The sequence below is a fragment of the Saccoglossus kowalevskii genome, chromosome 9 (genome assembly GCF_978046115.1).
Source record: "Saccoglossus kowalevskii chromosome 9, keSacKowa6.1, whole genome shotgun sequence".
NCBI classification, from domain to species: domain Eukaryota; kingdom Metazoa; phylum Hemichordata; class Enteropneusta; family Harrimaniidae; genus Saccoglossus; species Saccoglossus kowalevskii.
Genome location: NC_140649.1, coordinates 34,073,129 through 34,207,942, shown reverse-complemented (window position 1 = coordinate 34,207,942; position 134,814 = coordinate 34,073,129). Strand labels below are relative to the sequence as shown.

The window sequence follows — 134,814 nt, the reverse complement described above, 5'->3', positions numbered from 1 at the left end:
CGATTATTTCAACCAATCGTGTCATGTAACTCCCCCCCCCCCCTGGAAAGTATACTCGTATCCTCGGGGGCGGAGCTACGTCACAAGACGTTCCACGTTGCTAAGACGCGCACCACTGTACATGCATTTCTACAATCTCCTTCCCAGAGGCCTTTGCACTTTACGCAATAGTGCCTCTGCCACAGGCAGCCTTCAATTTTGTGGTCAATCACCTCACGTAGTAAATATATATCCAGAACTCCCAGTTCGGAGTCCAATTGTGGATGAAATCGGCTACTTTGACCTAAAAACAAACAAATTCTCTTGCGTGAATGAAATTAAAAATGGTAGCCCTGCGTACAGTGCTGTGTGTACGGGGACGCGTTCGGTTGATAGATGTCCCCACCACAGCCCTGCGTACCTCCATAGACAAAGTCCGGGAGGGAGCGCACCGTAATTGGTGCGCAAGTTAAAAATAAGTAGTTTCCCAGCCGAAATCGGTTGAAATGACGATAGTTATCCGTAACAACCATTACAAAGTTATCTGAAACGTCTTTAAAATGCGACTAGTAAAGACGGACAAAATGTAAACGCGTAGGTACCGGAGAAATTATCCACCAAGCGCCGCCATTTTTAATTTCATTCACGCAAGAGAATGTGTTTGTTTTTAGGTCAAAGTAGCCGATTTCATCCACAATTGGACTCCGAACTGGGAGTTCTGGATATATCTGGTGATCGATCATCATTTTTGGTACCTGGGCATGTTATTTCATTAAAAATGTTGTATTTTTCAAAGTCCCGTACTTTGTCTATGGAGGTACGCAGGGCTGTGGTGGGGACATCTATCAACTGAACGCGTCCCCGTACACACAGCACTGTACGCAGGGCTAGAGGTAGTGTGTGTAATGTTTGTTTATCTACTTATACACAGATAGTTAGCTTGGTCTTTTGTAGTTATAATCAATCAGTTATGAATTTATCTTAGTATTTTGTCTAATAGTAAATGTAGATTGTTTTCTGTTAGGCAGTTTTTACACAGGATGTAGAAGCTCTTTGGACTGTATACTCTCATTGTTTACTTTATGTCAGTGTGTTGTGTACAAGGTTATGTAAATTTGGCATGTTTTGATTAATTAAGGTAGAGATGCAGTTTACCTGACAGGTATTTTAATTAGTTAATTAGGAAACCAAGATGACCTCCCTTGTCCACAAAACTATATATTTTCGGAAAGCTTATTGTATGAATTTTAAAGTTTTGTTAGTACTAAGTATTTTATTTTTATGGACACTGTAGTTTGAAATATGCACAAAAATGTGCTTTTTTGGTCAAAAGTGATTTAAAAAAAATTAGCTTCTAAACCATGCTTCTGTTTCCTGTCAAAATTGGTTTATGGGTACATCTGTTTACTATGAAGAAAGCGTCGTCTTGAAAACTGTCTACCAGTTGTCAATTTTGTAGGGCAGCAGCTCAAATTTCACTACTTCAAGTTTATGCATAAATTAACACCCAGGCAGGTTGTCTGTACGATTGCTGTAAGACTATTCAACTAAAAACAATGCCCCGATGGCGTTTTGAAGATAAACACATTGTCAATCATTTGTGAAAATTTCAAAACAAAAGGTCAAAGCGTCTAGGAGCTATTTTTTTTTTAAGTTCTGGAATGTGCACGCACTAAAAAGAAGCTGAGATAATTGCTAATTTGCATAACAATTCACTCAGTAAGAAGTTTGCCAATGCTCATAATTAAAATGGCTGTTACAGTTTCAAATTTAAATGTATTATCGTTTTGTAAAAAGTTAAATACAGTGCATAATATGGAGATCCCGTCATTTCTTTTTTTCACCATGTTTTTTTTTTATTATTTATGTACAGCCTTGCTAAATCTTGCTAAGCATTCAAAAGAGATAATTTTGCGTCTGTTATCTATATTTTAAAATCGTTTTTTGAGTATGTTCCACTATTCACAACTCTACAAAATTTCAACAGTCTATAGCCAAGACTTTTTGAATAATAAAAAGCAAAAAAAAAAAAATTTCACTCCCAAGTGCCCACGAACCTGCATTTCTACCTTAAAACACTACTACTAGATGTGTAACATTTTGGCCTCAGGAAGTGACTTAGTAATATTTTCTAATGTGTAATTACAACGAGATAAAATGTTTCCTTGAAAAGTATATAGGTAGCAATTGAAACATTATTTTTAATAAATCTAGTGTCAGTATTAAATCATCAGTTAATTTTAAGGACATTTGGAGCAGAGCTTTAAAATCGATTTACCCATCTGACATGTTTAATTACATTGCTAAATCTAGTGAAGGTAGTGAACAGTTACACCTAAATTATTCTGATAACAGTAAAGTTACTTTTAAGGTCTATAAGAATGGTACAGTTTTAATTCAGGGGAATAATTATTACAACTGGATGTTAAACGAAGGGACTAATTTCTTTGAAAAGCTCAGTCAGTTATTGGACCTTAAAGTGAAAGTTACACAATCTACAGTGTCACAATCAATAACAGACAGACCTCAGCGTACTAGAAAACCAACCTCACGTTATAAAGCACAAGACTTTGCTTTAGAGATGACGGACATGGACAAAAAGACAAACAAGATAAAAGAAGACAGCACTAAGAAATACTCAACTAGTACACAAAGAAGTAGCAAGTCTGATACCGATATAAAGTCACCCATAACACCTAGAAAGTCACTTAATGAGGTTATCACTCAAACACCTAAATCTGACTTGATCCAGAGGAAACTATCAGAGTTAAGAATGTCACTTCAACTAAGATACCAGTAGGAAACAATCCTGATTCACCAGTGTCACTTCCTCGACAACAACCACATCTTACTCCGTCTTCAACTAATGATGTTATCATCCTTCTGCAGAAAGTACAAGACTCACAGGCATCAATGATGACTGACCTGGACTCTAAAATTACTGAAGCTTGTAATCAGATCCTTAAAAATCACCATTATCAACAGACAATGCTAAGAAATGCAACAACAATCCAGATTTCACAACATTACAGAGAGAACTGTCGAAACAACAAGAAGAGATCACCATCCTTAAAGATAAACTAAGGTTAAAAGAACAGAAGGAAACACAGGTGAAAATGAACAATCTCATTATTGAGAATAATTCAAATACTATACAATCAACATTCATAAGGGAAGAGTTGACACGGAAAAATAAAGAAATTAACAGTCTGAAAAGTGAGCTCACTAGATTGTATTCTATCAGTAATGAAGAAAGCTTTGAAAAATTGCATACACATATAGATGAAGTCATCACTAAAGAAATTAGAAGTATCAAAGAAGCGATACCTACGAAAACTACAGATGAGATACAGTTACCAGAAACACAGCATGACGAGAAAGAAAGCAAAGGCTGGATTACAAGTATGTCGCATACGACTTATTTACCACTTCCGTGTCACTGAGAATGTTATAGGACCGTACTGTGTCTGGGCGGAATATTCTAGATTTTTTTTAGAAAATGGTTGAATAGGTAATAGAACACTGTAGGAGGCAATAGAAGGTAATGGAACATTCTGGAAATTGGTAGTAAGTTCCAGAATCATTATGTATGCTGATGTAATGGTCTATTTATAGACAGTGGGGTATATATAGGGGAGTTGTTCAGCACTGAGTATCTAGTTATTGGAGGTTTGGAGTTTTACCGCGTTATTGTACTTGATGTTTGCAGAGTATAATAATACCAGTACCAGTTGAAACCTCATCTGTTGGCTCCGTGTTCGTATTTTATCATCGCCGCCAGGGAAGTCTTTCTGTTACTGTTGCCATTTTGGTATTTGAACCATCACACCTGTACTATACCAATTACTGTAATATTACGTTGCGTGTGACACAGTAATTTCACCAGTAAAAAAGAAGAAACCTTTAACATCAATGTCAGAGACACCTTACCATCAGGTAAGACAATATTACCCTAGGAATCACTACGAGCAAACTCAGCGCAGTTATCTGCGTAACATCCCTGGCAGAGGTGAACATATCATCATGAGTGATTCACAAACATTTAACATCAGTAACAACAGACTTGCAAAAAATCAAATGGTTCTAACTTATCGAGGAGCAACTATTAACACAATAAAGCAAGCTATCGTTGAAAATGAATTCCCATCATCTTTAAAGAGTATAACCATTAATGTTGGCGGAAATGATGTAGATAATGGGAGAACAGATAAAGAAATTGCAGATAACTACAGAGATATGGTGTTCATCTTACAACAGAAGCTACCAAACATCAAATTATATCTATGTGACATCACAATACGGAAAATCTGGGATGACAGTAAACAAGAATTTCACAGAGCAGTTAACAAGACCATCCAAGCTCTCTGTAATAACACCAGCAACATTACAGTTGACATGTCAAACATCAATGAGTGTCATCTCAGTCAAGATGTTATACATGTTAGTAAAACAGAAAGCACAACCCTCCTCATCAATAATATCAAATCAACAATCATGAAGCACTTCCACCTAGAAGCCCGTACATTAAGGACACCATACCAGCCATCGTATACCACTAGTTCTACCAACAGCACTAACACCAGCTATTCAGATGCAGTCAAGACACCTGCAAATATACAGCCAACAATTCTCAACTGCAGATTGCAATCCACATAAATTCCAGAAAAGATATGACAGTGGTCATGTCACAACATCTAAAGAAGATATTATTTCCAGAGTCAAACAAATTGAAACAAAACTACAATTACTGCAGCCAAACTTGAATTATGAAAGTTACAACTAATAAAAGTATTCCATATCAGCTATTGAGAATAGGTTACTTGAATGCACAAGGACTTCGTTACAACTATGTACATCATTCTACTCAGGACAATAAAACTAAACAGCTACTTAATATACAAACAACTACCAAGGACTACCACATGTATGGCTTCACTGAAACCTGGCTAGATGCTGAATCTGCTAATTTAATACCAACACCTGAGGGCTACTTTGTTTTCCACAAGTTTAGGAAAAAGCAAATCAGAGCATGGCGTAATTCAGCATCTACATTAAACAATCTATTAAGCCTGGTATTACTGTACAACAATCTAGTGACTTCACATTGTGGGGCAGATTAAATAAGGAATATTTCAATCTTAGTAAGGACATCTACTTATGTACAGTCTACATTCCACCTTCTAACTCATCATACTATGAGAATAACAATGTTGATCCATACAGTTTACTACAAACAACAAGGTCATATAATGCTACAAGGTGATTTTAATGCTCGGACTGCTGATCTACAAGACATTTCTGAAGATGATGATGACAATCATGTACCAACACCAGATTATTATTTGTGTGATACTGTATCCACTAAAAGACATAATATGGACACAATGAAAAATACTTTTGCTGATGAGTTGGTAAATATGTGCAAACAGAGTCAGTTTTGAATGGGAGGGCTATCGGAGATAAAATTGGACGATTTACATGTCATGAATGGAATGGTTCGAGTACAGTGGATTATTCAATTACTGACATCTATCTACAAAAATATATCATGCATTTCAAAATACATTAGCCCAATATAGCATCTGACCATTGCCAGTTAACAACAGTCATCAAATTACCATCCTTCAAACATAATAACACTAATCAAAATATCCGATTAAAGAAGGCTCCAGGAAAATATAAATGGTCAACAGAAACCAAAAGTCTCTACCAACTGTACTTAAAAACAGAAAAAAGTGAAAAGACTATCAATAACTTCATACAAATAAACCTTTCTGATGTCACCACCAGTTACATTGCAGACTAATTTCATTAAACACTGGAACATCTTGCGCTTGACTGTCTGATGGTCAAGAAAACTTGCAGAAGCCCACGCAAAGTAAAGAAAAAAATCATATATTCATACTGATAGACAGTGTAATATCCTAAAGAAAGAGTTACAAGCAGTAGCTAACATCATTCAGCGAAATCCACAAGGCACAGCAATGAGACATACCTACCATTCAAAGAAAAAAGCTTTTAAAAAATATGTCAAGAACTTGCAAAAACAACAGAGGAAAATCTTTCATGAGAATATTGAATTTCAGGACGAATACCCAGGACTTGAACGTGATTAAAAACTACACGAAAATGAATGTTAACCAACTACCAGACATTGCATATGAGGAATGGATAAAACATTTCCAATTCATTAGTAATAATTCCAACATACCAATAAATCGACAACATGATATGAACAACCAATTACTCAGACAGGAGGAAAACAACAATCACAACATATCTCTAAACAAGGAGATATCAACACAAGAAATTAGTAAGGCTCTCAAAAAATTGAAAACTGGGAAATCTTCAGGAATGGATGGGATTCCAGCTGAAATGCTGAAGTTCAGCACTCCACTGTTAATTACTGCACTTCAAAAATTATACAATCATATCCTACACACGGGATCATATCCAGATATGTGGAATAAAAATAACATTACTCCAATTCACAAGAAAGATGACCCACTGAATCCAGGAAACTATAGGGGGATTTCAACCAGTAGTGTCACTGGTAAGATCTTCGCAATGATACTTAATGGAAGAATCAACAAACATCTTGAAGACAACAACATTATACACAAGAATCAAGCAGGTTTCAGAAAAAAACACAGGACCATATATCATATTCTAACTTTACATACTATGGTGAAAAAATACCAGTCTAAAAATAAATACTTCACATACTTGGGTGTGACATTAAACAGCAATGGCTCCCTAAACAAAACTATGGAGAGACTCCCAGATAAGGCTAGAAAAGCAGAACGACTGATGGCTAATATTTATGATAACAATTTCAACAACTTTAAACTTAAGACCAAACTTTTTGAAATGTTACAACTACCTATTTTACTATATGCATCTGAGTTATGGGGTATATCCGTTAAGACAGAAAAGTGGGACACCACTGTTACTGAAAAATTTCACCTAGAATATTGCAGGCGCATTTTGAATATTAATAACAGAAGTAGTACAATAGGCTGTAGGCTTGAAACTGACAGGCTACCTTTAATTTCAAAGATTCAAATTGAAGCTGTCATGTACTACCAAAACATTAAAAACAATGGTCCAATTAATTTTAACTTCCATGCAGTTAAAGAACTTGAAAACAACTGCTATAAAGAATCATGGTTGGAAGACGTTAACAAAATTAAAGACCTGTATAATATTGATCTTCTGACTGTTTCTAGTAATGTACTCTACCAGAAAACTAAAAACCATTATACTAACATGTGGATTAATAATATCAAGAGACCAGATGCCAAACTCTGATCTTACAGTCTACTTAAAAGTATTTAGTCCAGCTAAATACCTACAACTGTTAAATAATAGACAAGATATTAAATTACTGTTTCAATTGAGACTTAGTTGTCACAAACTGCAAATAGAAGTAGGCAGACATAAGAGACCTAAAATCCCACTAGAGAACAGGATTTGTGATCAGTGTAGGAGTGACAGTTGAAGACGAAGTTCATTTTATTACAGACTGTAGCTATTACACTGATGAAAGGGATATTATGTATGCTGAATTTACCAAGGAAATCCCCACTTTACAGTCTGAAAACAATATCAACAAGTTTATTATCCTTAATAATACTAACCATCCTAAATTATACATGTAACACAGTATCTGAAAGTGTGTTTTGAAAAACACAAACTACATTAATTTTTTACTACCTAATCTTATGTTATTTTAACGTTTTGTTTTTTGTACTTACCTTTTTACTTAACCTTTTATTACTTTCAGCCAAAAATGAATTTGTAATTTCATTACGGTGTAATAAAACGGTATTATTATTATTTGGCGCAATTATTCTCCGCTACAATGATATAAGCGGTCATATCTCTAACACTGTTTCTTCTGTTGTTTATTAACATTCGTCAACATGGTGGCTTAAGGTAGCGAGACTATTATTTGTGTTGAAAATTACGATTTTCACATTTATTTATTAATTGATGAAATGCACCATAAACTTTCATATGATAAAGTCAATATAACATAGAATGTCATATAAGTTGGTTAAAATGTAGATTTTCTGAAGGGAAGCAAGGCAGCCTCAGTAGTGTTTTCCAAAATCAATAACACAGGTTTAATCTGTGTGCCTATAAGTTTCAAAGATAAACTCAAAGCAATGTTAGGATGTGTTATCAGTAGCTATCTGACACAATGAGTGTTTCCAAACATTTGAGTGGTTTGTCTCCACCCCTGTTTGTTTCACAGATTAGTCATTTGCATATGAATGTGTCAGACACAAGGTCACACAGCCACTGAAAAAAATCATTGATTTTGGTGTTTTCATATGCCGAATTTATCCAATTATAGCTATCCCATTCCTTTATTTTTTTGGTTTCCAATAGCCTTACACATTTGGATGTCCCTACACATGGTAAAACAGACCTTGATGGGAAAACAAATTGATTGTGCCGATAAACAAGCTTGAAAATCTTTGCAGTTACTTCATGGACGTTTTCTAGGAGTTTATGTTTTTCAAAATACAAGGTCTTTAACAAAAAATAACGTATACTTATTGTCGTCGGATTAACACCAAATTTTAACAGCTTTAAGGTGACAATGAGAGGAACTTGAATGTGTCCAGACAAACTATTTCATCGATTATTTACCAACGAGTTGTGGTTTGAGTTGGGGGCAATGCGACTAAAACAGTAATTGAAATTCAGGACACTATTTTTTAAAACGCGTTGCTTGAATAAAACTAACCAGACACATTCAATTTACCAGACTATTGAACAACTAGGAAAAGTGAAAAAAAATACTTCTTATCGCCAGCATAAATGCGTAATTTTTTTTTTTACAGAAAAAGTAATTTTTCACCTTTGATTGAGTAACGCGTCATAGAATGCAGATACGGGCATGCAAAATACACTTGTGAAAAGCTTGAAGTCTGGCGATTCTAAAAATATATACTTTCCCGGGTCTATTTGTAGTCATTTAGTCACAATTAGAAGATGAAAACAAGTATGCAAATAATAGTCCCGCTACCTTAATACGACAACTTTTTATAGCCACACAGACGTCAAATAATATTCATACCACTAAGGGTCACCTATTTTATATTTACATAGTAGCAAACTTAAACGAGTGCCGTTTTCTTCTTCTCAGATTACCCAGGGTTCCAAAACTAAAAATATTCTTGAATTTTCAAACCCCAAGGAAGCCACTTCGTTTTTCCTAAAAGTAAGACATGTGATTTGCCCTGTTACGAGCAAATGTTCTTACCATCACAAATTTCGGTCTCATTCGGCAAATCCTTCAGTACTATTTGTATTCTCCAAAACCGCTACCACATTTGTATCTTAGTTGCCGATGCCCCAGTTGTTACCTATCGTAATACCTATCATAAATAATATAAATCGTAAAATCGTAAACACATATGAGCAATTGAGGGCGACCATGCCACCCATTCTTACCAATATTGTGACGAATACAGCTGATCAATGATATGTAAAACTATGTCATAGAACTACTGTAAAATGACTAATTTTTGCTGAGTTTAGATTTCGCTGATTTACCATTTACATATTCACTAGGTTTTAATTTAGCTCATTTCCAGTCAGAAGAATAATCAAAATTAAAAACCCAGTGAATATTTAACCCCTTTACAGTATTATAGCTCCATGTTTGTATCTATTCAAATTCTCACATATAAGTTTAAATGTGTTTTCCACAAAAGGGGACAAAAAAGTGTCATTCAATATTTCACGACTAAAATAACGATTTTTATTTTTTTAACATTTTTGGCAATATTTTCATTTTATGTGTATTTGTACCATTCTAATTTCTATTACTATAATTATATACATGAGTAATATGCAAAACGAAAATTTGAACTAATTAATAAAGTACGAACTCAGCAATATCGATAAACGGTTTCATCTTTATTAGAATCCCGTTCACAGAAATACAGACTGCACAACTCCTGAAAACACACGAAGCATGTGACTCCAAGTACTGCACATGCGCAGTTCACTACATGAAAGGTCAACCGGATGTTTACCCCAATGCATGCTGGGAGTTTATCGTACATCAAGTTAACAATCTCCTCTATATTTTTTTTTGTTAAAGAAGCAAGTTTACAAACTAAACAGTAGTATAGCAAAAGGTTTAGAACATAAATTCACAGTGACAAATATCGGACAAGATCAAAATCACAGAATTTAGTAAATGTACAAAATCCCCTCTTGAAGTACCTTCAATAACACCAGCGGAGAAGCACCTCTCTTAGTGAGGCAGTCTGCAAGTTGGTTTTTACTTTCAGACCATATGAACTCTTTAATCTGATTGCTTTCAATCAGTTCCCTAATACCACTAACCTCTATACGTAGTCGTTTTTCACTGACTAGTTTAGTGGATTTAACAGCTTCATACAAAGACTTACAATCAGTTACACAAACAAGTGGCAACTTGGTATATCTACTATCACTACCTGTCAGTTCCAAATACAAAGTCGAAATGAACATTGCAGAATCGATGCCATCGGCCATGGCAAGGGTTTCCCCAGCTAAAGTGCTACGCACTACCCGGCGAATCTTCTTTGAATTCCAACAAATCGGTGAGAATTTTCCGGTCCCCCCCCCCCCATGAGAAAAATAAAATATCCTCCTTGACTACCGCCATCAGGAAGATTACCCAGTGAGGCGTCACTGAAGACTACTAAGGACAATTCACCATCACCCAAATGCTGAAACTTAAGGGGTACACTATCCGATTTAAGTTTTCTAATTACCTTGTTAGCGCATAACAAATCTCTAACCTGACCATTTTTTATGCTGGTGGCCAAGTTACATGCATCGAACAGTACATCTGGGCGACTTTGACGTGCTATCCACAGTATCTGTCCTACTTTAGATCTCAGTAAGTCCTTCTCATTTTCAGTCAGTGGTGATTCTGTTTCTAACGCTCTGGCTCTGGCTATCGGAATAGGAATCAGGTTGTTGGCATAATCACTTTGTTCAAGATAAATCTGGCCCTTTTCACTCACCAACCCAATCCCGACATATTTAAATGCATTACTATCTTCCTTTCCAATACAGAAACGTAAACGAATTTGACTAATCACTGATTCCTCAAACTTAGAGTCACCAGCCCACATAAAATCATCTACATGACAAGCTAATACACCAATTAAGTTCCCACTATCATCTACCCAATAAAATACAGCAGGGTCTACTTTGGACATCTGCGCTCCAGTCTCAATCATAACAGCTTTCACTTGATAATACCAGTGGAGAGAAGCATCCCCCAACCCATATACACACTTTTGCAGATGCCATAATTTGTTTGGACAATCTGCCTCCCTAGGTGGACGTATGAAAACATCCCTTTCTATTTCTTTACCCTGTAAGAAAGCAGTTTTAATGTCCATGGATCGAGGTTTCCATCTATTCTGAGCCATGATAGCCAAAATAAGTCTCATTGACTCTTTGCTACATGTGGGTGAATCTTTCTGAATTTGGTCATTATTTATCTCCTCAAACCCCCTAGCTACTAATCTTGCCTTGGGTTTTATACTATCACCCGTAGCTTTTAAGGTGCATACCCATCTCGTAGATATACATTTCTGTCCTTCATCTGGTACCTCTTTGTACACTTTGTTTTGTTTCCAACTGTCTAGCTCTGTCAATTTTGCCTCAGTCATTGAAATGTCCTCTAACAGCATGACACTTTCATCAGGAATGTTTACATCAACCGGAGGAGTTTCTAGAATCTCAAGATTATCAACTCTACTTAAATCTACTGACTGGCTTATGCCACCTAACTCATCAGGCTCGTTATATTCCAAATTATACCAGTTTCTGTTTTTGCCATGTACTTTGCCAGCTCTACTAATAATTTTGGCTGTAAGTGTATCACCAGTTTGTCTATTAGTATACTTAACTGTATTTCCTGGTTTAATTTTTGAAATATCTGCCAAATTTCTAATACCTAACCCAGTCTCTCCGTTATCATTTTCTTGGTCTCCAGACATATCTTGTTGAATCTCTCCTGTCTCTCTGTTTTCAGTCTCTAATTCTATAGATGTATCATGCTGAATTTCCGTAGGTTCTTCACTAACACTTTCTGACTGCTGAGATCTGTCATGGTTACTGATACTTTCTCTTGTAACAGTCTCTGGTTGGCTTGTTTTTCTGAGTCTACATTGATGCACTCTGACCAACATACAACCATGTCGTGCAAAAACTACAGTACCATCCTGTCCTATGACAGTAGCAGGACCCTTCCATTCAGGGCTATCAGGGCGCTTGTAGTATACTTTGTCTCCCAGTTGACAAGTCTCCATCAATGGACGAATTTGCTTTCTTAAAGCTCTTCTTATTCTCTCTGAGCATTCTGACTCGGTAAACGATCGCCTAGCAGCATACATTGAAGCAATGTGACTACCAACTATATTACTCATGGTAGTACCTTCTAAAGCTGGTGGTTTGTCTACCAGAACCGATGGCATGTTAGGATTTTTTCCATAGAGAAGTTGATAAGAACTATATCCATGGATGTTAGTAAGGCTGTTCTTAGCGGATAAGGCCCAGTTCAGAGCTGTCTCCCAGCTACACTTTTTCTCTGCTTTGACTTTTCTTACAATCTCAGTTAGTGTCTGATTGTGTCTTTCAAGGCATCCATTACTCCATGGAGAATATGCTGCAGTGGTTCTCTGTTCAATATTAAAGTTCTCACACATATCCTGAACTTCAGCACTATTAAATTCACCACCATTATCACTATAGAGTTTTTTGGGTGACCCATGGATACTGATCCATTTCTGTATAAACTTATCAACAAATACAGAAGACTGCTTGCTCGTCATTATGGCTCCGGCACTAAACCGAGTGAATTCATCCATGATATGCAAATACCACAAGTTTTTGTCCAACTCGTGAAGATCAACCGCGATGGTATCGTTAAAATCTGTGGCAAGCGGAAAGCCCACCACTGGCTTGGGTACAGGTTTCTTATATTTCTGACATATTGTACAGTTGTCAACGACTTTTGTTAATGTCCGAAAAACTTCTGTGTCATGTGTACCTGCACTTTCTAACAGCTTCTTAAGGCGATCAGCTGAAGCATGTCCAAACTGACTATGTAGTTTAGTTAATATCTTCTCATGATCTACTTTACTTGTGTTCTCATCAATAATAAGAATTTCCTCTTCAGGATTACTTTTCTGTTCACATGTAATATTTCGACTCTGTAAATCTACACAGTAGTGCCCACTAGATGTGAAATGTAGCTTTACTGGGTGCCTGAACATTTCAGCTTCATCATTTGCTAAATCAAGTACTGTACCTGCCCGCTTCAGTGAAGTCTTACTAAGCAGTAGAGGGATATCTGTTTCCACTACCTCTGTGTCAATTCTGCATGACGTTTCACCTATCTTGACTGGCAGTATTGTATTGATTGTAGACCTAATTTGAGCACCATCTCCAAACTTGAACATTTTGTTGCTTGGAGCTGTATTAACCATCAATTTTTGCTTATCATCTAAACCATTCATATAGTTGTCAAACCATCGTCTACCACATACTGTCCGAGTACAAGCAGTATCTATAACTGCACATCCGAAAGATTCAGTCATGAAAATTTCATTAATGGATTTCTCTTCTTTGGTTAATAATGTCAAATTACATACTTCGGGCTCAGAATCATGTGATGACATATTTACAACAGATGGATCGGATCTATGTTGACAGTCCTTGGCCCAGTGAAAAACTGACTGGCATATCACACATTTTGTACGTCTACCAAATTTGTCCAAGGGATTCGTACCTTTAGGAGCATTAGCATTTCCAGGATTTCCATAACGTTGAGGTGGATGAACCATTCGTCTAGTATCAGAATTAAATCTCTGTGTTATGAAAGCCGACTCATTTCTAACGGTTATTCCGGACGCATCTTCGCTCGAATTGCCGCCATTAGTCACGTGACTTTCAGCAAAAATACGCTTCAAAGCTGACTTCATCGTTGCAAATTTCAAGTCCGATGCTGCGGTCAAAGCAAGCTGCCTTTCCTTTTTGGATAAATCGGCACTGTCCAACAATTTAAAAGCCAAAACCGCATCAGGAAGAGTCATACCGTATTTCGTCGACTGATTATATCGACGTTCATATTCTATGATGAAGTCCGCCATCATCTGGTCGGGCAACTTCCGGTACGAGTCAAAATTAGAATACGTCTCATACGCCAAGTCGACAGTTTCTTTTTTGAACAATGAATCCAATGCTTGAATCAGAACATCCATACCTGTATCCGAATTCAGTTCAGTCACATCTATTTCGAGCGCCTTCGCTCTTGCTTGATCCGACAAAGACAGCGTAACGGCCAATGCTTGTTTCTTCTTGTCTAAGTCGGTTACCAAACGCCACACGGCAATTTGGTTTTTCCATGTTTCATACACGGTCTCCACTCCTAGCTTCGGAGGATTTTTGTAGCTCGTACTCTGTGACATCTTGTCAACCGTGCTCTGCTACCATTTAATAAAGTACGAACTCAGCAATATCGGTAAACGGTTTCATCTTTATTAGAATCCCGTTCACAGAAATACAGACTGCACAGCTCCTGAAAACACACGGAGCATGTGACTCCAAGTACTGCACATGCGCAGTTTACTACATGAAAGGTCAACCGGATGTTTACCCCAATGCATGCTGGGAGTTTATCGTACATCAAGTTAACACTAATTCGCATCAGTATTTCCCATGTTATAGATAAAAATCATTTTCTCAATTTCTGAGAACAGATTCTATGACGTCTACTTTACCCATAATCCTTTGCTTGAAAATCAAGATGGCTGACTACATAATACTGATGAAAAGTTGAATATCTAGAGAATGAAAAGTGATATAAATAAACTGTAAATTGCGTTATCCTACATTTGTGGAGCTTTTTCGTGAGGGGTCATTATGTTGTTTGGCTTGACTTTCCCTTTAATGATAATAATATGCCTCCGCTTTATTAGGTGAGCAGGTTTGACAATATTTTCTATGTGAAAAAGAAAACATGTGTAAATCCAGTATTGTACAATATTTGATTGTGGTATTTCTATTGTATACAAATAATATTATTCCTTTACACACGTTTTTCTTTTTTTACGAATATTGTTGTGTACTTTAAAGTTGTTTTATTCTCATAGTTTATACTTAGATTTTATTGTTGATTAATTTGTCCTTGTACGCATGAAAAATGATCACATTTTATACATTTTGTGGATGATTCTTTGATTCCTTGTGTACATTCGGATTATTTTCTAGTTGTAACACTTACTTATCAGGGAATGATCATGTTGAGCGTTTATATAAAAAGCTATATTATCTTATTGGTTTATTCCACAGTGATTGGTTTATTCCTCAGTGATTGGTTTATTCCTCAGTGATTGGTTTATTCCACAGATTACTCCCGTATATGGCGTATATTCTCTACTGATTGTTCAATTGTTTCTAACCACCGTATGATACAGTACGAATTGGACTGTTGTGCTGTTTGGGGGAAAATAGCGCACTTTACTAGTACTTTATTTGACATGGGGGGGGGGGGCAATAGAATACATGTACTACGTTAATACGTTAACATCGTTTTGAATAATTCAATTATTAATTCGCCTTGAAATCTTTTTGCTAGAAGTACGCACACATAATACTTCCACAGCCTGCTTGCGATAGACACTGATATGATATGCTAACAAAATGAATGATGTTGCAATATCATACAACTATTTCCTGATTATGCATTGAATTATGTCACCTTAGGTGATCGGTAGACATTTTTAATAAAATTTTGTAGTAATTTAAAAAGCAACAGACTTGTTTATAAATAAACGCTGCTCGAACTGGTAAAGTAGATATATAGTCGATATTTTTTGGTAATCGTTGTCCTAAGTAACTATTAAAAATAGCTAGACGTTTGGAGCAATGGCTCTTTATAAATAGCATAGAAGTATGCACAAATAATAATGAACATTAATGTCCTCAACTCGTGATTGGATGAGAACTCAAAAACGATAGTGACAAGGTGATGGACAAATTGTGTATTGTGCCTAATTTAGTTTTGAGAGAAAACGGTGCTTTTTGAGCCTTTCTTTTAAGGTGCTTTAGATTTAAATTTTCCATTTGCACTGATTAATAAGCCCAGTTAATGAAATGTTTTGACTGTCATAATTTCACTACCCCCTAGAAAGAAAGTGTCACTGTTAAGACATCTGTTTGATTTGTTAAAAACTAATACTTTTTACCTTGCCCGTACCATCAAAGATGGAAGGGAAAGGTATATTAAGGGAAAAATGTTGTCCGGCGTTGTTGTCGTCGTTAACAATTGTTATTGTGTGCATAATAACTTTACTAATTCTATTCCAAACTTCATCAAACTTGGTCACCTTATTCATCAGTATAAAGTCTTCCCTGAGTTTGAACAACAGATGTCCTGTATAAAAATATCATGAAAAAATTGAGAAAATCTGATAAAATATTTTGACTGTTTCTACTTGACTGATCACTGGTGATACACATCAAAGGTCACTGATCTCAGTGGAAATATGCATTGTTGTATGTGTTCAATGAAGCAAATCATTTATCTTGTAATAATATCCTTAGTAATGTGTCTAACTCCCCACTGTTGGTTTAACCCCAAAACTTGTTTGTATTCAAAATTAATTATGACAATGCATATATATATTGAAACAAACTATGATAAAGGGAATTATATTATATAACAAAGGGCAAGGTCACCTGAGTTCAACTATGTTGTTTATTTAGGGTTTACAAAACTTCTTGTGAAATAGCTCCGAGGATAGTAATACTCAAAAACAGTAGAAAGACGAACAGACCATTATGACCTCACTTAACCAAAAACGTTTGTTTTATTTTGTTTTCTGCAATTTATTAGAATCATTTCGACAGAATTACATTGCTAATGACATTCAGTCCCACCATTGTGCTCAAAAGTGAATCTACTTTTTTGTGTTTGGCAGCGTTTCATGGCTATTTATCAAATTTGCTGAATTTTGGCTTGAGGAAATGTTTTTGTATAAATTATATAAATAAATAAAAGACTAAACTACGAGTAATATTGAGTATTTGAAAAAAAAAACACCAATAAAACGTGGAAAACTGTAAAAATTGGCGTTTGTGTGAATTTACTATTTCAATCACGGGTTCAAGTAAAATGTATCACATTTTAATTATTTTGTTGCAGGTAATAGCATTTTACATGCACACTGACCTGACAAATTTGTGTGAGTTGCGCCCTCTGCGGTGCTCCAAACCCAACACAGTGGGGTCTAGTGCTATGCGGCCAGCACCACTCACGCCTACATGCATACCAATTGCAATAGAAAATACAACAACAACAACAATAATATTCTTCTCTCTGGGTTGTACTTTATTGATTCATAAATATTACCAGAGTTGTAAAATAATTTATATTTACAAAAGTCTTTCAAGTAGAATTATTTACATCGATGATTTGTTTACATGCAGTATTACTTTACAAAAAAAGGAAAGTGTACAAATATACCCCAAACTGTACAGACATGGGTGTAAAACAATAAACATACTAGGGTGTATGGCAATGTCATATGTAATAGACGTATATACCAGAAAGTATAAAGATTCACATACTAGGGTGTATGGCAATGCCATATGTAATGGATGTATATACCAGAAAGTATGAAGATTCACATACTGGGGTGTATGGCAATGCCATATGTAATGGAGATATATACCAGAAAGTATGGAGATTCACATACTGGGGTGTATGGCAATGTCATATGTAATGGATGTATATACCAGAAAGTATGGAGATTCACATACTGGGGTGTATGGCAATGTCATATGTAATGAACGTATATACCAGAAAGTATGAAGATTCACATACTGGGGTGTATGGCAATGTCATATGTAATGAACGTATATACCAGAAAGTATGAAGATTCACATGCTAGGGTCTATGGCAATGTCATATGTAATGGATGTATATACCAGAAAGTATGAAGATTCACATACTGGGTTGTATGGCAATGCCATATGTAATAGACATGTATACCAGAAAGTATAAAGATTCACATACTAGGGTGTATGGCAATGTTGTATGTAATGCACGTATATACCATGTATGGAGTTTTACATGGGGTGTATGCATGATGTATGAAATATTAAGTAGTATCAAGGAATGCAAGTCCAGAGTTTATGAGAATTACCAAGATGTATGTACATATAAAGTACAATGACCCCTTCAGTAAGTCATGATATCAGCCAAGTTGTGGGTAATGGCTCCCAACAAAAATTGATTGTCTTTTCCAGTGGTAGCTTTGAAAGAAATTAGCTAACAATTCATTTCTCCATGTAGTTCTTTAGCTTTAGAATCAGTATAAGACAATCAGTGTTATTTAGCTTTAGAATCAGTAGAAGACAATCAGTGTTATTTAGCTTTAGAATCAGTAGAAGACAATCAGTGTTATTTAGCTTTAGAATCAGTATAAAACAATCAGTGTTATTTAGCTTTAGAATCAGTATAAGACAATCAGTGTTATTTAGCTTTAGAATCAGTATAAGACAATCAGTGTTATTTAGCTTTAGAATCAGTATAAGACAATCAGTGTTATTTAGCTTTAGAATCAGTATAAGACAATCAGTGTTATTTAGCTTTAGAATCAGTATAAGACAATCAGTGTTATTTAGCTTTAGAATCAGTATAAGACAATCAGTGTTATTTAGCTTTAGAATCAGTAGAAGACAATCAGTGTTATTTAGCTTTAGAATCAGTATAAGACAATCAGTGTTATTTAGCTTTAGAATCAGTAGAAGACAATCAGTGTTATTTAGCTTTAGAATCAGTAGAAGACAATCAGTGTTATTTAGCTTTAGAATCAGTATAAGACAATCAGTGTTATTTAGCTTTAGAATCAGTATAAGACAATCAGTGTCTGTGTTTTTTAAACCATGTCAATGTCATTAACACCCATTTTAATTGTCAAATTACAAAAGGTGGCTGTGGCTCAAGGTTTTAAATTAATTGTGAATTTCTTGACTGGTATTGCTTTGATAAAGCCTTGTAAAACTCACTGCAATGTAAACAATCTATCATTATCTATGCAGTACGTCTAAGCGAAAGTTATTCAGTTCACCCATCCATAAGTCACTTTTACTGCTGGAGTTCCAATAGGGACTTAGCAAGGGGTCACTGTAGTACCAAACACCAGTGTTTTTAAATGCCCGGGTATATTAATCCAGAGTGTATGAGAAATTATGAGTATGTGGAAGTCACAGAACATGATGTGTGTAATTTACACAAAATACTGGAGTGTATATAACCATGCTGTATAAATATCTCAAATTAAAAAAAGAAAATCACAATTAATAAAGCAAACAGAAACATAGAATACTAATTTTAAACTCTAAACTAATAAACACTGATTTGTAGAACAATTTGAAACACACCTCAGGTATCAAGCTCTCCACTGATTAGTATGATAATCTCAACACATTCAAAATATTTAAAAAAAAAACGTATATCAATTTGTAAAATTTGTAAATTTGGCCACATCATGGCTCTACTTTTTTTCTTGTACATCAGTTAATTAAAAAAAATAAACCCTCTTTGAGAATCCTGTTAAAAATTTACCAAAACAAGAGTTCCAGATTTTAACCACAATCAGTGGAAACAACTCGCACATATTTAAATATAAAACAGATTAGCAACAATGATTCACTGCTGACTTATGCAAGAAAATTTGTTCAGTAAAAGTTTTAACATCATTGATTATGGTTCTCTTTTCAGACAAAAAAGTGAAGAAATTGTCTCAAAAATTAGAAACTGCAAAATTTCAGCCATGATTGGATTATGATCATCATTGTCCTTTGTACTACGGTATAAATTCAATTAATGACAACAGAATTGTTCAGGATTGGATGATTGTGTTCATGGAATTGAACTTTATGGTCGTCACTGTGTTAGCGTCAAGTTGGTTTTCAGTCATTGAACAGATAATTTTCCGTTCATTGCGAGATTATTTTAATGCTTAGGCCAGACTTTTATTATTCCTTGTTTCGCGAACCCACCGAATGAACAGGAGCTGAAAATGAAATAAAAATAACATTTTATTTCAGCGTAATTTCTCGCGCCTGCCGAATTGTAAGTGCAAAAATTTACTAAAAAAAAATTATTTTTGTCTTCATTTTTTTTCGCCTGCCGCATAACAAATCCAAGTTGCATTTTCGTTGGAGTATCATGATCAAAGTACAGACGTCTCGCGCAGATGAGAAACAAGATTATACATAAAATTTTATTCCATTTCTTCTTTCCGATCAATAATCTCACTTACAATTCTTTGAGAATCACACAAATCTAATGGGGAAAAAAGATTTTTTTTTTTTTTGCCCTCCTCAAAAAATTTGCCTCATAAAAACTCAAGAAACAAGAAATAAAAAAAGTCTGGCCTTAATTATGTGCTATGAACTTTGGCTGATAGTCAATTTTGATGAAGTAGGGGTATCTCAACTCAATATTCCCTTTTGAAAGATTGGTATTTTGACATTGAATTATAAGAAACAAGCTATGTCACTATGAGTCTCATATCGAACAGGACGCGGCACGATGACTGCCGCCCTTTAAGTTAAAGATATCATCACGAAATGACCAAATCTAAGTGAGGTCTGCCCAAGGTACATATACACCAAGTATCAAAGCAATAAGAATTGTAGTTTTCAAAAACAAGTCGAAAAAGTGAAAAATTTACACAGTCGCCAGACACCAACGAATGACGGATGACGCCGGACAATCATTCATATGATAAGCTCCGCTCGACAAAGTCAACAGCGGAGCTAAAAAAAGAAATTCAAGTAAAAAAATCAAATCATTCAATTTTCACGTTTGGTCTGATGGAAAATCATCAATTGTAAAGTTTTTAATTTTGGTTCGAATGAACATAATTTACTTTGAACATTTTTGGTTTTATTTTGTAGAAGTGATAAAAGTTCACCATAAATGCTATAGTTTTTTTTTTTTTTTTATTGTTGGTTCAACATTTTCTAGAATTATTTTGTTTTAAACCCAATAAAATAATTTATTATCACATTTATTGTCTCGTGTAAACATAAAAACAAAACAAAACACAAATTACACAATATTCTGACAACATGGCTACATTCAGCACTTCACTAATAAGGAACCAAACTTTCAAATCAAAAAATAGGAATATTGCGACAAAATAAAAAAAAAAATCTTTTTAAGCTTTGATTTTGATTTTTCATTTTTCTAGTCCAAATTCTTAGTCACGACAACCCCACTATTTTAAAAAGCTGAAAAGTTACATATTAAATATAATGTTTTTTATAAAACAGACAAATATTAAATACACAAGAACTAAATGTACACTAATTTTGGACAAACTCTCAGACCTACATTTTAAAAACCTTGTTAAATTAATATGTGATTTAAAGGTAAACATTGTTGACTACACATAGAAAGCATTCTTGTTTTCACATAAAAAAACATGTACTTTAAGTTAACATCTGTGGAAAACATGTATTTTAAAAAAATTCTGGGGAAAGTATAGCAATAAACAATATAATATCCTAAAACACACATCTATCCTGAGATATTTTCACAACTAAAAATTTAAATGTTAAAAAAAGAGCGAGCATGAAAAAATCAATTCTCCAGTGAAGCATTATGTAAATGAACCTTATGAATATTAATTCAATTATCCCTACAGTCTTTCGGCTGTACCGATAGTAAGTATATCTACCTTTGGAGAAATCTTTCATCTATACTGATAGAATGTTGACCATTTGAGAGATATTTTGGCTGTCCCGATAACATGCTACCATTTGAGAGATCTTTCGGTTGTACCGACATGATGTCTACCATTGGCTTTACCCAATCTGACTGAAATCTTACAGTAAAGGTTCTGGTCATGTATAAAATACAACCACAACAACCAACCAATTATAACTTGTGTTACAGGCCACTTTTAAAAGCAACATGTTTTATATGCATGCTTTAATTGGTTGACAAATCCCTCCAGAGCATTTTTGCATAGTCATGCAGATGTAGAAAATGTACACCTGCAGCCATACAACAATGGCCTTATGTTAAAAGTAAGCCTCGACTGATGTAAGGTGTTAATAAGATTAGGTTTAACCCTAACACTAAATATGGAGAATATCAGGCCTACATGTCCTACAATTTTTAAACTTTAGAATGCATACATTTTGCTGCCAACATTTTCATGTACTTGTTGTTGTTGTTGTTAATTTAAAAGTAAATCTATGTAATCATTCATTTGCTACAGCATCAAGTTGACAAAAGTTAATATTATAGAGTTAAATGATTAGTGGAAAAAAACAAAACCAAAAATCTTTGCTTTACCCTGTTTTAAAAAGAAACATAAAGGTGTGAAAACGCAATTTCTCTAAAAACTTAAAAAAATTGGAAACGCATAGATAAAATTGTTAAGTACAGGAATGTTTGGGAATGGATAAGCTGGGGGAAACAGACATTCTTACACTTCTTATCAAACTTAACAAATAGATAAATATATGATAGTCGCTCAACAATAATTAATTTGCATATTTGTGATTTAGATTGCACATGTGATTGGTTCGTGAATGAACTATGGCCGACAAAAAAAGCTTGTTTTCACATTATTTGAAACCAAATAACAACAAACAATGCTTGACTTCAAAATCTAAATAAATTCTGAAAATATAGCTATCTCAGTCAGCAAAAATACAAGCGGAAGTAGAGTTCAATAAATTTATTCAAACTATATACGAGGATGGATCCCGAGCGGACGATTGTTGTTATAAAATAGAACAAAATTTGGACACTTTATTGCCTCTGTTATTTGTTGTTTGGTCTTTGCTGAGTTTCTTTGTGTTGCGACTGTTGTCATTTATCACAGGCGACTGCAATGGCGGTTCCGAATTTTTCTTCTGTATTCGATGCAAAATGATTCGATATGTACCCGTGATACTGTTCCTGGAGTCCTTATCACGGGTTTGTTCCAAGTGTTCCTCCCCAATTCCTAAATCCTTAAGTGCTGATTTCACTTCGATTTCTTCCGCACTTGATGATTTATCAAAATGCGGCATCAGCTTGTACTGTAGGTGAGCTCTGGGGAACTCTATCCCTTCTAGCCAAGCTGACCGTTTCATATCATTTAGCGATGGCCTGTCCGATGGCAATGGTTTGAGCATTGACTTGATTAGGCTCTGACAGTCTTCAGATACGTAGGACGGTATTGTGTACGTTCCATCCAATATACATTTTTTCAACTTAGCTACAGTTTCGGCACGAAACGGCATTAGACCAGTTACCATGAAATACAACATTATTCCCATAGCCCATACATCAACCCAATGGCCGATGTAGTTCTCGTCTTTAAAAAGTTCAGGTGCAGCGTAAGGAGGAGATCCACAAAACGTATTCAAGGTCTCTCCAGGTTTGCAAACAGTACTGAATCCAAAATCACCAATTTTAACAAGTCCATTTGTGGCATAAAACACATTCTCAGCTTTCAAATCTCGGTGTATGATAAACTTCCCATGCTGCAGGAAAAAAAAAATAAACAAATTAACTCAGATGACTCACTCTATTCTTGTGTGCTAAGAAACTTCAGTTGTTATAAAAATCAAAACTTTTTTTTTCAAATGAGCTGGATTAAATTTATTCAAACAAGCAAGGAAACAGTATATGTAGCTTAATTTTCACTTGCCATATGCTGGTCATATCTCATTACCTATTCAGATTTATGCAAACATTACACACTATGGGATGTCATAGGCATCTATGTGACATTCCACTCACTATATGCCTAGGAACAGTGCTAGTAATATCTCATTACCTATTCAGATTTATGCAAACATCACACACTATGGGATGTCATAGACATATATGTGTCATTCCACTCACTAGATGCCTAGGTATGATGCTAGTAATATCTCATTACCTATTCAGATTCATGCAAACATTACACACTATAGGATGTCATAGACATCTATGTGACATTCCACTCACTAGATGCCTAGGTATGATGCTAGTAATATCTCATTACCTATTCAGATTCATGCAAACATCACACACTATGGGATGTCATAGACATCTATGTGACATTCTACTTACTGTATGTCTAGCTACAATGCTAGTAATATCTCATTATCTATTCAGATTTATGCAAACATCACACACTATGGGATGTCATAGACATCTATGTGACATTCTACTAGCTATATGCCTAGGAACAGTGCTAGTAATATCTCATTACCTATTCAGATTTATGCAAACATACACACTATAGGATGTCATAGGCATCTATGTGACATTCTACTAGCTATATGCCTAGGAACAGTGCTAGTAATATCTCATTACCTATTCAGATTTATGCAAACATCACACACTATGGGATGTCATAGACATATATGTGTCATTCCACTCACTAGATGCCTAGGTATGATGCTAGTAATATCTCATTACCTATTCAGATTCATGCAAACATTACACACTATAGGATGTCATAGACATCTATGTGACATTCCACTCACTAGATGCCTAGGTATGATGCTAGTAATATCTCATTACCTATTCAGATTCATGCAAACATCACACACTATGGGATGTCATAGACATCTATGTGACATTCTACTTACTGTATGTCTAGCTACAATGCTAGTAATATCTCATTATCTATTCAGATTCATGCAAACATTACACACTATAGGATGTCATAGACATCTATGTGACATTCCACTCACTAGATGCATAGGTATGATGCTAGTAATATCTCATTACCTATTCAGATTCATGCAAACATCACACACTATGGGATGTCATAGACATCTATGTGACATTCTACTTACTGTATGTCTAGCTACAATGCTAGTAATATCTCATTATCTATTCAGATTTATGCAAACATCACACACTATGGGATGTCATAGACATCTATGTGACATTCTACTAGCTATATGCCTAGGAACAGTGCTAGTAATATCTCATTACCTATTCAGATTTATGCAAACATACACACTATAGGATGTCATAGGCATCTATGTGACATTCTACTAGCTATATGCCTAGGAACAGTGCTAGTAATATCTCATTACCTATTCAGATTTATGCAAACATCACACACTATAGGATGTCATAGACATCTATGTGACATTCTACTAGCTATATGCCTAGGTACAGTGCTGGTAATATCTTATTACCTATTCAGATTTATGCAAACATCACACACTATGGGATGTCATAGACATCTATGTGACATTCTACTTACTGTATGCCTAGGAACAGTGCTAGTAATATCTCATTACCTATTCAGATTTATGCAAACATTACACACTATGGGATGTCATAAACATCTATGTGACATTCCACTACCTATATGCCTAGGAACAGTGCTAGTAATATCTCATTACCTATTCAGATTTATGCAAACATTACACACTATAGGATGTCATAGGCATCTATGTGACATTCCACTCACTATATGTCTAGCTACAATGCTAGTAATATCTCATTATCTATTCAGATTTATGCAAACATTACAGACTATGGGATGTCATAGACATCTATGTGGCATTCCACTCACTATACGTCTAGGAACAGTGCTAGTAATATCTCATTACCTATTCAGATTTATGCAAACATCACACACTATAGGATGTCATAGACATCTATGTGACATTCTACTAGCTATATGCCTAGGAACAGTGCTAGTAATATCTCATTACCTATTCAGATTCATGCAAACATCACACACTATAGGATGTCATAGACATCTATGTGACATTCCACTCACTATATGCCTAGGTACAATGCTAGTAATATCTCATTACCTATTCAGATTTATGCAAACATTACACACTATGGGATGTCATAGACATCTATGTGACATTCCACTCACTATATGTCTAGCTACAATGCTAGTAATATCTCATTACCTATTCAGATTTATGCAAACATCACACACTATGGGATGTCATAGACATATATGTGTCATTCCACTCACTAGATGCCTAGGTATGATGCTAGTAATATCTTATTACCTATTCAGATTCATGCAAACATCACACACTATAGGATGTCATAGACATCTATGTGACATTCTACTTACTGTATGCCTAGGAACAGTGCTAGTAATATCTCATTACCTATTCAGATTTATGCAAACATTACACACTATGGGATGTCATAGACATCTATGTGACATTCTACTTACTGTATGCCTAGGAACAGTGCTAGTAATATCTCATTACCTATTCAGATTCATGCAAATATCACACACTATAGGATGTCATAGGCATCTATGTGACATTCTACTAGCTATATGCCTAGGAACAGTGCTAGTAATATCTCATTACCTATTCAGATTTATGCAAACATTACACACTATAGGATGTCATAGGCATCTATGTGACATTCCACTCACTATATGTCTAGCTACAATGCTAGTAATATCTTATTATCTATTCAGATTTATGCAAACATCACACACTATAGGATGTCATAGACATCTATGTGACATTCCACTACCTATATGCCTAGGTACAGTGCTGGTAATATCTTATTACCTATTCAGATTTATGCAAACATCACACACTATAGGATGTCATAGACATCTATGTGACATTCCACTCACTATATGTCTAGGAACAGTGCTAGTAATATCTCATTACCTATTCAGATTTATGCAAACATCACACACTATAGGATGTCATAGACATCTATGTGACATTCCACTCACTATATGTCTAGGAACAGTGCTAGTAATATCTCATTACCTATTCAGATTTATGCAAACATCACACACTATGGGATGTCATAGACATATATGTGTCATTCCACTCACTAGATGCCTAGGTATGATGCTAGTAATATCTCATTACCTATTTAGATTCATGCAAACATCACACACTATAGGATGTTATAGACATCTATGTGACATTCTACTTACTGTATGCCTAGGAACAGTGCTAGTAATATCTCATTACCTATTCAGATTTATGCAAACATCACACACTATAGGATGTCATAGACATCTATGTGACATTCCACTCACTATATGTCTAGGAACAGTGCTAGTAATATCTCATTACCTATTCAGATTTATGCAAACATCACACACTATAGGATGTCATAGACATCTATGTGACATTCCACTCACTATATGTCTAGGAACAGTGCTAGTAATATCTCATTACCTATTCAGATTCATGCAAACATCACACACTATAGGATGTCATAGACATCTATGTGACATTCCACTCACTATATGTCTAGGAACAGTGCTAGTAATATCTCATTACCTATTCAGATTTATGCAAACATCACACACTATGGGATGTCATAGACATATATGTGTCATTCCACTCACTAGATGCCTAGGTATGATGCTAGTAATATCTCATTACCTATTTAGATTCATGCAAACATCACACACTATAGGATGTCATAGACATCTATGTGACATTCTACTTACTGTATGCCTAGGAACAGTGCTAGTAATATCTCATTACCTATTCAGATTTATGCAAACATTACACACTATGGGATGTCATAGACATCTATGTGACATTCTACTTACTGTATGCCTAGGAACAGTGCTAGTAATATCTCATTACCTATTCAGATTTATGCAAACATCACACACTATAGGATGTCATAGACATCTATGTGACATTCTACTAGCTATATGCCTAGGTACAGTGCTAGTAATATCTCATTACCTATTCAGATTTATGCAAACATCACACATTACTGAATAACATAAATCATGACAAGACTATTTACATTACAAATTAAGAAATTGTGATTGTGCTGCAACTATTTGTCTGACATGTGGAATGCTGGTATTTATCTGCAATGCAATACAACATATTTTATGAATTTAGTTGGTTAAAAAAATATATAGAGAGAATGCAAGACCGTATTCACTACTGAATCTCTAATCTTGTGTCATTTTTATATTCAATGTTTCATTTATTTATCTATTTTTTTATTCAGGCCAAATGCCCCCTCCCGAAAAACAAACAAAAAATGTCAGTCAATGAATTATTTGGGCAATCATTATTATCAGAAAAAGTTTAAGCATAAATATACAATAATGAGAAATTTGAGAACAGCGCCTCCTAGAGGCCATTTATAACATAACCTTTTTTCTTCATATGTCGTTACCATATCAACCAAACAACAGTACACAAACACCACTATCAGTAATAATCAAAGGCAGTTTGTTTTATGATTTCATGAGGGAATATAGCATTGATTATGTGTTCATGACCTTGGCATTGTTTCAAAAATGAGTTCATACTGAGAGATTCACACACAAAATGGAAAGACAGCGTGTTTGCTAAAACGTGCCAAAGCTTATAATTAGCACCTGGCTGAAAAAAGATAGCAGCATTTGTTTAAGGTTTCACAAACGTGGATGGTTTTGAAGTGGACGTACGGCAGTTTTACGAGAGAAGCTACGTTGTTAGACCTACATATCATAAGTCAAGACCACGCTGTATCAGGCATACATGTACACTCAAAATAAACTCAAAGTAATCATTAATATTTTGAAAATCATACTTTTTGTCGCTAAAGTTGTAGTGCAACATGTATATTTTTGTATTTTTTTTAATAAATTTTGGATCCCCATGGCAACAGACAGATCTTGATCAATGAACAAAATGTGAGAACAATGTTTGATTGTCTGAAGCCATCGATGGTATTCAAATCGTTACTGACAACATAACTGATTAGTCAGCAGTGATTAAATGAAACCGTTGTGAAGCGACTGCTAAATGATAAAAATCAGTTGGTGAAACAGACCATACTCGACTATTATCAATTTGAACTTCCACGGACTTAACAATAGAAATTGTATGTCTGTTGCATTCCTTTTGAACACAGCTTATCGCTACTTGAACCAGCTTCGCATATTGTTGACAGATTCAGTGGTTGTCATGGCGTCAATTATGAAATAAACATAAGACATTATTTGTGATTCCACTTCTTTCAAATCTGTATCCACGTGCTGTGTAATGCGATACCGGTTTACAAGAAGGCTGACCGAATAGAAGTATAAATAATCTTGTTGCTACGGTGATGATCTGTGAATAATTGCGTATGCCAGAGATAGCATCAAAGACGTCTTACAAACCGATTAGTGACCCATATTCAGTTGACCGCCAACATAAAAGTAATTTGCCATTCCAATTCCCTAAAACAAGCCGCCCACTGACTGTATTGGTATTGTGTTACAAATCTGTGACTCAAAAAAATTCTTATTTGCACTTTAAAATTTTATTTGAGATTTAAAAATGTGTCTGTAAATAAATATAATAATATCATTTAAATATTTAAATATTGGACATGGAAAAGAAGTGACATTTAGTTGGAAAAGTAAAAAGTAAAAATGACTGTCGTTGTTCGAGTCATGTATGTACAACTATGGTAAAAAAAAAGAATTGTATGTATTTACAAAACTTTTCATTATCATGGGTAGTTATATCAACCACAACAGCATAATTATTTTAATTTTTTTTGCAAGTAACAAAAAAGTCGGAAAATATGCCACTAAATGAGAAAAGCAACTTTTTTTCATATTTTTTATCTATCTAAAATCTGAGTTAAAATGACCAGTCACTGGTAGTGTAGTGGTTGTTGCAATCAGACACATGATCGGTAGACCCAAGTTCAAATCCTACCTTAGGCTGAACACCAAAAAGGTTCCTTACCCTGGGTTAGTGTGCAACAGACAATTCCACTGGCTGAGATTCATTCACTAATGAATGCGACTTTGAGGGAACCTTCGTTCGCAGGTGCTTGTGTTCGACCGAGCCTGGTTGACGCCAGGATAGCGCATAAATTGCCATTTGATAGAGAGATGGCTGTATAGCCCTGTTATTTAGTCCCAAACATGAATATGACTTCTGTGGCTAAAATGCATATATGACACTTGACAGCACTCACATTTGCAATTTGCACATTAAAAATATAGAAAATTCAAGAGAGAGACAACAGTGGCATTCAGTGTCCAGAATGCCTGGCACAAAAAAACATTTAAAAAAAAAACTGAGCTAAAATTACCATTGTGGAACCAACTGAGTAAACACGTATGTCACGTGGCATAGCGTATATTTAATAATAACATGTATATACATATCGCTGGAAAATAAATAATCAATTCTGTTTCCAGCTACCTACTATTTTTACCCCACGACTTTAATTTAATCAGTAGACATTTTTAAACCTTGATTCTAAGCCACTATGTTGACTACTATGTGAAATGAAAAAAACATTTCTTGCATGACGTATTTCTGTAATGTACTCTGTTTCCAATACTGACAATCATCGGAGAAGATAAAAAGGCATTTTGACAGTAAGGAAATCATTAAATGAAATGTTCAATTTTATATAAATTAAACAAAAAATCAAATACTAGTATCTCAAATGAAAAAAACTGACAAGGGACAACGGGATCTCACAACCTACAACACTGAACAGTGTGTTCGTTGCCTTGAGTGCAAATCTGAAAACTGGTAACGATGCCAGATTGACAAATGATGGGGGCATATTACATGTACACCCTAGATCAAAGTCCTTTGCCTTTAATGCAAATCTGAAAACTGGTAACGATGCCAGATTGACAAATGACAGGCAAGTATTACATGTACATCCCTAGAACAGTTTCCTTTGCCTTGAGTGCAAATTTTTTTTTACCTTTCACATCACTGACGACTTTTGTAAATAGAAAGCCATGGAGAGGCAGGTAACTTTGGTAACCATGTAAAGCTATTCATAAGATATTGGCAATAGATCAAAGAAATCCTAGGAAAGGGGCAAAATATACGTTACCAATTGTGATTTTGTGTCACAGTGTTCTTGCCAATTAAAAATATTAGCACTCAAATTATATATAGCTCACATATATTTTTAGCAAGATCAAGAATGTATTTATTATGTCAGTTAGGATTGCTAGGGGTTACCAAGCCCATACTGTCTACATTTCATTTATTAGATTTCAACAAAAAAGAACCAAATCAGAAAATTGTGTCATTTTGAATTGGATCATGAAACAAATTATTGTGCATATATATGATATGATGTGTTATGCACGTGTCAGGTTTGAATGTGATCGGTCTAAGAATGTCAAAAACAAAAAATCAAAATGTCCACCAGTCAACCATTTTCAATCTGATCTGAACAAGCAGCCTATCGGCTGAGATAGCTCCGCTGTTAGCAATGCACATTTCAATTAAAGAACTGAAGACATGATTAGAAAATGAACAATATGAATAGTATCAAAGCAATCAGACTTACAGTTTTTAACAAGAAGTCGAAAATATCACTTTTTACCAAAAAATTACAAAAATATTCACCAAAATAAATTAATTAGAGAATTGAAGATATCATCACAAAACGAACAAATCTGAGAGAGGTCCACATGTAGTACCTATATATGTAATATCAAAGCAATCGAACTTACAGTTTTCAACAAGAAGTCGAAAATATCACTTTTTACCAAAAATGACAAAAATATTCACCAAAATTAGAGAACTGAAGATATCATCACAAAATGAACAAATCTGAGAAAGGTCTACATGTAGTATCTATATATGTAATATCAAAGCAATTGAACTATTGGTTTTTAACAAGAAGTCGAAAATATCACTTTTTACCAAAAATTACAAAAATATTCACCAAAATTAGAGAATTGAAGATATCATCACAAAATAAACAAATCTGAGAGAGGTCCACATGTAGTACCTATATATGTAATATCAAAGCAATCAGACTTGCGGTTTTTAACAAGAAGTCGAAAATATCACTTTTTACCAAAAATGACAAAAATATTCACCAAAATTAGAGAATTGAAGATATCATCACGAAATGAACAAATCTGAGAGAGGTCCACATGTAGTACCTATATATGTAGTATCAAAGCAATTGGACTTGCGGTTTTTAACAAGAAGTCGAAAATATCACTTTTTACCAAAAATGACAAAAATATTCACCAAAATTAGAGAATTAAAGATATCATCACAAAATGAACAAATCTGAGAGAGGTCCACATGTAGTACCTATATATGTAATATCAAAGCAATCGAACTTACAGTTTTCAACAAGAAGTCGAAAATATCACTTTTTACCAAAAATGACAAAAATATTCACCAAAATTAGAGAATTGAAGATATCAACATAAAATGAACAAACCTAAGAGAGGTCTACCCAAGGTACATATACACCAAGTATCAAAGCATTCAGGCTTGTAGTTTTCAAGAAGAAGTCGAAAAAGTAAAACATTGACACGGACGACGACGACGCCGGACAATCACTCATATGATAAGCTCCGCTCGACAAAGTCGACAGCGGAGCTAAAAAAAAAGCTGTGCATTAAGAAACCAATGAACATACCATGTTTGAACAAATTATGTTCATGCATGACTGAGATCCGGTTTGGGAATGGGAGCTTGATTTTAGCACTAAAACGGTCGTCATGAAACAAATGCATTACCGGTATGTGTAATACAACAAGTATGATGAAGTTTGAGTAAGCTGGCCCAGGCATATCTGAGATATAGGTGTGAACGGGTGAACGGATGGCCACACTGAGATAAAATTATCCTTGCCTTCAGATTATGTCTAAATGGGACTTAAAAACTCTTTGAATTACAACATTAGCACAATAATGTTAGCAGTGTTAGCATTGATTTACTATTGATATAAATTACATAACTGCTGAACAGCATGACAAACGTGTCATAACCAGACTCTATATGCACAAGGATGACAAGGATATGAAATCAACGAGTTCCTGTGATGCGAAAATCTAATTTTATAAAAGTAATAATCAGCAAAATATGTTATCACAGACAAGTCACTTCAGTGTTGTTTTCCTGCCATGTTTAATTACGAACATGATGTCATGTTGTTCGACGTCATGTCGTTCGTCGTCATTTGCAACTATAACGCTATTATGTATATACAATGTAATACGCTAGAAACCTCCAGGAAGTCTTACAGAGTTTTGCCTTTCCATTACAATAGCAGGATACCAAATCAAATTTATCCGGGTAGTATTACTGTGAAAATGAAACTAGCGCGAAAAAGTTCACAATTATAATCCATTATTTGATCCTGAAATTCATGTCTCATCTCAAATAAGTTGAGAACACTCAAGAGTTTTAACAAATGAATAATCAAGATAAAATAAAGAAAAACTTGCATTGCATTCCTCAGATATACTATTTTATAGTTTATATGTAGTAAAAAAAAAGGACATTTATATTTTTTGATTGTTTTGTGATGTGCTGCATACTGACAGACTGTGATGCACAATGAATGTAATGTGATGTACACTGAGTGATGCAATGCGCATAAACTGTGATGCTTTAATATTGACAGCATTGAAGAATAAATTCACAAAATAATTAACATTATTAGAAATAATCATTTCTGTCTCCACTACTGAATATGCCCAAATCACCACAGCGCATGCGCATATTAAACAGATCTTTTCCTCTGAAACTAAAAAAAAAATAGCATCAAAGAATACGATATGCATCAGTTTTGAATCAATTTATTCATTACCACGGTGATCAATAAAGACAACGTACTGATGTATATAATTTACCAATAATGAGATACAACGAGAGACTCCCTTCAGATTAAGTAGATTAAAGTCGTTGTAGAAGCCATTCAATGTTGCCATGGAAACCAAACTTTGCTGCATTCATGATTTGTAATGGCAAGGATGTTCATATTGAATTGTTAACAGCATGGCATTTTTGAAAATATTACTTAATTATAACTGAAAAAAAGAGCTGAACAATGTGAAAAATAAGTTTTTGAAATTAGAAAAATAGTGAAAAAGAAGGATTTAGTAATCCTTTGAACATTGAAGTACACTACTGCCACTTTTTACAAAAAATACCCACATCTTTTCCATATTTCAAACAAAATTGTTATCATTGATGGAAAGTTATGTTCATTTGGTCTAAAATTAACCACAAATTTTTAGAAAAATACATAAAAATTAGCAAAATGATGCACCAATAAATTAGCCTAATGCAAATATGGTATTCAAAGGGCCTTTTGGAGGCCATGATTATTCCCACCAAAATTGTGTTGATCCAACTGAAATAATTTCATACATATACATCTGAATTTTTTTAAAAATAATGTGAATAATTACATAGGCTTATTTTTTGAATAATTGACTTGGGTGTTTAGAAAATTTATAGAGGAATTTCCTTCAAGTTTGACTTGATTATATGAGACAAGTTTTTTTGTGATTTTCAGAATTTTGCAGCTGTGAACAATTCTCTTGAGTTCTTAAGACAAGTGAGTTAGTTGTAGTGACATCCTTGATATCATAATAAATACCCTTAAATTTTGTTAACATATATTCACTTGGTCAATCATGAAGATGAGACCAGTGTATATAAATAGTAGTGTCCATTTTAAAAGCGGTAATTGAGCCTACGTTATATCATCTATGATATCTTCTTGATCAGGTCTTTCAGTGAACAGTAATGATGAGATGATGATAGTACATTACCATGGTTACAGCTTCCTTTATCTCTCAATATAATGACATGCTGATGAGACGCTATCGCCAAAAGCTACTCTTGAACGTTTTTTATCAATAGAAGGTGATCATTTACTATTTGATACGACTAGACGACAGTACCGGGATAATATGAAATCTTGAGAGGAGATATATCTAAGCGATATATACATGTATTTAAATTAGTAAGTAAAATAAGTCTGGAACAAGTAAAATAATTAGTTTCAATATTACTATACATATTTGTCCCAGTGAATTAGCAAGTATGTATTCGTTAGTTATCACCATTGTTCTCTGATGGGTACATGTACAGACTACCAGGTTAACTCAAGCGTAATACGCAAACAGTTAAGTTCATTCCCCATCATTTGTATTTTTGGAATTTTTTTATTAAAGTTAATTCTTATAAAAGTAACACCGTGAATTTCACAGAAGTAAACATTTTTATAAAATATTTGCAAATATCAGCTCTCATTCAAATTCAAACTGTGAATTGACTAATTTTCACTGGGTTTAAATTTCGCTGATTTACCATTTCAGGCATATTCAGTGGGTTTTAAATTCATGGTTTTATCATTCAGATAATGTGTTCTATGCTAAATTTTACATATATTCACTGGGTTTTAATTTAGTGGATTTTCCAGTCAGCGAAATAAGCAAAATTAAAACCCAGTAAATAATTAACCTTTTTACAGTAGTGATTGGCTCAAGAGGTAAACATTGTCTGTGCACATAATGCATGATGCACATGCCTTCAAGTGACATAGCAACTGTGACCGCCCACATTTTCACAATGAAGCACTTGTTGATTGAATAATATTGAACTAACTTATTAATATTAATTTCAACTGATGATTATGATGTCACAATATCATTTCTGGATTTCATCATTTTGATATATAAAAATGTAAGTTTATAAGCATCCCAGTTTTATGCCCTTCACTGTAATGTATATATGCGTATCTTTGGCCATAATTGAAGGAGGACTACTTACCATGTGTTCAACTGCTGCAATGACTTGTGCGTACAACGATTTGGCCTCTGTTTCGTTTAGTTTTCCCTCATTAGATATCTTGGCGAATAGCTCCCCACCAGGAGCATATTCCATAACGATATGCAGTTTAGCGAGCGTCTCTACAACTTCGTACAATCGTATGATGTTAGGGTGATGTAATTTTTCCATACTGCTTATTTCCCGTGATAACAAACGCTGCGTTTTTTGGTCCAGCTTCGTTTTGTCAAGGATTTTAATTGCTACTTTTTCTGAAAGATTAAAAAACACACAAAAATTAAATATTAATGATGAGGCTTTAATTGGTTGAAAAACTATTATTTTCATTGAGGATACGACTTAAAATACAAATCCAACAAAAACAACTCATGCGATTCATACAAAATCAACAAGATAAAGTAATATATTAATGCATGTAGTATTAAACATGTAGTAGTAAAAAAATTTCAAAATATTGTTTGACTATTATTGGTGTACTTTTAACTATGTTTTCAAGGTGGTAATCGGTATGTATTACACATCCGTGCATTGTATCACGTATGCACTGAACGTCTCCTTCAGTTACATGCACGAACGACACGCATTGATTTACCAATACGCGGGACCATAGGCAATTATAACGTGATATGCAAATTAGAAATTGAGACATGTTCTCTCCAACAAATGTACATCCTAGTACCGTAATTAATCTATTATCGCATGATATTTACGTAAATTACAGAGGTGCAAATGTCTACGGTTTGAATAACTAAATTTTTAATGATTCATGATAAACAGACGGTTACAAACAATAAAGGTGAGTTAGTGAAGCAAGGTAAATATATCCAGACGGGTATTCCTACTACATGTACAGCAGTCACTGGATTAATTAAATTAAAGGTATACATTTTATATGTTTATTTCATCAGAAAAAAAAATGAAAATACAAGTAGTTGAGGACTATGAAAATAGTTCTACTGAACTAGTCTAGTTCATAGCCCTGCCATTGTATCTTGGGAATCATTAATTTTGGTTTTAGACTACATAATTACATTTTACTATTCCTAGCTACAAATAAAAATGTTTCCTTTGAAATGCTTGAACTTGATTCAATTTTAACACTTTCCATCGGTAATCTGCTAGCAATTATTGAAAAGCAACTGGTGTATGAGCTCAAAAAACTACATTTTAAAATGTCTTGTTCATGCTAAATACTTTTACTTTTCTTTGAAATTCAAACTGTTTTGTGGCTCCAGAGGGCGCTGCAAGGTGAAGGGTCAATTACCGGTATGTATAAAATCAAAGCAATCAAACTTGTAGTTTTCAACAAAATGTCAAAAATATCACTTTTTACTAAAAATGACAAAAATAATCATCAAAATTAGAGAATAGAAGATATCATCATGAAATGAACAAATTTGAAAGAGATGCACCTGTATGTATAATGTCAATGCAATTGGATTTGCAATTTTTAACAAGACGACGAAAATATCATATTTTTGCCAAAAATGCAAAAAATATTTATCAGAATTAAAGATTTCATCCTGAAATGAACAAAGTCTGCCCAAGTTACATACATGTATATACCAAGCACCAAAGTAATCAGACTTGTAGTTTTCAAGAAGTAGACAAAGTAGACGGCAGACGACAATCACTCATATGATTGGCTCTGCTCGACAGCGGCACAAAAAACAGAAAAATAGTATTAAGGATGTTAAGATAATGCAAGTGATAACATAATGAAAATACATAAATATTTCAAATGACTGTCGCCTTGTTGAAGACATACAACAATTATGGTGCCAAATTACATACTCAAAGAATTTAATCATTCATACCGATGTTTATGATATATTTCTATTAAAAGAATTGATTTATATTTCTAAGGTACTCAAATTAAATATTAATTCATTAATAACACGTAAATGGCAATTTCTTTGTGTTAAGTTTAGCGGATATGATTACTGTGTATTTATGTTACTAAAAAAATGTATTCTTCACACCCCTAGGTAAGTAAAACAATAATCTTCTAATATCCTTCTTTGGAAATAGAAATGTCATTAATATCAAATTTCACAATTTTGTGTTGTATTTAGGTTTCAGGTGCAGAAGTAAACACCCCCCCACAAATGGATGATTCACCCCTACACTTTTCAGTACCGGTACGTGCCTGTATACACGCTATGAAAAGGACACAATATATAATAACAACAACACTCATCATTGTGTAAAAAAACATCTGTACATGACATGCCCTACAGTATTAGTACACCCCCTCACGATTGATGTTATTAACGGTCACATTCTCACCACTTTTTATATTTAATAACAGCTGATAAAATAGTCCCGCTGATTAACCTTATGAACCACTAAATATTAATAACCATCAACATAACTATTTAAAAAGTTGACATGCTCATATTTCATATAGTTAGTTAGAAATTGTGAGAAATACTAATACCATATTTCCTCTATTAGAAGTACACCTCCAATAGAAGCACATGGATAGAATACAATATTTCCTCTATTAGAAGCACACCTCCAATAGAACCACATAAATAGATTACCATATTTCCTCTATTAGAAGCACACCTCCAATAGAAGCTCATGGATAGATTACCATATTTTCTCTATTAGAAGCACACCTCCAATAGAACCACATGGATAGATTACCATATTTCTTGTATAATGTAATTTTTGTATAATAATCATTAAAATATGATTTATTTGTTTCTAATTTATATGAGCACATGGGCTACTTAGAATAAATGTGGTAGCATTTAAGGTTTTTACAATGTACGTTAGCGCCCATGCCCGAGTAAGTGCCCACACCCCACTTTTGCGCAATTTTTATATTTGGGGTCACATTCGGCAAAGCGCCCACTTCTTCAAAATGCAACTAATTTAAAATTTGGTCTTGCGTAACGAATCTTGGTAATCGTTTTTATATGATACAGCGTGGATATCGGCCGCTGTGAATATGTTGTGAATGCGTAGAACACGGTAACCATGCGTAAACTATGCTTCGACAATGACCTGTTAATTCAAGTAAAATGAGGTAAATATTTCATGCCATATTCAGTTTACCTCTCAAAAATGGCTAGTTACTAGTTTTTTGGAAAAACCATCTCATTTATTCGCTGAAATCAATTCTAACAGATCATACTTCGACATCGATAATTCACTTCCGCATTGCGTTACCGGAAAGTCTTCAGGAATTTCCGAAGAATTGCGTCAGTACAACACAGCATTCTGATTGGTTAATAACCAACTTGACCCATTAGGTCAAAGGACGCTGCTGCAGGTCAAATCTGCAAATGCATCGTGGCGGAAAGTGATTTTCATCGAGAGTTTGCGTACGATCCAACACCTTCGTCAGTGGAGATAATATGACAATTTTGACTTCGACTATGTTCCAACAGACTCAAATGTTTTTAAGTTTGTAAATTCTGGTGGTACGAAATTAATATTGTAATAAAATGTGCATATTTTTGGTGATCATTTCTGTTTCTTCATTGTAAAATTCAATGATGACTCAACTAATTTCGTAATTTGATTTTCCCTCAAAGACGTAATCTGTCACTTGATGAATCAAATTTTTCATTTGCACTCTTTTTCGAGGGGGGTGCTCGGGTAAGCGCCCACCCCTAAAAAATCGTGATATTCTGAGTTGAGGCCGCTGGGCGCTGACGCGGTCGAGTACGGTATAAAGGGAATTTACTTGCAAACCTAGAATTAACAAATACGATTATTTCATGGCAAAAAGACAAAATGAAATTGATTCAATTATTATTCTTTTACAAACACTGATTCTCTTTCTCTATTCATAGATTTTTTCTACATTCAGACGAACATTAAGGATGTTCACGTACTTGTATGTACCCATACATTGGGCGCCACACACGAACAGATTTTTACAATGACGGATTCTCATTTATTGATTCGTGCCTGAAAAGCAACTATGCGTGCCAGCATGTGTCAATGCTCCTGATTAACGAATCACTGAGTTTCCCCTAGAATGCGTTTCAACAAAGATGGGCAGACTATTAAAATTTTGTAATTGCTTTCAATTGTAATATACAATATCATATACTTTTATCTTGACATGTTATATGAAGTGAGTTTCGTGTTAAGTACATCATTATTACAAATAATTACGAACAACTGTTTCTTAATATATAAACTTCAACTTGAAGTTCAGTCGTCTAAGAGCACCCAAAAGACCCTGGAGTGATTAAAATTGTGAACGAGATACTGTAAACGCATTTATTTTCACTGGCATTTCACTATTTTAATGTTTTGAGCAATTTAACTTTCACAAAGTGTGCAGGTAAACAATGAGTTCTATTGTTATTGTACAAGTTCATGTGGATTTCATTCATCAAATTTTACTTGAAAATAGCGAAATTAAAAACGAATGAATAATTATTACATCAAAGTATTTGACTATTTTAAAGGGCATCCAAGCTATGGCCTATGTAAATATTGAACATTATAAACATTGTGGAAAATAACAACATTTTACATTTCAAAATAACCCATAGAAATGTTCTGAATATTTTAGTTAAATCAAAATACTAATTAATAGTATTTCAGTAATTTCTGCTGATAATGTTATAATGGTCAGACATGCAGGTCAGATATTTTGAGACAAGCAGGTCAGATGTGGTCAGATATGTAGGTCAGATATGCAGGTCAGATATTTTGAGACAAGCAGGTCAGATATGGTCAGATATGAATGTCTGTTATGGTCAGATAAGCAGGCCAGATATGGTCAGATATGAATGTCTGTTATGGTCAGATAAGCAGGCCAGATATGGTCAGATAGGCAGGCCAGATATGGTCAGTTATGAATGTCTATTATGGTCAGATAAGCAGGCCAGATATGGTTAGATAGGCAGGCCAGATATGGTCAGATAGGCAGGTCAGACAAGCAGGTCAGATACGGTCAGATATGAAGGTCAGATGTGGTCAGACATGCAGGTCAGATATTGTCAGATATGCAGGTCAGATGTGGTCAGATATGCTGGTCAAATATGGTCAGACATGAAGGTCAGATGTGGTCAGACATGCAGGTCAGATGTGGTCAGATATGGTCAGATATGCAGGTCAGATGTGGTCAGATATGCAGGTCAGACATGGCCAGGCATGCAGGTCAGATGTGGTCAGATATGCAGGTCAGATATGGCCAGGCATGCAGGTCAGATGTGGTCAGACATGCAGGTCAGATGTGGTCAGATATGCAGGTCAGATGTGGTCAGATGTGCAGGTCAGATATGCAGGTCAGACATGGCCAGGCATGCAGGTCAGATGTGGTCAGATATGCAGGTCAGATATGCAGATCAAATATGCAGATCAAATATCAGTTATGAATGTCTATTATGGTCAGATAAGCAGGCCAGATATGGTTAGATAGGCAGGCCAGATATGGTCAGATAGGCAGGTCAGACATGCAGGTCAAATATGGCCAGACATGCAGGTCAAATATGGCCAGACATGCAGGTCAAATATGGCCAGACATGCAGGTCAAATATGGTCAGATATGAAGGTCAGATATGCAGGTCAGATGTGGTCACATATGGTCAGATATGAAGATCAGATGTGGTCAGACATGCTGGACAGATGTGGTCAGACATGCAGGTCAGATATGGTCAGATATGAAGATCAGATATGCAGGTCAGATATGGCCAGACATGCAGGTCAGATGTGGTCAGACATGCAGGTCAGATGTGGTCAGACATGCAGGACAGATATGGTCAGACATGCAGGACAGATATGGTCAGACATGAAGGTCAGATGTGGTCAGACATGCAGGACAGATGTGGTCAGACATGCAGGTCAGATATGGTCAGACATGCAGGACAGATAGGGTCAGACATGAAGGTCAGATGTGGTCAGACATGCAGGACAGATGTGGTCAGATATGCAGGTCAGATATGGTCAGATATGAAGGTCAGATGTGGTCAGACATGCAGGTCAGATATGGTCAGATATGAAGGCCAGATGTGGTCAGACATGCAGGACAGATGTGGTCAGACATGCAGGACAGATGTGGTCAGACATGCAGGACAGATGTGGTCAGACATGCAGGTCAGATGTGGTCAGATATGCAGGTCAGACATGGCCAGATATTCAGGTCAGATATGGTCAGATATGCAGGTTAGACACGGTCAGATATGGTCAGACATGATGGTCAGAAAGTGTCATGTTAAGATTATTGACCATAGAAACAACCACCCAATATCTGATCAAGGAATACTGACAGCAAATACTTTGTTATAATTGAAAAGATCCAAGCATAATAATATTTTAATTTAACCATAATCTACTCGAAATCAAGGTGGATGCCAAATGATATTGTCAATACAACTCAACAGTGTATATGCTTCACAAATAAACGAAAAGAATGAAAGTCAATTTTCTCACGCTCCATTTTTTTCCCTTGTGACAATTGTATATACATTTATCTCTTGTGGAATTAACGTAAATTTACTTCAAACAAACAATTTTTACAAATGAAAAATGCAGTTTTAAAAATCACAAAAGTATACAGATTGTACTACATCAGGATAAAGTGAGTACAAAACTGGACTCATTTCCTGGAATTCTGTGCAAAACCATGTTAAATTTTAAAGTTTAGAAAGGCACTAAATTGAAATCAAATCCAGTAACCCTTCAAGGCTTTTAACAGAAAAACAAGAGAGCAGATTTATGCTGACTTGTAAAATTTCAGAAATGCATATATGTAGGTTTACATGTACTAAAATTAGTTCCACTAATACACCTTCCAACTTAGCACATGGCGACAGAATATACAGTTCTAAAGAAACAATAAATTGGTTGGTAGGTGGACTATTAATTGTGGTCAATGACCATGTTTAAGCTACTCATGCTGACGCAGATGAAAAATACACAAGGATCTAAGGATTTAATACACCGTGAAAATAACAAATTAAAAGCCTGAAATGGTTGGAAGAGATGAGAGGCCATAATAAGCTCTTATAAATACTTGTATCAGTTCAACTCTAGGAACTTTCTAAAAACAGAATGAGAATTTATAAATCTGTAAAGTCAGTCAGATTATAATACATTTATTATTTATCATATCACTGTAGTCATAGTTTCCCCATCACGATCTTACCTCTCTTGAGGTGCCACTATTTGGGAAAAAACTTTGCTCCACCAGTCACAAAATTCAATCCAGTTTTCCAGGTTTCTTAATCGCTTGACAGTCAACAACTTCAAACAATACTAGAATTATATCCATAATACATCTAGTACCGGGTTTAGGATTAATCATTTGACATAACTTTTCTAGCCAAAATGTTGGCGCATCATTTAACATGTATTTATGTATTAGTCTTATGTATTATTTCTTTTGTTAATTTCGACCCAAATAAACGTAATCATCCCATTGGCTATAGGTCTTGATCGAAATTTTTGAAACTGAAATACCTGTAAGCTGCTATCTGGTAATGTGATATGTGTCATATGTTCGGGACTGTACTCCACAGATGTTTTTGATGGAGATGTTAGTTCCTCCTCCTCCTCAACCTTGAATTAGTATTTTTTCATCACTTGAATCACGTTGACTCATTACGCCTTGCGATAAACTTAATTTTTTTTGACAAATATAATTACAATTATTCATTTTATGGCGATAATGAATGAGGAAGTGATGATAATAGAGAATTTCTATATTTTTAATATTTTTCTATTAACATATTTAGAATGAGCATGTCATTGCCATGTATAATTTATTCATATTGGATGAGAATGATATTTTAATATTTTCGATACAAACCATCACACTAAAAACATGTACAACCTTCATATAGCAAAAACATTACAAACCAAGCATTGATCATCTGGAGAAAATAGTAGCCCTGAGCAAATTCATTACAAAGTGACAATGAAGCACGTTTTATATACGAGAAAACGTGACTTCCTCATGAACATTGTGATAAAATCATCAAATATATCACTTTTGTGTATTTCTATTTTTTTGTGTTACCTTTAATAAATGTAATACAGGGATGAAACTCATAAATAAAATTTATAATAGTGGCGAATGTGGCTGCTGAGAACGTTCGCCATGATTGACAAAATGATACTCGTTATTAAATTGGAAATGGGCAGAGAATAAATACAATGGTATTCTATTTTTTAGGTTTGATGGTGTGTGCATATGTGCAGGGAGTGTGTTAATTCAACTGTCTATTAAAAAAGACAGCACAGATAGGATTAAAAAAATACTGCACGACATCAATGAAGAAATCAGATACGTCAAGCAAATGAAAGTGGAAATAAAAAACAAAAGTCTAATTGAATAAGACACAAATGTCACTGTCGCATTCTTTAGTGGATATATTCAAATGTTGATTTTCTGTGTTTTTTTGGAACAAAACGAGCAATTAGCCAGTCAAAGGTCAACCAAATGAAAAACAATTGGACATGCATACACAAAATGTACAATGTATGTGGTCTATTATGACTAAAATCGGCCCACACGAGAAATGATGCCAGACAGACAGACAAACCTCAAAACATAAAACGCCTCGGACCAAATCTGAAGGGGATAAAAAATAAATTAATTAATCTATCAATGCAGACATGAAGTATTCATTCAAAAATCTTATGACGTACACTGATGAGTGTTTTTCCATACGTCACGGCAAAATATACTATCAGTGATCTTTGAAACGGAATAACAACAATCTACATGGTGTAACAGCTGTCGTAAAAAGCAGTAACAATTATGGAAAATCAAAACCTTTGGCGGTTCAAACTCAATGATTTACATAGTGAACCCTTAATTGATTTCTGTACTGCACCGATCAAGAAAGAAATACATTTAAGAAATCTATATCCCAGTGAAATCCAAGGAAAAGCCGACCGTATCTACAGATATGTAATACGTGAGAGAAGCCGATAAAATCATTAGCAGATTATGTACTTATACATTGCTTATTAATTATGGAATATCTTAATTAATATCATTTTAAAATTACAACACTAGCTCTGATATCCTGTTCTGACATTTTCACATTTCATTTTAAGGGTGCTGGAGGTCCTCATCCATTACTGTAAAATACTAAATTTGCACTTGGAATAAATTTTCCCTCATCTCACTGAAAGAATAATTCAGTGAAATTAAAATCCAGCGAGTATACCTTTTTTCCTATATTTTACATTCCACTAGTCATAAATCAGTGAAAATAATTTCAATACAAAACACCCAAAAATCTTTTCAGCGAAAATTCATTCTAGTATTTTACAGTAGTACATGCCTTCGATGTAACTGACTTACAATGTAGTGCGTGTCTATTGATTACAATTGATTGTATTACAGTATTCATAATCTGTCGTTAAATTCTCATTACCCAGCGACAATCTCAAGACATTTAATAGTACGGTACATCTATTAGTCAGGAAATATACTGTAAAATACTTTATTTTAGCTGGAATTAATTCGCTGAAAAGACTTTTTGGGTGTTTTGTATGGAATTTATCTTCACTGATTGTTGTCAAGTTGAAATATTAAAAATAGGAAAAAAGGTATATTCGCTGGATTTTATTTTCACTGAATCATTCATTCAGCGAAAATAGCGAAATTAATTCCAATCGAAAATAAAGTATTTTACAGTATTTCTTAGATGTTTACAGGAGTGTGGATAATTTATAAGACAAATACATTTTTTTACACATGAAAATAATATAAATATGGATTAATTCACATGGGTTTCCACTAGCAACTAAGCGGCTCTATGGATTATCTAAAACGTTTACTAGTATCTACCAATTTCATGATTTCACGGCAACCAATCACACCCCACAGAAACGAAGGTCGACCTTTGTAAATTTCAAGACGACAATAATGTTACCGATGTCGAGAAGAACCCACTATAACAGTAATAAAGTATATACGCATTACACTAACAGAATAAACAATACTGTATGAAAAAGGAGCTAGATATCATGAAACTTCATAGAAATGACATCAATAGCGTTAACGTATTACGCCTGGAAGGAAAGCAATGAAAACTTGTATACTACTGTAGCAAATGTTAATACAGCTTTGAATCAATAATCCCAGTATGCCTCCAGCTGTGAGACATGGCTATAAAACATGGACAAGTCGTAAGTTAACAAGAAGCAGTGCCTATATGCAAAGAATCATAAAGCATTGACATCAATGGAGACTGATGACAGCGATGTCCGCACAACGTGAAACCGATTTACAAAGCACTGTGCAGCAACTAAAGTAATATAGGAAATGAACTCAGAAATAAATACTTAATATCAGATAAATATCAAGTTATCTGTGTCATAAATTGAATATATTCTGAAATCTTGATTCAATTGGCAATATTTAGGCCCCCCACTCTCCCATTTAACCATTTGAACTCAAAATTCAATTTTTTTCATATTTTTAATCATTTTGATCATGACCTACAGCTAATGCCAAATATTTCCATATGATACAAAATTAATAGAAAAATTGTAGAAAAACACAAAATGTTGCAATGAAATTTTGGCGGAAAAAATAAAAATTTTCAAAGGTTAATGTAAAATAATTTATTTTAGCTGGAATTAATTTTCGCAGAAGAATCGGGTGTTTAGTATTACAATTATTTTTACTGCATTTTAATGAGTTGAATATGAAACATAGGAAAAAAAGGATTTTCACTGATTCATCCCTCAGCGAAAATAAATACCAAATGAAAATAAGTACTTTACAGTAATAAAAATGAAAACTTTCAGCCACAAAGTATGAACATAATATTCACTGATGGAACTGTTCCCACTTTGACTCGACTCAATTCAAAACAAGTGTAGATACCAGTCTTTTTCAAAATAAAATAACAAATTTTCCCTAAACTCTTGCTTCTCAATGGATTTCAGTTTCAGAAATTGAAGTCTAATTTAACAATAATGCATCTAATTTAACTATTGAAGTAGAGAGCGCTTTAACAAATTCATTTTTTATTGGCTGTTGATACTAAATAAATGGAATATCACAAATGGTTTACATTCTCAAACCTTATATGCTGGTTTCAACAAAGTTTTATCAACATTTACAAATTTAGATCCAAAAATATGTGACAGCAATGTGGAAGAATAAAAGGAATATTATAAATTTTTCTGAATTTATTTCCTGTGATGTCTGATGAAAAACAAAATGCAAAATAATAATGCTTTGGTTAATAGTTGATAACATGGCCGTCAGACAGCCAATTTCAGTGATTTTTACAACGATGCATCAGTAGTATAGAAGGACAGCAATGAAGCCCTTGAGAATGAAAATCAGTGAGGAACTAATAATTTGATGTATGTTTCCATGACAACACAAACTGGGACCCTCCGTGCGAGTAGGAAATGATATCAGTGATTCACTGTCTTGACAACAAGCTATACTTGTTTGTAATAGATTTGCGACCTGTAGAGATTCCTAATCACAATGTGAAATGACAGTCACAGCATTTTCAGAGATTTAACTTATTGCAAAGATCAGTTCATAGCCCAGGCTGAGTCAACAGTACTTGCATGAATAACCTTTACCAGGCTACAGCCATTAACTGATTATCATACAGCGTACATTAAAAAAAAATTATTATAAACTACATGATACAAGGGCTCGGCAATTGTCAGTTTGTGCAACAGGCTGTTTTAAAACATTACGTGAATCATCAAGTGTATAATATACACTGTTATGCAAATATGCAATATGGATTAATTTGCATACCAAAGGACAATTATGCATCTATGTTGTCATACGAGATATTACAAAACTGTTGCAACAAGGGTGCAACTCATTGGCAATAGCAGAGGGTACTATGTAGGGTGTCACTTTCAGGCAATATCAGAGGGCACTATCAAGAGTGTAACTTTCAGGCAATATCAGAGGGACTATCAAGAGTGTCACTTTCAGACATTAGCAGAGGGACTATCAAGAGTAACTTTCAGGCAATAGCAGAGGGACTATTAAAAGTTTCACTTTCAGACAATAGCAGAGAGCACTATCAAGAGTGTAACTTTCAGGCAATAGCAGAGGGACTATTAAAAGTTTCACTTTCAGACAATAGCAGAGGGCACTATCAAGAGTGTCACTTTCAGACAATAGCAGAGGGCACTATCAAGAGTGTAACTTTCAGGCAATAGCAGAGGGACTATTAAAAGTTTCACTTTCAGACAAAAGCAGAGGGCACTATCAAGAGTGTAACTTTCAGGCAATAGCAGAGGGACTATTAAAAGTTTCACTTTCAGACAATAGCAGAGGGCACTATCAAGAGTGTAACTTTCAGGCAATAGCAGAGGGACTATTAAAAGTTTCACTTTCAGACAATAGCAGAGGGCACTATCAAGAGTGTCACTTTCAGACAATAGCAGAGGGCACTATCAAAAGTGTAACTTTCAGGCAATAGCAGAGGGACTATTAAAAGTTTCACTTTCAGACAATAGCAGAGGGCACTATCAAGAGTGTAACTTTCAGGCAATAGCAGAGGGACTATTAAAAGTTTCACTTTCAGACAATAGCAGAGGGCACTATCAAGAGTGTCACTTTCAGACAATAGCAGAGGGCACTAACAAAAGTGTAACTTTCAGGCAATAGCAGAGAGACTATTAAAAGTTTCACTTTCAGAAAATAGCAGAGGGCACTATCAAGAGTGTCACTTTCAGACAATAGCAGAGGGCACTATCAAGAGTGTAACTTTCAGGCAATAGCAGAGGGACTATTAAAAGTTTCACTTTCAGACAATAGCAGAGGGCACTATCAAGAGTGTCACTTTCAGACAATAGCAGAGGGCACTATCAAGAGTGTAACTTTCAGGCAATAGCAGAGGGACTATTAAAAGTTTCACTTTCAGACAATAGCAGAGGGCACTATCAAGAGTGTCACTTTCAGGCAATAGCAGAGGGCACTATCAAGAGTGTCACTTTCAGGCAATAGCAGAGAGACTATTAAAAGTTTCACTTTCAGACAATAGCAGAGGGCACTATCAAGAGTGTCACTTTCAGACAATAGCAGAGGGCACTATCAAGAGTGTCACTTTCAGGCAATAGCAGAGGGCACTATCAAGAGTGTAACTTTCAGGCAATAGCAGAGGGCACTATCAAGAGTGTCACTTTCAGGCAATAGCAGAGGGCACTATCAAGAGTGTCACTTTCAGGCAATAGCAGAGGGACTATTAAAAGTTTCACTTTCAGACAATAGCAGAGGGCACTATCAAGAGTGTCACTTTCAGGCAATAGCAGAGGGCACTATCAAGAGTGTCACTTTCAGGCAATAGCAGAGGGCACTATCAAGAGTGTAACTTTCAGGCAATAGCAAAGGGCACTATCAAGAGTGTAACTTTCAGGCAATAGCAGAGGGCACTATCAAGAGTGTTACAGACAATTGCGTTGATAATACCATCAATATATGATAAGAACAGTTAATCATGGAAAAAATATATCAACTGTGGATTTCACTATTATGCAGTTTTACTCCCCCATCCATAGCAACGAAGTCTCCAGAAAATACTGAATTTATACTCAACAAAGCCATATTGTCACTTCTAATTGCAAATGCTCTCGGCGAGCTTGTGTCTTGTAATTAATTATTTAATATTATTGTAAGACTCCAGACTGTTTTCAAAAAAAGAGAGTTGTGTATGTTACATCCAATTTGCTGTGACATTCTCTTGTTCCCCTGATGAAACCAATTGTGCATGGTTTGTATTTTCCCGACAATAACAGAGTGCAATTGTCAAATGTCAAAAGATGATATAAACGCCACATTTCATACTGCTATACTGAGGTCAAAATAAAATTAGTTTAAACTTTTATTTCTTGTGATGCAAGAAAGCAGTTTTTGCTTGCATTTCCTTCACAGAATAAAACAATTCTTTGGAAGTCATGAGCATTTTCCATCATGAAATAAGTAAATAATGAGATTACTAACATTTCCAAAACTGCTGGTTTCCAAAAAAAAAAAATTGTCTAAAATCCATATACAATATTATAATGTCTTGTTTATTTAAAAATTATGCTGAAAATTAGAAAACAATTAGTGACATTATGGAAAAAATATAAATGTCTATTTTTTTTATTTATCTTCCCATCTAAAAAGCAGAGTTCACTAAAATTGTATAAAATAATGTTTTCTATAACACATAACAGATGTTACAATTTAATAGGTTGACTGACGGTTGGCGTATTTAACAGTTTATTTAATTATTTCTCATTTAGCTTTTGCCATCAATACCTACTCACAATTTATTATTAAATCTCCCAAATTTAGATACTCCAATGTAGATAATACAAATTTAGAAAAAAAATATTTATTTAAATAAAAGATCATTAAACACATTACTACCATCTGTGTCGGTATGGTATACATATTACTTTTTTTTAGGTCAAATGAAAAATAATAAAATAAAATATTGGTATTTTATTTTATGTTTGTAATTAAGGAAAGTTATGAATAGTTGACTCTATCTATCACGATCAAAGTTAACATTGAATGAAAGTGCCAGAATGAAATGCTATCATTAAAAACATCTCATTACCACTTCACATGTCAAAAAATCACAAAATAAATGCTCTGCATCATCAGTTAAAAAAAAAGGTGGAAGAAAAAGATTAGAATCTGGACCATTGCAGGTTTTATTCAAAAGTTTATTTATCTGCGGTTGATCAAATAACAGTCAAGGAGATAATGTCATTTAACAAATAAATAATACTTATGGTTCATAGACTCTTGTAGCTTAATAAAGTAAGTGATCAAATATTTCTAACATGAATGATTAATAGGGTTTATTCATATATTAAAGTTTAATATAAATATAAAAATAAATACAATGTTTATCGCACCTTGTAAAGTATAGTAAATTTTGCATGAGGAATTTTGTAGAATTAATGGTGAATGGTGTGAAATGTACTTTCAAACTGATTTGAAGGACTGAATCCCACAAATACTGATATTGTAGAATTAATGGTGAATGGTGTGAAATGTACTTTCAAACTGATTTGAAGGACTGAATCCCACAAATACTGATATTGTAGAATTAATGGTGAATGGTGTGAAATGTACTTTCAAACTGATTTGAAGGACTGAATCCCACAAATACTGATATTGTAGAATTAATGGTGAATGGTGTGAAATGTACTTTCAAACTGATTTGAAGGACTGAATCCCACAAATACTGATATTGTAGAATTAATGGTGAATGGTGTGAAATGTACTTACAAACTGATTTGAAGGACTGAATCCCACAAATACTGATATTGTAGAATTAATGGTGAATGGTGTGAAATGTACTTTCAAACTGATTTGAAGGACTGAATCCCACAAATACTGATATTGTAGAATTAATGGTGAATGGTGTGAAATGTACTTTCAAACTGATTTGAAGGACTGAATCCCACAAATACTGATATTGTAGAATTAATGGTGAATGGTGTGAAATGTACTTTCAAACTGATTTGAAGGACTGAATCCCACAAATACTGATATTGTAGAATTAATGGTGAATGGTGTGAAATGTACTTTCAAACTGATTTGAAGGACTGAATCCCACAAATACTGATATTGTAGAATTAATGGTGAATGGTGTGAAATGTACTTTCAAACTGATTTGAAGGACTGAATCCCACAAATACTGATATTGTAGAATTAATGGTGAATGGTGTGAAATGTACTTACAAACTGATTTGAAGGACTGAATCCCACAAATACTGATATTGTAGAATTAATGGTGAATGGTGTGAAATGTACTTACAAACTGATTTGAAGGACTGAATCCCACAAATACTGATATTGTAGAATTAATGGTGAATGGTGTGAAATGTACTTTCAAACTGATTTGAAGGACTGAATCCCACAAATACTGATATTGTAGAATTAATGGTGAATGGTGTGAAATGTACTTTCAAACTGATTTGAAGGACTGAATCCCACAAATACTGATATTGTAGAATTAATGGTGAATGGTGTGAAATGTACTTTCAAACTGATTTGAAGGACTGAATCCCACAAATACTGATATTGTAGAATTAATGGTGAATGGTGTGAAATGTACTTTCAAACTGATTTGAAGGACTGAATCCCACAAATACTGATATTGTAGAATTAATGGTGAATGGTGTGAAATGTACTTTCAAACTGATTTGAAGGACTGAATCCCACAAATACTGATATTGTAGCAGTAAATTTGTATCTATAATAACTTATGCAAATTAAATTAATGACGCATATTAATAAGCAGATGGAAGAATACATTGCTAAAAGAAACAACTGTATAGACAATTTCAACAAAAAATGGGGAATATTAAATATCTAATTAATATATCTAATCACCTCATTCATCTAGTCTCTTTTTCGGCCTGGTCTTGCTTTTATTGTTTTGTCTGTAGTTATTTTTTTTGTCTGTATTTTCTCTGTGTATTGTGTATTTGTTTAGCTTTAAAAAAAAAAAAAATAAAAAAAAAATTAAATTATTTAAATTATTCAAATTATGTTGACAAGAACATATTTATTTAATTTTATTTAGTTTCTATTGGATGGTGAAAAAAAAAAGCCTCTTTTTTTCATTATGCTTGTCAGTTCGAAAAACATGCATCACACATTTTTGTTTTCAATTTGGGTGCTAGGGTAGTGAACCGCATATGTCAGAATGATTTGTCGATCCAAATCAACATATGATGCATGTATTTGAAAGCATTATTTATAAAATGTACCGTCAAATCTATATTAGAAGCCGCATCTCTAATAGAGGTCTCACCCATTCTTTTTGAATAATTGAGAATCAAAAATTCATCATTTTTCAAAAGTGTAGATGCTCTAATAGAAGCCGCATCCCCTCTGTTGCATTGTATTATTCTAATAGAAGCCGCGGCTTCTAATACAGATTTTACAGTACTGGTATTTTGTTATTGTGTATCTAATTAACTTAACTATGTATGTTTGTAGAAAAACAAACAAAGCATATTATTGTTCATATACCTGTATATCATCCATAGATAGCAAACTGCGATAAATCAATGAAGGGAATCAGAGATGCTGGATTATATACTGTGGAATACTTTATTTTCGCTGGAATTAATTTTCGCTGAAAAGGCTTTTTGGGCGTTTTGTATGGAATTTATTTTCACTGATTTCTGATGAGTTTAATGTGAAATATAGGAAAAAAAGTATATTCGCTGGATTTTATTTTCACGGAATCATCCCTTCAGCGAAAATAGCGAAAATAAATTCCAAGTGAAAATAAAGTATTCTACAGTAAGTTCAAAAAGGTCAAATATTTAACAAGGACTTGACGGTTGAGTTCTTGGACTCAGCTGTTATCATAAGTGCCTTGAAATATGGTAGCAATAAAGCGTCTAAGATATTTTTGTTTAGCCTTTTAAGGGAATTTTTTTTTCGTAATTCTTAACACCATTGTAAATGTCAGAGGCAGGCATTCTCTGATACCTACTTCAGCAATTGTAAGCGATTCTCAACGTTGTCATGGAGATTGGTAAATGTGATGTTTTTGTTACTCTGATATTTAGCGCAATGTCGGTTACAAGGGCCAAGGTATTAGTATATGGCATTAGAAGTACTTTTAACAGAGTGGAAGTACAGGAAACAGGCAGGTTCTGTTGTAGTAACCTGGATGTTGTACACATACTGGGTACTTCGCTATAGCAACAGAGCTAATAAAAAAGAGAATATTCATAACCATTAAACTTTAGGGTTTCACGTTGATCTAGTAATAAGTGCCGTGAACACAAAAGAAAGCATGGTGGCTTACCGAAATTACACTGACAAAACAAGGACATTAATTGCAAAATATGCAACTGACAACAGTGTCATGAATACATTTCATTGCTTCAGTAAGGGGTTTAATAAGCCTATGAATGAGAGTATACATGACAGTACATTCAACATTCATTTACCGGTGGTATATAAAAAAGTTTATTGACTTTCAAAGAAAATTACCACACATCTCTGGACAGCACCACCCCAGACAACACAGCTCCAGCACCAGACAACACAGCTCCAGCACCAGACAAGACAGCTCCAGCACCAGACAAGACAGCTCCATCCCCAGACAAGACAGCTCCATCACCAGACAACACGGCACCACCCCACACAACACAGCTCCATCCCCAGACAAGACAGCTCCATCCCCAGACAACACAGCTCCATCACCAGACAACACAGCTCCATCCCCAGACAACACAGCTCCATCCCCAGACAACACAGCTCCATCACCAGACAACACAGCTCCATCACCAGACAACACAGCTCCATCACCAGACAACACAGCTCCATCACCAGACAACACAGCTCCATCACCAGACAACACAGCACCATCCCAGACAACACAGCTCCATCACCAGACAACACAACACCACCCCTGACAACACAGCTCCATCCCCAGACAACACAGCTCCATCACTAGACAACACAGCTCCATCACTAGACAACACAGCTCCATCACCAGACAACACAGCTCCATCACCAGACAACACAGCTCCATCCCCAGACAACACAGCTCCATCACCAGACAACACAGCTCCATCACCAGACAACACAGCTCCATCACCAGACAACACAGCTCCATCACCAGACAACATAGCCCCATCCCCAGACAACACAGCTCCATCACCAGACAACACAGCTCCATCACCAGACAACACAGCTCCATCACCAGACAACACAGCTCCAGCACCAGACAACACAGCTCCAGCACCAGACAACACAGCTCCATCACCAGACAACACAGCTCAATCACCAGACAACACAGCTCCATCACCAGACAACACAGCTACATCACCAGACAACACAGCTACATCACCAGACAACACAGCACCACCCCAGACAACACAGCTCCATCACCAGACAACACAACACAGCACCACCCCAGACAACACAGCTCCATCACCAGACAACAACCACAGCACCAGACAACACCACAGCATAATTCACCAGACACAGCACCACCAGACAACACCGCACCACCAGACAACACCACACCTCCAGACAACACCACAGCATAATTCACCAGACACCGCACCACCAGACAGCACCAGACAACACCACAGCATGATTCACCAGACACCTCACCACCAGACAACACCACAGCGATATCCAACTGACACCATAACTGACATCACCACCAAGGTATGGAACACCATATACTGCATGCAAAATTATTCTGATATGATTGATTTAATTTTTTGCTCAAATGTGAAAGCACTTTAAGGAGAACAATTGCATCATTAAGCCTGAAATTTCACAAGCAGAAAGGGGAACACATCAATGACATCTTTTTCACATTAGAATTCTTCAGTGACCTTTAAACATTAAAAAAAAACTTAAAACAATTCTTTAAAACAATTTTATGGCATAAATGAGTTTTACTTTTAGCCTACATGTATCTGTCATTGGAGCCAATTTCACTGTGTCAGATTTGGTAGAGTCAGTGTGAAAACAGATAAATAGCATGTCAACAAAATACATGCATGGATGTACTAAAATACTCTCACCACTGGAGACAACTGGTTGCTATGGTAACAAGGTTTTGGCATATGCCTCTGATTATGATAGCCATGTATAGCATATCCCTCCGAGTTGAATAGTAAACAAACCTGAAATGAGTCAGCCCTTTTGAATCAGAACATGGCACAAATTACATGAGCGTGAGGAAGTAAGAGAGTAAGAATTTTCCTTTCAAAGGAAGTGAAAACACAAGTTTCTAATTTTGCCTTCTTTTCATGTTGTAAAGTTTGATTGTGACCAGTCAATGTATGTATGTGCAGAGACTAGAACAGCACTTGCATTCGGCCATTTTGAATCTGATTTAAAAAAAATCATGTTCATTGCATATAGCAAGATGGGCAATAGCTGTCCATGTGTAACCAAGATCTGGGTAGAAATGGCAGAATGCTTGATATAAAAAGGTTGTCTTGAATTAGATTGTCCCAAGACGTATGATGTATGTGTGAAGTGCGAATGAGATCGGCCGTGTACGTCTGAAATGGAGGTGGACAAGGGTGTATGGACAAACGCACAGAGGTCAATTCATAAAAACCAGTTTTCTAACAAGTCTAAAAATAATTTCAGCCAGTGTGACAAAATGCAGTGAATATATAAAACTAGCTTTGCAACTTACACATAAAGAGACTGCAGTGACAATAATTTTTGGTAATAAAAAATAAACTTGTGCAATAATGATTTGAAAACAAAGTACTCTGTGTTTTCTCCAGAAAAATAGCATATCTGCTAATTTGCATAACATTAACATATCTATTGTATTCATTGTTATGCTAAACATACTCAATTGTTTATCTAAAATTAAAGAGTTGGGAAACCCTACTCTGTAATGTCCTTGGGAGAACTCTGTACTACTTGGAAAATGTAGAGAGTGTGCTATAACAAAAGACAATGTTAGCGTAAATGACAAAGGTGTATCTATTGTCATAAGTCATATTTTAATATCTGCAACTGTTGAGTTATATGCATTTTCAAAGATGTGCTTCTGATAAAGCAAATACGATTCCTGTATTTGCATGGTGCTGTGCAGTATATATAGCTGCACAGTTATTTAGAGAAACTACCCAATCTCTGAAGCTACACGTAAACGCACAGAAAAAACAAACAGTGATTCAGATACTTACTGGACAATGTCCTTATTTCGTTCAATCATATCAGACAAAATTAACTGAAAAGTGTTTTCAGTTAATTTTACTGTTTTACTCCAAAACTATGGCAAATAATGAGAAACCTCCCATGAAATTCATGAACATTTTGGACAAAATTCCATAACCTAATTTTAAGCAAACAAACTTACACCACCTGCGGAGGAGGTAAAAACACCATCCCCCCACCCCAACTTGCTGTGGTGTCTAGGGATGGGACACTATAAAACCTAAAAGGCCAAACCAATCATGACAGTGATTAAAAAATACACTAAATACGCTTGCCTGCTCAATCATATATTATTTTTTTCACACAAATTCTTGTTATTGACTTCTTGCATGGCTTTATAATTGACTCTCATCAATAAATAGCTCTAAGTATTGATAGAACTTCACTGAAAAACAGGGTGTGTACATTTCAAGTCAGAGAAGAATTAAAGCCCTCCATAAATAATAAAATTTTAATAAGCCTTGAGCTGTGACTTTGAGGAATAAATCCACTAGTTCTTTTCATCCATGTTTGTTTACTTTAGAATTGTTCAAAATGACATTACATACTCCTGCACTCAATAGAAATACCATTGATTGAAATAAAAAAAAGTCCTTCATGTATGACAATAGAAATTATTTCTCAAAATCAAAAACATAAACAGATTGTATATACGCTTTGATATTGAGTCTATATTTACCATGGAGATACAGTGGTAAGCGTTTTAAACTCAGCTTTTTAAAGTCATATTTGCTATATACGACAATGCAATTATTTAATTGTATTATTGTTTTTTCCCACTCGTGAAGCTGTTTATTGAAAGTGGGATCGATATCATGCCGTGATCAAACGGTTATTGATCAGAACAGCTTTAAGTCCAATATTTGGAATGTTTGTCAATAAAACTCCCTAAATCATTTACTAACTTCAATATTATGAGATTGTATATATAGGGCGCTGAGTACACATATGGTAGAAGTATTGATACAGGTTTCAACCATATTGTCAATTGTACACTCAAATAAAATTCCACAGAGTCCAGTATTAGATAAATGCTCATAACTGTGGAGTAAAAGAGAAAGCAACAATCACAGTGTGACCTCACATTTAAAGGGGTACCTTGACAGTAATAATAGAAATAATTTAATGACTGACAGAAGTAAAATTGGGTGGTAGTACCGAGAGGTAAAGGGGGGCCCATAGAACTGACTATAAATGAAAATTGTTATTAACAAAAGTACTTCAGGCAAAACAGTTGCCATGAGACTAACTGGAGGCATCGTGGTTACCATGGTTACAAGTACACACTACAATATTCACTATAGAACACTTTATAAATCGTAATTATCATACTACTTAAACTTAAATATGTTCTCATGTGAGCTATGTGCAACAGAAATTATCACCCCCAACTGAACCCCACAGATTGTGCAATGTTTTTTTCACGATGATTTGCAATAACATTAGGCTATGCGAAAGTGATTCTTTGTTTGACATCAAGGCGCTTCTAGGAATTGGAGAATTTTGAGAAAACAAATAGTTTAACATCATCTGTAATTTCTGTTTCATAACTCTTTTATCTGTCTGGGACATGTCTGTTTGTCCTGTTACATGCGTTCACATGTCGTACATCTAGTCTGTGTGAGCTGCCAAGCTAATTCTGTGAAGGAATGTGTCAGAAACTAAAGCTTTGAAAAAAAAACTTTGGTGAAACAAATGTTGACAACAATGATTAGACTGAAACTGCCACATTGTTCTATAGTTCTCTGTGTTGATGCTTTATTTAATTCTATAGTTTTCACACCAGTTCCCTATTTCATCAAAATTCACAAAATATTCCTTTTTATAGTCTGTACTTTCCTTCGGAAATTTTAGGACAAAAAAAGCCTAATTAATAACAGGAAATTGACTCAAATTTTGTCTTTTGGTTCCAAAGTTAGGGTTCATTTCCAGAAATATTGAAAAATATTTTAGCAAGAAAATCTTGTAGTGAAAAGGTAACATGTTATAGAAAAAAACTTAAGAAAAATATTGTTTGATTACAATAGAATTGCCACTATGATGATGTTCAACAACAATACAATACATACTTTGAAATATTTAATGAGCTTGTTTTTAAACCGCTCACCATCCCTGCTTTTTGAATTCAAACTGATGACAAACATAGAAACACTTTTGCATAGCCTTATTGGGCATTTATGTTATCGCATAAAAACACTCTTCAAACATTTGCCGCAATATTACATGTCATATGTTGACACAACCCTAGTTTCTCTCAATGTATGCCCATTACAAACTACTATTAATTCATAGAAATGACTGTAAAATCAACCACTTAATTGCCACGGTATCTTGATATCTGCATTTATAAGGTGAAAAACAAAATATATTATTTGTGAAAAACGAACTTGAGGCTGTGACTTTTCATCACGTATATGGGAGGGCGTTGCCAAGATGACCGACCTTGCCAGACAAGTGAGATTCAATCCTATTGTAGAACAAAATGAAGATGAATTGTCCTTCAAAACTGTAGACTGCTTCTCCAGTCTGTGACAGCCAACTGCCTGAATTAGTGACCCCCACCCCTTGTAGAGGTCAAAAAAACGTACCACACAGAGCGCATTCTAACCATTGTACTACCAATACATGTGTAATTACATGCCACAACGGAAAATGTTTCAGTAATATTGTTGTCATGACAACAAACAATAATGACAATCTTAAGACAGAAGCCAATGAACAATTTCCTTGACTTCTGTAACCTGTTAATTTGTGTTAAAACTGGAGACGTTTAAACTGTGAAGACTATTAAACTTATACTCTAGGTTCTTGAGACTATTATGCGCAATATTTGAGGGTATGAATAGGGGCCAATTGTGCGATATAATGAAATATAATGAATCTGAACAGAGGTGAATGTTTATGAATCTATGCATGTCAAAACTCTATTCAAATGCGTGAGCAAATGAAATTCGAACACACAATTGAATGTAAGCCATTTGGTCGCACTGAAAATTTTACATACTTCGTGCAATTAGATATTTCATATTATATCTCAATAAAGTTTTAGAAATGATGTTAGGATGCAACTTATCGGCACGTTATTCAAGAAAAAATACTAAATTACGATACATTATGATTTAAGAAATAATTTTCCGAAAATGTGCCAATATCTGTTCAGAAGACACAGGTCATACATTTGTATAGCAATATTTCAGTTTGAAAAACGTACTTAAAGCTGTGACTTTTCATCAAGTATATTGGTTGCGTTGCCCAGATGACCGACCTTGCCAGAAAAGTAAGATTCAATCCTATTGTAGTACAAAATGAAGATGTACAAGATTCAGTTTGATTTTACCAAATAACACAAATTTTTTTCTCATTTGTTGATAACTTTAATAATAATAATTGTTTATTGCATCTTTAGAAATATACATTTCTTTCAGTATATAGCAATAAAAATATTAATCATTACAGAAAAATAAAATAAGATATAATAAGTTAGTGAAAAGAATTTTCAAAAGTAAATAAAATATAATACAAAATGTAAGTTCAAATCACATGTTTTTTGTGCGTTGTTGGAATGCCATGAAGATAAACAACATGCAATGAGCATAATTGAACTTTTGTCTGTTATTTCATTATAAATTGAAATTTTTCATTATTAGTTTTGATTTCTTTTGGGAATATTATATGTGAGAACCAATCTTGTCGTGATGTAATTGATTTTAATCTATTCGATGTCAGTTCTGGGGGAAAAAAGGGTATTAAAACAGAGTCATTTCTATAGGTTGCCATCTTTTGAACTTTGGAGAACATAGCATATAACCTTCTGACAAACTACAATTTTTCAAACTTTTCACTACCATCAAAAAAACTACTTGTCAAATAAATTTCAATTTTGAGCAATGAATCTTTTAACATAGGATTTATGTTCATAAACAAACTATAAATTCAAACAAATGTGAGTTGCCAGACTCTGACTTTAAATTTTTTAAATTCCAACATTTTTATATCGTATTTGCTCTTTTAGGAACATGTCCAAAATCTGCAGAAGTGCACATAAATAAAAAATTGCATTTATTATATATTGGAAATATTTAAATATTCCATATTTTGGCCATAAACACACTTTTAGATCAATCAGTTACTTGGTCTATATATGTACCTAAATAGAACAGATACACGTATGTTATTGACTCACTCTGAGTACAGTATAGTATGTTTCTCCTGTTAGAATCCAGATTAATCAAAATGACTCACTGACCAATTGGAATTAGTGTTACATTTGAAATCGACCAACAGAAATGTGCATTACATTCTAAAATCATAATTTTCAGCAAAAATGTTACAAAATTTCAACAGATGAGTGGAATTATATATATACATGCAAGTGACTCAAGTCCAGCTAATAATTGTTTATAAGTACAATAACATGATTTTCTCACGACCTGGGTTTCAGACAAGAGTTCTTGTAATTTCATACAAATAAGCTTGATTGCCGGACAATAGATATAGATTATATAACGACTCTTCGATACATGAAAACACATTTATAATGGGCTGTGGAAAAAGTGTCTATATAGACGTAGTTGGGATTCTTTTGTACGCAACATTTGTGGCAATAGTTGCGACTGCATTACGATTTCGAAGCTTAGAGTAATACCTTTGTCATAGACATGAAATGAAAGGATCAATGATAATCAAAAGCGCTATATTTAAATGCCAAAAATGAAGAAAGAAAGAAACACACACAGTTAGTGTCTTCTACCATTGTAGTTGTATAGATGAAATGGCACAAAGCGGCTTTGTCCCTGAGGAGCACCGTGCAGACAGAACAATGCATTCCTCAAAAGATACTTGTGATCCAGTCCCCACACACTTCACTCAATGCAGTGATTTGAAAACCTGACCGCACAATACACTTGCGACAATATGCGCAAGATGCAATATATTAAAGCCAACTTATTCCCAGCTCATACTTTTAAACATTGTTAACATTGGATATAGTTACTGTCACTCATGAATAATAACACTTGTTCTAAGACGAAAAAAAAAAAGATTTTGGGGAAGGTGTGCTAAGGAAAACACCAGGATAATAACTTGTTTCCAGTCTGGTGCACATCTACTAGGATTTAATCACACAATAACGTAGTGTAATGTAGTGTAATGCAATATTGTAGTGCAAGGTATAGCCGCAGAAACATGTCAAACAAACTACTAAGAATGCTTGTTCGGATCATGAACTTGAGTATAAATACATTTCCCAAACTATACAAACTGTAAACCGTTTTAATTTTGTGACTCAGTGACAATTTTCAACATTTTTAGAAAAATTTTGCTTCACAAATCCTGAAATCAATAAAATCCTGAAAATTTATAACAGTGGAAACCAAACAGTTTACAGTATCCCGTATATAGTGACATTTGTCTCTTTTAGACCGTGACCATGACCGTGACTGCCCACATACTAATTGATTAATTGATAATAGGCGTATCTTGTACGCATTCGGATATGACTTAGTATTCTATTTTAACATACACACATGACTCACTGTCATCAAAGAGGTCTTCCACATTCTCCATATGACATATGTAAATCAGAAGTAGCAGATACATCAATAACATCTGGACGTAAGTATTTTATAAGGAGATCTATGTAATGGAAGTGAGTCTACATGTATGAACAGTGAGTTACTATATACAAAACTGTATTTACAAGCAAGTGCACTATACGACAAAGATTTTTATACCAGACACAAAAGTGGTTTCGCTGGTTCCCGGCGTTACATGTAGGACGGAGGTAACTAATACCGGTAATCACCATATTGATCCACTAGGCCGGGATTCTGGCCCTGGATTCACGTGACTATAAAGTGACATGAATTTAAAACATTATAATTTTCGTTCCTGTAAACACGTCTGTATTATTGCAATAACGCCATGCCCGATAGACTGCCTGCATATTTGAGATGGTTTTCGCATTTCTCGTTATTTGTTATAATAAACAAAACGTTTTTTTTTTTACATTTATGTAAATTTTGAGAGTAAAATGAAAACCTTGCTCTATATAGAGAACGAGAATGAAAACGTAATGAACCAATCAGAATGCTGGATCCATTACTAGTTACCAGTCTCTTGTGGCTAAATGATGCGCCATGACACTTGGGACAGAAACAAGCTAAACAAGCCATGCATGGCACAGTCCCCGTTAAGCCACACCGACTTAATTGTATGGATGACATCCACGCGCGCATTAGTTTTCGCCTTTTCTCAAAAAAAAAAAAAAAATCTCCGACGACGAGTCTCTACAGATCGGTTTTCTGTCCGGAACTTGCCGACTCATATTGTCGCAAAGCGCCGGCTTGTCGTAAAACACTTGTTGGACTATCTAAAAACGTGCCAATTTTGTCGTAAATGATCTTCTGCACATGCGTATTGCGTTGCCGGGAATACGTGAGCGTAACAGTTCAGAGGAAAAACTGAGGGATTGTTGTAGACTGGTACGCAATTGACGTCGGCCAGGGAGACGTGACGTTTACACAGCTATACGAGAGATTGGTTAAAGCTAGCCCCTACGGTGTAGAGAGAAGCAAGCAAGGACATTTCTGTATCATTGCAATGTTTTGTTAGTTATTGTCATAAAGTAGTGATATGTACATTCCGCCTTGACTTGTACTGAAAATGATGTCCATGTTGTACCTTGCATGCAGTGTTTTTGACTGAAGGTACTTCATCATGACTACATGTACTAGAGCTTGTCTGAAATGGTTATACCTGTGACAGTAATACAGTACGAGATGTGTATATCAACATGTGCCTCCTACAAATAAAGACTTCTTGTTGTTTTTTGATACATTGTGTTCTGTGGTCCAATTCGTAATAGCAGCTCCGTAGTCTTGTGGTTTCAGCAGGATTTTTTTTTTTGGCAGGATTTTTTTTTTCGCCCTCTCGCATTAGTTTTGGGGTCTCCAGAGGATGTCATCCATAAAATTAAATCAGTGTGGCCTTAGTTAAATTTAAGATATATAGTTTTGTTTATAGTAATATAGCTGGAATATAACCATGTCAGGAATATGATTTTTTAACATTAAAATGATTGACATTTGTATCTGATCGTCAAACAAGTACTTGTTCACATTGAAAGATATCGCTCTGAAACAGCATTCAAAATCAGCCATTTTGAATACATATATATATATAAATATATAACATGATGTATAACGAATATATAAAATCTGAATATAATCAGTCAAACCATTTAAGAGATATGGCTCTAGAAGCCCAATCAATAAAACAAAATGGCCGCCAGTCAGCCATTTTGAATAGGATCGTCAAACCAATATATCTGTTCATCTATGACATGATGTATAATGAATATTTAAAATTTGAACATAATCAGTGAAAGCAAGTCAGAGATATGACAAGAGCACCACATTCATTAATACAAAATGGCCGCCAGTCGGCCATTTTGAATCTTATCTGAAAAACAAAATTATTTGCATCAAGGTCCTATAATGTCTAACGTATATACCAAGTTTGAACAAAATCAATCTGTAAACAGCCGAGAAATGCTTGATTTTGATGATTTTTAGCACAAAAATGACCGCCATTCGGCCATCTTGAATCAGATCGTGAAACAAATTGACGTGCATATGTATAATATCATGTATGATGTATGTGTGAAGTTTGATTGTGATTGGTCCAGGCATTTCTAGGATACAGATCCGGACGCACGCACAGACGCACACACGGACATCAAAACTGCGTCCAAACGAGGACTAAAAAGAGTAAGCAAAAATATCACCGAATAAACGGCAAGGTAAATACTACGTCAAATTATAGTAAGCATTTACTGCGTGCGTGACTCGAACCGGTGCTTGTGTACGGCACCTAATCGCCTAGCTTCACGCCACTACATGTCTTTCCCTCAGCCACCTCAAAAAAGGATGCTTAATAACCATGCTTATTACGTGCAGAGAACATGAAACCCGTCCATGCGATCCTCGCCACACAGCGTGGCCAGAATGCGACAAAGGCCTTCAGATCTGGCTATGCAGTGGCGTGAAGGTAGGCGATTAGGTGCCGTACGCGAGCGTCGGTTCGAGTCACGCACGCAGTACATGTTTACTATAATTTGACGTAGTATTTACCTTGCCGTTTATTCAGTGTTATTTGCTTACTTTACTACTCTATGTAAACAGCAACTATGAGCTAAAAAAGAGGTTGGGTATCAGATAAAAAAGTTGGGTACCGGACACAAAGATGTGGGGAACCAGACATCATTTGATAACCTATAACAAATCGATTGGGAGGAGGGCCAATCTGGAATGTATATGAATGTACGCATACTTGTCACACCCAGTTGTAATTTTACAAACTCTACAGTGAACAGTTTCATGCTGCAATTAACAATACAGGCTACTTAGATTGCCATGTTAACCTCCAGGGAGATTCATCTGCTCAATCTCCTTTCATAATCCAGGGGTAACAGTGAGTCTATGCAATAAAGGTCTCAGCATGACAATATGATTTATTAGATACAGGTGGTATCTAGAATTATAGCTTTCATTCAGTGGGCACTGTATCCTAATTTACATGTAACAATAATACACTTATTTCATATCACAAATATGTTTTGTACAGTAATATTATATTACTGCCCAAATAACAGCATTTGTGGCGTAGCGAAGAAGTTCGTCTACCTGATGTTGGGAAGGCACAAGACCACAAACATATATATTTGTGATGAAAGTTGTTATTACAGTTGAAAATAATCACATACATGTTTATCAAAGGGTTACAAAATCTAGTTGAACTTTGGCGATGGCCGCCATCTTGAACAAATGTCTGATAACAAAATAACAATCATTGACAATGGTAAATACAACCCCCCTCAAAGTAACCCATTTTAACCATGTTGTATCAAATTTGAATAATAGACACTATGGGAACACCTTGGGAAACAATATTTGTATCAGACAATGGCCGCTTTAAGATGCTACATGTTAAACAAAAATTTCAAATGACAATCACAAATGCTTTTGCAGATGAACCTAAGCGTGGTACATGTAAGTTTGTTAGAATTACATAAACATCGGGATATCATGCCTGACATTGCTTAACTATAATGCTTACTGATAATTACCATGAGTGATTAGTACTTAGGCCGACTTGCAGTCTAGTCGTTTATCACGACAGGAAAGCCGTTTATTAAATACGCCTCAGAACATGATAAATCAACTTATTCAAAACCAATTTGTAGTCTCTGACAGCACAATTGCAGTGTTATTATTTTAAACTTAAAGCATTGTGCATCACTATGGAAACGCAATAAACATACTCATGAGTTAATATTTCTAATCTTTTTGTCGCACTGCATTATATGAATTTAATTAATAACTAATTAATATTTCATTTGCTAGAGAGATGTTTTACCTTTATAATTGTTACCCCAAATGAATACTCAACTGTCTATGTGAACATTGAAAACAAAGGTACCAGTATCAATAGCTAGAATTTTTAAAGAAACTGTATTTGCTCTATTTGTAACACAAGCGCTTATGTACATGACCGTGGTTTGTCTATGGTGAAAATAATTCATATTTGAAGGAATAAATACTACCGGTATTTTAGTTTTCTATGCTTCTAATAGAGCAAACACAGAATAAATTTTTCTAGTTCTAGGCATGCATTAACCTTTTGAGTAATACGGTAATCATTTCACCAAATTTATTTACGTCTAGGCACTTATCAATAAACTTAGCCTTTGGCGAATAGGTTGTGGGAACAGGACAGCAACGTCGACTTTGGCAGATATACTGAAAGCGATTTTAATTTCATGAAAAACAAATTTTCGAGGGTCAGTGAAAATCTCAAAATTGTGTAGCAACAATAATTTTGATAGTCTTTTGCAAAATTGTATCCTCGCTAATAACATTAAATCATCAAATTCCGAGCTGCAAAAAATTAAACACGGCTTACATTGCCTTTCAATCCATTCACATTACGGCTATTACGGTTATAACATAGTCGAAGAAATGTCGGTAATTATATCTGAAAGCAGAAAAGGATACATGTAGATTGATTTACGTCAACCCCACCTCGTTCAGAGATACATGTACGAAATGATTAACTGTAGACGCACAAAGACATACCACTTACCAAAACTTAACAACTAGCCATTTATGCAAAATGAGGAGCAGTTAAACCACAGGAGATGTTCTCGGGTTATTGGTGGGAACATCCATCACCATGACTTACAATGGTTTTTTTTCCAGGAGGCACTGTTCCTATTATCCCATTGAGTTGGATATACATTGTATTTACGTTAAGACACAGTTTTGCTATACAGTTAGTCTGTTTTCATTATTTCACCAGTCACAGTTCTGTCTGAAGTGATCCTGAATGATGGCACTACATACCCACAGCATTTATTCAGCCATTGTTTTGTGTCAGCTCAATGTATTGGTAACCATAGCCAACGCATTTATTTTTTCAAGACTACAAATCATTTACAAGAAGAGGATAGCAGCTCTGCCAAAATCACTTCAGATAACCGAAAACACAGCCAATTAGAAGAAAGTAACAACAATAAGGAGAAAAGAACTAGATGACATCATGATTAAAAAATCAGAATACTTTTGAACGATTTTATTTTATTTTATTTGTTTTATTCAATAGGTTGCTGGAAGTAATTACACCACCCTGTAATCAACACAGCCAAATTAGAGCATAATGATTTATAATCTGTTACAGTCGTTTAATGAAGAGATCGTATATTTCCCGCAACTATATACACCATGTCAATAGTACGCTGACAACACAACAACATTCTTGCCAAATTGTTAAACAAGATTACACATTGAGTCAAGGATGCCACTGTGTCCTTGCCTTTTTTTTGATATAACATTACAAATTAAACATTTTTTTATTAAAATTTAATTCTCAGAAGTAATTCAGAATATATGTAAAGCTATTTTGGCAATGTTCTATACGAATGCACATTTTTATTATTTCAAAAGTGATTTTAATCCAAAGTCAAATACTCAATCAATTGACAGAATTTTATAAATAACAATAACATCGGAAATGTGTGGTTGCAAATGTTATACTTTGTTTTAAAAATAATATTCAACTGTGCAGGAAACACAATTGAATAAAAAATATGATTATAGCAGTTGTGTTGATGTTATTTGGGACTTCATCAAGACCAACCCGGTCAATCTGTTGACCCTAAAACGGCAGAGGATACACATGGTCAGCACGCGTATCTTATGCTATTTCAGGTTATGGTATTTATTACTAATCATAGTACAAAAGTATGGCAAGGAAAAAAAAACTATTTTTTTCATATTGATGTAGCAATGCAAGATGAAACTGATTGCAGCATAAATGTGCCTTGCCGACAACGTTCTGTATTCATTTTATTCATGGCAGAAGTTGGCATTCGGGCCATCACAATAATTCATACAGTATGGAAAAGTGTATGGATTACTTATTGATTGGATACTGTAGTTTTACCAACACAAGACAACATAGCTGTCATAGAAAACTCCAAAATTCATCGCTGATGGTGGGATCTCGACATGTGCCAAGTTTCGGCCCTGATTCTATTTTGAGCGAGATAAAATATTTTTTGTTTTCGATGTGTCACCTCGTTTTGACTATTCACACACACATTTCAGCTTGTGCACACATGTTGCATGTGCTGGAATCTCTAACATGAAATAAATCTAAACATTTGTAACCATCAAATGGATGATCTTAAGAAACAATAAATTAATTCAAAGTGGTAAACAAGTCTTTAACAAATGACACAACCCTAGTGCACTACGATAGTAAATAAACCTTGGTAAACAAAACCGAAACAATCAACAATTTTCGATCAGAACATGATTTATAACAAATGTTACTCTCAAAGGTCTATGGACTAATTAGGCGAGCATGTGAGAAAAACTTGTACAAGGTGTAATATGTGCCACTAATGTTTCATTTTAGTTCAATTTAAGTTTTATTTTCAGAGATTTTCAAACATTTCAGCTGACTCCAAAACAAGCAAGTTACAATATACACCATTTTATTATGCAAATCAGGCAATAAATATGCATAGTTCTGAGATTTATCTTATACTGTAAAATACTTTATTTTAGCTGTAATTAATTTTCACTAAAGACTTTTTGAATGTTTTGTAAGGAATTTATTTATTATGTAGTGATTTTTAACAAGTTGAATGTAAAATATAGGAAAAAAGGTATATTCGCTGGATTTTATTTTCATTGAATCATTCCTTCAGCAAAAATAGCAAAAATTACTTCCAAGTGAAAATAAAGTATTTTACAGTATATTGATACATTGAATGCTTTTTATATTTAGAGCGAAAAATCACAACTGCATTAGTAGATATTTGGTTTTATAAATATACTGCCTTAGGAACGTGATTTGTATGCAAATTATCATTTCATATTTTCAAAGAAGCTGTTGTACTGAAAGCAGATACATGGATGTAACATTTCTGGTGATAAATGTTTCATCCGAGGTAATTCATCACAGAGAAAAGACCACACTCTGATACAGAGTAGCAATGACGTTGTGATTACTAGAACTACCGGTAGATAGACACAGAGCTAAGCCAAGACAGAAAAGCAATGATACAATTTTATTACAAGTCATGGGAATTAAGTATGGAAATTAAGTGAAATGTTTCTATAGAAAAAGTGATTTCCAGTTCTGATGAAATATCACTATCATATGTGCTCTACTAGTAACTGTGCATGTGCAAAACAAAAATAAACAAGGTGTTTCTATGGTCAAAATAAGTAATATTTTAAACATTCAAGAGGTTCAGCTTAGAACATTTTGTCCAAAATGGTAAATTTCTAATTATTCGTCATATTTTAGGTTTAAAATATGTAAATTAACAGAAAACAGCTTTGTCTGTAATGATTGAAGGAAATTAGGACATTTGGGAAAAATACCAGGAAATTGCTGATATCCAGTAAGCTTCTGAATCACTGGATTCAGTATACAAAAAATTTGATTTTTAGTTTATATGTGTTCCTATTGGAGACACTAATTTCAATTTTCAGCTTTAACAATTAGTTATAACATATTTCATTAAGACCAAATCAATTTTCCATAAAACTCATCAAGTACTTTCTTATGAACTTAAGTTTATGTACAGAATGACACATTATTTTGACTTCATGAGTCCAGCTCAAATTAAAAAAAAAAATATACAGCAATTAGAAAATATTTGAGGTGCATGAAAAATTAAATTATTTAACAATTTAATTATTAACAACATTTTTATTTCAAAACAAAACAAAATTCAGTTTGTTGAATGAATTACAATCCAAATTAGAAATTCTAGAAACCATTTCCCCCTCAAAGCACTTAGCTACACAGATATCTAAAATCCGCCACCCACTGATTTCAGAACTATCTTTTTTATACAAAACAACTACGGATGATTATCGCCATAGCAATGCATCAACACTCAACTGTTGATGTCATACAATATGGATTTGGCTAGTGTGTTTTGCTAAAAATATTTATCAATCATTTCATACAACCAGGATCAAACATCTACTGTAAAATGACTAATTTTCACTGGGTTTAAATTTCGCTGATTTACCATTTCAGGCATATTCAGTGGGTTTTAAGTTCACGGTTTTGTCATTTAGATAATCTGTTCTATGCTAAATTTTACATATTCACTGGGTTTTAATTTAACGCATTTTCCAGTCAGCGAAATAAGCAAAATTAAAACCCAGTGAATAATTAACCCTTTTACAGTAATCACAAACGATTCTTTATTTTTGTCACATGAATAGTATGCATATAATTTAATTATGTATTTAACCTTTTCATCACCAGACTTTCTCACCAAAATATTTTTCGAAATTGAACTATACTTTTAGAGCCAACAGACAAAATTTGAGTCAATTTTCAATTTTTATCGCTGGCTTACTCTGACATGTTTTAGGTTTGTGTTAGTTTGTAGCATTTAAATGTCTAGAAATGATACTTATTCTTGCTTGATTTTATTCATTCTTGTTTTATATGTATTGTCGAATTACTGTCTTTCTTAATTGATTTACTTGATTAAGCATTGTAATGTTAGTTAGAAGTTATGTGCATTTCAACATGTTTAACTAGTGTGTTTACCTCAACTTAACATTGAACTCTATGGCAAAGAAACACACTTCCTGTTAATGTATGCCATTTCTAATTGATGATTACGTTATTGGTCAGTTAAAGGGATTATCTTTCAGCCAATCATTGTCTTAGTACAGGATTAGGAAAGTTTATCTTTTGGATTACTGACCATGCCTTAAAAAGCCCCTTTTAGCACCTTAGACTGGACCCAAGCATGGAAGGTACTAAGAAGGAGCCACGACGCTATTGTTTTAGCTTTACCCCATGATCGTTTGTCAATGTTTAATCACAAACATTGTTCTTGTTAGCTTTTAACACCTTCGTACAATGGGTTACGCTAATCTCGAGCATTCGGTAATATTCGAAGCATGTTCGGAAGCGATAGTCGAACCTAGCATGTACAATATTGAAAATGGTGTCTAGTTTGAATGCTGTTGTTTCCAGGGATCTTGGCGAACTTTAATAAAAAATTTGTCAGATATAACATTGATTGAAGAAGAGCTGATGAAATATCGTGAATTTTGTATTTGTAATGGTAATGAGACTTAATCAATGATTGCTTGTGTTGATTGCATTATTCAATGGTACAATTGTCAGTGCGTAGGTTTGTCGCCCGAAACTGTCAAAATTTTTGACCACCGGACATCGGCGAACACCACCAGAAAAAATAGTATCGAAAGAAGAGCATGCCTAGACACTTTCTCTGTGATAATATTTTGTAGGAGTCCTTAGGAATTGTTGTTGTATGCACTCGGAATCTTGTTATAATTACAGTCGCTAATAATTAAAACATGTGAAATTTGTGAAGTAAAACGTTCATCTGTTGAATTTCCGGTCGTGAAATACGTATTTTGTCCTTTCACACCTAAACAAACCCAGTGCGCATGTGTGATAACCGTAGTTTCATAATGCGCATATATTTTATGGTCACATTAAAAATGGGCGAGGTTATATCATATTCCACTAACTCGTTACTTGTGTAAACAATCGCAAACTATCATCAACATCAAAGATGAGCTAGACAATGTCCTTATCAGGATTAATTTGGGTTGAAACAAAAGAAAATAAACCAGTTAAGAGGCTTAAGTGACCACTTGATAGGCGTCGTGGCTCCTTCCGTTACTACCTTCCATGACCCAAGCAAGTATACTATGCTTATTGCTGTTCCTGTAACTTTGTTCTTAGCTAGTTGTAAACTCTGTGTAGTACTGTTCCAGTAATAAAGATATCCTGCTGTGAGTATCTCAAATGGTTAATTTGTATCCAGTGCCTTATGACTTCATGGTTGTGATATATGATCTCACAAATCAGTGTTGACTACAACGATCCCCCCACAATTTTTATTTGGTAAATTTGACTATTTTTGTCCTAATCTTCTGAAGGAAAGTACAGACTATTGTGATAAAACAAGCAACCTATCGGCTGAGATAGCTCCGCTGTTAGCAATGCACATTTCAATTAAAGAACTGAAGATATCATTAGAAAATGAACAATATGCATAGTATCAATGCAATGGGATTTGCTGTTTTTAACAAGAAGTCAAAAATATCAGTTTTTACCAAAAATGTCAAAAATATTCACCAAAATTAGAGAATTGTGGATGTCATTACAAAATGAACAAATCTGAGAGAGGTCCACATGTAGTACCTATATATGTAATAACAAAGCAATTGGAATTGCGGTTTTTAACAAGGAGTCAAAAATATCACTTTTTACCAAAAATGACAAAAATATTCACCAAAATTAGAGAATTAAAGATATCATTACAAAATGGACAAATCTGAGAGAGATCCACATGTAGTACCTATATATGTAATATCAAAGCAATAGGACTTGCGGTTTTTAACAAGAAGTCGAAAATATCACTTTTTACCAAAAATGACAAAAATATTCACCAAAATTAGAGAATTGAAGATATCATCATGAAATGAACAAATCTGAGAGAGGTCTACCCAAGGCACATATACACCAAGTATCAAAGCATTCAGGCTTGTAGTTTTCAAGAAAGTCAAAAATATAAAACATTGACACGGACGACGACGGACAATCCCTCATATGATAAGCTCCGCTCGACAAAGTCGACAGCAGAGCTAAAAAGGAAACTGGTGGTAAAAAGGCTAAAACAAGTACTTTTATTGGTGATGCACCTCTAATAGAGCAAATACAGTAATTTAACATAAAACATCAGCTGCAAAAAGAACAAAAGAAAACAGTTTCTCATTGGCTACCGATCTCTGTTTATTTTAATTGTGAAAGATGACACAAGGTAAAACAACATGGCTGCCAGTCAGCCATCTTGTATGACGTAATCAAAGAGAATGAATTGGTAGCATATTATACGGTGACACCGTGATATTTCGATTTGATTAGTGTTCAATAGGAGACTGATAGGAACTCTTATTTAGTGCTCTCACCAATTTATATCAATTTATTATTGAATACCCAAGTGAGATGTGAAAGCGTTGAAATGTCATCCATACATCAACATCTAGGTAGCCTAGGAGATTGTCTGCCAAACTAAAATAAACATGTTTTGGATTATGTATGCTGAATTATACTGTTTCCTCCTGAAGATAAGGGTCATGAACAATGTCTACAGCTACAAGCCTCAAAAAATATGATTTAGTTTTTCATTTACCTCTTTGCGCACCATCATTTTTCACTTTAAAATTGTACAATGTGTAAAATGTTTCATTCTAGTTCAATTTAAGTTTTAAATATAAATATGCATAGTTCTGAAAATTACTTGGCGAATATTTACTTTTCTATATTTTTTAAAAAACAATTTTGAATCAAATGAACATACTTTTTTTCATTGGTTATCTGCCATGATCAAAGTTTGAGAAAAAATATGAAAAAAATGTTGTGATTTTTAATTTGTGACTGCTGCAAAAGTTTACTTTGGTAAAGGGTAAAACAGCAAATGATAGTAATGTATGAATAAAACAGTATGTTTGAAATTGTATTTAATTGTATTTTACAAAGTTTGTATTTACAACATTTTATTTTAATGTTTAAGTTGATTTGTTGTCTTGTTTTTCTGTTTGTGGGATGTATTTACAGAGCCCTGCAATGGGTATTTCCAAACAAAATCCAATTCTAGTCTTTTAATCCTATAGGTATCCTTAAGCTTGTATCGTTATTTGGAATTCAATGGACATAACAGACATAGCAACAAAAAATCAATTGGACTGAACAAATATGGTACATGTATTGCCATGGAATGAATTGTATGTCTGTAACACTATCCTTTTGTGTCCAGATTTTTGTTTACAAGAATTTTTCTCTCAATGTATCATTAATACTGAACTCAGCGATCAGCATAGGACTTCATGGTTTACAAAAAAGATTTATGGTGAACCTCAACAACTCACTACAAAGTTATATAACAGTCATATCGCCAGGAATTGTAGGAATCTACATCCCAAATCCCAATTACGACAGTCACTTTGAGACAAAAAGAAGACGTAATTGTGAGAAAAAAAAATCATCAAAATTTCCTTAATACTGAAAATACTAACACAATCCATGATGATATCATATTTTTATATCTAAAATACTAACACAATCCATGATGATATCATATTTTTATATCTAAAATACTAACACAATCCATGATGATATCATATTTTTATATCTAAAATATAACATGAATTACTGTAAATGCATTATTTATTCACTACCAATACTTTTTAATTTCAATATTTTCGCTGATAAGTAAAATCCACTAAATTAGATCCACGTGAACATGTAAAATAACAATAAAACTCATTGTTTCCATGACAAATTCGTGAAATTAAAACAGTGAATATGCTCAAAACATCAAAATAGTAAAATTAAATATCAGTGAAAATAAATGGTTTTACAGTAACTATTACATGCTTTTATTATCTCATGTAATATATTTTATAATTTATTACCATTTACTATAACCTTATATAATAATTCTGTACCAAAAGGCAATAAAGTTATTATTATAACTGTTACAGCTACATTGTGGCACATGTATTTCATTTAAATCTGTCATTCAGAACCATAAAAGTCGTACGCATGACCGAGCGTTGTCAAAAAACCAATTATGAATGACCTAAGAGCCGTAATAGTATTTTTGTCTTATCAGAAGCACATCTGCAATAGTAGTACATATAAAACCATAATTGTATTTGTTGTGTATTCTGAATCATTAAAATATTACTTATTTTGACCACTAGTGTAGGAAACAACCAGTATATTGTGAAGGCGGTTAGATGAAAATTATCAAACACACACAACCTGTAAAATAGTAAACAACAACAACGTTTATTACGTAGAGACAACAAAACTTCTAATAAACATAATTATACACAGATTATATAGGTTAAAATGACCTTTGGTAAGTGGTAGGAAAACTTAATCTTGATTGTAAATTGTTTATTAATAACACTGATGATTGGTTTAAATTAAGACTCCTGATTGGTTAATTAGACGGCCTGTCGTATACCAAATCGATATCAAATGAAAAATGCGTTTTAGTTTCCAATAATGACAGACATGCCATTCACATAAGCACATACCCTACTAATAGAGCAAATACAGTATCACCTTGAAGAGAACACTATACATATTTGTACCTAAAATGGATGGAATTATAATTTGCCACATGCATCCATTGATTATACCGGGGTATCCAATAGGACATACCAGGGGATAATACGGGTATGACCTTCGAATATATGACCTCTCTGGCATTATAAACATCTAAACCTTATGTTAAAAATGAAAGGTGACACCAGTGAGCGGTATGCCTCCATTACAGTAACATGCAATCATCATCACGTTATACATAGCTGCATTACAATGCAGAAAAAAGACAAAACCAGATTAGGACAGCAAAAATAAAAATAACACATCACCTGATGTGATTATCATAGTAATAAGAGAAGTGACAGCAAACTTAATACCTCATTTTGTAAATATTTTTTTAGAATAACCTTGATCAAGAAAATTGTTTAATGTTAAGTACAATTTAGAAGCACAGTCGACTATAAATCTAATAACATATACATGTTGCGTAACCAGGGAAAGGTCAAAGAGTGCAGCAGTTGATGTAAGACTTAATTGACTTCAACGGTTTAGAAATAGAATTACCGATATTCGTACCACAGCACAGCATCTTGAATTGAATTTCCGTGATTATATGCCGTAACCTCGTTATGACCTGGTATACGAAATCAAAGTGCCGACAACTCAGAATATGAAACAAATTGACAACTTGATTCTGATAGTGTTTGATTGGGTAGAAAACTCACCCACTAGATGAATCGTGATAACTAACTTGTTACAGCATACAAAAGCACTCAATGGCTCAATTGGTTTTCAGTTTATAGATACCACAATTACCACAGTTAACAAAAGTCTAGTGGATGTTTAGTGGAGGGCTTTAAAAAGTTTTAAAGTCCAACTCAAAAATAGGAACACGCAAACCAATCTTAGCGATCAAGAAAGTATCCATAATATAATAACTAAAACAAATTAGACAAAACAAAATAACACACACATTTTATTTTGAAAACTAGACTTGCATATTATAGTGGTCATCAAAAGGCTCATGACTGGTAATATTAATAGCAAGAGAACCCTCAACAATTAACAACTCTCTTGTTAATTTCCTACTTTTGCAATAACCCAGCTTTCACCATTTATACACTCGCACAATATTTTATTTTATTGAGAAAGCACCAAAAAACAAATTAGAAACTGCATGCAAGTCTATCCGGAAACGATAAATACAGTATTTATAGATACCAAATTGCTGCAATTGTCAACGCAGCACACACGGTAATAGACTGCAGCGACAATAAAGGTATTTTCCAATTAAAGCTAGAATCGTTGCTAGGGCAAGCAAACTACTGGTGATAGCATAGCAACCCTGGCGTATCTTTTGTCCCAATGGAGCTAATTGTCCAATTAACATTTTAAAACACAAGTAAGGTCAGTAGAGCACAGGCTGGCAGGACAAACGAGCGTACCCTCCTGAGGGACTATCGTGACCCAAGCAAAGCTGACCTGCTGAGAGTTTCCTTGCACTAATGATCTAGTATTTCTATGAACAAGTTAAACAGTTTCAACATGAACATTATAGTGCTTTAATCCTTGGAGCGCAATCCTTTTTTCTAACCAAAATGTTGGTGCCACGTTTTGCTTATTTGAAAGTATTTTCCATAATATTTTTGATCATTTTGGACCATAATTTCCTATTAGTTACAGGTGCAGATAAAAATTATAGTAAATAGTGCAGAAAGCTAACTTAGGCATCCCAAGGGTTAACCATGGGTTTCATTTTTTACTCATAGTGAAATTCACTAAATTAAAACCCTGCAAATATGCGCAGTTGACAATAGAATTTATTGTTTCTTTCAAAAACCAGGGAATTTAAAACCTAATAAACTTTCCTGCAAAAAGTCAACTAATATTAAATTCAGTGAATATTTCCACCTATAAAATTACAAATACAGTGTTCACATGTGTACAGCACCTGGGCCAACCTGATTTGGGTTTTGCTATTCAGGATTTGGGATTTCAAATCAAATTACAATCTTTATAGTAATGTAGTTTGATTAGACTTAATTAAAATACAAACCAATATAAAAATGCAATTTAATTACAATTTAATTAAACTGCACAAAGTGACAATACCTTAAATCCAATGACATTCTACTTATAAAAAAGTTAAATGTAACGTGTCTTGGCATCAGCATAAAGGTAAAGGACTAGGTAGACACACAGTACATCAACGCAATCCCTAAACCCAATGCCAAGACATAAATCTCTTAAGAATTGACTTCAATATTAATTTTTCAGTATCTGTTTCTGGTTCTAGGTTTTATAGACAAAGTTTTTGCTTTACTTATGAGAATATCACAAATCTAAGTTCAGTGGTGGCCATTAGTGATGCTAAACCAGTATGGAATAAATGTAACTGTTCACAACAATAATAATAATTTAATAATAATTTATTGACACAACACCAATGTAGTACAATACGGCAGTATGGCCACTAAATACAACTATTAACTACATTTAAAATAGAATTAACATATTTGGCGAAAGGTATCATAATTTGAGTATCCAAAGCACTCAGGCTTTACAAATAAATGAATTTACATTCTTGATTTAGTTTTTTCCAATTTTACATGTACTTCTAGCAAATACATGTACAGTATTCCTGTAGGCATATATAATATCAGATAAATACATCTGACATACGTTGTAAGATACGTCACAGTCATTGAAAGTACATCAATGTATTCAAAATTTAAAAAGAATCAAAGTTGGATAAATAGGAAGACATCTGATAATACTGTTGAAGTCCTTTGTTAAGCGCACACATGTCAAGTACGTCAGTACTGTATACACAGGGGTTTCACCAAGTTATGGAGTAATATAGATTTTAAAAAGCAGGAGACCAAAAAGTTATAACAAAAACCCTGTGCACAGGTCTAAAAATCTGGGTTGGTAAAAAGTGATAGCGAAGATATCAAGTTAATATTACATGATCAAAATACAATGTACACACAAACAGTGTTCAGACATTTTGGGCTCACCAAGATTCATGACCCCTTCAAAGGTCACACATCCTGGTACTTTGTATGACCTGGTTTTTCAAAGGTCACACATCCTGGTACTTTGTATGACCTGGTTTTTCAAAGGTCACACATCCGGGAACTTGTATTCTAACACAGGAAATATTTTTTTGTTTAAATCTGAAGTGTTTTCAAAGTGAAATTACAAAACATTAAAAATATTACTTGTGAGCTCCAGTGTACCATGGTGAAAATATTTCTGTGATGATATTTTGTGACTTAAGCATCACATAATTTTAAGGGACCAGGAACAGAACAGGAACTGTTGAAATTTTTTTATATAATTCAACAGTGTATAGAGTGGAGGAAAGAAATAACCAACATAAACTCTCCCCACTTTATTATATCTGGTTGACGGGCATACCCACACAAGAAAAACTCAATATGACAATATAATAATTGTTATGCAACAGCCGAAAAATCAATTTGAGAAAACCATGAATAAATGATCACAATGCAGTACGTAAATGCTATACACGATTCACTGTGCACTTAATATCTATCGGTAAGGTAAGGGAGGGGCAAGTTTTAATAATGGGGACGTTTTGATTCAATGTAAATGCACTTTTTGTAAAATATAATAATTAAATTTGCGATGCTATAAACAATAAAAGTGTACAATAAAATACGTATTCTTGCAAGCTGTAGAATTTGACAGTAAATTTGCATAGACATACTCGGTATATGTACGAAGAACATCGTAATATACCGGTAGAATGAGGGATTTCATTTTAATGTGAAAATGTGCCTTCCCAGTAATTATGTAAATTCCAGATTTATTTGCTGTAAGAGAACCAGACATTCTTGCATTCCATCATGATGTCTAACGATACAGCTTTCATGGTTTTTCATTCTGATTCCCTTCTTTAGCATTCATTACCATGTATCATCAAATAAACCTAATAACCCTGTACCGGTACATCTTTATCCAAAATATAAAAGGAATAATGAATCTGATTGGTTCAACAGGTCCAATGAGACATTATACACACATTATAAATCCCTAAAACATAAAGTTTTATAAATATCTCTTATGCGCATAAATCACTTCAATATTTATTCTCGAACACACACCCAGTTTCTAATTCATCAGTAAATTTACGAGGTAATACATTTATTTCAGAAATGGCGACGATAAAACGCTAACAGACAATGCTCAAGGTAATATGTATTTCAAAAGAAATTAATTATTATTACTAATTGTAATGAAAATGGCAGTAACAAATTCATCATCTGGGGAATGACAAAATATGTGATATAATAGGTATCATGGTATAATCCGTAGGGACCCAGAGTTACAACGATTCATGGGTGCTTTAACGATCACCGACAGTGATTTAGCAACAATTCAACATACGAGGTCGACTCAGAGTTTGGTCAGTAAAGCATTCTATAAAGAAGAGATCCAATCTCGCATAAAAGAATATATCACACCCTCGCAAGTACATCACACCAAGATAATTATCATCAATAACCATGGTGACAGGATCACTGATCATTCTATCACCCAGTTTGTTTATGACCCAAGGGTAGATAATTTACCATTCACTGTGTGGAACCATCTATGATTACCCTATTTGCTCTTTTAAAAACACATCTCCAATATAAATGAATATAAGCAAAAAAATTGCATTTATTGTTTTATTAAAATATTACTTATTTAGATTAAATGATGTAAATGCAAGGAAAAGCAAGACACTGCAAAGTCTCACAACTGGAATAATTATGGTTTTCCATAAAAATTTTAAACAAAAATTTATAATAAAGTTTCAATAAATAAATACTAGAATAATCTCACCCACATATCTATTGATGTAATACACTACATTTGTATAATTGGTGTATACCATAAAATTGTCCCCGCAATAAATGTCTGCACTGTGATTTTTTTTTACAGAACTTTTTTTTTTGGAAAAATTCAAAATAAAATTTCACCACAAATTATTTAGATAACGATAGATAGATTGAAGCGTCATTGTCATCGCATCCAGCCATATTGTGGGATCAATCCATCATATACACGTTTATACATTTACATGAAATTTGCAGCAGGACTATGTAATCAAATTGAAAGAACAGATGTAAAAGCTAAACTATAAGCAGTTTCTTACAAAAGCACAGACAGAAAATTTTAATTTTCTAGCTACTCTCCCTTCCATATATTACAATCGTAAAACGTTGTAAAGGTCGTATTCAATAAATAGAAGAAACTGTCTTATAGGAGGGAAAACAGTTTTATTAAAACAAGATTGCAGACAGTAATTCCCAGTAACAGAAAGCATTGTATAGCGCAACTGTTTCCATGGAAACATAAACAACAAGCTTTGCTTATAATAATAAGCTATAATCCATGTTTTGTATGCTAGTGGCACTTATTTTATTTTTATACATTGAACAAAGATCTGTGTGATTTGCATGACTATTGTTTAATCCGAAAAACATCAATTATTCACCAGACAATATAGCTCATTTTTATATGATAATTTGACTAAATAAAAAATTTATTCTTGCTTTTATTCATTCAATTTTATGCATGTTATCATGTTTTGATTCTAGCATGCAAGAAAAAAAAGAGAATTATTTTGGTCATATATCTTGTCAGACAAAATTATAGCATCAGTTTCATGTCCCTATCAGCAACAGTACTTTGATTTCAAGCCAAAACTAATCAGGTTTGAGCATTATCCCAGGGCATCATGTACTAAGTTTCATAAAAATCTGTTTAATGGTACTTGAGAAACAAGTGAAAATGCTTAAAATGTGCTAGTCAATATGCAAATTAGGTTATTACTATGCATGGATTTTCACTCAAAACTAATCAGGTCTGTGAATAGTCATGGAGCATCTTTGTACCAAGTTGAATGTAAAGATTAGTACTTAAATATCAGCATAAAAGCTGAAAATTTACTCATTATACAAATTTAGTATTTAGTATGCATGAATCCAATACTTATCAGGTCTGTGCATTGTCTTGTGACATCTATGTACCAAGTTTTATTGTAATGTGATGATAAGTAATAATAATAATATTTATTAAGCCTTTGGAACGGCAACAAGAGCAAACAAAAGAGATAAAAGTAACTCAAGATATCAGTGGGAAAGTCGAAAATCCTTATGCAAATTAGGTATGCATGGATTTTTACCCAAAACTAATCAGGTCTGAACATTGTCCCAGAGCATCTATGTACCAAGTTTCATCAATATCCAATGAGTGGTTCTTTAGATATCAGTGGAACAGTCATGGAACAGCTAAAAATCAGCTAATTATCATGCAAATCAAATCTGCGTTTTAGCCCAGAGCATCTATACACCAAGTTTCATCAAAAACCAACATATGGTTCTTGAGATATCAGAGGAACAGACACACACACATGCAGAAAGGCTAACAGCAAAGACTCCCATTGTGTGCTTTGCACACAGGAGTCAATTTAAAGAAAAATACATAAAATGTGTGAAATTGGGCTGAAGCAAATAGTACCAGTACTCACATGGTGAAATTACTTTGGATCTAAAAAGTAGATTTTAACTCCATGCTATGACAGAGAGCATATTAAATTGAATGAATGTTTTGAATGAATATTTTAAAATCCTACCATGAAAACTAAAAATCTATTCCTACCATAGAGCTCCATGATCTACGTACCTCAAAGATTAGCCATTTCCAGACTATTGACAGAAAGACAGGTCACACTAAACTAAACTAAAATTACATTTATATTAAATTATTTAACAATAGATATTTGCATAACAATAACCAACAATCTTATAAGGAGGACCTGATTATCAGAGTAAGCTGAGGTAAATATGAACAAGAATAATGACAACAATAGAGTGATAAAACTGTTTATCTGGATTTAGCCTACTCAAAAACACACAGGCAGAATGTACAAAACATTAGCTTTGTTCACATGTGCTGGGAAACGAAGAGCAAGATCGCTTTGTAAATATTCCACATCAGTGAGCTAAACCTGCAATTTGTTGTATGTTCTTGTAGTTTACATTTAATTTGATGTTCACACCTTTTCATGCCTTATTCCCCTACTATTGAATAGGTAGGGAACTGTTTTAAACCAGAGACTTTGTTCACACGCGTCTCATCTCAGGGTTAAACATTAAAGTCGGGATCAAGAACAGCTCTCTGACTCTGAGCTACACTATCCGGGGTTAATGTGTTCACAGGTGTTTTCCTACAGTGGGTTAAAATTAAACCCACGTTGTACTACACGTATGAATACCACAACTGACTACATCGGTATTTTCGAAATATGGTCCTTGTTAGCCAATAAGGTTCCGTAATCCTTTTAATTTTCCCCAATGGGAATTCATTAATTTTAATCAGGATATTGATGAGAATAACCTTTAAATTTTACAAAAGTCCCTGTGACTCTAGATTTCAATATCATATAAGTCGCTTCACATTGTTTTGCCACAGTATCCCAGAACCACAAGTAAACTTGAAGTGTACCATATTTGTATAGCATTTCATTTCAATGTGGCATTGGATAAATTTCACTATCTCTATATCACCAATGATAAATAGTTTTATAGCATAATCATTTTATCTACGGATACTAACACAAAAACTGATGGAGACTAAACTGGGATGTAAACAATGACTGTAAAAAAGTATACAAAGAGCCGTTGGATTCATTTTTTTGGGGCCTGGGTGACAATTTCTCATAAAATGTTGGAACCTACCTTTTGTTAATGCATGTATTCCCATCTTCACCTGCGAGAAGTTGCCACTGCCAAGTTCACCACGGATACGGTAAAATCCAATACGCTTCCCAAGCGTTATTTCCTTGATCACCCTCTGATCGTTACTTAGATCATGCGAGAGCCGCTCGTATGCAGTCAATCGCCGAGCACGTTCAACAGTGTTCCCATTCTCGCCTGTTTGCGACTGTTCACTATGCGACAGTGATGTTGTTGTGTTCTCAATGCTTTCTCTGTGGACAACACCTACACCACTTGAACGTCTACTTCCCGGTGATGACATCTTCAAAACACTACGCCGTCAATCACAGTAACAACTGTACATAAGATATTCTGATTAAAGAAACTTAAATAGTGATTGTTGCCACGACGACAGCTTCCCAAAATGCCCATTTTGCTAATCAATAGCCATAATGCCAACTCACAGTAGGAAACTGTTAATGTGTTTAACAATAGTTCGCAGATTATTATCCAATATCACAGCCGTTTAATTACTCAGGAAAATACTGTGGTTATTTTTTAATACATCCACGTCCAGATTATATTAATGAGTTCCCATGAATGATGAGATAGGCATCCAGAGTTTCTACTGAGAAGCAAGAGGAAAAATATGCATTTCAGTTCAGTGATTCAAGTTAAAAACAAGCATGAAAGCTCAATATATATCCCCTATATATATATGTGTGTGTTCTTGTACCAGACAGGTAAACCGATGATGTTATAGATAGATAGATAAGATAGATAGATAACAGCTTTATTACAACTGTGTTGAACATTTTACATTTCTAATTTAGTGTTTAAAATGTAATAAAGTTATTATTAATTATTAAAATAAACATCGATCTAACTTAGGCTGTTAATATTATAAAAAAATAAATCAACTGAAAAGAAAAACCGAATTTCAGTGGGGTGTAGTTACCACGCTACAGTGAATGAACAGCTATTTACATTATTGGGTTCAAGTTTTTAGCAAAATCTTTGGAATCATTAATTACAAGGGCGAGTGACACTTGAAGGTGTATACAAACACTTCTGATAAAAGGATCCGGTAACGCCGACTGTTTTTGGTTCGTTTGATTGTACGAATGAAACTGTTTACTAGCGTGTTCTTCACAGCCACGGGAAACTAAAAGAGAGTATCACCTGGGAGGTGTGATAATAATAGACCGTTACGGCTGTGCAATTCACAAAGCGATGTCGGATGTCTCTAGCGGATTTCATTCGACGGTTTCACTGATCGAAGAAACTATCAATATGAGATCAAATTGCCGTGAAAATGTCTACCAAATTCATTATCAGACATATGCCGTTATGATACCCATGTATTATTGCATATTATAGAAACCCCACGTCAAACCATAACATAACACAACCTAGCCTCAATGCCACAGTAGAGAGAGGAACACTTCGCGGCCTGTCAAGTATCCGGTTCTCATATATATTTTCACACCTTTGCAACCATCAACATTTGAATGCGCTAACCGGCGTGCACGTATGCTAAGTACACAATGAAATGCCTCTTCTATTGATCTCTATGACATCGGTAAAAATTTAAAAGCAAAAATATACAGACTTAGTCACCGGCGACGCCGATCGGACCAGCTGAACATGTTTCTAACGATCGAATCGCGTAAGCCACATGCGAAAGAACTCCGCTTACCTTATTTTACTTCATCTGGCCTTCTACGTGACAGTTGGATGCAAGTTGGAGATATCTCAGTGGTCAGTCAGCCGAGTATGCCAGCGAATACATGCCAAATAATTGAAAAGCTTTGGGCTCTTGTTGCCGATTGTCAGTTACCTTTGCGTATCACCGTGCAGTGGCGTTCCAATATGGCAACCATTATTTGCATATCAGTCTGTTGACGTCACCAGGGAAACGACATATAAGGCAGCGTATTTGCATATTGGGTTGAAAGTGCGCGAAAATCGAGCGTGGTTGTTTGGCACAATCGTAGAAAGTAGAAGTACAGACTGAGCGCAATTGTAAGATAGCATAACATAGGCGTTTGCACTACTATTCCGGAGTCATTAAACCCCGGTCTGAGATTATACGGAAATTTTGTCGGCAAACTTTTTTGTTCGCAATGAAATTATTATTCTATTAGTTTTATCCATGGGCAAGGGGTAGCTGATACAGATTACAGCGAATAAAAAATGCATTTTACGGGAAATAAAATGGAAAGTTCCATTTACAGTAAAAATAGGTTTTAAAATTTACAGATAAAGCAAATTACTAATTACATTTTAATAATATACTTAATATGTTTAAGCACAGTCCCTCTATCAGAGGGACTGTGGTTTAAGAATCAAAATTCGAAATTTCGAAACTAATAGTCTGAGGTTCACTACAACTCTCCCAAGACGTTGAATACACTTTCCATTTCAAATACTAGAAACTAGAAATTATTCTTGCATTCTCTTTGATTCCATTGAATATTTGAACACTTGTGACTCATTTTTTCCCACACGTTTTTTGTTACAAGTATCGTCGCTGAGGTCGCAATTTAATCTAGCTGAAACTCGTACCTTTTTGTTACATTACTATTTTGAAACATTTTCCAAAATTGGAGATACATAATTATAAAAAAATTGAATTATAAAAAAACAGGAATATCGTGCACCACACTTGAATTCTGCGTTCATTCACTGCAGTTCAACTATTTTAGGTTACTGCTGCTAAACGGTAAACTGCAATAGTAATCCGCAATAAGACATGTTTTATCATCTTTTTTAACGAGTGCCCGAATCTGACGCACACCACATGTATAACACGACTAGTAACAAAATGGTTGGTTTACTCTCAGGCTACGAAAGGTCAACACTCAGATTTTTTCCCGGTTAGATCTGAAAGTATGCGCCTGGGCGTTCGGCACAAGAACGACATAATACGAAAACACACGAATCTCTGAGTTTATGTCAATAAACTAGGAGCAAGGTCCGCCGTGGCACGCATCCTACGGGCGTAATCCCAAACTCGTACCTACAACAATAGGGGTGGCTAGTCTGTTTTTGGTTGGTTGTCCGAGTTCCTATACTAGTATTACTAGTCGTCTGAGGTTCACTACAACCCTCCCAAGACGTTGAATATACTTTCCATTTCAAATACTTGAAACTAGAAATTATTCTTGCATCCTTTTTGATTCCATTGAATGTTTGAACACTTGTGACTCATACTTGTCCAACCAGAACATAATAAAAAAATTCGATATGCAGTTATTAGAAATGATTTACATACTTTATTTTCAATATTATTTCGATGTTACTCTTACATGTATGAAAAGGGAAAGTCAACACTAGAGGGCGTCACAATAGCTGCACGACAACAGACTTGCCCAATCACGAGCTGATTTACCAATAATACCATGTCAGAGCAGGAACATGGTTGAACAATACAGTTTCTCTGTGTTATATTAAATGTGGGTCCCATGCAACGTATGCATACGTGTATACAAACAATACTGTGCAGAGTGTGACACTCTAGAAACAATAAAATAAAAGATTTTGAAACTCTACACAACAAAGGTCATCAGCCTTTTTTTAAACAAGCATTTTGGTCTCGTTATTCTGTCAGATTCTAATAAATATGAGATTACACATGTGTACTTTAACATCCACTGTTAAGTATGTGAACATCCTGAAAATGCCACTCTCAATTCATATAAAAATTGTGTTCAACACACACTGTACATGTTGCTTGGGACTTACATGACCAATTGTGAGGACTGTGGTGCTAGAGAATTTCTTTTGGTTTATTTAAAAAAATATAGATTGGAGAGATTGTGAATCAGACAGAACCCATGCCATCACACTGCACCCTTAGGTCCTGCAAAAGCACAATTTGATTGTAGTAAAGATAGTCAAGTAACCGTGAATAATAAAGCCAGTCACGAGTCTAGATATGGGCAGTGTTCAAAGTGTGAATTAATCCAATCTAGTTCACAACAGTTGGGATGGGAAGAGTTTATAGATAGACTGATAAAACCATACACAAATCAAGAAAGAATTTTCTGTGCTGAATTCCTCATAACTTGCATGAAAAGGAGAGTAAAAACGACCTATCTAGGAAGTCACACACGCAAATACAATGGCAATATTGGTAATGGTAAAAATCACGTCTCCAGGCAATGAAGACTGCCCTCTAGTGGTCAGAAGAAATGTACAATTGTTAGAAAGTGAAATAAATACTCGTAGCACATGTGCTTGTAACAATTTGCACAATGATCAGTACAACCACAGACCTTTTAAGGTCTATGGTACAACTAATACCGAATCACAAAGACATTAAACCTGCAGACTGCAAGCAGTGAAAAAGTGCAGTGCACTTGATACCAGTGAATCAGCTGCATTTTTATTTTCATAGAATATTGCATAATTTAAGCAGAACACCACTCACTAATGGAAAACATGATAGATGGAATGACAATATGAACCAAAAAAAGAAATACAGAAATCATAGATGATTTGTGTGAATGTTGCAGTGTTTCAAATGCTGATAAAGGTTATAGCAAAATTTGTCTCTTATCTATCCCCTAAAAAAGAATTATTTGGAAATCAACAAAATATATGATTTTGTCCCCAGCAAAAGAATGCTGAATATTAAGAAATAGTTCCTGACTTTGTTCCACTGGATATTACTTTCCACCAATGTCCGGAAAATCTGCTAACATTTCACTCATTAACAAGCACATTTATATGAAGAATGGGTCAGTCACATTTTGTTGCTATGGCAACTGTCACCATTAGCATATTTAGATTAGCAGCTACTATACTAACAGCCAATCAACATCACAGACGTCCAGTGAACACGAAAACAAGGACGAAATAATATCAGACATTAGTAGCTAAGGAGAGGAATGGAAGTCAAATACTCAGGTTAAAGGTACCAGGCTTCAAGTAAAGGAATTGTTTCAGTATTCACTGAATACGAATACAAGTAATCCGAGGAACAAACCACAAAGGTATATATCAGTGGTGTCTTAAAATGCAGCTCCAGAATGCCCAGGATTTAACCAGTGTTTCACAAGATATGTAATTTAAATGGTATGCCAATCATTTGCTATATAGACGAAAGTTATCAGGTGTGTTAACATCCCATGTGCTAACATTCGGACATTTTTGTCTCCTCTATTTCCGGTCTGAAAACACTAGTTTATGGTTTCAATCAGCTGGATTAGTGGGACAATGCTTGTAATGACAATTCGTGAAGCATGGTGACATCGTTGGTTATACAGTCACATGGTTGAGATTTCTTTTGGCTATATAATTTCAATACATTGTGACATTGTGTCACTGACATGTGAACATACTCAATGTTTCTGTCCCTGATATTTGTTGTGAAAATATTAAAACAATGGCAAATGTTTCATTTTGGAAAGTTCAATGTTAAAATTGGTCAACTTTTTTATTATGCAATTTAAAATACTAAAAGTGTCCATGAAATCAAAATGGTGACGTTTTGGTGATGCAATAACTGTTTGGCAGAACGATTTTGTCTTTCATATTTTTTAATGGTTGAGTTTTTTCAATTATTTTGTTAGTATTGATATTATACTTCAAAGAATAAGGTTGAATGATGTAACAAGAACAATATTCTGCTTTTTATTTTGTGCGTTGTGTAGTGTAAGTTTCTGCCCCAATTACGAGTGAATAGTGTAACTAAGTCATACAAAATGTTTTTGGTGGTAAGAACAGCTCGTTTCAAAATTGGCAAAGTAGTTTAATTGTATTTTAATATTAAATAGATTAATTTTCTAAATCGACAAAATCCCCAAATAACTTCAGTGACTTTTTGTTAAAATCTGTAAGTTAATTATATGCAAGTCCATTTTGGTCACGTCATGGATGGTATAATTTCTGAAATACTTATCAGAAAGTGTCAACAGTTTATTTTGCCGCTACGAGCATTGGTACAATAGATAGCATTTCGTTTCTAGACCGGGGATAGAGGGACTGTGTTTTAGATGAGTATCTTGCCCAACTAGTAAACTCACTTTGAAATCATATTATACAAACATTTATGTTTTTATGCATTCTGGTTATCGAAAATATAAATTTTCTGGAGCACAACCAGATCAAGAAGAAGTGCGATTTGCATACTGAAATCCTTTTATATACCCAGAGCCACAGTTTAAAGTTATTGAAGTATAAGAAATGCAACTACTCATCAAGTGGTTTGGTATCTGGTTCACAATAGATCTACAAATTAAAACTATATCCTTATTATATGTTTTTAGTTATACAAAAACTGGTAATTTTTGGTCTTTACTTAATTTAGAAAAAAAATATTACAGCCATTTTTTGTAAACTGCCTTCTAACAAGTCCCTTGACTGTTGAAAAATAGTGATAGAGTGATGGGCAAAACTGATATATATTTTTTTTAAATATTCAAAATGTATCTGACACAATTTCAACCAATTGGGAAAGTGTTTGAAACCACTCAAGAGTACTGTTACAAAAATGGCCAATCACAGAACATGTTGGATACATGTAAAAGGACAGTATTCCAACCAATCAAAGGGCTTGTTAGGTTGATATGTTATAGCTCATCGTGTTTATCTATAAGTGCCTCAGGATCAATAATTTGGTTACACAGTGCCGGCGTTTTGAATTCCATTTCATATTCACATCGATTTGGCTCAAAAGCAGTGATGACAACATTATCAATACCACACCGGAGATTGACCTAGAAAATATAAAGGCAAAAATCAAATAAATTTAATAGCTAAAAATACAAATAGTCCATTCAGCATTGAATACTACAATGGTGATATAAACACTGAATTGGGGAACCACAGGGACAAAAACCAGTCAGTGAATAAACTAAACCCATTAGGTTGATTAGTTAGGAAAAGTCTGGCTGCATTGCAGTGTGTTTTCACATACAAACATTTGCTGACAAAGGCTAAAGCAAGTCTGAGAATATACAAAATTCTACACTTTTTCTTTTTCAAATACATTTCACACGACAATTTTAGGCATATCAAATTAAAGCGAGTGGGCTCATCACCTGCGCACGCGCGGGAATTGAGTCTCAAGCAAGGATAACAACACACGCTAAAAATGCAATGGCTCATGGGTTGATGCTTGTTTGTAAACAATGACACACTATGGCCATCTGACGCATGCGCAGGTGACGACTCTCTCGCTTTAATATACACTCTGTCTGACTATTATTTTGACCTAACATGTCTAATGTATAAACACCCGGGATAGCAACATGTGTCAGAAGTAGCCATATATACTACTGAGCATGTTACTGCACATATATGCAATGCATTATGGGAGAGAACTTTACATCCTGGAAACTATGTCAACCTTTAAAAAGTATTAACAATATTACCGGTAGGATTCATCCCCTGTCATCAAGCTAAATTTTTGAGATATGAATAAACAATCCTACCATAGAAACCAGAGTAAAAATCAAAGAAAGCTTAGAAAGAACTCCCATGTGCTGAGAGTATTGGAGACACATTAAATATAATTTGAAATTACTTAGCTGAAAACTAATTATGCAAATCAGAAAATTAATATGAACAGATTTGAGTGTAAAACTAATGAGGTCTGCGCAATGTAACAAAAACTCTATGTACCAAGTTTAATTGAAATGTGATTAGAACCAAAAAAATATGAATTATTATGCTAATTAGGGAATTAATATGAACAGATTTTTACCCCAAACTAATTAGGTTTGTACATTGTCCAAGAGCATCTTTGTACTAAGTTTCATTAAAATGGAATAATTAGTACTTTAGATATCAGTGTGAAAGCTTAAAATTGGTTAATTATGCAAATTGGGTGATTAATATGTACAGATTTTAACCCACAATTATCCAGGTCTGTCTATTATCCTACAGCATCCATGTATAAACATTCATTGATATGTGATGATTAGTACCTGAGATATCAGTGTGAAAGTTGGAAATTGGTTAATTATGCAAATTAGGTGATTAATATGCACAAATATTTACTGAAGACTAATTGGGTCTCTGCATAATTCTAGATTCATTGAAATGTGATGATTAGTACTTTAGATATCAGTAGAAAAGCTGAAAATTAATTATGCAAATTAGGTAATTAATATGCACAATTATTTACCCTGAAACTAATCAGGTCTCTGCATAGTCCTAAAGGATCTATGTACCAAGTTTCATTGAAATGCGATGATTAGTACTTGAGATACCCTGGAAAAGCTGAAAATTAACTAATTATGCAAATTAGGTGATTAATATGTACAAATATTTATCCGAAACAATCAATCTCTGCATAGTCCTTGAGTATGTAAGTACCAAGTTTCATTGAAATGTAATGCTCACTACTTATATCAAAAGCTGAAAATTAATTAATTATGCAAATTAGGTAATTATATGTACTGATATTACCATAAAAACTATCAGGTCTGTGCAGTGTCGTATGACATCTACGTACCAAGTTTCATTGAAATGTGATGATTAGTACTTGAGATATCAGTGGAAAAACCGAAAATTGACTAATCATTATGCAAATTAGGTAATTAGTATCCACGGATTATTACCAAAAACTAATCAAAACCTAGCATTAGTTCAGAGCATCTATGTACCAAGTTTCATCAAAATCCAATGAGTGGTTGTTTAGATATCAGTGGAACAGTCATGGAACCACTAAAAAATAGCTAATTATCATGCAAATTAGGTAATTAATATGCACGGATTTTTACCAAACATTAATCAAATCTGCGCATATGTTCAGAGCATCTATGTACCAAGTTTCATCAAAATTCAATGAGTGGTTCTTTAGATATCAGTGGAACAGTCATAGAACAGCTACAAATTAGCTAATTATCATGCAAATTAGGTAATTAACGAGCATGGATTTTTACCAAAACCTAATCAAATCTGCGCATTGGCCCAGAGCATCTATGCACCAAGTTTCATCAAAAACCGATGTATGGTTCTTGAGATAGCAGTGGAACAGTCGGACACACATACACACATACACACACACACACACACACACATACATACATACAGACACACTAACTGCAAAGACTCCCATTTTGTGCTTCGCACATGGGAGTCAATTACAATTTTGACCAGTTTCAATGACATGTCAGACTTAAGTATTATCAGGTGACCCCATTTTGTTTTTCATTTTCAGCAACCTAATGAACCCATGATAATGATGGTATGGTAAACATAAAATACAATCTTTGATTCAGCTCAAACCTCCTTAATGTCTTCAATATTCAACACCAAATAACAGTGTCCAAACTATATGAACAAATTCTTACCAAAGTAGATCTGTCAGGTCCATTCCAACACCTCTCACCACCATCATACTTCATCTTGGAATATTTGTTACCCTCTGGACCCTCCCAACCTTTCCATTTCCTGAAATTAAATTAAACGACAGCCCTCCTGGTCAAAATAGCCCAGCTGCCTGAGTAGTGTCGTCTTTAAAATTAATTTGATATTGTTCTGTACAGTGAGATATTAACTACTTGCCATGGTTATTGTTTACACAACATTCTTGCTAGATATCACAACCATGATAGTTTATATGGTTGTTGTTATGGCAAGTACAATTGTTTTTATCTCAGAGACTTCCACCCATGGTGTCTACATACCAAGTATTAAATCAATTTAGCTGGTATTTTCCAAGAAATAGTCGAAAATAGAATTTCTACCAAATAGGACAAATATTTGTTAAAAATAGAATATTGAGGATATTGTCACAAAATGAACAAATCTGAATCCATCCAAGGTACCTACATATCAAATATTAAAGTAAGTGGGTTGATAGATAGATTGACAAATGTATATGAACAGCTCTGTTATCTTTTTATACTCATTGTCGATGACAGAACAGAGCTAAATCAAAGAAAGCTTAGAATGAACTCCTGTGTGCTGAAGGTATTGTAGGCGTGAAGTTATAACAAAGAATACTGTATTTACTATATATTTACATTAATCCCATGTGCTTGTGACAGAGCAAATACACCACATTTAAAAATATAACTGCAAGCAATGATCAGGGGGGTTCCAAGTAGCTATGGTTTAACAATTATAAATATTTAATGAAATAATGACCATATAAGATGACTAGACATGTCGGTCATATATCTTGTCAGACAACAAAATAATAGCACCATTTGCATGTCCCTATTACAGTTATGCATATTATTGAGGTCACATGACCATATAGTCATCTGAAACATCAGACATATCACATTGATCTCAACCAAAAACTAATCAGGTTTGTGCATTATCCCAGACAACTATGTACCATGTTTCATTGAAATATGTTGAATAGTATATGTGAGACAAGTGAAAATACTTAAATTTGGCTTATTATATTATGCAAATTAGGTAATTATTATAGATGTATATAAACCCAAAACATTAAATCACATTAAATTGTTACAATGTATTCATGTAGCAAGATTCCTAAAAATAAAATAAGCACTTGAGATATTGCCAGAAAAGCTGAAAACTGACTAATTATTATGCAAATGGTCTGTGCATTGTCTTAGAGCATCCATTTACTAAGTTTCATTGGATTAGTACTTGAGATATCGGTGGAAAAGCTGAAAATTTACTAATCATTATGCTAATCTATGGTAATTTTGAAATTTTCAGGACCATAGTTGGTCATAGTCTTTCACAAGTCATTGTGAATCGCATGGACAGTTTGACAATAATGAAATCTTTTTGGATAAGAAAATGGAACCAGTTTGAGAGACAGAGTGACTAATATTGTCAAAGAAAGTAATAAAAAATACCACGTGAAAATTAATTGGCACTGTCTAGTGAATTTTGGGGCTGGCCAGTAAAATAATGACTGTTAGTTTGCTTATTGCCCTGTGTTAGTTGACCACATCTATGTTCCATTTCATAATGCTTAGTTCCTGCTATAGATAAAATGTGAAGAGTTCAACTTTCAGTGCAGAACTATGTGTTGGTGTCAAAACTGTAGTGCAGACAGTGCAGTTATTCTACTATTTGTAGGATATTCTCACAGGACAGTGTCCTGATTTCAACACTGATTATTACTACTTACCCTAATGACGTCTCTTTGCCAGATTTTTTTTGTGAAACTTTTTCAAACGGACAAAACTTGTATGTGTACCTGCAAAAAAAAAACACAACAAAGTCAATAAACATTACACAAAGTCAACATGGTGGACAATGAAAACATTGTGCCATAAACTGTAGAAAAACATCAACATTCTAAGTGGAAGAAATTCAATATCATTGTACTATTCTAACATTGGTCAGTCACGCATTTGGCAAACATTTCCATTATTGATCATTGGAGGGCGGGCTTCTTCTTTTACAGCCCTATGTCAAAATCAATTTCAGTAAACACTTACAACACCACATCTTTTCTGCCTTGCTTTTAAAATCAATGTTAGAAGATTAACGATCATTACTCCCACCATTTTGATTACTTTGGCAGCTTTAGAAGCAAATCAAATGTCAATAATGCTTCGATACGAGGATGCTCACAACTTACTCCTTATCGTGGTACTCAAAACATTTTCCTTCTAAGAAATAAAATTCATTGTCACCGCCAAGATCCAAGGACAGCACTTTTTCAAGGTCAGTGATTTCAGTGTTTATTTTATTATATCTTGCATCTTCAACTCGGAATTCTTCTCTGGCTTTATCCGCAACTGTAAAATAAACAAATACCAAAATGAACATGGTAATCAGGACTCCAACAAATATAGTTATGACCACGAAGTGAGCTTATGAATGCACCATTTTACACTTTCATTTGTCACTACTGGCTCATGGCTACTAACAAAAAACAATTCGGTGGTCCAAACAAATATTTTGATGGCCTGCCCCAAAAATTACTAATCACCTCTTGTGAGTTTAACAAATTAGTGACACTTGTTATTACCAAACGCTTCAGCGTGGTATTAAGAGTTTGTTTTCAGGGGTAGGTGATACCAAGGTGCGAAATGGATGCACATATGGGGTTAATTCCTTGAATTGCAATATAGAGGGTTCAGGCTGAAATACAATATATAGTGTTTTCATGTTTCGTCTGATATTTCTGTGGTATTCTGCTGCTGTAAGTAATGCACGATTTGTTCCGAAATTCAGTATATTGTGTGTATTTCAGGGTTATTCGTTTTTTGCTGAAAACACCCCTATTTTTTAGTGGCAGAGTCGAATAGTCTCACTCCCACTGGGAAATCTGCATTGTTGCTTGAATGTGAGCTAATTAAACACATTTTCCAGACCGGCGAAAGAGTATGCAACAGCCAATTTTAATAGCCTGTCACATGATTTTACTCTGAATGTCAACATGAAAAAAGGCTAGTCCATTTTACGCAGGAGTAATTGGGAGTAGAATATGTGAGGGATAATATCAACAGAGATGTGTATAGTGAAAAGTAATATCTATCCTTCATTTGCATCTCTGAGCATTTCTGTTTTAGTATATTGGTTTGAAAGTGTTAAATTTGCATGATTTGCAATGTGTTTTATTTACTGGGACTCCCCTATTGATCGAATCCCAGGTTTGAACGAGAACGGCACACCACGTGATTCGTTTGAATACAATGCTGATGGCAAACATGCCGTGTTACTGCGGTACTCCACTGACGGGATGACTTACTAGTACTGCATGCTACAACTTCGCTTGTGATGTTGCTTGTTAGCCATGGATTACATGAATCTTGATTACCAGTCAAATGTTGCTCATTTGACGTTGGTAATCTTTATTTGGAACTGAGAAACTTTCTGGTACTTCGAAATATGATAAAAATCAGTCAACATACATCAAGTTCTCTCAATCGTAGTATTCCATGTGATGTACACCTAATATGCCAAAAATGTTGCTGAACAATTTGAACTGAATAAAAATAGCAGATGAAAATTTGTTTACAAAATAAAAATACTTCGGTTGCCAATGAAAACCGGTAAAAAACAAGCAATATGTTTTCGGCTGTTATCATGGAAGGACATGAACGTGAAGCTAACGTCTGTTTATAACTAAAACCGGGCACCTTATACAAAATTCGCAAAATAACATGGCAGTCATTAGAAGTCACTTTATTTTATTGTTAGGACGTATTCAGCCGTTAAATGTATTATTTCCAACCGTTTTGCGATAGTATTTTCTAGATTGGAGGCAGCATTTACATTTTATTCAAAGTTCAAAGCTGCGTTGGGATTACGTTGACAGTGGTAACAATGTCGGCGCCGGTGATCTCTTACCAGTGCACAACGTAGCCAAAATAAAAAGCATGATCATTTGGGCACTGCTATTACAAGACTGGTAGGAGGCAATAAATTTGGCGAAAGTATTCAAAAAACAGATTTTGGCTGTTGCCATGGTAGCGGTGGGTCAGGATTGTTTTTCCAATTAGTGATGGTACGACCTGCCTGTCAAGTATGAACAAAATCAGCCAAGCCAAAAAAAAATCACAGAAGAGTTAAAAAGCCATTCCTGCTGAACAGTTACTCTAATTTCGGGGTCAACTTTCTCATTAATGAAAAAAGATATCAAAAATTCAAATAGTAACTTTTTGCCCACACTCAAGCCGAGTACAATGAGATATGTCTGAGGTGTTGTATCACAGGGAGTTGGACAAACTTATGTATTTTAATAAATTATTGAATAATAAAATGTTATACAACTTTTCTTTTACCCCCCTCCCCTTCCTGGTATCTGTTTCAAGTATTTTTGTCAGGTTCAAACCGTTCACCAGCATTTTTGGCATGTTAGATGTACATCACATAGAATACTAGGATTGGGAGAACTTAATGTTTGTTGACCACCTGGAAACTGAGTTTTATCAGAGGTACATTACTTGGGGTTTGCAACTACGGTGACATGATACCAAGATCCCGTTTCAATCTCGCTCTCGCATAAGCGTTCCAACTCAGAAAAAATTGAATGCGCATGCCCGAGGTAACTAGGATACTGGAATGTCCAGGTGGATCAAAATAGCTGCTCATGATATGACGGATTACGATAACTATATTTTCTGTACATTTTCGATGTATTACATTTTTTCACTATGAATGTGGTAATACATGTTTTATTATTTTATTACAAACCGCCTATCTCATGTCAGAAGGTCGTAGCACCAGTCTCGCTATCTACGAGATGAGACTTGAATGGGATCTTGACATGGTGTCACCATACAGTACTATGTGCGTTGCAAACCCCAAGTAATGTACCTCTCGTTTTATAAATCTTGAAGGGCTCTCGGAAGATCCACTCGCTGCCTGGACCCGCAGTAAAATCTCCGATTAATATGGAGCCGCAACCATCAACATACCATGAGGTTTCTGCTGGCGACGTTGCGGCGTTACTCAGTTCCAAATAAAGATTACCAACGCCAAATTAGCAAAATTTAACCGGTAACCAAGACTCAGTCTATCCACGACCAGCAAGCAACATCACAAACGAGGTTGGAGTGTGCAGCTCACGAGTCAGCGACGACCGATTTCAACGAAAGTCATTCCGTCAGTGGAGTACCGCAGTTGCACGGCATGTTTGCCAATGCACAGATCTGTGGAGGAACTTTTAACTTCAACATCAACGGTGTATCGTAGTCGCCCAGTTTAAGTTGTGGTCCCAACTAAAGGGCGACAGTCGTCGTGTCGCGTCCTGTTCGATATGGGACTCATAGCGACATATACAACGCGGGTAAAATACATTGTTTATTTACATGAAATTCGAACACGCGCTGCGCTACGACCACCGCGCTTAAACATCCACGAGTTATTTATTCGGACAATGACTCAAATTAGACGTTTGATTATTTTATTTTCACACGTACAGCAACATGCGTTCTACACTGACGAGCGTTGCTAGGTCGCAGCACTGTCTTGGAGCATATTAATGGGCAATTGGGTTCCCCGATCTAAATTTCTATCCCGGTTTGTTGCACGTTCTTTTTTTAATATGAAATAATCAAATATGGGACATATGTATAATAACAGAACCCCACACCCTCCCCGTGGCTTCGCTCGTGAAAGTACGGCAGCAGGATACACCGCATCACTCGTGAAAATAACTTCCATACGCAATGAAAGCCACGGGGAGGGTATCTGTCATAATACTTCATTATCAGTGAAATCATTTTTCCCCTGAAATAAATTCCAGTGAATATGCCATTTCCCTCATACTCTATTGAGACACAGCGCAGTGAAAATTGGATTCACATGTAATGCTTGAAAACATGCCAGCAAAAATAAATTAAGTGAAATTCTACTTGACTTCATAATAGTTGGAAATGAACAAATTACACCCGACCCTACCACTCCATATACAATGTAAACTACACCCCAAAACATCCTTTCACCCACAGTTCCTACCGTGTTTCACCAGTGTATTCTATTTGACGTCAGGAGAAATTGAAATAAACAAATTAATTATAATTTCAGCCTCTAGTTGACCACTGATTAAATAAACTGCCTCGTCTTTATGTCAACTTGCAGTTATTCGTTACCTACATCAGTGACTTCAAAATATATGTTTCAATCCCAGGAATTTCACTCGCTGTCAATTGCATGGGAGTGCCAGTTTTTAATGAATTTCTATTGTCATGTCAATTTCTTGCGATTACTCGGAACGTTAAGCTGTAACCACATACCGCCTAGGTGCTGTAATTAAATCCTGGTGTAAGCACCATATGAACTATGAACAATGCATGTGAAGCCAGCTGTGGGGTATATTCAATCCTATAGATTTCTCATTGTTTGGTAACTATTTGCTGCAAATGCATCAAAAATCGATATAAAAAATATTACCCACACAGTATTCTACAGGTTACTTGTATTTAATTGTTTTTATTGTAACAAAACTGTACAACATTAAGATGCCAAGAAAAAAAAAAAAAAAAAACATGCTTAGACCAGGGTTCATACATGTGAAACAAAATAAAATTCCAGAATTGTCTGATCAGTTTTTTCAGGACTACCTATTTCCTAACAACTAGTAAGCATTATGGTGGCCCATAATGAGATAACTGGCTTTTTACTCTTGACTGTCAACATTTTAATGGTGATCTCAATAAACCACTTATTACTGGCTTTTTACTCTTGACTGTCAACATTTTAATGGTGATCTCAATAAACCACTTATTACTGGCTTTTTACTCTTGACTGTCAACATTTTTATGGTGATCTCAATAAACCACTTATTACTGGCTTTTTATGCTAATTGTTCATTTCCAGGACAGTCAGAGACTTTGCAATACATTCCAGGACTGTATGAACCATGTTAGACATTTCGTTAGAGAAAACGCTATGTATACTACAGTACAGTTCTCGCGGAAGCTTTGGCTTCACTTCAGCTTCACCTTCGCTTCAGCATCGCATCATTATGGCATTGTTATGGCTTCAGCATCGCTTCAATGTCGCGACATTAAAAAGTTAGGCGATTATCGCTTCGCTTCATTGTGGCCTCATTATGGCGACAATGTGGCATCAGCATCGCTTCATCAAACAAAGAAGTACTGTACTCATTTCCCCCAAACCTCTTGACCGCTTCCGCTTTTGACCGGTCAATTTCCGTTTTATTTTCGACCGTGCAACAATTCGGACTACTAAAAATTTTCTGGTTTTCATAGATCACGGTTACTAGTTTAGTAACCGTGCATAGATGTTGAACAACCGTCAAAAGTTCAAATACTTTTTGTTTTAACTATCTATAATTATATGCACGCAATCTGACCCTTTGACCTAGATTTGGCTGGGATTGAATATTTTATTTTAGACAATATTCCGACGTGACTCACTGCTACAAAATGTATTCAACAGAAGTACAACATGGTTGTCTGGGTTTCTTTTCCTGATTGTGTTGAGTTTACGATTTGTATAATTATTGTTGTTTCCCCCAAGCAGAAGACAAGCCGAAGGACCATGAAGCTAAATAGAATTCCCACGCATGGACGTGGACTGAGTGAAAGAAAATATTTCTAAAGCTAAAATAAAAATGACCTACTATTACACATCTTTGTGTATTTATCAATTTTGTATATATTTGGTATGACCGAACGATCGTAAATACCTAGAAAAATCTCGTCTTTCGTTAATAATTTCATTTGTTTGAAATGTCTACCGACCGTAATTTGTTTCTCCAAACGGTCCCGACATCCGTCATTCAACACAATCAGCATTTATTTATCGCAATTCATGGGGATCATGTCCCGTAATTTGCGGGCTGTAAAACCAAATAATTAAACAAGTACTATTTATTGTATTTTTGTTTTACCTCGCGAAACTACAACAGAGCGTAGAGTTGTCGCGGTTAAATAGTCGCCTTGAAATCGATGGAACTTCAACTACTAGTATCCATTTCTCACCTTGAAATAAAAAAATCGATGAGCATCGGGGGATATATTATTAACCAGTCTTACGAATCGCTAGCTTTATTTTATTCGAATTTATAAAATTCACGAGTTTTCGACATTTGTTGGCAACTTCCGCGCTAAAATGGTTGAAAATGTGGGTGTGGTTTTCTCGCAAAGTCCTGTTGATAATACGGACTAATATGGTTCTGTGACCCAGGCCATGCTCCGATCAGGTGACTCTCAGCCAATCAATGATGTTGTAACAAAACATATTTAACGCAAATTGACCATCCAATCTCCATCGTCGATTCACAAAGTTTTTTTGTGTGCTGTGACAGGCTTCGCAATTATTCACTGGAAAACATCGGTATATTTTGACAAACGGATGGGATTTTACCTCAGTTCAAAAAAAAAAAAAAAAAAAAAAAAAAAAACAGGGCTGAGATACAAATCAGTTTTGCAAGTTGGAAAATAAGGTAAACCAGACTGGGGTCGATGATTTTCAGTATCGAAGGACTTCCGTGTGAATCATGATTTTCAAATTGTTCATCGGCTGGTGACCAAATATTTACGGCCACACTAAATGGACACGTTTTTTTTTCTGAAGCCCAATAAATTATTTCTGCATGTCAAGTGCTATTCGATTTTTTTACAGGGCATGGCTCGTTTTCATTCGAAAATATGTTTGTGAGAATACTTTTAAAGTACGTATAGATCGAGCTCAGATCACTGATCGTGACTTAATTTTGAGAATTGGTTGTCAAGTTTTACCAGACCGACGCCACCACAACCATCCAATCATATGTTGGAAATGTACGCACTTGTTTTGGAACTTTGTATCAAGATGACTGGCGACGACGCCGACGCACCCCGCGGCGTACGTGTGTGTTGCATGTTTTAGTAGTCCGGGCATGGGGTCGGACTCGGCTAAAACTAAACGAAACACAGAAAAATACCACCGAAATGAGGAATCTGAATCTGCTCTTCTAGCAGCAAATAAAATGAGCGAAAAAAGGTAAATTTTATAACAAGAACAGTTTCACTTTGTATACAGCAAATTGTGTTGTATCAGAACGACGATTGCATCGTGTGATTTGAATTTATCACGATTTTCTTTCCAGTCAATATGAAACTCGTCACCTTGCCGATTGTAATGTACTTCGCAAAGTTTTTGGTGCCCAATACTGGCAACACTAAAATAATTAAACAAGATATCTTTTTAAAATGTCATTTTACTCTTGATCATATTATTTTATTCGCCTTGAATTTCAAATCGATTACATATCGAACTTCTGTACATGTTTTTGTCTACTGCCCTTCTGCGTGCAAATAATGAGGTCATACTCATGTCACAATACTTTGAAGCTGATGCCATGTTGATGCCACGAGACTGCGAAGCTGAGGCCACGATGATGCCACAAAATAGCGAGGTGAACACAGCTTCAATTTTCAATGACGCGAAGCTGATGCCACAATGATGCGATGCTGAGGCGACAATGAAGCCATGCGTAGGCGACAATGATGCCACAAAAGCCAAAGCTTCCGCGAGAACTGTACTGTACTATAAAATCTGTACTAGAAGCTGCATCCTTAATAGAAGTTGCAACCATTTTTTTTGAATAATTCAGAACCAAAAATTCATCATTTCTCATGTGTAGATGCTCTAATAGAAACCACATCCCCTCTGTTGCATTGTACCATTTTAATAGAAGCAGCGGTTTCTAATACAGATTTCACGGTAGTAACCACCCCACTAAATCAGATTTAAATTGTTCACATGTAAAACTTACTCTCAATAAGCACTTTGGTTTCTTCATCATATTCTGGCATTTCATCATCATCATCTTTTTTATGTCTATGTACTCTACGCGGAGGGGAATAGTCATCCTCATCTTCATCTTCCTCATCTATATAACTATCCGGATAATCATCGTCTGGATAATCATCCGGATTAATATCACCACCTTCTACATCTTCCACATCAATGTCAATAGGTGGGGGTGGTTCATCTACCTGAGTTGAAATGTAATGGGACAGGTAAAGAGGAGAGTATTGTCCTCTAGTATACGTAATATGATGCACAAACTCATAACCTATGACACCCTTCTTTTCAGTTAATTAATATAATAATAATACTATGGGGTTATTGTGACCAAAACTGCAAAGTATGCACGAAGACAGTACCACAGGAGTATCAACCAACGTGCAGGGGAGGTCGATGCTACCGTGTACTGTCTGAGTTACTGTCTTATTATTATACATCTTTTCCCAATGGTTCAGTAACCAATTGACTTCATGATCAGATAAGCATGTTATGTATGATTTTAGACCAAATATCATATTTTCTCTATTAGAAGAACATCTCAAGTAGCATGTATAATTGAAATATTTGGATTTATTTGGACCATAGACACACCTCTGTCATTCAAGTAACAGAGCAAACACTGTAATAAGGTTCCATTGAGTGGAGTGGAATGACAAAAGTTCATTGCTACATTTGCAAACTGGGCCACAGAAAATTTACATTTGTCAATTTTTTTAGGACTGATGATATCATTTAGCCATTGTATGCATCATGTGATGTTAGAGATGCACTTCTTACCTGCTGTGTGGGTTTGTACTTGTCCTTTATACTCGGCCACACCTCTTTAGCAAATAAATCCAAGCTGACTTCATCATCTATTAATACTTCCTAAAAAAATTACAAGCAGTATTACTTGTTACAAGCAAGTTGTTAACATTTTCTAAGTGATTGGTAAACGTAATCTAAATAATGAAATTGTAGATATACTATAACTAATCTATCTACTGTTATTATTTATATTATCATATTAGATAATATAAAGTAATCAATCATTTAATATTTAAACAAAAACAAAAAAAATATTTGCGAAGCTGACCAAATGGATCTTTAGAGCATATGGCATAAAACAAAGTCAAAGTTTTGTACATCTGTGATCTAGATGGTAGTATTGACCTCAAGAGGGCGCTATACTGAAAGCAAGAGTTAAACATTTGTTTTAATTGTAACGACTGATGTTGTTTTGTTTTGTGTGAAATAGTCACTCCAAGTAACAATGTGACAAAAAAAAATCAGAATGCCCAGATCCTTAGACCGAGTTCAAAATGACAACTTCCAATTTAACTTCAATCCAATATGGCTACTGAAACAGTTGACAAATGAAAAAGTGTGAAAATTAGGCGCATTAGATCAATCAGAGTCAACAATTGTTCTGCTGCCTGAAGCAGACCCTTGGGTGGTTGCTATAGCATGTTGATTTCCTTCATCTTCCTTAGAGAAATCACTGACTTTTAAATTTGAATATTAAATTGTAGATATCTGTTTCATTGCGGGAAATGTTGCTCATCATTTCAGGATTCTAATATAGTGAAACCTGTCTTAAGTAAACAGCAAAGGCGCCAAGAAAGTTGTTTGGATTATACCATACTCGTCTGACTTTGCATCCATGCTTGGCTCTTCATGCCTCCCCCCACTTTAGGGACATTTCTTTTTTCAGGGTCCTCATTGCATTACCAGAATGCCTCCAGGAATTCCTGGAGGACTGGTCGGTACAATGATTGGTTAATAACAGGCTTGACCAATGAGGTCAAAGGACGCTGTTGCAGATCAAATCGTGCAAAAAATCTTCATGGCTGAAAATGCTTTATATCCTGAATTTGACACATTAGACAATGAAGATGATGAAGCTTATGACTTCAACTGTGTTATCACAGACCCTTATGATTTTAACATCGTACATGGTAAGTAATTGATATTGTAATATTGAATATTTTTTTAGACCACCTGCGTTGTGGAAATCAATGACAATGCAACTAATTTGATTTTCCCTAAAGAGTCATACAACTTCCCTCAATCTGGCACATGGTTAACTAAAACTGTCATTTGCCTACTTCTGTGAAGGGGGGGTGCTTGGCTTAGTGCCCACCCCCCTAAAACACATGATTTTTGGAGCTGAGTACCCTGCACACTAAGTCAGATGAGTACAGAAGTGTTCAGTTTATAGGAACAGAGAAAATTGTTCAGTTTACAGGTATTCAGTTTATAGAAGCCTTTTATAACTTACTACAGCTTCTTCGTGACTGACTTCTCCGTTATTATCAGCATCGAATTCCAGATGGCTTTGAAGTTCATCTGTGGATACCCTGTTCAAAAGTAGAAATAACCAAGTTATAAAACTTATTACATGAAGAAATGATAAAATATGTTGGTTGAGCATCAAATTCTTAAATATTAGAACACCAAAGTGAGCCTGTTTTTGTAATTTGTTTTTGCGAACTCCAGTGAAAAACATCTGTACAGTTTAACGGGCAGTTACCCGGCCAAACTTTCAGGAAATGCATTTTAACCAGTGTCATACACAACACTTATCATAACCTGACTGGTATGATGAACACTGTGATCAAGAAGAAGAAATATACATACAATTTATCATCATTAATATCTAATTCATTGAATGCGAATGATGCTTCTTCTCTTTGTTTTTCTTCCTTTATTTGTTCTTTGATTTTTTCCCATGATTCTTTGTGTTTGTCCTTGGCTTCTTTTTCTGGAGCTTCTGCCACTTCCTTGGCAGCTGACAAGCAAACAAACGTGTCATATTTTCACATTTTGTAAAGTTGTGGCTAAATTCATCATAAATTCATTGTACCATACAGTTTCAGATATATCTTTTGGTTTTTGATCAAAAGATTTGTCAATTTTTATATCATGTGGGGAGCAGACGATACAAAGTCATTTTGTAGATTGTGCCGAACATTGACAATGGTGCCTCGAAGGGTTACCATGAGGTGGACACATAAATACACCAATCACCCTGTGGAATTTAGGGAGTATGGGATCTTCAACAAGCATAAAAAACATTTCTAATTAAATTAAAAGACAATAGGTCCAGTGATAAAAACAAAGTCATGTGATTGGTATTGTTAGCCAATAAGATGGAGACTACTACACTGTTAAGAGAATGAATCTTGTGTGCACTCAACACAAGTTAGAAAGAAGAAGAATGTCTACTAACCTCTTTTTTCTTCTCTAATTGCATCTACCTGCCGTTTTTCTTCCCTTAGTTCATCTAATCTTTTCTGCAACACAAAAAAAAAACATCCATTGTTAGTTAACATCTCTTGATGTATGACCATCTATCACATCTAAATATTTACTTCAGCGAATTTTACGGTTTACAGATTTACGGTACTGCAAGTGTCATATAATATAATATATAATATAATATTAAGTGTCATGTATCATAACAATAGTCTAAAACATGAAATAATCAAAGAAAGCTTAGAAAGAACTCCCGTGTGCTGAGAGTATTGAAGACACATTAAAAATTAATTCAAAATTACTTGTACATGAGATATTAATGGAAAAGCTGAAAACTAATTATGTAAATCAGGTAACTAATATGAACAGAACAGAACAAAAAAATTATGAATAATTATGCTAATTAGAGAATTGATATTAATCAAAATTAATCAGGCCTGTCTATTGTCCTAGAGCATTTATGTACCAAATTTTATTCAAATGTGATGATCAGTAATTGAGATATCAGTGTTAATTATGTTAATTAGGTGATTAATAAGCATAAATATTTACCAAAAACTAATTGGGTTTCTGCATAGTTCTCTTTAAAAGTTTCATTAAAATCCAATTTGTGGTTCTTTATATATCAGTGGAACATTATGCAAATTAGGTAATTAATATCTAATTAAAACTAATCAGGTGTCTGCATAATTCTGGAAGATCTATGTAGCAAGTCTCATTGAAATGTGATGATTACTACATGAAATATCAAAAGCTGAAAACTAATTAACTATGCAAATTAGCTAATTAATATATACTGATATTACCCTAAAAAGTATCAGGTCTGTGCAGTGTCCTATGACATCTATGTACCAAATTTCATTGAAATGTGATTACTACTTGAAATATCAAAAGCTGAAAATTAATTAATTATGCAAATTAGCTAATTAATATATACTGATATTACCCTAAAAACTAGCAGGTCTGTGCAGTGTCCTATGACATCTATGTACCAAATTTCATTGAAATGTGATGATTACTACTTGAAATATCAAAAGCTGAAAATTAATTAATTATGCAAATTAGGTAATTAATATGTACGGTAATCATATTATCCTAAAAACTATCAGGTCTGTGCAGTGTCCTATGACATCTATGTACCAAGTGTCATTGAAATGTGATGATTACTACTTGAAATATCAAAAGCTGAAAATTAATTAATTATGCAAATTAGGTAATTAATATATACTGATATTACCCTAAAAACTATCAGATTTGTGCAGTGTTCTATGACATCTATGTACCAAGTTTTATTGAAATGTGATGATTAGTACTTGAGATATCAGTGGAAAAGCCGAAAATTGATTAATCATTATGCAAATTAGGTAATTAATATTGCACAGATTTTTACCCAAAACTAATCAAATCTGCGCATTAGTTTGGAGCATCTGTGTGCCAAGTTTCATCAAAATCCAATGAGTGGTTCTTTAGATATCAGTGGAACAGTCATGGAACAGCTAAAAATCAGCTAATTATCATGCAAATTAGGTAATTAATATGCATGGATTTTTACCAAAACCTAATCAAATCTGCACATTGGCCCAGAGCATCTATGCACCAAGTTTCATCAAAAACTGATGTATGGTTCTTGAGACATCAGTGGAACAGACGGACACACACACACACACACACACACCCATACATACATACACATACACACACACACTAACTGCAAAGACTCCCTTATTGTGCTTCGCACACGGGAGTAAAAAAAATGAAAACCTTCCGAATAAACATGTATATGTACCTGGTTTTCATCTCTGAGTTGTTTTCCTTCTGCCACATAATCCTGTCTTATTCTGTATCCTTCATTAAATGCCTGCATTTCTTCTATTTTTTTCGCTTTGGCTTCTCGCCCTAATTCTTTACAGTTATTATCACATGTTACTTTACCATCGTATTCATCACTTGTATCACAACAGTCTAAGAGTGAAAACATAATGTACATTGACGTTAGAATAACAATGTCTAAAAATACATCAATAGCATCAGCTAGGCACAGAATAAGCAAGTCAGTGTCCCAGTCTGGCAAAAGTATACAAGCTGAAACAAGTCATGTCAATATGTGTGATGCTTAAAAATTGAGGATGACCAATTTTGATGACGTAAAAGTATCTCAATAAAACATTCCTCTCGATTTCAAAGATTGCAGGAACTCACAAGCACAGTATTTAAATCACCCTCTCTTCTTACATAAAATTCATGTTCTTCATACAAATTTATAACCACTGAACACGGAGTTTAACTCAGTGTTACAGTTAAAAGATATATGACAGCATTACTAACTTGAAGCATTATATCCTAGATGAGTTACTAGGATGCATGTTGAGTAAAAAATCAGACCTACCTCAGCGTTTCTTATTTGAATACTTTAAATGAAAACATAATGTGCTTTATGTATTTCATAGATGTATTAATGTAGTAAGAGTCTTAGCGCCATTTTTAATAATGAAATGATAACTGGGATTCTTCGCATAATACTGTTTCTTTATGTATCATAACATCACCTGGCATAGGTTTCTTTGTGACAAACATTAATCCTTCAATAGCACACTGATTATGGTAATACAGGTTTATATGTGGGAATTCTGCGAAGGTACATGTATAATGGTGAGGTGACTGCTGAATAAATGAACACTTGTGAAGGTGGTGTGTACTTACCACATATACCATCATTTACTCTGGATGATGGGAGATAAAGAGGTTTGTGACCTGCGTTGGTGCAATGAAACTGACCATTTGTACATGCTGCAGTACCTGTAAACATCAATAAAGAAAGTAAGAACCAATGCCATGATGGCTGAAGATGGCTGAAGAACTCAAACATAGTGTTACTGTAATTGCTATTACTGTAATCTATTAATGTAAATTTATAATAGTAGCCATAAATTCTATTAAAATGCTACAATGCAGCAGAGGGGATTGGGCTTCTATTAGAGTATCTACATGTATGAAAAGTTGAATTTTGGGTTATCAATTGTTCAAAAAGAATCGGTACAGCTTCTAATTTTAAACAGATTTTACAGTAGGATTTATTTTGCCAATATTTATCAGATTGAAGATTCATATTATCCACTCATTCAAGCATTTTCCTGTCAATGAGCTTGGGCACATTTACAGACTCAGAAATGAAGGACAGCACTACTTATATAAAACATATATTGAGAAGAATATATCATGTAAATCCTTGGAAACCAGTACGGTTTTTGACAAGAACATACAGATCTTTTAAGAGCACCAAGAAAATCAACAATACATGTATCGTCCAAGAGATGCCATTCTCCCAAATATATATGCTGCAGAATGGGTGGGCAGAATGCACACTTTTTCTACTGCTGAGTGTCAGCAAATCATGAGAGTCAAAACTACGATTTCCCTGATGTTGGGCGGACAAACTAACCATTATGTAGCACAAGCAGATAATTTTTTTGTGTCAGCATTCTTTGTATTTTACATGTCTACATTTAAGTCACATGGACAGAATACTTTGAATAGTTTACCTGGTTCATCAGTACCATCTTTACAATCACAATAATCGTCATTCACTTGGGAAAATGGAATCTTTAAAGAACCATCCAAACACGTGAATGTTACTTTATTCTCATAAAACGGTTTATCTGAAAAAAAAGAAGATTTTCATTAGTGTGCAGCAATGCAGATGTGACACACACATCTTGAACAAATGGTCAAATTAATAATTCTACTTTTGATATTATGAGCATATTCACAGTGTTTTAGCACATTACCTGCTGAAAAACCTCTAAGGTCAAATTGAATAGGAAAAAAACAGTGTCGGTTGACGATGTGTTCATTTCACAGATTTGCTGAGTGGATTGCCAGATAAATTCTGAGAAATTTTAATAACATGATCACACAAATAGCAAATTCTCTTATGAGCAAATCCAGGAAAATTAAAACCGAGAGAAAAATGAATGCATTTACAGTACACTGTGAGCAATGATGTCACTTTACTTCATGAGTGCACATTGAAATTTTAGGCCAATATTTCTAAAACTACCGGTAATACTTGTACTTGTAAACTAATTGGAATTTACTGTAAATGGAACTTTATATAGAGCTTTTTCCCTTGCCCCCCCCCCTCAATAAATATATGATCTGTAAATACAGTCTGATGAAATTGTGTAGCAAATATATTTGACTATTCTGACTATTCAAAGAATTCATGGGACGCATCTCGGAAATGATCCCACAGTCGCTGCACAGCATGCGTTTAAATTTTGTATTTAACATATTGTATCCAGGTTGCATGGGACCCACATTGATGACTGGCATTTTAAGCTTCCATACACTCATTGACGCAGATATAAGCACAGTAACATGTTATGTTTGTTTATGTAAATATGAGTTTGCAAAATGTTATACAAAACATTTCACTGTTTATAAAGCATTTACTAAAAAAAAGAACAATACTGTTAGTGTTAGATTACAGATTTACAGATGACAATCATGTTACCTGCCAGTCACAAATTGAGTGTGAGTGCATGTCTCTTCCCACTCATGGCATTTTGAACACAAATGAATGCATCATGGGACAAAGTCAACTAAGTCACATTTCAACAGCTAAAACATATGACAGACAACTTTAATATTATAGCTAATTACAAAATGTTGTCTTCTCTGCATTTTTGTAAGATCATACAGAAACAAATTTGCAGATTTGTTTTGTGAAAGGTGATAAAATTAGACCTTGACATTGAAATGATTTAATAATGGTATACTGACAAGCCTATTATCTATTTGGAATAAGTGTTGTAAATTAATTTTGACAAAATTCACTGAAAATTGTGAAAACAAATTAATAAAATTAATTTACATTAGTACCGTTTGTGTATAGAAAACATTTACTATAGTATTTCTTGCTTTCCTTTTGCGATTATGAATTTTACTACCACTTTAGTAATGTTATATTTCTATTCGATAACTATATTGTAAATTCAGGCATTACACTATCTGAATTTTGTTTCACTTCATAATTGGTACATGGCATTCATTTATCACAGTGACGCATAATGGCATTCAGTTTATCCATTTGTGCACATAACAATTTTAAGATTATATTATAATCAACAGAAAACTGACACATTGTTGTGACTGGTAGCCATGGAGATGGATTCTCATTTGTAATGCTAAATAGAGTGCTTTGAGAAAAATAGAAATGAAACTTAATATTTTTCAACACAAATATAATATATCCTGGCAAGTTGTTGGTTTCAGTATAGGATTATTATACACTATCATTGCAACCACAGTTGTTAGTTATTTAAGATACAAGGCTAGGAAATAAATAATTGTTGGTCCTATCTAGAGAAGCTAACTTGCTCACTAATTCATCAACCACTTTGGTTTTGACTAAAACAGATGACCTACAATTTAAATATTATCTTTCATTCTGTCAATATCAAATGTTAGTAATATCTAAAAAACAGTATTTTAAATAAGTTTATTAGGTTTTACAGGACTGAAAAGTATGCATTTTTGCTGTAAACCTTATTTGGTCAAGTCAATGTAAAAGTATATGGGGCTGACAATACTATGGTTAAACTATTAATGAAAATAATGCGACATTTTCCTTCTACTACTCTACAAATAGTTTGAGAATAAGTTTTTTAATTTTTTTATTTTATAATATGTTATTCTTCAATAATTTATAAAATAGGCCTACTTTTATGAAACGCACAATGTTCATATACCATATTTTCTCTATTTGTAGTGTACACACAATGACGCTTTAATTAGTAATATTTTAATATTCTATAATACAACATATATGTGCACCTCTTAGAAAATACGTTAGTTGCTAAAATAGCATTTTCACATGTGATTAATATTCCTAAAATTCATTTTTCACACTTTTTCAAAATTGTAAGATAATGAATGTTTTTGTATGTTTCTTCTTCTTTCTTGGTAATTATTTGAAATGTTTTGATTAAAATGTCTGTTACTTATCAAAATAGAATTTATCTACTAACTTTGCTGAACAATAAGATCATAAAACACATAAGTTTGGTCTAGTTTAGATTATTTATTAAGAGATACCCACCGGGAAACATAAATTTGATGAGTTGATCACTTCGGTAATGAATGATCGCCGATTAACCAAGGGGACGAGGAAGACGTGCATTTCAAAAAGATACTTTATAGTTAATGCTATGTGGAATGAAGATTGCCACGCCCGAAATCATTAACCGTCCCATCGTATGCCACTTTTTATCTAAAGCACCCAAAAGTTCATATAAACAGGAAAAAACAGCTGCACAAGTCGCGAATGATAAAAGTACTCGACGTCTGATAACGACATATACATTAAACACTGTATTTTGCCACGTTCCCCAATTTTTAGCCCCGGTACACTGTCTGATGTGCAAGAGCGACATGTTTTCCAGTTAATATTTTTGTAGATCACAACTGCAATATACAGTACACCATATTAAACGGCAAGTACCCATGCCAATACGGGTGTCAATCCACGTGTCGAACGCTGAACAGTCGACAAGAGCAAAGCATTGAAGCTTGGACGAGTCGGCTGGGACATGATAATTGCATTCTGAAAATTACTTACTGGTAAGTGAAACACCACGCGGTCGCGACACCTGTTGAGGCAATACCGACCCAGTAACGACAAAAAATAGAAATATAGCGTTGTACTTATAGAAAGAACAGGATAACTTTACAAAAGAAACTGAAAACATCGCCATTTTGAGGACAGCCGATATTGAACGTATGTTTGTTGCGAATTCATTCCTCAAATGTCTAGGGGGGGTTGGAATTTTAGCGAAAACTTGTTAATTTAATTTTTCTCGAAATATACCATGCTCGACATATATATAATGTATGTCTGCCTCAAGTATACAAAATGTAAATTAAAACGTTTCGTTGAGTGCAGTCTACCATTGTGTAGTGCGCCCTCTGTTGTCAGAACACTGCATGATGATATATCAGGAAAGCGAAGGATTCCGGATTGAGTGTGTAAATTTAATAACAATTCAGCGATGACTCGGTAAGTTGAGATTATTTCTCTTGTAAGATTTTGAAGTGGTGCGAATAGAACGACCAGAAAATGATGTGTTGTTCCGCCTATGTCAAAACTCGTCGTTTCATTTGCATTGCTTTGCTTATAATAATGGAGACGTTTAATACATGTACATTGTGATTGTTGTCAATTTTTCATTTGCTGTTGTGTTAGCAGCTCTGATTGGTCAAGAGCTGTATTGTTACGTATATCGGATATTTAGGTTAATGGCTTTGGATTTGGTAGACGAAAAAAACTCTTAGACTACTTGTAATTTGTATTTTGCTCAGAAACAATTATTGCATTTCTGGTCAGTCTGTGAAGATGTGCATATCACAGTTTTATTTAAGGTTTATTTTTTTGTCAGAATTAAAAAAAAAGAAATACGTGTGTGTCAATTTTGGAAAATGAACGTTTTTCTTTTTCTCTTGGCATTATAGTCGATTAAAATGATATTTATTATAGCACACTAAATATGTTGACCCTTGACTAGCGAATCAAGTGTACTGATATTTCTTAAATACAAATAGCCGCTGAGATCTTCTCGAGAGTAAGAATACAAGAGAGTTAAAGCAGGAACGTCAATCGTCACATGCGCATGCAACAAATGTCCATAGCATATCGTTGTTTACATAAAAGTGTCTACCCATGAGCCTTTGCATTTTTAGCATGTGTTGTTATCGTTGCTTGGGACTCGATTCCCATGCATGCACATGACAACCAATCCGCTTTAATTGTTTTGCCTTCCAGATAGTATTATATTCTCTTCGTTTATTGTCTCTAATACCGTGGTTACACAGTTCAGCGGAACAGAGTATGTGGTGATGGAAGAAATTGAAACACTATTTGAGGGCGGCAAACAAGTCTTGTGGCTTTCTCACAGTTAACAGAAACTCAGCAAACATTTACATTTAAGGTGTATTGTTTTAGATATACGTACTAAACATATTGTAATAATATGCAACAATATTATTAGTAAAAACTGTATTTTCTCTTATGAAAACAGGTTCATGTACATGTATTTATAAAGCAGCACAAAATGATGCCAGATTCCACTCAGACAGGAGAGAAAAAGGCAAAGAAACGGAAAAGTGGCAAGAAAAATGAGAAACCTGTAAAGAAGAAAAAGCTAGCTAGCAAAAAAGTGTGTATCTGAATATAAATCATTACTTTCACATAAATTCCATTCTTGCTTTAGAATTGGAAAATGTAAAATCGAGGAAAGTAAGTGGTGGGCTTATACTTGAGGGCCACCACAGAAAGAATGATTGTTTTTGGTTTACCAACTTACCACCCATGAAAAAATATGCAAATTACATCTTCCGCTCACCATGCTGGGCTTGATGGTATATTACGTAATTTACACTTAAATGAAGAAACAAACATGTTCATAAAAATACACATATTTTATTACAATATGATTTACATACCATGTAAATTTACAGTGTAAAAATGGGTAGAAATGAAAATGGTCTGTGGGATGTTTTCGATCATATGCAAACTCTCCATGCAAAGCAATTTTCGCCATGATGTTTTTTAGCATGATTTGACCTGAAACAACATCCCTAGACCTAAAAGGTCAGGTCTTTCATTAACCAATCAAAATGCTGTGTCATACTTACAAAATTTTCTGATTATTGACGATGTAATTTTTTTAACGCAATGCGGAAGTGAATTTCCATGATGTTAAAATGCCATACTAAGCATGATTTTTATGCTATGAAATACACTTTTTATATGCATATTTAATATTTAATTAATGTTCTTGGTGTGAATTACCCTGGGCTTGAGGATGCCCTCAACTCATTAAATCTCTAAAAATAGAGGGGTGGGCTTATACTCAGGGAGGGGCTTATGATCGGGGAAGTATGGTATATAGATAGAAGATCATGAAGCAATAACTTCTAATGTATTTCATCTAATCTGATAAATTGCTACATGTATATAATAAATGGCAGTGTGTTTACTGTCAGGACACAGTCATTGGTGTGTCCGGTGCATGTCGTAATGCTCGTAAATGTGCACATTTATCTGAACTGTGTGACCTCGAAAAAATGGTTTGACCTTATCAATTTTAATCATGTAAGAATATTGAGATGCCCATAGCAAACCAGTCAGCAACTTAGCTGACATTTTCTGTTGACAAAATCTTTATCATTTATATAACCCAAAAAAGATGTCCCCGGTTAACATTTCTTGCCACTTAATCAAAAGCTGTTGGGTTTAACCATTAATAGACCTGAGGGGAAACATTTCATCTCATGTTCATTGTGTACCATTGCAGACAAAGAAAGGCAGCCCTTCAAATGAGGCTGAAGCCATACTAAACAGCGACAATGAGTATGACTCTGATTTAAATCCAGAGAAAGAACTCAAACCCATTGGTGGGTACATTAAAAACAGAGAAGAAATGCTGAAACATGTGTTTAAATGTGTAGGTGGGGAGAAGCTGCAAAGTATGTTGCCTGATATCCTCAAGGTAAATGTCGCTAATTTAACCCTACCTGTTAAACTATGGTGGCGTTGTTACTATACTCTGGTAGACTGAACTATTCTCTGGTAGACCAGATTATACTCTGGTAGACTAAATTGTACTCTGGTAGACTGAACTATACTCTGGTAGACTAGACTATATCCTGGTAGACTAGACTATACTCTGCTAGACTGGACTATATTCTGGTACACTGAACTACACTCTGGTAGACTGAATTATATTCTGGTCGACTAGAATATACTCTGGTATACTAGATTATACTCTGGTAGACTGAACTATACTCTGGTAGACTGAACTATACTCTGGTAGATGACTATATTCTGGTAGACTAGAATATATTCTGGTAGATTAGATCATACTCTGGTAGACTGAACTATACTCTGGTAGACGACTATATTCTGGTAGACGACTATATTCTGGTAGATTTGAATATACTATGGTAGATTAGATTATACTCTGGTAGACTGAACTATACTCTGGTCAACTGAACTATACTCTGGTAAACTAAACTATACTCTGGTAGACTAGATTAAGATTATACTCTAGTAGACTGAACTATACTCTGGTAGACTAGATTATACTCTGGTAGACTGAACTATACTCTGGCAGACTGAACTATACACTGGTAGACTAGATTATATTCTAGTACACCGAACTATACTCTGGTAGACTGAACTATACTCTGGTAGACTGAACTATATTTTGGTCGACTGAACTATAGTCTGGTAGATTGAACTATACTCTGGTAAACTAAACTATACTCTGGTAGACTAGATTATACTCTGGTAGACTGGACTATATTCTGGTACACTGAACTACAATCTGGTAGACTGAACTATATTCTGGTAGACTGAACTATACTCTGGTAGACTAGATTATACTCTGGTACACTAGATTATACTCTAGTAAACTAAACTATACTCTGGTAGACTAGATTAAGGTTATACTCTGGTAGACTGAACTATACTCTTGTAGACTGAACTGTACTCTGGTAGACTGAACTATACTCTGGTAGACTAGATTATACTCTGGTAGATTGAACTATACTCTGGCAGACTGAACTATACTCTGGTAGACTAGATTATACTCTGGTAGACTGAACTATACTCTGCTAGACTGGACTATATTCTGGTTGACTGAACTATACTCTGGTAGACTGAACTATATTCTGGTAGACTAGAATATATTCTGGTAGATTAGATCATACTCTGGTAGACTGAACTATACTCTGGTAGACGACTATATTCTGGTAGATTAGAATATACTATGGTAGACTAGATTATACTCTGGTAGACTGAACTATACTCTGGTCAACTGAACTATACTCTGGTAAACTAAACTATACTCTGGTAGACTAGATTAAGATTATACTCTAGTAGACTGAACTATACTCTGGTAGACTAGATTATACTCTGGTAGACTGAACTATACTCTGGCAGACTGAACTATACTCTGGCAGACTGAACTATACTCTGGTAGACTAGATTATATTCTAGTTCACCGAACTATACTCTGGTAGACTGAACTATACTCTGGTAGACTGAACTATATTCTGGTCGACTGAACTATAGTCTGGTAGATTGAACTATACTCTGGCAGACTAGATTATACTCTGGTTGACTAGTTTATACTCTGGTAGACTAGATTATACTCTGGTAGACTGGACTATATTCTGGTAGACTGAACTATACTCTGGTAGACTAGATTATACTCTGGTACACTAGATTATACTCTAGTAAACTAAACTATACTCTGGTAGACTAGATTAAGGTTATACTCTGGTAGACTGAACTATACTCTTGTAGACTGAACTGTACTCTGGTAGACTGAACTATACTCTGGTAGACTAGATTATACTCTGGTAGATTGAACTATACTCTGGCAGACTGAACTATACTCTGGTAGACTAGATTATACTCTGGTAGACTGAACTATACTCTGCTAGACTGGACTATACTCTGGTAGACTGAACTATACTCTGCTAGACTGGACTATATTCTGGCACACACTGAACTATATTCTGGTTGACTGAACTATACTCTGGTAGACTGAACTATATTTTGGTAGACTAGAATATATTCTGGTAGATTAGATCATACTCTGGTAGACTGAACTATACTCTGGTAGACGACTATATTCTGGTAGATTAGAATATACTATGGTAGACTAGATTATACTCTGGTAGACTGAACTATACTCTGGTCAACTGAACTATACTCTGGTAGACTGAACTATACTCTGATAGACTGAACTATACTCTGGTAAACTAAACTATACTCTGGCAGACTAGATTATACTCTGGTTGACTAGTTTATACTCTGGTAGACTAGATTATACTCTGGTAGACTGAACTATACTCTGGCAGACTGAACTATACTCTGGTAGACTAGATTATACTCTAGTAGCCTGAACTATACTCTAGTAAACTAGATTATACTCTGGTAGATTAGATTATATTCTGGTAGACTGAACTATACTCTGGTAGACTAGATTATACTCTGGTAGACTGAACTATACTCTGGTGGACTAGATTATACTCTTATAGACTGGACTATACTCAGTAGACTAGATTATATTCTGGTAGACTATACTATACACCAATAAGCTAGACTATATACCAGTAGGTTAGACTATACTCTGGTATCCTGGACTATACCTCAGTAGACTGGACTATATCCTCGTAGCCTGGATCAGACCGACCAGACGTCATTAAAATGAGTAACATTTTGTTCATTTTGTTCCAGAATTGTCCATTGGCAGAACTTAAGACTTTGTGCTTAGACCAGTTAGAAGTCATGTCCAAGAAGCGAATCCGATGTGTTCTGGATGGTTAGTATATTTGTATATTCAGTATTTATTTTTTACTTGCTGATGTTGTTGATCAAATATACTTATGTGCTGATCATGAAGCAACATTTATTGTCGGTTGGCAAAAATGAAAACAAATCCCGTCACAGTGCAATGATGAGGGTGCTTGTCATTCTATTATTAGTCCCTATTCAGATAATCTTCATGTGTGTATAAATCGATCAGATATCGATCTAACTTGATGCATACTTCAGACATATGCACATGCATGTGTTTCATGATCTGTTTTAAGATGGCCGAATGGCAGCCATTTTAAGGCTGAAAATGCATCAAAATCACATGGATTTCACCATTCCACAACCTGATCTTATTGAGGTGTAGACTGATTTAGTTTATACTTGGAACATTCATTAAACATAATAGAACCTTGATGTACATCATTTATTTCTGAGACCAGATTCAAAGTGGTATTAAAAAATGCAGTGCAGTCAGTTCAGTCTTCACACATATCAGACATCATATCATATATTTCAAGATGGCCAAATTGCTACCATATTAAGGCTAAAAATCAAATTCACCCTTTTTTTTTAATTCAGTTTTGACTTAGTACATACATAGATTATGTGAGACAATGACCATGTTGAAGATGAACATTTTGTCTTAAATTGTACTCGTTACAATGAAATAAGATTGTAGCTAATAAATGTATACCAAATTTTGACAAATTTAGTAATGAAAATAAATTCATATCATTACTAAGTGATGAGAATATGTCAATTCCTTTAGCACAATATTTGAAAAACTGTTTGAGTATAAGACAGCAGCACCTACATAAACTAAGCCAGTAACACATTTCTTATATACAAATTTTAATCATTTTTTTTTCTGTTTCTTTATTTTTCATGTAGTTATTTTTCTTTTACTAATATTTGATTTGTAAACCTTTTCATTCACTCCGGGATGTTATGTGTTAAAAAATAAAAGAAACAGAACACAATTAGAACGAGATGCATGTCATTTTATTTTGCGAATCAGATTTTAAAGAATTCAGTTCTGGATCCATATTTCTGATATGCCAAGACCAATCTAGTTCAAACTTCACACATATAGGACATCTGCACATACATTCTGTTGTGATCCTATTCAAGATGGCCGAATGGCAGCCATTTTCATTAGACAATTTTATTAGACATGTCATTCATAAACAAATGTGTGTAATAAAACAGATATTCCAAAGCAAGCCGAATGTATCTAAGTAACAGTGGTGTGTCTTGCCAAAATAAATCATATTTTAATGGTCCACCATACAATAAATACATTTGTTTTAGTTAATGTGCACTTCTGTTAGAGAATCGCTTCTAATAGAGCAAAACACTGTAAATATATATTCTGTGTTTCAGGCCAGGAAATGACGTCGTCTTCAGGAACAGATGATTCGTCGTCAGAGGATGAACATAAATGTAAGGATGAAGGTGAAGGAGTCAAGAAATCAAAATCTGAAAAAGATAAAGATGGAGGTAATGTAATGGATGATAGTGAGTTTAAATCAGAAGAGGCAGTTGTTAAGGGGGAGAGTTTTGTCAGTTGTCATAGTGATAGTGATCCAAATGATGGCAGAGATGACGGTATAGTGGATTCAACAACGGATCAAAGAGAACAACTGAATGAAAAGGATGATGTTCTGGAAATGGCTCTGAGTTTGTCCCCACAGCACTCTGGGGAATCAGATAGTCTTTTTAATGATGATGTGGATGAGGAGGATAGGGCTAGTATCCATGGTGATAGTAACCAGGAAGTGATGGATGAACAAATTGTGTGCAACCTGAAAGGTGAGAATATAGATGAAAAATGCCCAGAGGTTGGGGCTGTCGTGGATTTAGATGCACCAAGTGATTTGGAAAGCATTCAATTGAATGTTCCAGCAAGAGGAGATAAAGGCACACATGAGAATAGAGTAACAGGATCCGGAGTGAATAAGCAGCCAATTGTGCACAGTAAGCTGGAGATATTAGAATTGGAAATGAGAGCAAGGGCAATAAGATCATTAATGAAAGCCAATGAAAAGAGGGAAACTGTTCTGAAGCAAATCAAACTACAAAGATCACAGACGAACATTTTATAATTATTATAGTCTCATGACCATGAACCTCAGTGTGTGAGAGGTATCATTGTCTATTGGATTACTTGCACAGCATCATACTGTAATATTCAATAAGGTAAGAAAATTGTTTGTGTAGGTACCCAATGCCAAAACACAGAAAACAAAAGGGCGCCCTCAACATGGTTGAGAGAAAACAGGGTTTGTGTTCACAGAGGGCAGTGTCTAACTTATAGAAAATTCACAAAGCGTTATTCGCGAATGATATGAAGTGAGCACTGGTTTTCAATTCCTTATCTATTAAAAATTGTTAACTTATGCAGAGTGAAACAAAATAACTTTTGAATATAAACAGAATAACATTTGTTCATCTTATTTGTCTGACTATTATCCCAACTGGCTAGTTGTTAGTAATTTGTGGATCATTCTATTCTTAAACTTGCTGCAACAATAGAAATGCTAATTGCATATATTTTTTTTATTTAAACTTCTTATGCTGATGGTAACCAACAACAATAAAAGAAACTATGTGTAGATCATGTATTCTCTTAACTTCACTTTTTCAATATCTGTCAGTCCTACACATAAAATCTAAAGGAAATTTTTATAAAAAATAAAAAAAAAAAACATTTTTATAAAATTGAATTTTTTTTTTTTTTCTTAAGTTGAAATCAAAAAAATTCACAGTTTAAAGATAATATTTTTATCTAATAATATTTGATAACTTTTAAATTTTTTTGTTTTAAAATTTGCGTTAAGAACCTAATTTATTGTTACCATACTATCTGAGGGTAAAAGTCAATTCTGGTTCATTTTGAAACCAATAATCAGTATTTTTATTTCACATCTATTATTTTTACTTGTGTTTATTTTATTTTTAATATTGTTCAATTATGTGTTTTTAAAAATAAATCTGTATCTGAATATCATTTTATTTGTTTTCGTAATTTCTTTTTCCCTATTTCTAGGAATCCCCCCAAAAAATGCAGTTCTCCTTGCTTATCTTTATTTAAATGGCAGTTTGCTGTTTCAACAGGAAACAGACGATCACATGATTGATACATTCAAAGTCATTGTAATTCTCGGCCACGTCTTTATGAGTGATGTCGAACGAACAGCACCCTCTATAGATCTTTCCAACAAACTGAACCCGGCACTATTTTCACTTATAATATTTTTCTGTTTGTTTGTTGATTGCTTCTCTTCTCCTTGACGGGATTGCAAGACTATGGTACCTAGAGACACGTATGTTGAACACTTCCTGGAAAATCTTTTTTTTTTCTTCATCATTTCTAAGTATGAATTATTGTTATTAATTTGTCAATAAAAAACGAGGCAAGAAGGACACTAATGCCATTTTGTGGCCTTGATTGTGATTGAAAAAAAAAAACAGTAATATTTTATCCATTCCTGGGGGAGCAGGTGACACTCAGGTCCACAATCTTTTGTATTCTCTACTGCTATATAGAATTCATCCTAATTTAATTTCCCTCGTTGCCATGGTGTCAAATATAACTTGATATTGAAAATAGGCAATTTCATCTACTGTTTCAAATATTATAAATGATTGTGATAGAATAATTTCCAATAAAAGACTCTTCAATAATAAACAGGATACAAAAATTAAAATTAATTTTGATATTTCAAAACTTGTCTAGATGTATGATATTTGAAATAATGTATGACTAGTTTTCTCTTATTCGTTTTTGACAAAGCTTGTGAATGTTTTAGGACTGTTGTGCTCCAGCACCAAAGGCTCAGGAACACACGACTATCAGGATTCTTTTTGGCAGAGTTAGGCAAGTGTTGAGTTACCATGACTGTAGGGTATATATTAATTAGTTGATATCCACTGCCAGCTCCTTCTGTTATTTTAACAGAAAGTGACTGACAGACATGCAGAGTTAGGTAATGTTAGGGATCATCTCAAATTATTCCATTTTATATGCAAAAGTCAACTTTTGTCACCAATCATGAAATAAAATATGATAATTACGATTTTTTAGAAAAATCAAAAAATACAGCCATTAGGAAATTGTTTCTATTTGGTCCAAAATTAACAAAGGAATTATAGAAAAATGTAGAAAATATGCAAAAAGTTGGAGCAAAACTTTGGCAGGATAAATGCCAAGATGTTCAAACAGTTGAAAGTAATAATGAGTTCAAATTAAATAAAATTACTTTTTGAATAATATTTTTTTACTGAGCTTGAAATAAATAAAATAAAAGAATAATGAATTAAATTAGTGTTAAATGTCCTTTCAGAGACCTTTCACAATATTAATGTTGGGTACATACAATTAGAACTGAAGGGAATGCTTTTTATGGAAAGATGAGAAAAATAAATTGAAATTAATTGTTACTTAGTGACGCATCTTTCATTGTGTATGTAAGCTGCTTAGATTTTGATTTTTTTTGTAATACCTTGTAAAAATGTTTGTAATACAAGTTTCTGTTAGCCATAATTTTGGTGAAACGTCTATTTTTATTAATTTTTCCATAATTTTTGACCAAATGAACATAATTTTGGGGAAAATAAGGAAACAATTATTTTGATTATATTTCTTGTAAAGTGGCATCTAACTGTGGCACCTAAAGGATCCTAAAAAAGTTTGTGATTTGACAAAAGTGTTATTAATCCCTCATGAATATGTATGAGGTTGTTTGGACAAATGAATCAAAAACTGAGGCATATTTGTAACTGTTATGGTGTTGAAATCATTTTTAATGTCTTTGTTCAGCTTGTTAACTTCCTATCACTAAAAAGACACAAAAAAAGTATTAAACACAGTTTGATTTGATCATACCGTACTTCACCGAACTTACTTCATCATGTTCTTAACCTGAACAACATTCTGTTGTTTACGTCAGAACTATTTTTATTAAGATCTCGTAATTGTAACCAATTTTATCAGAGGGTGTACACATTTTAGGGCTATATTTTACGAAAGCCACCAAGCTTCCAGACCTCCTGTTCAATATCAGGCCAAGAAATAATATTTGTATTTCTGGTCATCACTTAGATTTTGTGAAAAGACAGACAAAATTTTTTTGACAATTTTAAAATGAATATAAAATAAAAATGTACACATTGCTCTGATTTAGGAAAATGAATTAGTACATTTTTTTCTGTGCCTAATTTATTACCTTGTTAAATATGCAAAATTTTGACGCATTAACACCAAGGTGAACTTTTGTTACTCTCACAAAATATATCTGTATAATGTTTTTCAAAAATATTGAAAGATACCAGCAGGTGATAGAAAATTAGGTCTATTTGGTCCCAATCAACAACAAAAGTTAAAAGAAATTGCAATACAATGTACTTTGTGCTGTGAATGGTATAATTGCTTTATCTAAACCCCCAACTACTATTACTTATAGTAGGGTTATAATTATGTTTAAATATTATGCATTATGAAACAAATTTAAACATTCAACAGAGGACAACTTCATCATTTGTGATTGGTTTTCTCATTTGACTTGGGAAAATTTGCAAAGGTCCCTAAATTTCTGTAGACTTTAATGAGTTTTGCAAAGTTAGGCAGAACACCACACCGTCTGATTGCCACTTTCATTCAAGTCTCCCGTTACTAATCAGTGTATGTGTCTACTATCATTTCACCTATTGTGTTGTAAAAAGAAAAAGATTGCAGCCGACTAATCCCTTACTCCCGCTGGATTTTAACGCAATCGGGATAATTTGATCTTTCTCTATTTATACTGTTATTATGTTGGCATTATTATCTATCGCGTGGTGTGATCCCTTTTGTTTCTCGTCTTTTTTGTTTGCGAACATGATTATCACGTTTTATTGACTTGTATGTGTTGTAAGTCTGCATTGTGTACGTCACACTTTTAGGAAATGAGTTTAGGTCTTGTTTTCAAACATCGATGCTGTACACGCTCATTGACTCGTACATTACTGCCAGCAGAATTTGCTGAACACGTTATTTTTTTTAGAGATGGGTTTTCACAATGCTAGTGATGTTTTTTAAGAGACAGTGTTGGCAATTATTGACGTGTAGTGCGTGGGTTAGGAGCAATGTCATTTACGTGGAAATCAGTGACTGGTCACTCGGGGAGAGTGAGTTTTACGTGAATCATATTACAGTAACCTCACTGTCGCTGTCTGATTTCATTATTGAGTCATTCAATTTCACTCACGGATTTCTGATCAAATCCAGCATTACAATACCGGCAAATCAGGCTGGTCTTCAGAACACATTTATTCATACGGCCTCGTCATGCTTCGTCAATCTCAGCACGACTAGTGAGCGCACGTCTAATCCATACAACAAGGTGTAAGACTAAAATCCATTGGTGAGCTGAATCAAAATGCCTTGAGATGTCTGGACAAACATTCGTCAATTCCATCAACCGATCCCCCTGATAGTCAACTCAATTGTGTGCCCCAATTTGGCAACATTGAAAAGCATTCTTTGGTCTGTATGATTGTAAATATCATCTCCCATTCAGATAGTGCATTAGCAGATTACATTACTGTTATAACTGACAATTTTCAAAATGTGAATTCTTATAATTTCATCTTCACGAACAAATTTCACATCGCTTGATTGATGAATTAGCCGCGGTATTCTTCTCGCGCACATTTACACATACTGTCATCTCCCCCCTACTTTATAGCGCTGGCAAGCATTTGATGGCTCAATTTTCACACTGAGGTGTGTAGCTTGTCAGTCAGGTCATATCACGCATGCTTCTTCAAGTCTGCTTAAGATCATTTTGCCACACACCCTATGTAGGTGGGACCTTTTTTTTCCTCTTAATCTCTATTTTATGTGACCCCATGGAATTGATGTGTGTACTTTCAAACCACCTCCCGATTTGACAACGTTTATATTCCATGGAATGAATAATAAAACCGATTTATTATCTCCATCCTATTTTATTAATATCTACTTTATCTTTTGTACTATAAGCGCAAAAATAAAAAATTACAGAAAATTTGTTTTTATTCATCGCTACCCATGAACATGGACATCCATTTATTTTGTCATTGCTTTGTTGAAAGAAAGAAAGAAAGTAATAAAGCCTATTTGATGGACAGGCCATGACTGACAGTTTTGGAAATGGTTAATGTTAAAATTCATGTATAAATTCAGCACGGTAACTCAACCCACAGGAAGCTACCTCCCATCCCTTTTGATTGGTTCTAATGCATACTTTGTCTCACTACCACAATGTTTTATCAGCTGGCCAAAAAGAAAAAAAAAAGCTTTTTCTTTTATTCTTGTGTTTGGCATGAAAAAGCGTCTAGCCTTACATGTCTGGATATTTCACCGTCTTTTTATCGACTGTGTTTCTTTAATTGCTCCACTTTTCCTCTTTGCTATTCCAGAATCTTAAGGTTCTCGTTCCCTACTTTTGTTTCGGCCGGATACAGCTCAATTCTCTGACTAGTCACCTGCCACGTGTGAGCACTTTGCTAAATTGTAGCATTGTTTGCATGTTCCTACAGTTAGGGAAACATACCTTTGCCATTCTCGCTTGTTTTTGTTAACCGTTTAACCCTAAGTCCCATTCTCCGCCTCTGATATTGTTTGCCCCAATGTGAAATATATTTCCTTGATTTGGACTATCCCATTTATTTGTCTTTAAATAGGGAATGGTAGGATTAATTGGGAGGGACTCACATAACCAATTTTTTGTGTGAAAATATTTGTCGAGATCCTAATCCCCCTATATTTTAGCCTGACTATTATTAATATTTTTTGTTATAGTTGATTAAAACATCGAAACTAATAATTTTACAAACATTATTGATTTGTTGTTGCAGTTATTCATCTACTTTTTTTTTTTGAAAAATTTTCAACTTAAAATTTCTTGTCTTAAAATGATCTTACGGAGTTCTGAATATTACTTTTTTGGCAGGAAGAAATGCTGCTCGTAGAAAGGTTGTGAACTCAGGTGGCTGGTTTGCTTTATTTTCTTTCAATTGTCACTTGTAATCCTGTCTGCTGGCGGAAAAGAGTTAGTTTTCCCACTGGCAAAATAGACGTTGATTAAAGTCGCATACATGATTACAAGCTTCACTCTCACCTGAATTTTCCTTGCTCGTCCACTTCATTTCTCATTGCCAACTGAATAAATTTCGTTTAGTTTGCAAGTCTGTTCTAGTTCATGAGAGGATGAGAGTATGAGAGAGGATTGGAAAATGTTACCAGTAACCCCACCCCCCCACCCCCCACCCCACTCCAACTAGAAAATTAATTTCATCTTTTTTTAGTTTTTTTTTGTCAGAATTTTAGAATATATGAGACATTCAATTTTCAGGAAAAATTAAAGCAGGTTGTCATCTGTGCACGCCCGTGAATTGAGTTCTAAGCTAAAAACACAAAGGCTTATGGGTAGACTCATATTTGTAAACAACAAAATGCTTTGGCAATCTTCGCATGTGCAGGAGATAACTCTATCGCTTTAAAAGAAAAGCAAATTTCTACATAAAAATACAAAAATGCATTAAAATTTCACCACCAGACGTTCTCACCAAAATTTTTCTGAACTTTTTTCTTATATTCTTCAATATTTCTGAAAATAAACCCTAATTTCAGAGCCAACTTTGAGTCAATTTCCAGTTATTGAAAATTTGAAAACAATTTTTGTCCCAATTTTTTGAAGGAAAGTGCAGACTATAAAATTTCTGAGCGTTTATGGGGACGGAATTTCTCGAAAGTCACTGCGACATCCTGTTGAAAGAGCTCCGGTGAAATCTTCATTACTACAATATTTTATGATTTTTTCCATTACTCGCAGAACCTATGAAAATTCATCACTAACAAAAGCATTTTACAATGAAATGACATTCAATAAAATACATTAATGTTTTGGTCATTTATAACATCAAAGTAACTTCCTTTTTTCTATTTCTTTTACAAAATGTTTTTTATTTAAAGAAAAGTGTTATTTTATCACCCAAATTTTTTTTTTATATTAGCATCAACTCCATCTGAATAAAATGTTGAAATATAATGCTTGGGGAAAAAACAAACAAATTTAATAAATTTGAAAAACAAGTTAATGTCATCTCATCACTATAAAGAGAATAATGGTTTCTATGGTGATTGTGTTTTATGGTTCGATTTTGCTGTAAGGTTTGCGTCAGTGATATGGGAGTACATGTTCGTTAAAGATAGATGTAGTAGGGAGTATTGAGTGGAATTGAGGCCACTTACTGTAGACCCCAATTAGTTTGTAGCTGTGAGAAATAATGTACGATGAGTACCATGAACATGCTAACTGTGCAGCGTGAACTGATCATTTTGTGCCAATAATGAATGTACTATGAGGTAATCTATACATGTGGTTCTATTCTATCGATCATTCTTCTATTGGAGGTGTGCTTCTAATAGAGGAAATATGGTAATCTATCTATGTACTTCTATTGGATTTGTGCTTCTAATAGAGGAAATATGGTAATCTATCCATGTGCTTCTATTGGAGGTGTGCTTCTAATAGAGGAAATATGGTAATCTATCCATGTGCTTCTATTGGAGGTGTGCTTCTAATAGAGGAAATATGGTAATATATTCATGTGTTTCCATTGGAGGTGTGCTTCTAATAGAGGGAATTTGGTAATCTATCCACATGCTTCTATTGGAGGTGTGCTTCTAATAGAGGAAATATGGTAATCTATCCATGTGCTTCTATTGGAGGTGTGCTTCTAATAGAGGAAATATGGTAATATATTCATGTGTTTCCATTGGAGGTGTGCTTCTAATAGAGGGAATTTGGTAATCTATTCATGTGCTTCTATTGGAGGTGTGCTTCTAATAGAGGAAATATGGTAATCTATCCATGTGCTTCTATTGGAGGTGTGCTTCTAATAGAGGAAATATGGTAATCTATTCATGTGCTTCTATTGGAGGTGTGCTTCTAATAGGGGAAATATGGTAATCTATTCATGTGCTTCTATTGGAGGTGTGCTTCTAATAGAGGAATTATGGTAATCTATCCACGTGCTTCTATTGGAGGTGTGCTTCTAATAGAGGAAATATGGTAATCTATCCATGTGCTTCTATTGGAGGTGTGCTTTTAATAGAGGAAATATGGTAATATATTCATGTGGTTCTATTGGAGGTGTGCTTCTAATAGAGGAAATATGGTAATCTATCCATGTGCTTCTATTGGAGGTGTGCTTCTAATAGAGGAAATTTGGTAATCTATTCATGTGGTTCTATTGGAGGTGTGCTTCTAATAGAGGAAATATGGTAATCTATCCATGTGCTTCTATTGGAGGTGTGCTTGTAATAGAGGAAATATGGTAATCTATCCATGTGCTTCTATTGGAGGTGTGCTTTTAATAGAGGAAATATGGTAATCTATTCATATGGTTCTATTGGAGGTGTGCTTCTAATAGAAGAAATATGGTAATCATCCATGTGTGATTGATGTAAAGATAACAATTTCAGTATAGGTTGTAGTTTGTGATAAATTGGCAAAATGTCCCAAGTACAGGAACTAAAATGTAGGAAGTGCAAGATGCTGACTTATTCAAATTATGAATATATCCCCACATTTTAGAAACCATACCCACTTTGGCAAAACCATGGCAAAATGATAACCCTATGTTAAATTAACTGTTCACTGAAATTCAAGTCACCTTCTCAAAATGTTATTAATATTTAACTGAACTTCGAGTTATGAGTGCTGCTCATAACTCAATGTTTGGTTAGCAGTTAATTGACGTTTGAGTTATTAAATGTGGACGTTAAACAACAAAAACAGTCTGTTACCTAAAATTTCAGTGAACATTCAATTGAAAATCAAGTTATAATTTGTGTGTAGTTTTGGAAAAGTGGGCGTGGTCTTGTTTGTAAGTTTTTCATAACACAATGTTTTCATCAGCAAGATCAATACTGCTAATTCGCAAAGTTCACGCCTTCTTGAAATGAGTTCAATGAATATTCATTTTGGTTGTCATGGTAACACCATCAATCAAAACCGTGTTTGCATTGTCGGCAAAAATCACAGACTGTTTTCAACAAGATGATAAACATTGGGTGGAAATAATCCCGCTGTCACTATCTAACGTTCATGCAATTTGATTGGTACCGACAAAAAATTGTTGGGGGAAGTGAAAAACTACATCTCTCTGTCAGGCGTGTGTTGGGTTTGGAACATCACGGAAGGCACAACTCACGCGGCCTCATCAGGCTACATGTAACTCAGCTCAAACAAAACTTTTTTATCACAACGTCAAAGCCAAAGCAAGTTATCGAAAAAAAAAGAAAGGCGGGTAAACTGCCTTTGGCGCTATATTGTTATCATGACTGTGACGGACTATTTGCTCTGCTGATAACACTTAGCAAGTTTATCTTGGGATTACCTTATTTAAATATTCAAATAAGCCGCTTAGGGTTCATTGCAATCAAGGCTAAGCAAGAGGAATTAAATACGTGGCTAATGTGTGTAGCGATTCTGTTGTAAACTCTAACCACGTTAGCTACTTGAATTATAAGTTCTATGCTCCAACTTTCTTTTCCTATGAAATTAAGCATGTGTTTGTCGGTGATATTTGTATTTAATTTGGTAACTCAGAAAAATTGCATAAGCCATCCTCAAAACTTCAGCAATATATGCTTCCCCCCTCGACAAAAGGAAAGTAACCCAAAAAACTTTAAGCAGGTGAAATGTAAAAACAGTATTTTGAATGTATGACTGTCGCAAAGATGATTTAACTATCGTAAAAATAAAATGTGCTTCTATTGGAATTGTACTTCTAAAAGAGTACGTATGTCACTTGTATTTCCAGACCCTGGCACCAGTTGAACAAAATCCCCTGCACACTTTAATCAAGATGCTTCCAAAGTCCCATATTAAGTGAATGAATTTCTGCCTGTAGTGGCTTTGTCCTTATTGAGTCTTTTGGCACACTTGCCTAAGGTAGGGTTGGTGTTCAACCCCCATAAGATTTAAACACGGGACCCAACCCGATCATTTGATGAACCCTAGAATTTCAACCAACATATTCATTCTAAGAAAAAAAAATTCTTCTTAGGTAGTATGCAGCTTAAAGAATTTACTTTACACAGATGCTTGTGTCATCTGCAAACATGTATTCCCAGTCGACTTGTCAGGAACATGAGGACTTATTCTCTTATGTTGATCCTGCTGTCAATTCACTGTAGGCTCATTATGACTCCCTCAACATCTGCAGTTTTCAGGATCAGTTGCCCTTGGAGCTGTGAACTAAAATGACCTTATTATTATATTTTCGTCGTTTCTCATGACCTGACTTTAAACACCATCAGTTAAAAGTGATAAATAAAATAAAAATAATTATATTTGTAGATCTACGATTGAGATTTTGTGAATTATATTCGTCAGCAGAAAAAAATGTTAACATTCCATTAGTTACTATCGTTACCACAGTTAATCGATATTGTTTTTGTATATATTGGTACACTTGACTAGCATCAGTCGGCACCTATAGGTAAATAAATTAAAAGCCATTGTTTCTACACATTATGGAAGTTTTAAATAGAATCAAAATAACAAAGCTAGGCTAAATTTATGCCACCAAGTTATCACAGAATAACATTGAAACTAATTACTAATTAATCAGTGTTTAAATGTGCTACACACGTATTTTCGATGACCATGCTGTCTCTGATATGCTAAGCTTGGTTTTCTTGCAAAATTCAATCATAATGTCGTCAGTAAATTGTGAACTCTCTATCTGGCCGCCTATAACAGAAAACAACAACATTCATTCTGACTAACAGCCTGCAAAAAATAAGTACATGTAAACATGTAGTAAACAAAGAATATTTATTTGAATTTGTTGAGTATAGACGATGGCAACCATCATCCTCAAAGAGTCACAGAACATCCGGTGATTCAGGTCTCATGCCACCTCCTCCACAACCGTGACACACGAAAGGCGCTAAGGCAGCCTTCTTTCACCAAGAGTCAAGCTGCCAGTTGATTCAGGTTATCAATTCTTCATGCAAGATGAATCTGCTTTTGCAACATTGTTATATGATCTTACTTCATAATGTGTTCCGTAATAACTACATGTGTTTCAATATTTACAGAAAATACTATTATTTAAAGAATTGCCAGTTATGGGTTTCAGTTCTGAATTGTTGTTTTTGGAATTCATAGTCTGATGATTATAGGCAAGGAAACTATCGAAGAATAGTCTGCAATAAAAACTTTCAGTACCAGTAATTAGTTCTTTCATAGGCTCGTAAATTTGTATATGAATTTCAAAAAATTTAGGTTTGTCTTGTGATTTGTTGATCATCTCGCAATTCATGCAAATTTTTTTAGATCTTGTGAGATCTTCATCACATAACATACCCCCTGCATGCCCTTATCTTATGAACCCTTGGGTGATATAAATGAAAACTATTTCAACAAATACAAAACTTTTCTACACTGCAAGAACAACATGACAGTTCAGATACAATCAATCCATGTACATGACCTGAAGGTATTTCATGTTATAGTTCCACCGTGTCTGAGCAGGTGGTGAATAACTAAAAAAAACGGTCACAAACCAAAAATTTTCCAATTTTACCAGCGTATTGTATATTGTCACTTACTCTAGCGGCCATTTTAAAAAATTAAATTAAATTATAGTCTGCCGGAAGTCTGAGATTTTAAAGTAGTTGTTCATTAATATCAGTGAATTGGTTTGATGTGTAAAATATCTCTTCTTAGCAGTATGAAATAGAGAATACCAGCATCTCTATCAGACAGTCGTGTTTACCAAGTGATATCACCACTTACTAGTGGACTAATTTTAAACGCACAGTCTTCCAATGCTTCTCGTCTTACAATAATGTGTATTCTGTCTCATAAAAAATTGTAATAATTTGGCTTTGCAATGGCATTTACAGTTGTTAAAAGGGTTATTGAAAAGTGACAGCTGTACAACTACACCATGAATTATATACTGCTGTACTATCGTGTGTCGTTTCCCTACACTTTTATCATTTCTTATCATATTTCAGGTTTGATAAGTTGGATTAATATTTCCGGCTCCACTGACTTTAACGGCCTTCTCTGTGTCTGTTACTTTTTACGACTATTGTCATTGCTGGTTCCTGCCTCGATCACTATCTCGTAATTTTAAAACCAAAACTAAATGTAAAATTGTCATTATTTCTGTCTCAAATGGAAATGTTGGGAGCAAATGATTTTACGCTTCTGTTGTAAAGCTGTGTAATCGTTTTTTATTGTTCATTTCAATCTGGAGCCATCAATTATCCGTATTTTGTGAATTTTTTGTGTCTGTTTCTTCAATAACTTTCTTTCTCCATTAAAATTACATGCAGTTTACATACACAATTATTATTTCATAATTTACGAGTTGTATTCTCTCCAGGGTCTATCAAGCATGGTGATTATCGCTGCTTTAAATTGCCACAAGAATAATTCAGTTAGTATGTAAATTAACCACTTTGTTCAGGGTTCGAATCAGAGGAATTGAGATATTATATTTTTGTCCAAGATTTGTTACTCGCATGAATAAAATGTACAAATAAATTTATAAATGTAGAATGAAAATTCAATGAACAAACTTAGTTTACACATTGACGAAGGGGGTGCTGAATTGTTTGATTTACGGACACCGCGTTACGAACATCATGATACAAAAAATATTATAAGTTACAATTTTTAATATTTTACAAACCACACCTACTTTTGCAAACCAAGCCCAAATTGTAACTCAGTGTTTGATTAGCATTTTACAAAACTTCGAGTTACAGCAACCTATATTTTGGTTAGGGTTGATCATCCACGTTTAGTAACTCAAACTTGAATTAACAGTTAACCGAACCTTCAGTTAAAAACAACATAGAATTTTTTGTGAATGACAGTAAAATGTCATTTATTTTTGTTAATTTTTTTTTTCTTCATGAATGCTATAAAATCCTAAAATTATGAAAATGACTTCACCAAAAATGAAACTGTATTCATGAGTAATTCACCAATATAAAGAGAACAAAATACTTTCACATGTCTCCATCTCAAGTGCCATATAACTCGTATCAATTCTAGCCCACATCTTTATTTCCTGCTGATAACATATGTTCCGACTTGTAATTCGGGAGATTTGATTTTTGCCAAACATTCTATGTTTTTTGCGTGCATTTTTATGGAAGTGTGGCTGAAACAGGTTAAAGCGAGAGGGTCGTCACCTGCGCACTCGCTGGCCCAAGCGACGATAACAACACACTCTAAAACGCAAAAGCTCATGGGTAGACGATTGTTTATAAACAATGACACGCTATGGCCATCTATCACATGCGCAGGTGACAACTCCCCCGCTTTAAACGAATAAGAATCTGCTTCTTTTCTTGTAAATTGTTTTTGTTTAATTTAATGCAATACCAAGCCAAAATGATCTTGTACTGTTCGTCAGGCATAGTGGAGACACTGTATTATATTGCTCCCACCATCCCATAATATTGTAGACCTGTGACAAAATCCTACATTATTACTGACTAACCTGTAAGACACAAGTGTATTAAACAAAATGATAATGTTATTGTCGACAACCTCATAAGACACAAAGTATAAAAACTGATCATGTTATTTATCACCGACTATCCCATAAGATGCACGAGTTTGACAAAATGATAACGTTATTGCGACTAGCGACTACCCCTGTAAGATTTTTAAAAAATCTGTGCACGTAATCAAAACCTGCCAAGCTAGATAACATATCATTTTTGAGTTAAATTTGTAAAAAAATTGCTGAAAAAAAAGGAAAACGTGAAATACAATCAATTGTGTCAATTCTGTGCCATTGATTTTTGTGTTGTGGTTTCAGCTTGACTGTACAGTTCAATACAATTCAGCCATGCTAAGAGGAAGACTGAATTCCAGTCGGCAGCATGTGTCACTTGGCTCAATCAGGTTCACTTGCTCCTGTCGATCTCTCCATGTATGACTGATTTTAAGCTTGTATTGGGTTCAAGAAGTCAAACACAAATAGATAAATCTCGAGAGATGTAATTCCCAACGGTTTGTAATGCTTGCACGAAGCCAATATGTCTTCAACTGTATACCTGACATGAATAGGCAATCTGAAACTGTCCTGATGTAAACACTTTAAAACAAAACCAGTCCCCCCATTTCAAATGTTAATTATGTATTTTCCTGGACTATTATTAGTGTATTTTGCTGAGAATTGAGAACCAAAATATTGACGTTAGATTTATTCATGTGGGGACTTTTAGATTTTATGTACCGTACTATACCTGGAGGCTAGGTTTTATTGCCGTTATTCCCTGTGGCACTTAAACAAATGTTGCATATATTAAAACTGTATCACTAATGTACGATCAAAGATATATACTGGATTTGAAAGTTGGCGGACATGAAATCAAGATCTTGCAAGTCTTCTAATCTGCGTATTAAGTGGACATACCCAAGACAATTACAGATGTACAGCAGTATCTGAAATACTGGATGTACTAGTATCTGATTACAATGTATCAGTTTCGTGTGATCTATGTATGGTTTTATGTTATTAAGATTTCTTTGACCCAACACTCCTCTTGTAACACTTGTCTGTTGATAAATCTACACTTTTTTTTAACTCGTTGATCTTCAACTTTTTGAACACTAAAGTCCACTTTCATTGCCATCCGTAAAATAAACATACATGATATATTGCAAACACTTTAATTATTCACTGATTTTCAATTTTGCTATTTTTATTGCTAAGTAAAAAATTGCTTTATTTGAAGCCACATGAACATGTAGAATAACAATTGCATAATTTTTTTTCTCTGCCAAGTTTATGAACATTAAACCCAGTGAAATTGCTCAAAACATTAACAAAACGAAATACCTGTGAAAAATAAACAGTATTTACACATTTTTTTTTCCATCAAATTTTCATCAAAATCATGTAGTCAATGTTAAATTATGGTTATCTGGTCAAAAATTAACAAGAATTATAAAAGAGAAATCTGAAAAGTATTAAACGTTGTACCAAAATCTGAAATCCTATAATTAGCATATTTGTTACAAATGACATTTACAAAAATCACGTACGTTCAAACGTTATTCATTTCACTTTTCTTAGGTAGCATCCTTTATGGATGGAGAATTTTTCGTAATTGTTAATGTGACCACGTTTTATTCTAATAGATGTTAGGCCCAGCTTTGTTTTCTTTTTCAAAATGGTGGCATGCCTGATTTTTGTTACACGTTGGGAAACAACAAATAGTTTCCATGGATACATACATGAGGAATCTTTGT

The 134,814-nt window shown here is 34.4% G+C and overlaps 3 protein-coding genes across 5 annotated transcripts; 1 reads left to right on the top strand and 2 right to left on the bottom strand.

Moving 5' to 3' along the window:
• Positions 1–17,380: 17,380 nt before the first annotated feature.
• On the bottom strand, positions 17,381–84,533 carry LOC100375071 (serine/threonine-protein kinase NIM1-like). 2 transcript variants are annotated; one of them, XM_085503440.1, is made up of 4 exons: positions 84,392–84,533; positions 82,714–83,320; positions 35,578–35,846; positions 17,381–23,571 (listed from the first exon to the last, which is right to left on the bottom strand). In XM_085503440.1, exons 2-4 carry the CDS (start codon positions 83,012–83,014, stop codon positions 22,825–22,827), a joined length of 1,317 nt encoding a protein of 438 aa, XP_085359566.1. In that variant the 5' UTR covers positions 83,015–83,320; positions 84,392–84,533; the 3' UTR covers positions 17,381–22,824. The 2 variants fall into 2 exon arrangements, with proteins under 2 accessions (XP_085359566.1, XP_002734496.1); XM_002734450.4 differs by having other exon boundaries at positions 82,714–83,317.
• Positions 84,534–85,947: 1,414 nt separating this feature from the next.
• Positions 85,948–111,904, bottom strand: LOC102806948 (glucosidase 2 subunit beta-like). Its single transcript, XM_085503437.1, has 13 exons — positions 111,716–111,904; positions 108,636–108,752; positions 107,797–107,892; positions 106,883–107,058; positions 105,071–105,134; positions 104,479–104,629; positions 104,120–104,198; positions 102,637–102,726; positions 101,825–102,047; positions 94,226–94,385; positions 93,770–93,838; positions 92,001–92,100; positions 85,948–89,417 (listed from the first exon to the last, which is right to left on the bottom strand). Exons 1-13 carry the CDS (start codon positions 111,849–111,851, stop codon positions 89,271–89,273), a joined length of 1,608 nt encoding a protein of 535 aa, XP_085359563.1. The 5' UTR covers positions 111,852–111,904; the 3' UTR covers positions 85,948–89,270.
• LOC100375216 (caspase activity and apoptosis inhibitor 1-like) lies at positions 111,616–120,494 on the top strand. 2 transcript variants are annotated; one of them, XM_085503439.1, is made up of 5 exons: positions 111,616–111,717; positions 113,172–113,309; positions 114,450–114,644; positions 117,404–117,488; positions 118,868–120,494. In XM_085503439.1, the coding sequence occupies exons 2-5, from the start codon at positions 113,205–113,207 to the stop codon at positions 119,587–119,589; spliced, it is 1,107 nt and encodes a 368-aa protein (XP_085359565.1). In that variant the 5' UTR covers positions 111,616–111,717; positions 113,172–113,204; the 3' UTR covers positions 119,590–120,494. The 2 variants fall into 2 exon arrangements, with proteins under 2 accessions (XP_085359565.1, XP_085359564.1); XM_085503438.1 differs by lacking the exon at positions 111,616–111,717 and adding an exon at positions 112,056–112,153.
• The last annotated feature ends 14,320 nt before the right edge of the window (positions 120,495–134,814 follow it).

Coding starts and splice junctions, on each gene's coding strand:
- LOC100375071 (XM_085503440.1), bottom strand. CDS start 83,014: ATGTCATCACCGGGAAGTAGACGTTCAAGTGGTGTAGGTGTTGTCCAC. Junction 35,847..82,713: donor AATACATGCATTAACAAAAG/GTAGGTTCCAAC, acceptor TTAATCTTTCAG/AAAAAGTAGCAATTAAAATC. Junction 23,572..35,577: donor TTGCAGCAGTTGAACACATG/GTAAGTAGTCCT, acceptor TTTTTCCTGCAG/CATGGGAAGTTTATCATACA.
- LOC102806948 (XM_085503437.1), bottom strand. CDS start 111,851: ATGGCGATGTTTTCAGTTTCTTTTGTAAAGTTATCCTGTTCTTTCTAT. Junction 107,893..108,635: donor AGATGGTACTGATGAACCAG/GTAAACTATTCA, acceptor TGATGTTTACAG/GTACTGCAGCATGTACAAAT. Junction 102,048..102,636: donor AGTACAAACCCACACAGCAG/GTAAGAAGTGCA, acceptor ATTTCAACTCAG/GTAGATGAACCACCCCCACC.
- LOC100375216 (XM_085503439.1), top strand. CDS start 113,205: ATGATGCCAGATTCCACTCAGACAGGAGAGAAAAAGGCAAAGAAACGG. Junction 114,645..117,403: donor TGTTGCCTGATATCCTCAAG/GTAAATGTCGCT, acceptor ATTTTGTTCCAG/AATTGTCCATTGGCAGAACT. Junction 117,489..118,867: donor AATCCGATGTGTTCTGGATG/GTTAGTATATTT, acceptor TCTGTGTTTCAG/GCCAGGAAATGACGTCGTCT.